Source organism: Amblyomma maculatum, chromosome 7 (genome assembly GCF_055883805.1).
Source record: "Amblyomma maculatum isolate TAMU_Amacu chromosome 7, ASM5588380v1, whole genome shotgun sequence".
In the NCBI taxonomy this organism is placed as follows: domain Eukaryota; kingdom Metazoa; phylum Arthropoda; class Arachnida; order Ixodida; family Ixodidae; genus Amblyomma; species Amblyomma maculatum.
The window spans coordinates 74592599-74727571 of record NC_139350.1 but is presented as its reverse complement, the minus strand read 5'-3'; the positions used below and the strand labels follow the sequence as shown (position 1 = coordinate 74727571).

The 134973-nt window shown below is 45.1% G+C and overlaps 1 protein-coding gene and 1 non-coding gene across 4 annotated transcripts; one reads left to right on the top strand and one right to left on the bottom strand.

Moving 5' to 3' along the window:
* Nucleotides 1–56845: 56845 nt before the first annotated feature.
* Nucleotides 56846–116842, top strand: LOC146183657 (uncharacterized). 3 transcript variants are annotated; one of them, XM_084609180.1, is made up of 4 exons: nucleotides 56846–57014; nucleotides 80467–80588; nucleotides 97362–97541; nucleotides 116458–116594. In XM_084609180.1, the coding sequence occupies exons 1-4, from the start codon at nucleotides 57008–57010 to the stop codon at nucleotides 116533–116535; spliced, it is 387 nt and encodes a 128-aa protein (XP_084465306.1). In that variant the 5' UTR covers nucleotides 56846–57007; the 3' UTR covers nucleotides 116536–116594. The 3 variants fall into 3 exon arrangements, with proteins under 3 accessions (XP_084465306.1, XP_084465305.1, XP_084465307.1); XM_084609179.1 differs by having other exon boundaries at nucleotides 56849–57014; nucleotides 116519–116842; XM_084609181.1 differs by lacking the exon at nucleotides 97362–97541 and having other exon boundaries at nucleotides 56849–57014; nucleotides 116519–116842.
* Nucleotides 116309–116381, bottom strand: TRNAS-UGA (transfer RNA serine (anticodon UGA)). The gene has a single exon. It is a non-coding gene; the product is annotated as a tRNA-Ser (tRNA).
* Nucleotides 116843–134973: the final 18131 nt, after the last annotated feature.

Below are 134973 nucleotides of genomic sequence, written 5' to 3'. Positions count from 1 at the left end.
TTTGTTGAGGCATCACCGCCACCGGCACTCTTTGTGTGTGGCATCATAAAATGACTTTTGTCATGCCAAAAATGTGTACTAAAGACTGAAATGCGCATTTTTTTTCCATGGATAACTATGGCTCTGTAGAGTTGAAAATGCAATCAATGTATTTACCAAATCTATTCCTTTTTCATTGGCAGTGCAAGCAATGTAAGAGCAGGTTGGACAAGTGCCACTTGTCACTGGCAATACTGGCACAATTGCCAATGACAAATGAAGCTCTGAGATAAAGGACTAAGCCAGCATATGGTTTTGTGGATGCGGAAAGTTATGTGTAGTTATTCAAGTTTGTACACAGTCGTCTGAAAGATTCTCAACATTTTTACAATGATTATTGCAGACCTGCAATGAGACACTAGAATATTCACTTTTACATAGAAAAGTGATGCTGCTTCAATAGAGGCAATATGCGAAAATGCCCGTATGATATGCAGCAGTATTAGTAGTGCACAATAAAGGTTCCTAAGAGGCTAAAATTGTGGCCCTCCTACAGCCTGGAAATAAAACCCCATATACTTTGCTGATATGCACAGAAATACTGCCTTTTGATAACTAGACATACTCTGCACCTACCTCCACCATCTGTGCTTGCCTTGGATTGCAATGCCTTATGTAACGTGCACAAAGGGATTGTACTTTATTTTGCAATTAATTTCGCATATATATTTTGGTGAACTGTCTGCAGCCACAGGGCCTGCTTTTGAGCTGCATAGATTTTCTCCTTATGGAAGTTTACAGTTGACAAGTGTTCTGTTCGGTTTACGGGGTTTAATGTCTATAGGCTATGAGGGATGCTGTAGTGGACAGCTCCAGAAAATTCTGACCACCTGGGTTTTTTATGTGCACTGACATCGCTAAGTACAAAGCTGCCTTGCATTTCGCCTCCATCAGCTGCCACCGCAGCTGAGAGTAAACCTGTATCCTTGGGATCGGCAATCAAGCTCTCTTATCACTGAGCCACCACAGCAGGGTACAAGTGAACATGGCTGAAAACAGATCTACGGCATGAAAAGTTTTCCCAGCCAGCTGGTGTACCTGTAGGCAGGCACAGAAACATTTTTCAGGTGCAGAAACATTTTCTACAAGATTTTGCCTAGCAAACAAGCGACATTTGTGCACAATCTGAGCTGTATGCAAGGAGGCTGCAGTGACAAAGCCGGCACCTGTTTCCAAAGCTAAGGTAAAGCTTGGCCACAAAGCTGCACATGCAAAAAATGAAATGATGCATTTTGAAAAGCCCAATGCTCAGCTTCATTCAAAGATGTGTACAAAGCCAAAATTCCTTTCGCCAAACATGAAATCCATGTTTCCTGCACAGCTGTTGTGCATAAGATGCCCATCTGAAAACCGATAATCAAAAGTTTCGCACCTTGCTTAACTGTGAGGAATCCATTTTTATTGCATGCTTCAAGCTTACTCAAGCTGTTGGGCTGTTCCTAATTCGTTAGCATTGTGCAAATTATTGCAGTGCAAGCTTGCCAGCTGGCTAATGTGCATCATTTAAAATGATGCACTCTACCCCGCAACCAAGCTTGAACAAAATTAGCTAGGGTTCTTCAATAAATTTGCATTTCGGAAACACCCTGGAGCCTGAAAGTTGCAAGGAATGGCGATTGCTAAATGGCTTTTTTCAGCTGCACAGTGCCTTCAATAAGCTCAAGCTTATGACACTATTTGGCAGTAAAGTCTTCTACTGGCCTGATTGGTGCACTACCCACAAAAAAGCATTGGCACTCGTGCTGAGCAGGTCTAGAACAGCAGATGTTAAATGGTTCACAGGGCAGAGCACAAGCTGCTTTATTCTAGGTGTAGGAAATTACCAACATTACAAAATAGAGAGAGGGTACGTACACAGGACAGGAAAGGAAATGGCTGACTAAATATTCTCAGCCTGTGGAGTCATCTGTCTGTTGGGTCAAACGCTATGCAACCACTAGATAATTCCATTCATAAAAGCTTGGGCTCGCCTCATGACAATGGCATTAATATTTTTCTATTTTGCTGCATTAAATAGCCGTACTGCTGACACAAGCTGCAAGTCTGCGAAGTGTTCACTAGACAAACTGCTTTCAAGCAATGTAAACCGTGAACGCCACCACTTCTACCGTTCCACTAGCACAAGCAGCAAGCATCGGTGCCGGAGAGCTTCTAGCAAAGAACACTCAGAAGCATAAAAGTCGCACAGAAAGTTGCCTCGGTAGTAGTTAAACCGCTTGCGTTTTTCATTCCATAAGGTAAATGAAAATGCGGTGCCGTTTCGAATGTCATCAACAGAGCGAGGGGTGCAGACAAGAGTAGTAGCCAAAGGAGAAATCTTCCCTACCGTGGTGGCATTCTATGCCATCAAGAGCAGTTCCCTCGAATACCGCGCGATGGGCCCTACGTAGCCACAGTGCTCATCAATGTGCTGGGCGAGGAAAAAAGGTTAATAAATTATATTAAAAGCGATGGAATTCGGGCAAAAACAGCGGTAAGCAGATCCGAATAGAGTTTGGACAGCCAGATTCAACCTCCTTAGTCCCGGCGTCACCCATTCCTTGGCACTTAGGTGCACACTTCTGAACCTAAGCACAAAGATGTAACTTTCATAAAGCACAAAACAACCGGCGCAACAAAACGCAACATCTCGTATAGCGGGAACAATCGCGCCGTCGCGAGGACGTGCGGCGGCCCTTTGACGTCTTATGTCCTTACCTGCAAGAAAAAGCAGCATCTTGGATGCGGGACGTGTTATTTATTAGCGAGGACCGTGAAACTTTGTTATGGGTAAACAAACATTCAGGACGAGAAATCTTCAAAAAAAGACGGTCACTTATGCATCTCAGCGCAAAACATGAAGGCAGCCATCTTGAATGTTTTATTTTTTTTTCTCTTTTTGGTGTACATACACAACAGATGGCGCGAGACGGTACAAAAACGATAATGATGATAATGGCCGCGAATTTTGAAAATTTAATTTGAGCAGGAGGGTGGCGTTTTTCGCTTAAATCAGGCGCAAAGTCGACGAGTTTATAGGCAGACGCCAGGCATGAAAGGGAGATTCAGTTTGGCTACGAAAAAAAAAATTTACGCCATACATATCATAAAAACAAATCCCACTAATAGTCAATTTCGACTTCAATTACACTCGGAGACAACTTATGGCAGTGTGGCCAAGGCTAGGCAGAAAAGGTAAGATAGGCCACTGTTCCCTAGCCTTGGAAAATGAGCCAACTCACCCCTAGTGACCTGACACTTTCTCTTAAATTTATCCCTCAGTGGCCTGTCCTCTTTCCTTTCCTGTCTGGCCTTAGCCACAGTGAGAAAAAAAAAAGGGGGGGGGGGGGTATCCCTCAGTATATACATAAAATATGCTGACAATGAAACATGAACTGATCGGGCAGCGCCTAGCTTGTCCGTGCGACCCTCCATAGCAGTTGCAGATCCTGTATGGCCCGAGAACTTGTATTCCGTCCAAAAAGCAAGGAAAGGCACAAGCTTTCTAAACTGGTTTATTTTATTTAATACATACTGCTAGCCTCCTTTTGGAGGCTGTTGCAGGTTTGGGGCATAATATAGAAACAGCAAATGACAGGAATACTGGCAATCCACACTTGTCTAATTTATATATAATTCTATATGGCAGTGTGGAACAAGAAATGGAAAAGAAGGATATGATACAATACAATCACGCTGAAGACACATGTTTCACTATATTTGTACAGAGGTCAGGCTACTATATATAGGGTACTCAAGGAACAATTGCCAGCCGTGAACTGAACCCATCTAGTGATGAGCAATTAACCACTTCATCGGCTAAACCATTCCATTCGCGGACCGCCAGGGGAAAGAAGGAGAACATGAACGTATCACCAGTGTGCTCGATACTCGACTAAATGCTTGAAATGACGCATTCTTTCGTTTCTATGTGCTGACAGTTTAATAAATTTGGGAGCTGTATGTAATCAAGAACATCCACACTGTGCGTGCTGCATAGCAAACAGCCTTCGGATACTTGCCGTTGAATCAAACTATAATTGGAGTCTCTATAAAAGTCTTGAACATGAACTGCAGTACTTTATGTTGCTTTTCACCTCATCCTGGTTTGCAACTTCAGGTTTAGGTTCATTGCACAGGCAAGTTCTGAGTGTAACTATAGGCAGGGGTGTTGGAAGAGGAGGAAAGGCAGGGAGGTTAACCGAAGAAGAAACCGGTTTGCTACTCTGCACTGGGGGAAGGGGGTAAGTGGATATAAAAGTGATGTGTAAAAGAAAGTTACAGAAATATGAAGTCAGCACTGTCACATCACAGCCATATCACGTAGCATCACAGCAAAATCACAGTCTACCGATCAGGCCCGTGGTTTTCATGAAGCAGAGCAGTGCCTGGGAGGTCTTCACCGCAGACGATCGCCGTAGCCAATGGCATATATTCTTGATTTCTGTCAGCGGGCGTCCATATAGACACTCTTTTGCAGGGCAGAGAAACTGTCTTTCCGCATTGTATGTGGTCCACTCGCAAAGAATGTGGCCTATAGTCTCGTCAGACCCACAGGTTGCACATGCAGGGCTATTAGCCATACCTATCACAAACGAATGAGAATTTGTGAATGCTACACAAACCCACAGGCAGCACAGCAAAGTTGCTTCACGTCGGAGTAGGCCGTGTAGAATCCGGAGCTTCAGGTCAGGAGCAGGGGTGCCGAGAGGCCTGTTCTGCTTATGATATAATGACAGCACCACATTTAAGCTGCAGTGAATATGGTTTGTTAAGAATGTTGCAATAAGCGGGTACCGCACGGTTGCTGATTTATCTATACATGGGAGAGCGTCCCCCTTATATGATACAGGGAAAGAAATAACCACATAGCGATCAAAAGGATGGAGGAAGGAAAGACTGATGACAGCATGCTTTCTTGCCACTGAAAAACTGTGGAATAAAAGAAATCAGGCTAGTGCCAAGAGACGGTTGGTTGGTAACTGGTTTATGGGGTTTAATGCCCCAAGCATCTCGAGTCGTATGACATCAAGAGAAGTGGTTATGGAAAAACCAAGCACATATAACAGTAGGACAAAAAAAGACATAACAGAACTTGCCCAGACATAACAGATAAACAAATAAACAGACAAGTGTAGCATTATAACACCAAAGCATTGTGCCTTACAACATATTTACAAATTTGCTTCCATGTGCATGCAGGAACTTGTTATAGCCTTTTCAAGATCATGGAATCAAGCATGTTGCATGCAAGGGCAAAAGTGGCTGTAAGCGTGGGAAGAAGGTGACAGAAGCCGCTGACAAGGAGAAAGCTTTGAAACAGTTCACAGGAATAGGGAACGTAAGGCACAATGAGCAGGTACAGGTCTGGACAGTATCAAGGAAGTGACAGTGGCTGCGCACGATTGCGTCGCATGAATGTGAAATGTGTAGCCTCTCAAATGACGTCAATGTATCCATATGCATTTGCATTTTAGCGTGCAGTTGCTGTTTGTTTGCTTTTCTTTTTTTAGCGAAGTGGGGGCTTGACTATGGCAGGCCTGAACTGTTTGAGATCAAGTTAAATATTTATTTAAAGCTTTCCTGAGGCCTAAAACTCCATTTGTGTTGTATCTGTGGAAATACGATTTCCCATCATCATTCTGTTGTTCTGTATACTGATGTCCATTTAAAGCAAGAATAACATCAGGAGAATGTGGCTGCTAATATTTAATTTCGCAACAGATGCTTAAGCTAGGGCAGCGCAAAATGCTGAAGCCAGTCTAGTGCTCAATAATACTGGGTGAGGTTAGAGCATTGAAGGATACTGGTTTATATGTACGGCACTCACACGCCATGCACGACTATCCTACGAGGGTGGAAGGAGCAAGCAGTCGGAGGTTGCAAGCCCAAGCCATGGATGACAACAAGGACAAGTGAGCAGATGTCTATACCATGAGGTAATGCTAATTTAAGCATTTAGATCATCATCATCATCCTCAGCCTGACTATATCCACTGCAGGGCGAAGGCCTCTCCCATATTCCTCCAATTAACCCGGTCCTGTGCGAGCTGCATCCACTTGACCCCTGCAAACTTCTTAATCTCATCCACCCACCTAATTTTCTGCCGCCCCCTGCTACGCTTTCCTCCCCTTGGAATCCAGTTTGTTGCCCTAAGCGACCATCACTTATCCTTTCCTCGCGCTACATGTCCTGCCCATGCCCATTTCTTCTTCTTGATTTCCATTAGAATGTCAGTGACTTGAGTTACTTCTCTGACCCACTCTGCACGCTTCCTATCTCTTAACGTTATCTCTACTATTTTTCTTTCCATAGCCCTCTGCGTTGTCCTCAACTTTAGTAGAACCCTCTTTGTTAGCTTCCACGTTTCAGTCCCATAGGTAAGTACAGGTAAGATGCAACTGTTGTATGCTTTCCTCTTGAGCGATACCGATTAACTGCTAGTGATAATCTGGGAGTACTTGCCAAATGTGCTCCATCCCAGTCTTATTCTCCTTGTTATTTCCCTTTCATGGTCCGGATCTGCTGTTACTACCTGTCCTAAATAGATATGTATTCGCCTACTACTTCCAGTGCTTCGCTACCTAACGTAAACTGTTTTTCCTTCCCTAGGCTATTAAACATTACCTTAGTCTTCTGCATATTGATTTTCAAGCCTACTTTTTTACTTTTCCTGTCTAGGTCATCATTATTTGCAATTCATCCCCTGAGTTACTTAGCAAGGCAATGTCATCAGCAAATCGCAGATTACTGAGGTATTCTCCATCTACTCTTATACCTAACTGCTCCCATTCTAGATGTCTTCTTTCTTAGATTCTAGCATCTAGATGTCACTACATAAATTGTTCATGGTTTTTTGTGCACCTATTTCTGCTTACAGCTTTTTCTTTGCTTGTAATGTAAATTATTTGTGTTTATTTGATGAATCCCCCCCCCCCTATGTAATGCCCGCAAAGGCCCTTAGGGTATTTGAAATAAATAAATAAATAAATAAAATATATGGGTGTGTAGTGCTAACAGTAAGTGCTGGAGTAGCTCGGTGCAGTAAGCAGCCAACAAGTGTGGCAGTTACGAGACGAGACGTAGTGTTGGGTTGAGCGCTGGGGTATTATAGTGTATAAGTGTGTATTGCAACCCAGATTCAATTTCAGTTTGGTGGAATGACTATACAGGTAATTCATTGGGTATAGGGTGTGGCATGTCCAGACAATACCAACGACAATGGCAACAATGTGGCCTCACAGATTGACACACGTATGTTTTAATTGTAGCTATAAATGTTTTTCAGTCACTAAACAAATTGCTATCCATAGCAGAAACAATACTCATGCACTGAAAAATAAAATGAAAATACTGAATATAATGCACATATATATACCTTGGTACATGTACTGTACATGTAGGAAGCCAAGGATGCGAAAGTTGTCCAGAATAAACGAGCGGCTGCGTCTCCAAGACTGCTGACAGTAAAAACAAAAAATGGCATAGAAACATGTAAATATTGAAATGAAGTGAGTGCTCTACCAAGCAGCATTGCATATGAGATATCAGCCAAAGTTTATAGTCTACTAACACGTATACAGTAACAAGGCAGCTGCAAGTGACCTGAAGGAAGTTAAGCAAGCTACCTTCCTGGCCGCATTTTGGCAGCTCGCTGCATTCGTTACTCTGGGCCTCAAGCGAACTACTGTATATTGTGTCATAGTGTATATATATATTTTTTTTTTATTTTACCTACCCTGTCCTTTCTCCTTCTCGTTCACCTCTTTGATTTCCTCTACCCCTTCCTCGCTATCCCTTCAATTCCACCGCCCCTGTTCAGGTGCTTCAGATATCAGATACCGGGGCTGGCAAACATCTTTTCTTTCCTTTTGTATATGTATTAAAATAACCACTAAAACAACAAATGCTCGTAATGCTAATCATTTTAAATTAGAATCAGATAAGCAGATAAGCAGCAAGCTGACACAGTATAGTGCCTACGTTGTCGTGTTGCGCTGTCGCAAGCTCCTGATAGAAAAAAAAATGTATTTGCGCAAAGCTTTGTTGGAAACAATTTAATTCCTTCCAAAGTCATTTTTGCTATACTGTTTATATATCCATACATGTTCTGATAAAACACACGAGTTTTGCACCGTCTTCAGATTGCTTTCCAAAGCTAGAAGGTGGCATCCATGCCACAGAGATATAAGTAATTGACAAATTACACGCTAATTTCGATCTGTCATATCTGCAAGCTCAAAAACAATTAAGTACCAGGTTGCTGTTTAGCTTAATTCACTGCTAAATGACACCTCTCGCATTGATTTCGCGGACAAAAATGGACACGACACCCACCTACCGCTGCACTCAGCGCACTATGTCAAAAAACAACAGCAATGAAAATGGCTTACGTGAGAAGCGACGGCCGATGTGAGATCGTTGACGCAGACATCGCAAATTTGCTCGGTACCCATGAATCGAACGTCCGACTTTTGCAGTTGAATGGTTTAATGTTAAGGGTGCGTTGCACTACCTCCGCTGCAGCAAAACCACGCCAATAAACTGAGATACTTTACAAACACTGCCCGAATGCGCCGACGACGGCGTCGTCCAGAGCTCGTCAATCCAAAAGCTCTGGACGCCGTCGGCGACAACGAGGAAAGAGCCGAAAAGCCCGCCAGCCCGCCACGAATCTGGGGACAAATTCAGACTCAACTAGGCACATAATAGTCAGCATTTAGGTACTTTGTAAAAACATGGCGTTCAATGCGCTTGGGGAAATCTAGGGACAAAATGTTTGCTGAAAAAAAACCTATTCATTGCGGGTTTTAGCACGTTTTAGTCTCGTCCCAGCTGGCATCGTTCCAAGGCACGGAGGTATAGTGCTCTAGAATATTGGGCAGTGTGACGACCGGCGCCGGAGAGCGGGCCGCTTTTGCAATGACAAGAACCGACTCCCGCGAGAGGGCGCGACGTGCAACAGGGGTGCCACGTTCGCCGCTCGGCGCGTAGCGGCCGCGGGATAGCGGGGGTGCAGAGGAGGGGTGCGGTTCTCTTTGAAGCGATTTTCAGAGGCTACGCAATTAGTGTGATAATTAATAAAGAGGCGACTTATTCCAAGTGCTTAAACTGATCCCTGCCGTTCTTTTACGTCTATCTGGAGACATTGTGCACGCTTGGGTAGTCCTTCGGAGCAGCGCGCTATGTTTGAATCGCTATCTGAAACTCTCAACATTTCTTCCTACGGACAGTTACAAATCGCCCAGATGAGCAATTTGTACTTAATGTTTCCAACGAAGCGTAGTGTTTTGCATTCGTTTTTCCCGTAAGGGAATAAAGGCTACTACCCAGGAGCGCTAATATTAACACGCGGAGAAAAACAGTGTACATGCGAATCAAAGCTTGTGCTTCGTAAGGCCTCCTTAGGAACACTTATTTTTTACAAACCTTATTTACGAACACCTGCTTACATTTTGCAGCTTGCGCTTATTAATACATAACAACGTTTATCTTAAATCGTCAGAATCTGTAATATACATCTTTTATCAGTGTTCTTTACGTGCCCTAATCACCGCTTATATAAATTAAAAACACAGTGTTCGAGCAAAACACATTTATTCCCTACCTTACTAATTTAAAGCACTGTGGTATTTACCGCCAAAAAAATATAAACAAGGTATACGCGACTCAAGCATTTATTCTTTGTTCGTGATTAACATATACGTATATCACGGACATTTGTTTGCGTGCCACTAACCAAAGGGTGAACCAGCTGTTTAGATGAAAAAAAAAAAGTCAAGTACAGCTACGGCATTACTTCAAATAAAATGTCAAAAATCCTGTCACATACGTAATACGTTCATAGTGGGCACTTGAGTGCGGACGCTTTACTGGCATCAAATGGTACAGAGCAAACAAACAAAAATAAAAGCACTGATAATACGCGTCGAATTGGCAGGTATGATGCAGTTCTTGGTGCGCACCGAGAGAAAGCGGAAAAATGCGAAAAAGATGACGAACACCTAATACGCAAGCAATTAAAATAATGCCGAAATCAAATGCGGACATAATACGTGTTTATTCTTTGAGTGTGTGGTATGAAATATGAGTAATCGACTGGATATACTTGCAACTACTGCTTACCGGACTATATATAATCGGGCTACTTACCGCGGGTGCTCTTTGCAATACTAACCAGACTATAATTGTTAACAAGGTTGATATTTCACGTGAAATACTTCCAAGGGAATTTAATTATTTTTCCTTTGGGAACTCTTGTCGTGATTTGCTTACTTCGCAAAGAGCGAAGCCGCAAAAACACTATAAATTTCATTGCTTCAAGTGGGAGCTTTTCTGGTGCTCCAAGTAGGTAAACTTTTTGAACTTTCACATTTTACAGGAAGTTTGCAAAATCTGAAGTGCGAAGCAGTCGAAAAGGACCGTGCATCGAGCCAAATTTTTGAGTAAATTGCGACCTAGCTTCGAACCTATAGCGCTATTTTTGTTCGTGGTGAGAAACCGTGCCGGCCTCACAACCTCTCTTTCGCAGAAGGATGATCTAGCGGAAGCGAATAAGCGTATACCCTATAGCCTCTGCGTCCTCTATTTTCCGTCGTTATTTCTTTTTCAAAGCTATTCATTTTTTTTTTGTATGTACATAAAACAGGACTAGAGCGATCTTCTGGAGGCAATGACTTGCATATTACCGGTGGCTTGCGTACCCTAGAATGTAAACATTTTCTTGAACAATTAGGTCATCTCTACCTCCATGCGGTGTAGTCCACATTTATATAATTCCAACTGAATGCCGACTTCTCTTGTGGCTTCAGTGACGTACTGTAGTCGGCATAGTTGGCGTGGGAAACAACGGAATATACCATTTTGGCTGTTTTGATAATGGGGTTACTGTGACCAGTTTTAGTCAGCGCTCGAACGCACGTGTTGTATGTTTCACTTCTTCATACATCCTGCTTCCAAACTGCCCTCTTTTCAAAACGACTACATTTCTGGACGTGAATTAGGTGCTTTAGGAATGCTAAAGCAAGCTGTACGGCGAGTGAAGCGTGCTGTGCGAGTCGTACGCCGGCCCTCTCCAAGCTGTTTTCTTCGGAGCCAACTCCTCTCATGTTACTTCCCCGAGGTGTTGTCGACGGCCAAAATGGAAAATAACTTAGGTGATTGCTAACAGTACTGAGCACCGTTAACTGACATATTTGTAAAATCTTGTCGCGAACAGCTCGAGACGACGCACAAGCAAACAAGAACGTACAGTCCGCGCGGAAACCGCCCCGCCGCACAGCGCGCATACGCGGGCGCTCGGACGGCTGACACACCAGTTGCTGGTGGCGCCCTCTGCGCTGCGGCGTCTCCGTCATCGCAAAAGCGGCCCCTCGCTCCCATGCATTTCGCGGCGCGGTCGACACACTGCCCAATCTTCTAGAGCACTATAACGGAGGGACGGCCGCCGCGAGTATGGAAACGCTGATTGGTGGACACGCCGCGGCCTGGCGTGACGTTTTTTGCGTCGGGCTTGACCGGACGTGACGTAGTCAAAAACTGGGTTTGCTTGTTTTTTTTTCGTCCCTAGACGCTCTAGGGAATCGCTAGGTGCCCCCCGCTCTGGCAACGCGCGTTATTCCGGCATTCGGTTCGTGGATCTCGCTGCTACATGGCACCGGCGCGTTCGGTCACCGAGGTGCTTGACGATGGCGGGCCTGCGCGTTTACGTGAATGCGCTTTCGGCACGCCGATCCGTGCTTTACGTTGGGCGGAATGACGTTGATAATGGCGACGACCTGCGGGAGATCGCAAGCACCGTCAAGGTAAGTATAAATTGCGCAAAATTGTGTCGCATTTTGCTTATTTATAAGTGCTGTGTCGCTTGTCTCTCCCCACGTGCTTCCAGGACCTCGTGCAGCAGCAGCTCGTGGCATGGACGCTCCTAGTGTTCAAAAAAAAAAAAAGAATCGGGCACGGCTATGGAGACCTCCACGAAAACATCCGCCGTCGGCAACTAACCGCTGCCTGGCTGCTATGCTGAGGCGCACGTCTGCCGTGCGCATTCTCAACCCTGATTGAGGTACAAGAACGCAGATTTCTTTCTCGAAGGTTTTGTAATATGTTGCGCATTCATCAAATCGCTATGTTCATAATGCAACTTTTTTCTACTCCTTTACAGCACCGTTTCCTGTATGCTGCGAAGAGGCCGAGGATTTTCTTTGTACGCAGCAGCCCATATGTCAGGGATCGCGGCATCGATCAGCTCTCCAAGATCATCGCCGCAACCCTCGTAAATGTCTACAGTAGAAGCATCGCTACAGCATCCAGGGCAGCATATAGGCACCGTGCAGGAGTAACTCGCGGTGCGACGCTCGCGCCCCTCGCGGCGGGAAGAACAGTTTGGTAGGGAGACGTGCGCCCGGCCGTGCAGCGGAGACGCGGCGGATCTGCTGAGCGTGGGGCACATTTCCCGTTCGTTCTTTCGATTCGCGGCATTATACGGTTACAAATGAATTTCTAAGTTGCAGTCCTTCCATTGCTGCTGTTGCCCACATTTTCACTGGCCTGATAACATATTTTTCGCGTCACCGAATAAGCTTTACGACGCGATGAGACGCTAAGTGCGAATCGCTGCCTTCCAACGAGCAGTGAGCTGGCAATCATGCCCGGGTATTGCCGCGTCCAGATTTACCGCGAAGCATTTTTTTTTCGAAAGAGGACACACTATACCTTCACCTGCATTAGCATCCTTTCTCAACCTGCAAAAAAAAATAATAATATTTAAAGAAGTTGGGCAACTCGCATCAGTGCTACTGGGACCTACGTGCGCGCCCAGTGGGCCGCGCTCGTGAACGCAGTTGTTCATTGCATAATATTTATGTATGCTGTCCTGTGGTCTATATTTCCCTGTCTACGATAGCTTGCATAAGCACCAGTACAATGCAGAGAGTAATCAGCAGGAATGGAGCGTTTTAATGGCGCATTTACTATGTCTTGCGCATTAGTTTCGCGAATGCACCTTGTCAACTTTTTTTTTTTTTTGCTTGCTTGCTTGCTTTCATTATTTTTTTCCTCCCTCTCAGCTCGCTCCTTTTTTTCTTTTCCTTCGCTCTCCGCTTCGTCCTCCTCTGTAGAAGTGATTCAGGAGATGTCTTTTTTTTTATTACGTCTTTATTTCTGCTTACGGTAGGCGTTTACCTTGCGGCAGAACTAAGTTGCTTCATGGATGTAGGGGGGGGGGGGGAGCGGTCATTCCATACGCTTTAATCATTTAGTTGTGTTAATGACATTTCGATGTCTACTGAGCTGTTGAACCTTGAATGATAAGCTGTTTCTCATGCGATACTGCTCAATCGAGACTGTAGTAGTAAATAAGTAAAAAAAAAATGAATGTATTTTTTTTTACGTATTTGTGGAGACTGAACAGATCTGGCATTCATTACATGCCATCCTACTCCAAACAAGTTGTCGAGCGGCTGACTGCCACCTGTTACCTTCCCCTGTCAAAACTTAATTTTGTGGCAGAGGACTTGAAAGTACCGTTAAAGAGGCATTAAGGATCGTTAAAAAAACAAATGAAAGAAACCTAGCATTCAAGTCGGGATGAGGCAGGACGTTCGTTCGACGAAAAAGAAAATTATGCATGCTACAATTCTGACATGTGGCAGAGAGGAAGACATGCATGTGTATTGGAAACTGTAGAGCGTTTGTGCAGTGCTGTAAGGGAGTTTTCATTCTCATAGCTGTGTCGCTGTATCAGCGACCGCGTGCTATCTGCCATCCTTTCCTTTATCGTCGAGAAAAGTGGCAACCGCCTCACCAGAAAACAGCTAAAGCTCTTCAAAATCCGTCTGCGTAATATAAGTGCCCGCGGCATTTTCAGGCCCCCGTAATCGCGTTCTAGAGTTTTCAGGCTTGTCGCTTTTTATTTTTTAGGTTTTTTCTCTTCTCCGACTACAGCTTCATTCATTCCTATCCTTCTCCCATACTCGTTCCGTCCTTCTCGGCCGCTCGATTCCCCGCAGCTTTTTTTTTTTTTTTTTTTTTTTTTCTCACCCACCCCCACTTGGGGCATTCGAGCTAGCCTTTGTGAAGCTGTACCACACTTGGGAGGAGGGGCGTTCGCCACAAATGTTTTTTTTTGTATTTTTATACATTTTTACCGTGTTTTTTACGCCCCCCACCCTCCTACCCCCTTCGTTGTTTGCTCGGCCTTTTCCAACTGCGCGCGCTTCTGCTGTCGTCTTCCGTTTCGCGTGTTTCTAGCCTAGAAATAAACGCCCAACAGGTGCCTAGGGCTCGTCCCTGTCTCTGCGTCTTGTGTCGTGTGGCTCTCGCATTGTTTGTGCTTCGCTACGTCGCTCGAGCTGGCTAAAACTGCTACCATTTCGTTGTGCAGGCCGCCTTTTCAAGCGCGCGCCCTGCCTAGGCGGCCGCGCGTCTCCCTATCAAACTGTTCCGGCGCTCACTCGTGGCGCTGCCTGTTCGCCGCGAGTGCTGCCCCCTGGGTTTCTGCACGGTGCCTATAACCAGGCACTGTGTACGACGTAGTGCACCACTGTTGACGGTGCACGGCAAAGGGCCACGGACGAGTGCAGGGCGTTGTGTTCGCCACGCCGTCACGTCGCTGCGCATCCAAACGGCCCTTTTCAGGGCCGCCCCAATGTTTCCTGGCAGACCGCAGACCTGCACATCCCGTACTCCTCTTCCCTCTCTACGTTGCACGTGGCTTCGTATCAATCGCCGCGGCCACCAAAATAACTTGCGCGCTAGGCCTCTTTACCAGGCTATAGACAAGCGTCATGTTTGTAAACAAAGGTGGCGCTGCGATCGGCAGCGACATTGGGTATAGGCAAAAGCGCAGCGTGCCTACACTGCGCAAAGCGACGCTGCCTTCGAAACCAGTTCGCGCGTGCGAATATAATGAAACGTAAGCTTCGCTTATGCGTAGAAATAGCTTGGTTTATGCCTAGAGAGTATTTCCGCACATTATCAGCCGATTACAGCTAGAATTACTTGGCGAAGAGCGCTGCATTGGCTTCCTTCTCCGTGGCCTCAACAGCGCGCGGCTGCGGTACGTAGGCGACGGCCGTGAGTGATTAAGTTAAATAAAAACGAGAAAGCGCAATGTATAAGAAAGACTAATAGTCAACCCTGTTCAACTCCCAGGCCTATTCCTAGCGCATGCAAGGAGGACGACAATATGAATGACTGGAAGTGTGTTTTTCATATGACGAATCTATTGACTGCCTTTCTGTTGCTTCAAGCACTCTATTATCGGCAATCACATTTCTAGCTCACTTTGCCGGCAACTTAAGTCATAGAATTTCGTATCTAATAAGAAGAATTGAATCTTTTAGATCTTTTTAACATCTTGGCAAAGTGCACTGCCAACTTGTTTTCGCCTGCATGCCCGATAAAAAAGATGTTGACGTCTATCTCATCTAACAGGTGTAGCAAGGTCATTCACAGGTTAATATGTACATGAAGGCCAGTACGAAAGCTCTCATTTTGTTCTCGAGACGCATGAGTGCAGATGAAACGTTCTCCACGATCGCTTGCAGCGAAATTTGCGTGATCTGCTGAGCGTTTTTTAATATACTTGGAAATTTTTTATTCAAATGGGCATCATGCGTCTTATTCTGCTTATTTTGCACCCCTGGTAGTCGATTCTTCTTTGGGACATTGAACTCCATGTACCATATATACTTAAATATCCTGCTCGATCAGAGCTAGATTGTACGTGGATATTTAATTCGTTCGTCAGGATCTTATAATGACCTCCAAAAATAAAATTTTAAATGAGAAATAATGCTGCGGGACTGCCCGGATCATAACAATGTTTACTATAGAACCGGTGATGAAGAGACTCGTTGAAACTCGTGAAAGTACAAACAGAGAAAAGCTATACTTTACAGGTCCGGGCCTGTTATAGCCAGCAATATCGCACTGGAGTGACCGCGCTCAAAGTAATTGCAATTACCTTCACAGCAGCGTTTGTGTCCTTTCTGTGTGAACATATGCACGGGCAGCACTGCAAGTGAATAGAACTCACAGTGCAGCTTCCCTGAGGGATCATACGCACACGGAATATATCGCGTCTGAACTTCTTACAACTGGGCACGAGCTGCAGGCGTTTGTTCTTGAGCTATTCGTCGTACCGCCGAAAAGCAATCATGATAATTAAGGGTTGCAAACGAACTGATCTAGTTTCGGCGAAGAACTGCAACGCATGTTAGTCGCGAAGGCAATCCGTCACCGAAGAGTCTACTTGTCGCGCTCAATGCCGCTGCCCTTCGCTCTCATCTTTATTCTACCACGAGAAACGTGTTAAAACAAGTGCCATTTTGCTTTTTGTGCCTCGTGGCGCAACCAGCCGCACCACAGCTCGTAGAAATAATGGGAATTATGCCCGAAAACACAGCAATCGCCGCGCATCCAATGCAGACGGCCCGCGCTTTTGCCTACACCACGAAAGTCACTGCTGTCGCCAGCGCCACCGCATCTCCGCTGACGTCACGGGCTGACGCTTGTCAATAGGGAACCCAAGCTCAAGTTTCGCAGCGCGATGGCAGCGCCGCATTCCTGGCATGGTGGCGAAATGTGAAACGATGGGACGTCGCCGGAGCAGACGCTCCGCTAGCTTCCTGTGCACGTGCGGCGATCTAGTTGCGCCTGGCAGTTATTTGGCGATACAAAAACGCTTCCGCTGATGCGAAACGGAGGTACAAAGTAGCATTGTGTCATGGGTAGCCACAATAGTAAGCGAAGCGCCAAAAGACGAGACTCACGTGTGGAACTTTGCAGATTTCATTGGAAGTGTTTCCACAAGACCTGTTTTCCAACCGCATGACAGCATTCCGAGAAGTCTCGCGTTCTTTGTGGAAACGAAAAGGGCCAATTTTCCCCTTCTCCATAAACTCAGAAATGTTCGACAGTTGACTAAGACGTCTTAAAGGGGCATCAAACAAGTACAATGGTTTAACACCATCTATACGAAGTGAAGGGGGTAGAGGATTATCCTGCTCTTCGCTCCGCGCGTGTCTTGCTTTGCCGATTTTCTGTGCTCTCTCCCTGCTTTGCGAGTGCTCTGAAAGCAACCAAATCAACAGATGTCCAGCGTGCGACGTCCGCGATCGATAATGATGTGTGAATGTGCCCTACGACCAAGAAAATATCTAGGAACGAGGCCTTTTTTTTCTTTGGGGGGGGGGTGGAAAACATGCTTGGATGAGCCGCTTTTACAGATTTCCGCAAATTGGCCAATAAATGAACCAACATTATTATTATTCATACCCCAAATATGTTGGAAGTGCAATACAAAAGCGATCCTAGTTATGGCTCGATTGACACTACTCGCACGGAGCACCCTATTCGCGTCACAGGTTTCGTAAATGCAAACCAAATATAAATGAAGCACAACCATTTAGTAAGAACCGAAATAAAGCACGATTGTAGTACAAGCTTGGATTTCACCGTCCTTCCGAGCCAGCGAGCCGGTTATGTCGCGTGCAGCGCGCGGAGCACGCATGTGCTTTTGAGACTGCTAGCATTCGTACCTTTGAAGAAACATCTCCTTCGGACTATAGCTTATTCTTCTACTGTAAGATTTGCTTTAGTAACATCGTAATAATAAAAACAAAACCGTATATAGATCTCATGCTACAGGCCAAAACAATAATCAACAAGCGAGCAACTTTATCTCAGAGTACTGATAATACTTCCGCAGTTTTTAAACATATTGTATACAACAATATAGTTGCATAGCTGACTTACCTCGAGATAAACTTCCTACGTTTTCGCTAACGTGGGAAACGCATTCACAATCAATATTTACTCATCGCCGTCTGTCGTCTGCTCGACAGTGCTGACCTGAATAAAAATTTTCTCCCCTATAATTACGTTTCCTCCATGGAAATACGCGGCAGGTTGTCCAATAATCAAAACGGAATGTAGGCGGCATGTTGCGATGCGCCTGCGGGGTCGCGTCAGGGCGCGTGCTCGTTCGAGAGAAAGTGCGCGGCGCACGTCGCGAAGGCAGCGAGCCGAGCCGGCGGCGTCCCAGTGTGTGTTTTTCTGCCACAGATGGCGTTGCCCATCAGGAGCCGCAGCGCCGCCCAACGATGCTTTGGGAGCCTATACGTAAATACACGCATGCATAATCGTGTCAAATTTGATTTAATAAAGTGCTTCAGTGCTTATTACCTGCTTCCCTCACGCATTCTTCCGAGTCTTCGTGCAGCAGCTGCAGAACACGTGGCAAGCGTCACTCTGCTGCCGCGACGAACGCTAACTAAGCCCATACAACAGGGTTAACAGCTAGAGTATTCTCAGTGTGGTGCGGCTTTGTTCAGCGATGTTAATGGAAGTATCGACATTTTATATAACAAGTGCATAATCGTCTTGAATATTGCTTCATAAAGTACTGTACTGCTTAATTCTCACTTACCTCGTGCATTCCACAGCTGCTGCAGCTAGCACGTGGCCAGCGTCGTTCTCTTCAGTGCTGCAGTGACGACAAACTATAGGCCTCGCGATAGGCTACAATATACACCGCGGCTTTGTGCCGCTGTGTATTTTTTTTTTATAAATGCATCACATTTCGAAAGTTATAGTTGCCATCCAAGGATCACTTAACTCGAGAGCACGGGAAAAGGCAGAAGTGTACGCACCTGGATTCGATGCTGTGTACAACGCCGTGTTATTTTTTTTTTTTTTTTTTTTACGAAAGCATCCTACGCGCTAGGCGTCCTAGACAAGGTTCAAGTGCAGTGTGCCTTTGTATAGTAACCATGTATGGGGTGAGCGGTTGCCATGTTTTCAGTTCACTTTTATTGGCTGTTTCTTAAATAAAAATTGTCATTGGTCTCTGTGTCTGTCACTGTGTCTAAAAGCTGCTCTAGCCGAACCACGTACGTAGCGATGGATTGCACCGCGGCAGTATGGCTTTGTTCCAAGTTTAACAAAACAGTTGAGGCCAAATCAAAATCGGAAATGACCATTTCCAACTTGGATATCGGCCCCCAGTCAACAATTTGGAGTCCAATTCAATGGCAACACTTCAGCTCTGTGCCAACATTTCGTACAATTAAGGGAGTCGAAATTATGGAAATGGCATGCATTTGTGAACATCAAACATGCTTCACATCCAATTAACATGTCATGCAATATAAAAGCTCAATATTCTATTGGGGAACTCAATGAAATCTGCTAGAGCATGGAGCACACGTTCGTAGAGATATTTTTTTTTAATTACCAGCACTCGCAAAAACTCGAAAATAAGAAAAAACGCGCATTTCGTACAGCGAAGCGACAAGGAAGCCCAAATGCGTGGGTAAAATACCAAGAAGTTGAACACTTGTTCTTGGCCGCGATTGTTAAAGCTAAGCGCTCCTTCTACGAAGTCGACCTACCAAAAATGATAGTCGATAACCCCAAAAAATTCTGGAAAGTGATAAACCCAAAAGAAACGCGCGCTATCACCCTCACTAACAATGCCGGTGTTACAATGACTGATACCGAATGTGCAAACGCATTTAACACTGCTTTTTCGTCCGTATTTACTGACGAATCCGAATTGCCCTGTTCTACATTACCACTTGTTATCACCACAGCCATGGAACCCATTACTTTCAACAGTAGCGGAATTTCATGCATAATTGATAAAATAAAGAACTCATCCGCTACCGGCATAGATGATATAAACTCAAAAATGTTAAAGAACGCTAAACTAGCTTGCTCCAGTATCCTTTGTGCACTGTTTACGCAATCATTGTCCGAAGGAACCATACCTGACGACTGGAAAGTGGGGAAAGTGTTGTTCCCATCCACAAAACAGGTACTACTGATTCACCTTTTAATTATCGCCCTATTTCATTAACAAGTGTACCCTGCAAATTAATGGAACATGTCATTTACAGCCAAATCATACAATTCCTAGATTTCAATCACTTCTTCCATCCGTCCCAGCATGGATTTCGGAAAGGATTTTCCTGCGAAACTCAGCTAACCATTTTTCTTCATGACATTCACGCCAACCTTGACACTAACCTACAAACTGATGCCATATTCCTAGACTTTGCTAAGGCTTTCGACAAAGTATCTCATCAACGCTTGCTTCTCAAACTCTCTCAGCTGAACCTAGATCCAAACATCATCGCATGGATTAAAGAATTCCTCACGCATCGTTCTCAGTCTGTCTTCATTAATAATCAGCCCTCCCACCCGCTTCCAGTAACCTCCGGCGTCCCGCAGGGTTCCGTTCTCGGTCCTTTGTTATTCCTTATTTACATTAACGACCTACCCCAGCATGTATCTTGTCATATCCGTCTGTTTGCTGATGACTGCGTTATTTATCGTTCAGTCACTAACCCTTCTGACCAAGAATCCCTACAGGCTGACCGAAACCATGTGCAAAACTGGTGTTTGCAGCGGCTGATGACACTCAACCCTAACAAATGTAAGTATATGTCTTTTCACCACCGCCGAAATCCTTTTGTTTTCCAGTACACAATTTCTAACTCCTCTGTCGACCTCGTCCAGTCGTACAAATACTTAGGTATCACCATTTCTAATGATTTATCCTGGCGTCTGCATGTGACTAACCTGATATCATCAGCTAATAAAACACTTGGCTTCTTGAAACGTCACCTGCGGGATGCCACTCAACATGTAAGACTACAAGCATACATTTCACTCATCAGAACTAAACTGGAATTCGTATCGGCCATCTGGAACCCTCACCAAGCATATCTAACAAACGCCCTCGAAGCTGTGCAGAACAGGGCCACCAGATTCATTCATTCCTCGTATTCATACGACGTTAGCATATCATCTCTAAAATTGCAATCAGGTCTATCTAATCTTTCTGCTCGCCGTCGCACTGCCAGTCTCGTCTTATTTCACAAGTTTTTTTATTCGCCACTCAGACAAGAACCCTACATCTGCGCACCCCCGCCGCGCAGATCCCATCGCATCAGTCACCCTCTTCAAGTTTTGATCCCACGTGCCCGCACCACTCTTTTCTCTAATTCATTTTTTTTTTGCCGAGTAGCAGCTGACTGGAACGGCCTTCCCCACGATATCGCTGCCATCACCTGCCCTGGATTTTTCATGACTGCATTGAACACCTGTACTTCATAAAAACCCACCCCTTATGTAACACCCCGCAAGGGGTCTTTAAGGAAAATAAAGTGATGTGATGTGATGTGATATTGGAAATAATTCAATCAAGTCCCATTCAAGGAATCAGATGAACAGTAAGAAAAACAAATCATCCTTTATATATTTGGTTTAGTACCTTAATGAAGAGTATTAGGCACACTTTTGCTGAATTTGTACATAAATGACATAATTCATACTGACAACAGTGTTCAGCTCATCATGTATGCTGATAATAGTGTGTTTATTACTGGCTTTGATCTCAATGAGACTGTTTTACATTGAAATTATTTACTTGAAAAATCGTTTGCCTGGTCCAATTTCATGAAGAAATAAACACAGAAAAACTATTTTGTTTTGAGTCTGAAATAAGAAAATGATGTAAGAGATGGCTACCGATCTATAACAAAAATATTGACCTTGTAGAAACTCGCATAAGTCTTAGTGTGATTTTTTTTCATTTGAGATAGGAAATTTGTATAAACAACACTGCAAATAAAAAAAAAAAAAAGATTTCTTCAATGAGTGAGCTTTACCTTGATGTGGTACTGTCCTTGCCTTTAATTATGCAAGACCCCACAGATAAGGTATTGCAGTTTTATGTGGGCAAGCACCACAAGAGCAAATATCAATAAAATGATAATTCTCAGTAAATTAAATGTGTGTTTCTTACATAACCGATATTGACTGCCGGTTTACGACATGACACCTCCGGACAGAATACAGTATAATTATCTTTACCTATGAATGCCACTTGTTGAATGTTTCCTATTTTTCTTGGCAGGACAGTAAAAGCTTTCTTTACTCGATGGCACTGCTGCAATTTAGAGCCACTCCGTTTTTAACCCAAAACTCCAACCTCTGGTTTCTCCTGCACTTTCACACTTGGTGCAACCTGCAATCAATAAAACACAATCTAATGGTCTCACTGAATGAACTTAAACAGGTATTCCTGAAATTGTGAAAACAGCTATGAATACACTTTTTAGGGTTGTAAAATCAGAAATGTTGCAAAGTTAAAGAGCACATCAGAATCTGCATTGGAGCAATGCAAAAGAACGGATGGTGCTGCAACATTACATCACCCTCCATCGATTGACACCACTCATTAACCTCCACCACTTCTCAATTACTCACAACTGCTGCGGACATGATTTTGCAGACATGTTCTACGGATGCGGTGTGCGGACGTGGTCTGCGGACAGAAATCTGTGAAATCTGTGCGTTTTCCAGCGCTGTGTTAATGTATTTTATGTTATCACTTATACTACTTGAGAATTCATTTAGTGTTCTATCAGTGTGTTGTGTTACCCTGCTAACAAGTTTCCTTATATCTTCTTTGCATGTGTTATTGTATGTAGTTGTATCCCCCCTACAATAATGCCTCATGGGCGCTGTAGGTACTTACAATAAATAAAAAAATAAACATAGCGAAGTAATACTTTCGCATTAATAGATCTTCTAGACATAGGGTCTCTAATTCTTGCACTTTTTTAAATAATGTGTAATTTTTTTTATCCTACTGTGCAGCTAACGTCTGCTGCTCCTTTGTAAATGGGTCCAGGACCTAAGTGCATGAGTTACTCTCTGAAACATTTAATTTAGCTCTCGAGACTATCTAATATGCTTGAATTGAAATCATTGACTCCAGATTGGACTTTGAAATTAGTTTCAAAATTTTTAACGGCAAAGCCTATTGAAATCTAATATGTTTGGGTGTATTTTTACTAGGGAGCGAAATGCACCAGCTTCCTTTAACATCTTAGCCAGCACACACACAATGCATAATTGAAATGTAGTTTGAATTCCAGCTTCACCATGCATAACAATTGTCCATTCAGTTTGGATGTTCATTAGGAATATCAATTCTAACCCGTAAGATGACCATAACTTAGCAGCCCATAATAAAAATAAATTGCTTCTTTACAGAGAGTTAAAACTATGCAATTGGGACTAAGTACTTATTCCAGCTGGGAGGTCATCTGGAAACTGGAAGACATTTGATTATGGAAATTCAATTAGAACTGAAAATTCTAATTGGAAAGAATGAAAAGATGCCTAAATGGAATGAGGGCTTCTAGAGAAAGTGTAAATTCTGGAAACTCAATTGTATAATACAAGACTCTTTAGCAGGATCTGACACTGACATTTCTACATTACTTTGAAACAACCCAGGCAAAAATCCTAACTGATGTAAATGGTTTAAGGAACAAACTTCCAGTTCATACCAGTTGGATAACAATGGATCCCCAACTGGAATTCAACTGGGATCAACATTCATGCCTACAAGCTACCCGTTGCATGCGAGCCTTGCTACCTGTTGATGGTTTACAACTCAGAAAGAACACAAAAACGAGGGCACAAGTGCAGATAAGGCGCATGTTTGCAGTCTCCATGACCGGTTGTATTCGTTCCTCTGTATCCCATGAAAGCACTCCATTTCTAACCCCCAATGGCGTAGGTCTGCGACATCCGGTGCAATAACGTGGGGCAACCCCCCCCCCCCCCCCCCGCCCTTTTTCATGAACACACCTGAGCGCAATACCATCAACTACTTTGTCGTCAAGGCTTTCTTCGATTGGGGAAGTTCGTTTTTCGTATCGCACAACATGGTGCAAGCCGAGGCATATTTTTTTCATTCATTTCTTAACGTAACAAGCATACCCCACAACTGATAATAAGCTATATTACGAGCGGCATATGTCATATTTTTCTTTTCTTAAGAAAGGTGCATTTGTGAAGAACTAAGTAGAGGTTTTTGACAGATGAATTTCTAGATTGGGACCACTCAAATAAAAGGTCATATAAAAACCACAAGAATTGCAAACTTTGAGCATGTAGAAATACTTGGTAACACGCACAGTAACTAAAAAGTGGCAAACTGGCAGATGCGACCAGGATTATAACACGGTGCCATTGTGAACAATTTCGTTTACATCAGGCATAGCGCAGTGCCAGCAAAAGCCTTGAGAACTGGCCAATGTGCTGTATTGCAGTTCATATTTTTTATGCTTCCACAAACTCTTCATAAGGACTGTTGAAAGCTTTGAACATGCACAAGACAACTGCAATTACATCGGCCACAGTGACAAAGAATAAAGTAAATACGAACCAGCTAGAATGTTAGACTGGGCGTTCACATGCAAATATGGGCGTAGAAATGCCATTTGAGAAGTAAGCATGCTAATAGTGAAAGGACAGCTCGAACACACAGAAGAGAACTGAAGTTACAAAAACAAACAAGCAGTCATAATTGAGGCCTTCAACAACTACGCTGTAAAATCACATTTTGCAGAGGGACAAGTGCATAATTAATCCTGCCGCACAAATGAAATAAGCATACCCCTCGATCAATTATAGAAATCGCTTGTGTACAAAAAGTGGGAAACACTGAAGTCATCTTGCTTTGAGCAACTAATTTCAGATATTATAAATCTTGTTTTGAAAGCTGGTATTGATCTAAAGAGCATAAAGCAAAAAAAAAAATCCGACATGCCAACATTTTCATTTTCCGGTCTTTAAGGCTTCAAAGCTGCTACTCGGTTTGTCAAAATCAATGTTTTTTGCCAGCTCACCTACGAGAGATGATAATGCAAGATCTGAAAGCGTGCACTGACCCATCATAGGTCCTCTTCCTCACAGGACACAACCTCCTCCTCTCACAGGATACAACAGACACTCATATATTAGGAATAGTTGCAGGCTGGGGAGAGGCTCTAGAAAATCTCAATCTGGGGAACTCCAATGCTGTCCAACTGTTGGCCTCTTCGAGTCCAATGCTTGCCACTTTAATTAGAGGTGTCTCCTCAGCCAAGGCATTTCGATGAAATGTGTTCTATCAGACACCTTGTCGCACAAGGATGTAAGCTTCGGAATACATACTTTAAGGCTTGAGAGGTCCCTCAGTAGAATAAAGAAATCTCTTCCCTTCAAGAGGACCAGATATGTTCTGCGGCTTCTAAAATCGCTTTTGATTTAATGCAGAGCTCGGCATAAAATCTACGAGTGCAGTCAAGCATCACCCCTTTTATTTTCTTCCTGCAATGAAAACCTTGAACCTCAGACACATTCCCCTACCATACTCTTTTTGAACTTCTGGGGTCTGTCTACTGATATTCTGAGCTCATTTGATTTTATGAATTTCTGCTCAATAGCCTTGCACACTGTGGCCATACATCATCTTTGAGAAAGAGCTTTAAATCATCCATCTTTGCCACCACTTTGTAAAGGTATAGGTGCTTTGTCTGCAAATGAAATTGTGCAGCATTTACTACTTCAGGTACTGCATGCTATAAGTGCAAGCAACATAAAAAAGCAATGGCACAGACTACTGTAGCCTCCATGCAAATAAAAAAGGTACCAATGAGCAGTGATGCCTTGCTAACAGAATACATTTAGTCTCAAAGTGGTCTTCAGCAGCGGAGTGATAGTGGGGGTCGTCAGGTTTGATTTCATGATGGACTGACTTGTATCTCTCATTTTAACAATAACCTTCTCTTACAGCAACAAAATAGAGAAAGCATTCTCTTGAGGAAAAGAACTTAAGGCCCACAGTATTGCAGCATGTGAATTGCCTTGCATATATTTCTCTAACTGCACTCTTTGCATTACCACCCTCTCCCCCCCCCCATTTCCAGCCACACTTTCCTGAGCACTGAACCCAGTGCAGTCCTCACACCCCTATAGGGACAGAAAGGTTTCTAACCCCTCCTTTATGCTAAAAAAATGCCTTTTTATATCCTGAAAAGCAATCCCACAATGTCTGGACAGCCTGCAATTCAGCAAATACTCGTTTTACTCATCTTTGCACCTTAGTAATGTATAAGAATTTATTTTTTTTTTTGGCTGTTGACATATTAGTTGCATAAAAGGTGGCATATGCCCAGAAAATTTTGTTAAAAATTGGCTATAGTGCATGCTACCTTTCTCTTTCATAAGTCTTTTGCAAACTGAAGTGGTGGACCACATTAACTTATTCTTCATTGCATTATGCCATCATTGTGCAATTAAAAAAGTGTCCACTTAGATATATTCACAAGTGCTGTTTGATAAATAATTGTTTTTAAACTCTGAGGTTGTGTGAAAGAGATACTAAATGGAAGGAAAATAGTGTAGCACATATATAACTTTATATGTGTTTGTAAGTGTAAGGTATAGCTAAATAAGAATGTAAAGAATTTCTGGACTGCAAGCAATCAATGTAACAAATGACAAACATTTACTCAAGGCAATGAAAGTTATTAAAGCATTTCAATGTTTTTATGAACGAAAATAAATGCAGTGTTTGAATGTATAACAAACAAATTTGTGATGGCAGTCAGCAGTCTGTTTCAGGCTTCAGGTCCAGTTAAAAATTACAATTGACACATATGACGGATGCAAAACTTGCTGCCGTGAAAGAAATGCAGAAGACGTAAGACGCTGTTTATTACATATTAGACATGCGAAGCCATGACAAGCTGAAATGGTCCATGCGTTGCATTAGAACAAGCACTAAGTCATTAAAAGATGCATGCATCACATGGATCTCAATTTGACAGCAAACATATGCTGACACTTACAAAACATACAATGCCATTACTCTTCATGTGATATACGCTGCCATATTTTCATTGTTTTCTAAAGGCTACACACAGTTCTGTACTACTTAAAAAGTACACATCTTATAATGCTCCTATAGTTACCCATATATAACATGACCGCCTTAGTAACAATGTACAACATTTCTTCTTGTTAGCCTGAAATCCTGAGGCTGAATGTTCTGAAATCCGGTTGTATTAATTGCGACTTTATGATATGCTCCATCAACGTTATTTAAGGTATGAAGGCATTATGCTCCAAGTGCAAGATGGCGATTTGCTTTATTAAACTTAATCTAAAACAAGCCCTGATCAATGTGAAATGACTTACATAGTTTTATAATAATCATAGCCCAAATGAGAATAGGATATTCATTAGGCACCTAATTGTTTTAACAACAGGGTAACCAAAACAGTGAGAGGTCATCCTTTAATACTACAGCTTATTTAGTTTTTTTTTTTTTTCCTAATCGACATATCACTCCCAGCAACACAATTCTGACCTAAAAAAATTGTAGAGTCGAATGACCTACGTATCTCTATTCCCTTTGTCCTCAAAGCTTTTTTTTTTTTTGCCCCCTGCAGTCATGGACTAGCTAGCTATTGCAGCTAGGATGTGCTTATAATAGCGCCGGCGCCGCGGTGTTGCCGGCCGGCATTATATGCATTCGCCGGCGCATTAGTTTGGAGTGAGAAAATTAGGCCCTTTTTAGCCAATAAGAGCGGTCACTGAGCACATTTCTGGTTAAAACAATTCATAATGTACTATTTCGCTTAGAAAAAGTGCGAATTATATCGGGACGCGTGGCAACGGGACGGACGACCGTTGCCGACAGCCTGCGCACGTTTTGCAAATATATACGAAATGTGCAGAAGAGCGGAATCACCGCAAGCATGGTGTACAGTTGTCACTGGAAAATTCGCCCGGCCGGCCTACGAACAGGTCACACTGCGTTGGCGAACCTCGATTGTTTTTGTCGCCGAAAGGTCTCACACAGATCTAGGTAAAGGAAAAGCAATTGAACTGTAATTTCCCCGGCAATTCGTGTGGTGTGACAAGCTGGTTCGGAAACCTCTTCACGGCTCGAAGCGTGCATATGTTATTTGACATCGCTGCCGTTTCCACGGTGTCCGCACTGCCTGCAAGCTAGGCCTCGTGCCTCTCCGCCGACGGCCATCGGCTGGGCAGCTTCCGTTTGCTTGCGACGCGCCGCCAACACCGCCGGCCATGCCGCCGGGTCGCGCCCGGGCGCTCTGAAAAGCATGGGGAATCCAGGGACAGTCTAGGGAAAACACGTGCGCCCTACATCCGGACATGACATCATAAAATATCACGTGACCCATGACGTTGTTTGTGACGTCATATATGACGTCACAAATTTTGGGCCAATCAGCGTTTCCAGTCGAGCTACCCCTAAACGCTTGTCATTAAGGTGGCGGTTCTACGGTCGCCATCTTGGAAGTAGTTCAGATTCTGCCACCAGGCTACGCCACTAATCCATGACTGAGCATGGATTAGGAAAGCATGAGCAATCACTTAAGGCCAAAGGGAAAAGGGATGCCGGGATAATGAAGCATAAGGCATTTTGGCATAAGGGATTTTGTCCCCGTACTGCGCAGCATGGGCTGCCCCATTGAACTCCCCTCTTCACCCCACCGCACCACTACTTCGAACAATACGCGCCCCGACAATTAAACAAGAGCCTTCCCTCTCTTGCCTATAATTCGTCTCACACAAGATGTTCGCAGCACAGCGAAAGGCAGAGGCACCCCAGCCGGTCCAACCAGGATCACGGGTACAATAGGCAATTGTGCTTCTAAGCGCCTCTCGCCCCCCCCCCCCCCCCCCCCCCCAAATTGGCGGGAGTGACAGTAGGAGCACAATTCTCTATTATAGTGCGCACAGGCGAAAGGCACTTAGGAGCACAATTGAAAGGGCTCCTCTGCCTTTCGCAGTGCTGCAGATATCTTGTGAGACGAAGTATAGTTTCCGCTGGAGAGCCACGAACCCGACTGCTCCTACCCGCCGAGCGTGAGGGGGTTGGACTGGACTGCAGTAGGCTAGCTTGACTGAACACAAATAAAACAGGGTGTCAACATGATTGCACAGTGCAATCTTAGTACGAGTTAAAAGGAAAAGCGAATGGCATTATTTCTGCACACTTCGTCAATGAACCTTAGTTGCGATACACAGTAATAAAAATGCTTAACTTTGTTTATTAACATCTAATCTCAAAACATCTCGAACGGTTTTTTTCTAGGTGCAAAAGATTTTGCACAATTTTGCTTTTCCCGAGACAAGTAGAGCTGAAAAGCCGTTTCTTACCTTTGTGTTTTCCTTTACAGCTTAAACATCGTTGCAGCTATTTATAAACCAAATGCACCATTAGAAAGGAGAGGAAATAAACTTTACAAATATATTAAAGTCACATTTATAAACAAAACTAGTGAGGCGCAGTAGGCGTATGAATATCGCCAAAAATGTCGTCTCTTCACCGCTGGAGTGGGACCGCCACCTTAAAGGCTTTCGCCTTGAAAACAGAGGCCGACGAAATTAAGCCCCAGTTGAAAGCGACCGAATTAGCTAAGCCGTGCGAACTAGCCCAGCAGCCGGCAGCTCGCCTGAGCCCGCGCTCACCCGCGCGCGCACTCGCCGGCGACCGCATCCCGACCATAGAGTAAGATATATGTCCCGACTACGTACAGCACCACCGCTGCATGCATTACAGAGGCGGCCCATCCGCAGGCGCGAGACGCAAGACTAGCAAGTTTTTCCAAGGACCGTAATATTGCAGCGCTCCCAACAAGATTTGGAACGAACGAAACGTGCGCGGTCACCGTGCTCAAGTGAGCGGCCGCCACTCATTTTAATGGCTGCATCACGACACACACACAAACACACACAAAAAAAAAACGACCCTGCGTTGAATTAGGCGACTTGAGCGCTTTTTCTTAATTTTTTGTTCCGTCAGTGTGACAGCTCGATATAATCTTCATACGAGATTGCGGTCGCTGGCCTGCCCATCGCTGATCGTGGTTCGGGCTTTCTGTGTTCCAGCAAAATGCGCGGACGCAGTTTTGAGACTACGCTGATAGTAGCGTTCGTCGAACGCTTATTTCGAGATGGGGAGTGTGCACACCTCGTTAATTCAAAACGCGCTTGAACGCAGGGCAATACAGTAGCGCAAGGCCGCAGTCATGTTATTTTATTTTTCATATTTCGCGGGCTGAAATGTTTTTAAATGCTGCTAAACGATCACGTAGGAAGTAAGGTAATAGAAAACTCGGGATCGGTTGTATCTTGACCTACAACTTAGTGAAGTGTACTTGGCCCTAAAGTGAATGATAGTTTTTACTTGATCCATCTAAGTTAATTCGGTAATTGAGCTGAATGTAAAAATACTCTGAGGAGCACTACATGACGAAAAACAATATGTCCTTGATCTCAGCTAGCCAGAAGTTTCGCGTTTTTTTTTTAAATCTTTGGTTCAAGTTCTGTGAAACACCTATATATCAAATGTAACCAAGGTTTCAAAAATATACTGTGAGCCCTAGCCCTAGTAAACCAATTTGCTCGTGTGACAAGGGTATAAGAGTTGTTCACAGTCCTCTATACTAATCTACTGTATTTTTTTTCGTTCATCAAAGTTAATTAATTACTAAAGACATTAGCTACCTTTACTTATTGGATTAAAAACAAAGTGTGAATCGAGAAGTTTTTTTTTTTCGAAAAGTTTGCCACGAGGCATAAGTTGAGAAAGGGGGATTGGGATGCAGAAGATAGAAAAGTTAAAAGAAGGAGGGAAGTCCAGTTGCGCTTTTGTATTCGCAGAGGTTGGCAGTGTAGCGATTGTCCACTTCTCGTAATCACAATCGCGATTCCACCGCAGGCCCACCTTCATGAGTATCCGTTGTCTAATGTGCGTCGTTGATGGACACGTCCACAACAAGTGACGCACATCGCAGACGTCAGGGGCAGTGTCACAGTAGGGCTCCTGTCACTCACTGGTAGATCTTTATCCCGCCATCGATGTCGTACAGATGGGGTCAGAGCCGCTGTCACCCGTTAATAATTAGGGGGGATTATTAACGATGCGCCCTTAACGGTGCGCACACTCCCAGACACGCTTAGAGTGAGTGGGGGTAGCTGTTCCGGTCGCAAAGGAGATGCCCTCGACCTGCGTGGCAAGCTCAGCCGGAATTCAACTACCTTGTAGGGACAGAAGGGGGTGGCCGTTTGGTGCCCAGCTGTCGCCGGTTCGAACCAGAGTAAGGATCGGAGTCAGAAGTAATAAACAAAACAAACTTTATGCACAGCAAAAGACGATACAGAGGAATACACAAACAGTAAAATTGCACAGACCAGAGGTTCACAGAAAAACAAACGCTAAACGTGCAACTACAGAGGTATTCAATAACATAGAGGCTTTACAACACAGATGAAACACGAGAGAGTTACATAAACAAACACCAAATTGTTCACCGGGCACTGTTGCAGTCTGACGCCTCAAGAGTCACGATGTGGCCGCCATACAAGACGAGCGCCGCTCCCTTGCAGGTCCGTGGGCTTGCCAGCAGCGGGTGATCCCCGGGAGTCCAGTCGAAGCACTGGCGAACACGCCGCAACCACTGACTGACTGACTGACTGACTGACTGACTGACTGACTGACTGACTGACTACACAAGCGGCGCGGTCTCTCTAAGCCGCGCGTCATCATTGGCCACCAACCGTAGCAAATTCTGGAGGTATCTGGCATATTCCTGTCTGATGAGTCACCGTCATCCCCGGGCAATGGGAAAGAGGGTGACGGCGACGCGTACAAAGCTACGCGCTCCCTCGTGCGGAGAAGGAGGCTTTTTGTCGAACTTGTGGAACCGTCCATGCGGCGCCGCGGGGGCCTCGCGCCGCGCCGGCTTGATAAAAATGTGCGCCGATTTCGTGACACTGCCGCTCCCTTAAAGAATATTGTCCTACAATATTCACAACAACCACGAACATCGCGCGCACATGCATGCGCTCACAAATATATATGGGGCAAATGTCCACTTCACGCACATACATTGCACTAATTTCACAAATTGCAACCACAAATTGCAAAGCACACATCAGAAGTCTCACAAGTTTCTCAGACTCTGATGACAATTTTTTTCACACATCACTACATGACCCCGCAGGGGGCATCTGTTAAAGCAGATGCTTGCGTGTACTGTGCGACACCACGGACCCCGAGCACCCACGCTTAGCCGTGCGTGGCATCGCCGTGTCTGGGGAAAAGGGGATTCTGGTGGTTGAGCCGATGCCGAGTGTTTGGACCTTTAAGGCCCCTCGACGGAGGCAACACACCACTTTGGCCCACGCTTCCCACAGACGGCACCTCCGGGCTGACCCACCCGGGGGAAATCGGCAGTTGCCTTTTCCTGTCCTCCCCTCCGTCTTTCACTTTCCTATCCCCTCTCTTACAACTGTCCTGTCTTCTCTTACCTTCTTCGTTTCTTCCTACTTCCAGGCGGCGAGGGTTAACCTTGTGTGGCTAACCACCCTGAGTTACGCCATATTGGGTTATAGTTACGGTGTACAGCTGGCGTGGGCAGGACTTGATTGCCAATTCCTGTCCCGTCCCCTCGTTGGGCTCCGTGGTGGGTAGCTGGCACCGCAGCCGAACAATATACATTTTCTATGGCTTCCTCTTCTTCTTTAACTGATAGCCCTCCTTCGAAACGAGGGCGCACCGACCAAACTGCCCAGTTCTTTTTGAAAACAAAGAGCACCTTCCCACACTTTCATGTAGTTCATAGTGAGCACTCAGAAAAGACAGCAAGACAAGCCTCACCGTTCATTGTTGCAAAGACACTGACTGAAGCTATAGGCAAGGGTTACAAGATCAAGAAGCTTGCAAATGGAGACCTGCTGTTGGAACTTTTATATCATCATCAGTATGAGAAACTCTCAGGAGTCAGCACTTTTGGTGACATTCCTGTTGTGATTAGCCCACATCGTTCTTTGAATACTGTTCGTGGTGTTCTTTCTGACCAAGATCTAAAGTACATGACAGAGGAGGAACTGCTGGAAGGGCTGAAAGAGCAACACGTGACAAATGTATACCGAATAAAAATAAGACGTGACAACAAAGAAATCGAGACTAAACACTTTGTCCTTACCTTTGCACTGAGCGTACTCCCCGAGTCTGTGGAGGTGGGGTACACAAAAGTCAACCTGGGACCATACATTCCGAACCCACGACGTTGCTTTAACTGCCAGAAGTACGGTCACGGTGCTCAGAGCTGCCGAGGCCGACTCACTTGTGCAAAGTGTGCTGCACATGAGCACCAAACCGATGACTGCCAAACTCAACCCCATTTCTGTGCAAACTGTCAGGGCAACCATCCTGCTTATTCGCGTAGCTGTCCGGTGTGGAAGACTGAAAAGGACATAATCACTATAAAGGTAAAAGAAAACATCACGTTCACCGAAGCACGCAAACGATATTCAATCCAACACCCTTCCTATTCCTCTGTGGCGCAGCAGGGCGCGGCACCACAGGAGTCTTCAGCACCTACCCAGGCCACGAAAAATGAGTCTGGGGTGGTGCCATCCGCGTCCCTGGTGGAAGTAGCTGGTGCTGCTCCACTACCCCCAAAACAGGCTGCGCTGACCCCCAGGTCAGCGGGCCCGAAGGCCTTGTCCCAAGGGGCAAGGTCAAAAACAAGTGTATCCGTGCCTTCTGCACGAAGGTCCAGCACATCTGAAGATGTGATGGACACATCGCCCCCCTCGCCTCCGCAGCAGCGGCGGCAAAGCTCTCTCGAGCGTAAAAGAAGGGACAAAGTCCCAATAACGGGTCCAAAAGACCCAACAACATAGATTTTCAACCCTATCCCCAACTAATCCGCCACCATGGCATTTCTAGTTCACTGGAACTGTCGCGGGCTTTTACACAACTACACTGATATAACTGACATTTTAAATTCATTTTCTCCAGTTGCGTTGTGTCTCCAGGAGACCAATCTCGGACCACAGAACAAAAACTTTCTTAAAAAATATCAAGTCTTCCGTTGTGACCGACAGAATTCAAGCAGGCTCTCCGGAGGCACTGCTATTTTGGTCCAAGGTGGCGTTGCGACACGAGGAATCAACCTTAAAACCTCAATTGAAGCTGTTGCAGTCACCGTGGTGCATTTTAAAACAATAACAATATGTTCTTTATACATCGAACCTCATTTCACTATCACACTTAATGATTTACAAGCAATTTTAATGCAACTACCGGAGCCATATATCTTAGTAGGGGATTTTAATGCTCATTCATCCTTTTGGGGAAGCGAAAAAACGGACGCCAGAGGTCGGATTTTAGAAGATTTTATTCTCAACAACAATGTTTGCCTCCTGAACACTGGCAAACACACTTACTGTTCTTCAAGAACTGGAAAAATGAGTTGCATTGATTTGTCTTTTTGTTCACCAAGTCTTTTCACTGATTTTAGATGGAATGTTATTGACAACCCTTATGGAAGCGATCATCTTCCCATCATTATCAGTCTAACATCGTCACCATTAATCACCTTTACTAAACCACGGCGTTGGAAACTGTACCTAGCCGACTGGGCGCTCTTCCAAAAACATGCCGCTTTAGAAAAACTCTTTTCGGACAGCCTCGATGTCAACGAGCAAAATAAAAAGTTCACAGAATGTATCATTGCCACTGCTCATTTAGCCATCCCCCAGACTTCGGGAATTGTACGAAGGAATGGAAAGATATGGTATACAAAGGAATGTAGAGAGGCCAAAAAGAAGCAGAACAAAGCCTGGGGAATTTTTCGTCGATACCCTACACAGGAAAATCTAATTAAATATAAAAAGGCAAGGGCTAAGGCTCGAAATATTCGACGTGATCCTGAAAAAAGATCTTGGCAAGGTTATGTGTCTTCAATAAACAGCTCCGTCACAGCAAAGAAAATGTGGGAGCAAGTACGCAAACTCGATGGCAAATTCTCTCCTTTTGCAGTTCCTTTCCTTACACCCCCTGATGCACAAACAAGTATACTCGAGCAGGCTGACCTATTGGGAGAACACTTCTCTCATGTTTCTAGTTCCCTACATTACACAGACTCCTTCTTAAAGTATAAAAACACAGCAGAAAAACAGAGACTTCCTACGAATGGTTATACCAACGAGCCCTACAATAACTTAATTACAGTTCAGGAACTCCATAGAGTATTAACTAATGGCAAGAAAACTGCACCAGGCCCCGATGAAATACACTATGAAATGCTAGCCCATCTGTCCGAACCTGCAGTAGAAGCACTCCTGAAATTTTTTAACAATATCTGGGTGTCAGGCAAAATGCCTGATGCTTGGAAGAAGGCTGTCATTGTACCATTCCTGAAGCCTGGAAAACTGCCAAACTCTCCTACTAGTTACAGGCCAATAGCCCTAACTAGCTGCCTTGCCAAATCATTCGAAAGCATAGTCAATACCAGGTTAATGTTCATTCTTGAAGCTCGTGAACTCCTTGATACCCACCAGTGCGGCTTCAGAAGAGCTTGTTCAACACTGGATCATCTAGTTCGGCTTGAAAACACAGTCCGAGAAGCCTTCATACATAAACAGCACTGTCTCGCAGTTTTCTTTGATATGGAAAAAGCGTACGACACCACCTGGCGATTTGGGATACTTCGCGATCTGGCAGATCTTGGAATCCGCGGCAGAATGTTGAACTGCTTAAAAGATTTTTTGTCCGACCGCTCGTTCCAAGTACGCCTCGGTATACACTCTCGAGGAACTTTACACAAGAGAACGGGGTACCGCAAGGATGCATATTAAGTACTACACTTTTCATTGTAAAAACGAATTCCATAGCCAAAGGAATCCCACAGTCTGTTATGTACTCACTTTATGTTGATGACCTCCAAATCGCATGCACATCATTCAGCCTATCGACGTGTGAACGACAGATGCAACTAGCATTAAAGAAACTGAGTAATTGGGCAGATAAAAATGGATTTAGGTTCTCGCCTCAGAAAACAGTTGCAGTTCTTTTCTCTCTGAGGAGAGGCTGTCGTGACGCTGGGGCTACGTCGACCCGGCCTTCACTTGGTAGCGTGCAGAGACTCGGGGTTGAAGTAGGATTGAATCTTCGAAGTTGGTGAAATATGTACAAGCAGGTTTAATGGCACTTTGAGAAACTTATTTACAAGATTATTTACACGAAAGAGAAGGGTACATCAGCAAAATGGCAAGCGTTAAGAGTTCATAGCGAGAAGCGACTGGATGAGCCGTTTACCCAGGGCCCAGAGCGACATTTCGTGCTCTGCAGCATCCTTAAAACCCCCTATGTCCAGCCCCTCTCTGAAGATGCTGACCAACCAAATCCAGGGCACGCCCCTCAGATATCGGCATCCAATCAAACACATCACTGCACTGATGGTCTGAAGCACTGACTGGCCCGGCATTGTTTCGTTGAGCCTGGTCACTTGTGGGCGGGAAAAGCTTGGGAACGGCGAGGAGGTACATTTCTATTCTTCAGCCAAGAATCGATAGGCAGCTGGTTCCGGCAAGTGGATTTACTTCTCAGAAACCCAAGTGCACGTGGGCGCCGCATACGCTCCCAGCATTGTCCGTTTTCGACAATTGCAAATCTTTCCTGCATTCCCGGGAAATCATTTAATGGCCGTATGCGTCATGCTCCTTTTCTTGTCCTGCACGTCAGCGGACATGTCACTCTGTCGTCTCCTTTGGATAGGAGGCATTCATCACTGGAGGATAGCACTTCTCGACTGGAAGGGTGAACAAAAGAAAGAAAGCACTTCCTGCTATTTCCCGCAGGGGGACGTTTCTTTGTGTTTTTCCAGACGTTCTCTTGACAGGGTCAATTTGGCATTTGCAGGGTGTCCACAAAGCAAAACAGGCTTACAAAAAGGATTTATGGAAACAGGCTCACTTAGAGCCATTGGACCATCACCACATATCCACAGCACTTATCCATGCCCACAGGCGAACAATAGAGCGCGCAAATGCGGATGCATGGTCGTAACAGCCTCCTCCCCCGCCAGAAGAGTCTCGGAGGGCAGCAGTCGCAGCTGCTGCATGAAGAGACGACTTAATGGCCTGCACGTGAACGCTTGAAGCTCGCTGTTGCTTGTCGCGTTGTCTTGATTGTCGTAGGCCAAATTGCTCGAGCTGTCTGAAACTCAACCACATGTCGAAGCAAGCACTCGGCTCCCGTCTGAAGAGACCAGGTCAAAAGAAAACTGCCATTGTTGTTCGAGAAAAGCCCACTCTCAAGACGTTCAGGACCCACGTATTCCTAGAAAACCAAACGCGCTGCTTTACATAGTCACACATATACAAGCGCACGAGAGAGAAAAAAAAACAACCTGATTATCAATTTGTATACATGGTGAGGAACACCTCGGACTGCTTAGAAACAGCGGCTAAGCGCGTCCGCATTCCCATTTAACTTCCCCTTTTTGTATCTTATTTCAAAATTGTACTGCTGTAAAATCAAGCTCCACCTAAGAAGGCGACTGTTCTTCGATGTCGCAGTTTGCAGCCAAGCCAGGGGACAATGGTCCGTCTCTACGGTGAATTTGGCCCCTCCAAGATAGCACTTCAATTTTTGAATGGCCCATACTATGCAAGCGCACTCTTTCTCTGACGCGCAATAAGCCCTCTCTCTAGAACTCAGTTTTCTGCTCAAGTAGAGCACGGGGTGCTCATTACCGTCGTCATCTCTCTGGCAGAGAACAGCACCTAGCCCTCGATCACTGGCATCACACTGGACCGTGAATTCTCGGTCATAGTCTGGAGCTCGCAATACCGGACGGCTAATCAGCACAGCCTTCAGGTTTACGAAGGAGGCTTCCTTTTGTTCGTCCCAGACTACATTTGTCGGTTCTGTCTTGCGGAGAGCGTCGGTCAGAGGGCTAGCCAAAGCTGAATAGTTAGGGATGTAGTGATTGTAGTACCCAGTCAGACCCAGGAATGCTCGAATTTCCGTCTTCGTGCTCGGCCGCGGATAGTCTGCTACCGCAGAAATCTTAATCTCGCTGGGTTTCCTGAAACCTTGACCTACATTGTGACCAAAGTAGTCCACGGTCGCCCTTGCCAGGCAACATTTCTCGGCCTTTACGGTTAGTCCAGCTTGACGCAAAAGGCTCAGTACAGCTCTTAGATGTACCATATGGTTCGCCCATGAGTCGGAAAAAACCGCAATGTCGTCTAAATAAGGCACCGCGAATGTTTCACACCCCTTTAAAACCCTATCCATGAGTCGGGAAAAACAAAATGGAGCATTTTTGAGCCCGAAACTCATCATTGTTGGCTGGTAGCTGCCCGTCGGAGTGACGAAAGCCGCGTATCTGCTGGCGCGTTCAGTGAGCGGTACTTGCCAGTATCCTCGAGTAAGGTCCAGCGTAGTCACATATGCCGCTCTACTGACCTGCTCTACTCTCTCCTCAATATTCGGAATAGGATACACTTGATCCCTGGTGAGAGAATTTAGCTTTCGGTAGTCTACCACAGGCCTAGGGTCTTTACCTGGAGCTTCTACTAAGATCATAGGCGAAGCATAATCGCTTTCCGGGGGTTTTATTACTCCCAATTCCAGCATGCGAGTTACTTCCCTATCCAGAATTTCTCTTTGCCTTGGAGAAAATCGGTAGCACCTTGATCGCACTGGCACGTCTGAAGTCAGCTCAATATCGTGCTCAGTCAAATCAGTCCTGCCTGGCCTGTCCACGAAGCAGGCCTCAAACTCTGTTATTATCTCGCCCAGATCGGACAGCTGAGATTTCTTTAGTTCTCCTATCTGCTCTGTCTTTTTGAGAAACTCATGTATCTTGGGATCATTGGCTTGCTCCATAGCTAAGTCCTCTCGGGTTCCACTTAGAAGTCTCGTGAGATTACTAGACACTGGCGGCAAGAGGTTACTCTCAAGAACGTCCTCATTCCGCGTCTCATCAAGCTCACTTTCAAGTTGACTTATCTGGGATGCCTCGCTCTCAAAGTTTTCTGACCTGCTATCTTCCGCATCTACCACTGTTTTAACTGCCGTTTCCTCCGCTGTGGATTTTTCTGGAATGAGCAGTGTAACTAGTTCTCGCGCCTTTGAACGTGTTAAGGCTTGCACAACTCTGTCTCCGAAAAGGATGCCTCTCTTTCGCAGTAGCATGTCCGATTTGTTGGAAAACAAATACGGATAGCACTTAGGAAGCTTTCCTGAAACGGCAGCCTCGGTTGTTAACTTGCCGAAAGGGCCCTCGATGACCACGTTCGCGATTGGCAAGCACACACTCTGTTCCTCCACTACTTGGCGGATCCACGCACACTGTCCTGTATAGTCGGAAGGCGACACATACACCGGATGGACAACATCCATCGTTGCGGCCGAATCGCGCAGTACCTTGCAAGGCTTCCCGTTGACTACTAGGTCATGCAGGTAGGGTTCCAAAAGCTGCATATTTTCATCGCAGTCACTGACATACGAGAAAGCAAACTTTTCTTTCCGGCAGTTGACGGCAATGTGACCCTGCTCATTACAACTAAAGCATGTGAGCGGCTTCCTAGCCCCAAGCTTGTTCTTTGTGTTCTGTGCTTGGGTCACTTCCCCACTTCTCTCACTGCCGTCCTTTCTAGGGCGTTTGCCTGAAGAACCTTCCTTTCTTCGTTTGCAAATCTAGCAAAGTGCCTTTTCTGACGGTTAATCACACTCAACTTGGGATTGCGGGGCCTATCCACTGCTGGGTTGCTGAATTGTCGACGCGAAGCATACTCCTCAATGAGTTCGGCAGCTTCAGTTGCCGACTTAATGTCGCCTCGGTCCTGTAACCAATTTCTTTCTTTTTCTGGGAGGCAGTTATAAAACTGCTCCAAAAGAATTCGCTCGACTACAGCGTCCCTATCACTGTAGGAATCAGTGCTCTTTAGCCACTCGCCCAAATTGACTCTTAAATTGTACAGGAATTCAGGGTAACTCTCGTCCCTGGACTTAGTAGCGTTCCGAAAACGTTGTCTGAACGCCTCGGCGCTAAGCCTATACTTTCTCAGAAGGCAAGCTTTGACCTTCTCGTAGTTGTCCGCGTCCTCCTTGCTTAGCCGCGCGACAACCTCCGCTGCCTCGCAGGGCAGAACCGTCAATAATCTCTGAGACCAAGTGTCTCGCTGGAAGGACAGTTTTTCGCAGGTTCGCTCAAAGTTAGCCAGATACAGACCGATATCCCCTGATATCACATATGGCTGCATGTACTTTGACATCTTGAAATCTGTCTCCTTGTTGAGAAGAGGTACCGCTAGCTGGGGACAATCGCCCGACCTCTTGCTCAACTCTAGTTCTAATTTCCGTAGCTCAATTTCTAGCTTCTTTTCCTCTTTTTCCCGCTCTTTCTGCTGTCTGAGCTGTTCCTTTTTTTGACCGATGAGGTTCCATGCTTCACTGAGCTCCTCATCATCGGTTCCCAGATCAGTGATTGCCTTTATAATCAAGGGTTTTCGTGCCAAACCACTTGTATCAATTCCCAATTCCTCACACAATAGCAACAGGTCCGGTTTCTGCAGCTTTTGTAGGTCCATGATCGCTCCGAGTGTCGGCTACTTCCAAAACAACTGTGCAAACTACCAAACCTAAAGGCGTTTCCACACTCTCTTTACCAGTTCTAAAATCTAACCCTGTTATAGAACCTGGTCCACATCAGAAGAAAAGCCAAGCACTCACCCACACATGCGATCGATGTTCCGAGCTGCTCTCTTGTTGGCCGATTGTTGCGCCTGCTTGTTGCTTGAGATGCCACCTCCGATCACAAGATGTGGCTTGTAGATTCTGATCCACCTCGAATCACCAGATGTTGTAGCTTGTAGATCCAGATCCCACCTCCAGTCATCAGATGTTGTGGCTTGTAGATTCAGATCCCAACGCTGGTCACCAGTTGTTGTGACGCTGGGGCTACGTCGACCCGGCCTTCACTTGGTAGCGTGCAGAGACTCGGGGTTGAAGTAGGATTGAATCTTCGAAGTTGGTGAAATATGTACAAGCAGGTTTAATGGCACTTTGAGAAACTTATTTACAAGATTATTTACACGAAAAAGAAGGGTACATCAGCAAAATGGCAAGCGTTAAGAGTTCATAGCGAGAAGCGACTGGATGAGCCGTTTACCCAGGGCCCAGAGCGACATTTCGTGCTCTGCAGCGTCCTTAAAACCCCCTATGTCCAGCCCCTCTCTGAAGATGCTGACCAACCAAATCCAGGGCACGCCCCTCAGATATCGGCATCCAATCAAACACATCACTGCACTGATGGTCTGAAGCACTGACTGGCCCGGCATTGTTTCGTTGAGCCTGGTCACTTGTGGGCGGGAAAAGCTTGGGAACGGCGAGGAGGTACATTTCTATTCTTCAGCCAAGAATCGATAGGCAGCTGGTTCCGGCAAGTGGATTTACTTCTCAGAAACCCAAGTGCACGTGGGCGCCGCATACGCTCCCAGCATTGTCCGTTTTCGACAATTGCAAATCTTTCCTGCATTCCCGGGAAATCATTTAATGGCCGTATGCGTCATGCTCCTTTTCTTGTCCTGCACGTCAGCGGACATGTCACTCTGTCGTCTCCTTTGGATAGGAGGCATTCATCACTGGAGGATAGCACTTCTCGACTGGAAGGGTGAACAAAAGAAAGAAAGCACTTCCTGCTATTTCCCGCAGGGGGACGTTTCTTTGTGTTTTTCCAGACGTTCTCTTGACAGGGTCAATTTGGCATTTGCAGGGTGTCCACAAAGCAAAACAGGCTTACAAAAAGGATTTATGGAAACAGGCTCACTTAGAGCCATTGGACCATCACCACATATCCACAGCACTTATCCATGCCCACAGGCGAACAATATAGCGCGCAAATGCGGATGCATGGTCGTAACAAGGCCTACAGCTCAATCCCACCCTGCACCTAAATGAAACCATACTCCCGATAAAGCAAGAACACAAATTTTTAGGACTAACGTTTGACAAGAAGCTCACATTCCTCCCACACATAAACAGCCTGAAAGTCAAAGCCTCTCGAGCTCTCAACATCCTTAAAGTACTCTCAAGGAGACACTGGGGCTCTGATAGGACATGTCTTCTCCATATCTATCGCTCAGTGGTACGCTCCTGTTTAGATTACGGGTGCGTGGTCTATGGGTCAGCAAGACCGTCATACCTTAAACGGCTGGACCCCGTACATAACCTGGGTCTGCGTCTTTCAACTAGTGCATACAGGACATCGCCGGTGGCAAGTCTGTATGTAGAAGCAAACGAACCGCCACTAAAATACAGGAGGACCATGCTTACACTTTCATACGTCCTGAAAATTCGCTCGTTACCAAAACATATTTGTTACTCCATACTTACAAACTGCCCCTCAAGAACACTGTACATCAATAAACCTCGATCCATCAGACCTCTCATACTCCGTTTTGAAGAGCAGTGCCGGGAACTCAACTTGCTGGATGCACTTCCTGATATTGCACGGAGATCTGACCCACTGCCACCTTGGTACAACTTCACTGCTGTGGTGTGACTTCACATTAACTCAATTTCGCAAATCACAAACACCGCATGAACACAATATACAGGAGTTCTTGGCATTAAATGAGAAATACAGTGATCACAAGGCATTTTATACAGATGGTTCAAAGACAATATTTCATGTAGGCAGTGCAGTAATAGAAGATAAACAGGAAAAAACAGTAAGGTTGCCACAGTGTGCCTCAATATTTACTGCCGAATGCTACGCCTTATCCCTAGCAATAGATAAAACAGTCAACAAAAACATCAAAAACAGTATCATCTATACAGACTCTCTGAGCGTGCTCGCATCACTACATCAAAAAAATGCTACAGAACCTTTAATAGGGGACATAGTCCATTATGTAGTGATAGCAAAAACACAAGGACTTAATATCAAATTTTGCTGGGTGCCAAGCCATGTAGGAATCGGCGGTAATGAGAGGGCCGATGCATGTGCCGCGGCCGCCTCCATTGCTCAAGTACAGAAGGTGAAAATTCCACATAATGATGCCATAAAATTCATACAAAGAACACTGAGACAAAAGTGGCAGGCTGCATGGGATAACGAAGTTAATAACAAGCTACACCTAGTAAAACCAGTTATAAAAGAATGGAAATCATGCAGCCATCAAGAACGTTTTATTGAAGTAATCTTATGCCGTCTTCGTATCGGACACACTCACTTGACTCATAACTTCATCCTAGCAAAGAAAGACAAACCCATTTGCGAACACTGCGGAGAGGTGGTCACCATAAACTACATCCTAATATCCTGTATAAAACTCGATCAACTTAGAAAAAAGCATTTCCCACAGTTCTATGACAACTACATTCCCCTACATCCTAGCTTACTCTTAGGAGAAAATTCACTGGTTAAAACGTCTTCTCTCATTGATTTCTTAAAAGATGCCAACATCCTAAACCTACTCTAGTATATTAAAATAATCGCTCGCTTCCTTTCAACAAACAGATACGCAAACCCCGAGTTTGGCGCATGATGGCCTTAGCTGCCTATGTGCCACAAAACACAACACAACACACATCACTACATGATGTTCACAAGCACAGCAACACACTGTTGTCGGATACACATAGGAATCAACAACACAGCTTTTCAAATGCGAAGCGCACAAACCTAAATTTCCGAGCGTAATTCCAACCTGCGATCAGTGCGTGACACGCTTCTGTCCGCCAGGGATTCTGCCTTCGCTCTAGGCTATCGCATTTGAGATGCTTCCATGTTCCCAGATCGGGCTACTGCAAAGGCATGACTGATAGTCACCTTGCACATCACACAACCAATGTGTGCCGATAAATGCCCCTACAACCAGTAGCCCCGACGGACACACGGGAGCATGTGCCAACGCACACAGACCAACAAAAACAATCACTGTAATAGTGTTCTTTCCGCACCGGTATTCCTTCCGCTGAAGGTGAAATATTCCAAGTAATGCCCCCATAAGTAGGAAAAACACTTGGGCTACCTGCATCAACGAAGGCCTAGGCCTTCCTGGCTTAATTTCCTGAGTCGTCTCTTTTTTTTTTTTTTTTTTCGGTTTCCACCTGAGGTGTTTCCTTTTGTTTATTCTTTTCTCGGGGCTTTTCTTCCGGCTTCACATGGCCTTGCTTGCCTCGCCTTCTCTTTTTCTTTTTAGATTCACTGCAGCGCACAGGCGCGGAACATCGATCAGGATCATCGGGAAATGTTGGGCCCTTGATATTGCCCAACACCAAATCGTAGAAAGGGCGTTCCATGCACAGGGCTGTCAGTTTTCCAGAATAATATGGCGTTTGCACTTCAAATTTGGCCTCAGGTAGCAACTGAATTGAGCCGTCAATCAGCCTCACAGGGAATTTCTCACCAGTCAGATCATTCTTATGAATCAAACTGCGTTTAACGATTACGGCACTGCTACCTGTATCTCGTAGCACAGAAACTGATTTTCTTTTTATCTTTCCCCTCGAAACCGGCAGCCGATTCACCGCAGATCCAGGTTGCGCATGTACTATGGCGTTCACCATCCGGATTTTCTTGTCTTTATTCCGATTAACAACCTTCTCTGGTTCCTCCTCCTCTAGGCTATGCACCACGCGGACCTTCTTGCCGTTCTTCAGCTCAACAAAGCCATAGGCATCTTCTTCCTCCAGGCGACATTCCGACTCTGACAGAGTCCTCGCGCACGCCGCCTGCGGAGCTGCCTTGTCAGCGTCGGAACGCGACATTGCTTTGTGGCTCTTCTGTCCGCATTTCCAACACGAGGATGGATTGTTGGTTGCGAGTTTGCGGCAGTTAGGTGCGATGTGGCCTAGTTTTCCGCAGAGATAGCACCTCGGGGGTGACTTTCCGCTAGGTTGTGTCTGCCGGAATTCGGGCTTTTTAGGGGTTTCAGAATTTGCATTCTTGCTCAAATTTTCGCCTCCCTGGAATATTGGTCTGCGAGATCCATCATTTCGTCCAATGTATGCGCTTTTCTTTCTTTTAAATAAAGCGACAGACCAGGGTGACAGCTGCCCAGAAATTGTTCCTTAATTAGGAGTTCGCGAAGTGCGCCACTAAATTTTTGAGAGTTCAGTCCAGCGGTCAAAATAATAACTCAATCGCGCAACATACTGTGTTGCCGTTTCACCGTCCATAGGTTTTCCATTACTGAACTTCTCACGAAACCCATCCGTCGTAAATCTAAACCTTTTAAGTAATGCATCCTTCACCTTGTATAGCTGCCTGCATCCTCAGGAGGAAGTCTTCCAAATACACTTAAGGCTTAGCCGCTAAGGCAAGTGCTCAAAATGGTAGCACATTCACTGTCTGTCCAATTTGCATTTATGGTGATCCTTTCGAAGCGCAAGAGGAACGCGTCGAGATCGTCTCTTCTCTCGTCGTACTTCGGAATCAATTTACTTGCGTCTATCCGCAAGCTGCTATGTCTTTCACTGGAGCTATGCATTTCAACCAAACCATTGTTGTTCCCTGAACTTTGGAGCTGAAGTTTCATAGTAAGTAATTCCTTTTCCCGCTGAAATTCCTCTTCCCACTCATTCGAGCCCTCTCTCGTTCTCCCTCGGCTTCTTTTCGAGCCCTCTCTCGTTCTTTCTCGGCTTCCTTTCGAGCCCTCTCTCGTTTTTCCTCGTTTTCATTTCGAGCCCTCTCTCGTTCCTTCTCGGCTTCCTTTCGAGCCCTCTCTCGTTCTTCGTTTTCCCTCTCTCTTTCCTCTTTTTCTCTCTGGCTAACCCATTTGCGCAGTTCGGCACCGGACAACCCCAGCTGGGTGCCAGCCTCAATTAGCTCTTTCAAATTCATATCTGAAGCGCGAACCGTTTGGGTGTAGCCCAGTCTGCTTAGCGAACCTCGCCTAAACGCTTCCGCGCGGCACTACCTCTCGCTACCGCTCTGCTGCTACACAGTTTACGACCTCTTCGTAAACTCTTCCAACTCTTTCTCCGTCCACAGAGATTGAGTGCACCAAACGTCCTGTCGCGGACGCCGGAATAATTGTCACCCATTAATTTATTAGGGGGATTATTAACGATGCGCCCTTAACGGTGCGCACAGTCCCAGACACGCTTAGAGTGAGTGGGGGTAGCTGTTCCGGTCGCAAAGGAGATTCCCTCGACCTGCATGGCAAGCTCAGCCGGAATTCAACTACCTTGTAGTGACAGAAGGGGGTGGCCGTTTGGTGCCCAGCTGTCGCCGGTTCAAGCCAGAGAAGGGGTTGGAGTCAGAAGTAGCAAACAAAACAAACTTTATACACAGCAAGAGACGATACAGAGGAATACACAAAAAGTAAAATTGCACAGACGAGAGGTTCACAGAAAAACAAACGCTAAGCATGCAACTACAGAGGTATTCAATAACATAGAGGCTTTACAACACAGGTGAAACACGAGAGAGTTACATAAACAAACACCAAATTGTTCACCGGGCACTGTTGCAGTCCGACGCCTCAAGAGTCACGATGTGGCCGCCATACAAGACGAGCGCCGCTCCCTCGCAGGTCCGTGAGCTTGCCAGCAGCGGGTGATCCCCGGGAGTCCAGTCGAAGCACTGGCGAACACGCCGCAACCACTGACTGACTGACTGACTGCACAAGCGGCGCGGTCTCTTTAAATAGGGCGAGCCGCGTCTGTCTGTTAACACGCGCCAAAGCTAGCGCGCACACAGAACTAGCTTCGCTGGTTAGAGCGCTCCCTTTTCCTCCCATCGAGCCGCGCGTCATCATTGGCCACGACCCGTAGAAAATTCTGGAGATCTCTGTCATATTCCTGTCTAATGAGTCACCGTCATCCCCGGGCAATAGGAAAGATGGTGACGGCGACGCTTAGAAAGCTACGCGCTCCCTCGCGCGGGAAGGAGGCTTTTTGTCGAACTTTGTGGAACCGTCCATGCGGCGCCGCGGGGGCCTCGCGCCGCGCCGGCTTGATAAAAATGTGCGCCGATTTCGTGACAGCCGCCTCTGACCGAATCCGGCGCACTGTTACCTCCTGCCGAGTAAGACCAGTAAGACTACGGGGGAGAGGGTGCGAACACGGAGGAATGAGAGCGCGTGTTCGCTGGCGCAGAACTTGAGAATCGGAAACGTGGGACAGGAACGGATCTGGGGGAAGAGGGGAAGGTGGTGGTTGGTGGCTAGTGGTGGATCGCCTGATGTATTTATGTGCGTCATAGAATCCGCTTGAATATTATGTGGATCGCGAGCATGGCCGCGAATCTAGTGTATGCGCACAAGACATGGGTACTTTGAACAGAACAAATTAATGGACTGTGTTATTTGGAATGTGCGTCGAACGGCCTTAAGCTGTTTAAGGGCAGTGAGAGAGTCTATGTAAAGATGAACTGCATTGAATGTAGGAACTGGCGGAAGGGAATATATGACATTCTAAATGGCTTGAAGTTCCAGTATCAGAGAGGTGCACGTATCCGCGGTATATGTCACGTAAGTGTTGAGATGTGGATGAGAGGGACTATACCCATAAGTAACTCCTCGCTCTGCAGTATGTGATGTATCGGTATATAATATGCACCCTTCAGGCAGATGTGCGGATGATACCGACGGGGAAGCAGTGGGGTGATTGTCCGTGAGCTGGCAGTACGACCATGGAGGTAGTGTCTTTAAACGATGGAGTTGTAAAGACTGTTTGCGAGCTCTGTTTGCCATCCGCTGATCAATGAGTTCAGTGAGCGTATTTAGCTGGGCGTACTCCCGAAGTACTGGTATGGGTGTTAGGCGGGGAAGACATGTTATTGCACGCATAGCCTCACGATTGATGGCCTCGAGGGAGTTCCACTGTCTGCGGGTGAGACGTTGAAACTGTGCCTGGTAGATTACATGCGGCTGGAGGACAGAGCGAACAAGCTGGCGGGCCGTGCGAGCACGCGCGCCGCCAGAGCGCATAGCTATGCGATGAATCAGACCTAGAGTAGCGTGAGCGGCATTACGGATGGCTGTCAGCCACGGGGTGCCAGTCCCAGAGGAATGAAGAAGAAGACCAAGAATGCGAACGGTTTGTGCCTGAGGAATCGGGGTATTACCTCTCATAAAATTTATAGGGGGAGCTTTCCGTAAGCCAGCTTTATTTCCAATGCGAATGAAACAGGATTTTGTATGCGAAAGAGTTAGACCCAAAGGAGGGAGGCGAAATGTCAATACATCCAGCGCATGCTGGAGGGCCGCCTGATGGGCAGACGTATCTGGGTGACAGCACCACAAGGTTATAATCGGCATACGCAAGCACGCGTATAGAAGGGATGGCCTCTAGGGCTCGAACAAGCGGAATGAAGGCCACATAAATAATGTAGGGGCGAGAACAGAGCCCTGGGGCACTCCTCTGTTTGAGGGGAAGTGACCAAAGGGCTTTCCATGGACCCGCACATTGAACGTTCTATTTGTTAAAAGGCGTGAATGGAGAGGAGAAACCTTTGAGGGAGACCAAGAGTTTGTAGGGAGGCAAGAATGGCTGAGTGAAGGATGTTATCATATGCCTTTGTTATATCTGTAGCGATAACGGTTCTAACAAGATGACTGTGCGGAGAGTGGTGAAGCACGTCAGCAGCCAAAGTAGCAAGACCGTCCTCCGTTCCTATTTGTGGGCGAAAGCCAATTTGGGATTCTGTATAACAATCATGGGATTACAACCACCACGATAAGCGAGTGGCGAGAATATTTTTGTAAAGCTTGCAGATTGTTGGCGTCAGGGAAATTGGACGAAGGGCCGAGAGAGATACTGGAGGATGACCTGACTTCGGTATTGGAACAACAATAGAATGCTTCCACTCGTCCGGCATGACACCAGCATGCCACACGTCATTGGATGCATCAAGCAGGGCCTGCAAAGCAGTCCCTTCCAAGTTGCGGAATAAAGAGTTAGGTATGCTGCCGTGCCCGGGAGCAGAGTTAGATTTCAGGCGTTCAATGGAGGCCAGCAGCTCTTCCATGGTTAGGTCAGAAGTAATCTCATCGGGGGGTTCGGTAACCGGTAAGCAAGGTGGAGAAGTCGAGGTGGAATCTTAGTGGGGAAAAAACTGTCTGGCCGCCTGTTTTGCAAATGTGTCCTCATCCACATTCATTGCAAGGCGAATGCTCTCTGTGTAATCAGAAACTTGAGAAGAGCGCTCCATGGCGTGAAACACTCGCCAAAGTTGTCGATTACCCTGCTTGGAGGACAGGCGCTCTCACCATGAAGCCCAACGTTGCCTTCCTAGACGCTTTTCATACCGCCTCGCACGTGCGGTAGCCCGGTGAAGAGCGGGGATAGCCGATGGGTCATCGGGGTTACGAGCAGCCTAATGATCCGCCTGGCGACGCAGAGCCCAAAGATTCAGGAGATGGATGTCCGGGTTTGGCTCGTCTTCATTTACAGTGGTGGTCATCGTGTGGGACGCAAGAACAGCAGAGCGAGTAGACAATGCTGATGATGGGGTGAAATCAGATAAGCGATTGTCTGCGCGTGCAGAGTCCCATGATGTTATTCGTACGCTACGGCGTATTTTACGTATGCGCGAAGGAGTGAGAGAGATAAAGATAGGACTGTGATCACTACCTCAGGTATCTGGTTCAACAGCCCAATGAGGGCTACCAGGGCCTAACCACCAAGTCAAATCAGATGAATAAGGCCCACCTCGTGGACGGGTAGATGTATGCGGGTGGTTTAAAAGATGAAAAGAATTATCTGAAAAGCTGCCCTGGATGTGTGCACCCCTGGGAGAATCCGATGGGTAACCCCCACAAGGTGTGTGCGCCGTTGAAGTCTCCACCGTCTAGAATAGGGATACCCGAGTAGGTAGAACGCAGAAAACGAAACCATCCAAGATTAGGAGATGCGGAACCAGGACGGCCATAAAAGGAAACTAGAATAAGTGGCGTGCGTACAGGCTTAACTAGGAGTGCTACCACCTCTTGGCGTGTGTTAGACCACCGTGAAAGGTCGATCGGTGTGTGGAGAACTGAAGTGTGAATATAAATTACAGATTTACCTGGGCTGAGGGAAGAGGTGATACAACGGCGATCAGGAATGGAAGGTGAATGGTAAGCGCAGAATCCTGAAAGGCGAGGAAGTGAGTTATGCTTTTGAAGTAGGAAGGCCCACGCCTTTAGATTTTTGTCGCGAAGACGGATGTTCACTTCAGAGGCTTTATTCGCAAAGCCTCGACAATTCCACTGCACCACCAGAGACAGTGCATTATCCATTGCGAGGCCGACGAGCTTCTACGATGAGTGAGGTCACCTGCTCCATAAGGAGGGTAATATTTTATCCACTGTCGGGGTAGTCGGGGTTAACGGGTTGTCTGCACGTGATTGGGGTTTGATGCTTGTTGGAGGTGATTCATCTCAAAATCTTATCACGAGGTATTAGACTTCTTCGAGGGGGGTGAGAGCGAAGCTGTTCTCGGAGCTGGGTGAGTTCGTCTAGACGTTGGCGAGCCTCTGCAATGGCATTGTCTAAAACAGCGTCTTCATTTGCGGCATCCACATGTGACTGGTGCACTGGACGTTTTGGTGTACCATTTGATCCACGAGGGTGAGTCGCTTGTGCGTATGAACGATGCTGAGAAGACGTACGATGAGCAGGTGGGTCAAGTAAAGGAAGTGCAGGGAAGTCGGTTTCATCACATGTAAGAGCAGCGAAGCGATTACTTGTAGGAATATCTGTTTTTCCAGGCGGCTTGCGCGACGGCCTCGTTCGCTTCTTCTTTGGACAAACGGGGGAGCGCATGTCATGGTCCGCCGATTTGCATAGGGCACAAAGCGCTATTGGTTCATTCATGTCGGCCACAGCTGCCGGATTAGGGCAGGTATTTTGCATGTGCCCTTCTTTATGGCAGTGATAACAAAATATACGACGAGGTCGGAAGGGCTGTGGTTTGATAATCGCACCATAATACGTTAGGTACTCAGGCAGAGTCAACGGGTCTTGTAGGGTGAGTAGGTATGAACCCCGGCGCACTAGAGGCCGTGCTTGCAACACTGCGTGAGTTGAACAGCGAATGTTTGCTCGCACCTCCTCGGACTTCTGCTGTCGACATGGTAAACGACGCAGCGGAGGATGTCAGGGCCAGAGGCAAAATATATTTTCACTGGGACATGCTCATTCGCATCCAGGGGAATTTGAGTAACTGCACACATTTTCTGGGCGTCCACCAAGGATGGAAAGTTCACCGTAATGGTGTTCGATAGGCGATGGACGACAAATCCACAGTAGTTAGTAGAACCTAGAACTTGGTCAATTGTGGCTTGGACACACCGGGGAGGTATAGTCGTTATATCAAAGCGCAATGTAGGCTTGATGGTAACGCGGAACGAGTTAGCAGCAAGTGGAAGCGAGGCTCGACTCACTGGCGGCATCTGTGGTAGTGTCAGGGGCTGACACGCTGTAGTTGGCCTTGAAAGGGAAGACTGAACCGGTGCGACGGGCACAGTTCCTTGAGGGAGGGTTACAGGCACAAAGGCGGCGGAGCTATCCATGGGACAAGCCGAAGTCGTTCCATCCGAAGACGAAGCAGACTGGGGGCATATAGGCGTTGATGATTGCGTGGACGTGGATGCTGCGTCAGGTTGTAACACAGCGGAAATCCGCACAGAAGTTGTATATCGACAAGTTGTATATCTACTTGAAAAAGCGCTAGCTTATGTTGTTTTCATCAAGCTATCATTTACGCAAAGCAATTTTTTTTTTGCTAACCAGAAACGATACCTGGAGCTATTCGCGGCGAGATCGACCTAGAGGTGCCGTCATTCCGGTAGTGTGGATCGGCAGCCGGCGGCGCTCGCAGAAACGCACGCTGCGTAGGTCTGCTTCCGAGTTTACGGCGGGTTTGTTGGCGATGAAAACGTGTTTTCTACAGTATTTCTGCGATACTGCAGAAAAAAATCCAAGGATTTTGCCAATGCAGCAGAAGAAGCGCTGATTTTAGGAAAACAAAGCACGCAACCACCAGTCTTCTAGATTTACTTTGCACGTTTCTTGCGCTGTACCGCGCTCACGCGCCTAATACTTGGGCCTGCCTAATGACAGCTTTGTTTTTCTTATCGACTTTTAAACAGTTTGCGCGTATCTCATGCAAGTGAGACCGGCGAATTTAGTGTCAAGCCCACGCAGATACAAGGTTCGTGCTCTGGCCTGCAGTACTTTAGATTGAATTGAGAAAGCCTGGTTCATTATATCGTACTTGACTGGAGGATTAAGCAGGTTAAATGTAGCACTGGCAGCATACTGCATTATGGCGAGTTGCTTTAGATTGAGTGCACATCAACTCTGGCCCAGGCAACCACGCACAAGTATTCCCCCAAAATGAGATCACGCCGACACTATAATGGGAAACCTCGCCGCACAGGAAAGCTGATTGTTCACGTGTACAGCGCTGAATGGATTGAATTTGCTGAGATGCTTTTTGCGGCCATTGTCATAGAATGTGATAGTGTATTACTGCATGCGCCACTAACTGTAGATGATTTCCTGAAACCAAGAAAAGTATAAGAGATTTCCGACTGTGATGTTAATATATAATGATAAATTAGTAGTGTAATTATTTTGTTTTGCAGTGCCAATAAATTTCACTGTGTGAGAGAACTTTTACACACTTCACAGAATTTCCAATAATCAGCGATTAATTTTCATAACGTTAAAGTGCAAGCTGCAAATTACTCGCTGCGAAGACATCGTTATAAACTGTGCATGAGCACTGTAATGTTCTGGGAAGCAATTTTAAATGCTGAAAATTTCTTATCACTAATTATTTAGCAGTGACTAAATCTTATGCGAAGTAAATTATTAGGCTTGCTTCCAAAACAGGTGCCGGATATAAAACTATTTCGAAAGAAATGGAGGTCATCTTATCATGCGACTATAAAAATGTATTTATTCCCGAACTAAACACTGATATTTAAGCCCGCATGAAGCTGTTTTACTCCCCTTGTCTGAAACGACGAGTTTGCTCGGAAGACAGCACTTGGACGAAAAGGGATTATAATGATTATAATAGGCTACCAGTGAAGTACATCATTCTAGGTGTATTATGTAATATTTAGTGTAACAATTAGGTGCAAGGAAGATGTTTCCCAAACATTGCAGCATTTCTCTAAATCAAAATGTGCTCACTACTACTTTTACGGATGCACAGAAGCCCTAAACAGCAAAAAATAAAAAAAAGAAAAGAAAAGGAATGCATATTGGCCCGGGTTTAACGCATAAAAGCGGCATCGGCTATGACGGGTGATTGCAGAGGCTGGTTTTGATGTCTTTTTTTTTCATTATTAACACCACACTTATCACGTGGGATTGTTTATTGTGCAGTCAAATCCCACAGCAGAGGAGCACCTTTCGAAACGGTCGTGACTGAATTCCCCGTTCTCGAAATCAGCAGTCGAGCGCCCTTACCATTGAGACACCGCGACAGATGTTTAAAAGCAAAAAAAAAAAAAAAAAAAAAGTCTATCGTGCATACAGAAGGCATAGCAGGCATAGAATTGTTTGCTCAAACCACCGGTCGTGGTTCAAACTACATTCTGCTATATGAAGCAGTCTGCGGTGGCATATGTTTTGGTAGCTGCGGTATTCCAAACAGAAACGGGAATATGCGATTTCTGAGCGTTTGCATTAACTTTTATTGGCAGCAGCGACCTGTTTTGCTTTGACACGGCGCTAACGACAGTACCACTTCGTTTGAGATATTGCGCGTGCCAAAGGATCTCAAGCGCCGAAGACCGCAATGGATGATGTCCTTATCCAAGCATGACATGCTCGATACAGACAACTATTTTTTTTTTTTAATGAAGCGTGGGGTTATAGACTGTTCATATTTATTTTGCAAGATGCATATAGGTAAGCAAAAGCTCACAGGAACTGCGAAACAAACAAAACCACTCCTGTACACGCCGCACGCGCGCGTAAATCACTGCGGGCTGGCACGCGACGCGAAAACGCATCCACACTGAGTAGGTTTCACCGCTGAGCCGCAAGGTGGAGACTCTGCTCCATTTCGAGGCCAAAAAAAAAAAAAAAAAAAAAAAAAAAGAAAACTTCCTCGTGACGTCAGCGCCACTTTAAAGCACCGAGACGCGTCCTGTATAAAATCTGCTTTTCTCTTTGTCGCTCTCTTCGATGAAGCTAGGAGAGAGAGAGAGAAAGAGAAAGAAAAGACTTTATTTACATGGAGCTCGGGGCAGGATCTCAGCCAGGGGGAGGGTCTCGATCCTTGCCGGCTCTCCTGCGCAGTGGCCGCAGAAAAGGTCTTGAAGTAAGCCTCCTCCGCCTGGCGTAGGACATTCTTTTGTTCATCCGCATTTTCGCTGCGGATGTAGGACTCCCAGGTAATTTCATCAAGGGGATCAGTTTCTTTAGCTCCCGGAGAATCGGGGCGTTGCCAGATTAGATGATTTGGACTCAGAGGTACGTTGCAGAGATTGCAAGGATATCACCTGTCAACGTATGCAGAGTAACATGAGGAAAGAAACGATTGGCCTGAATTTTTCGCCAGGCCCTGCATTCATGACAAGGAACGAAGACAGCATAGAGCAAAATTTATTCAAAGCAAACTAATAAACGCCCTCCTGAGTAATCAGCCTATTGCGATACTGCATGCGGACTAGAAGGCGCCGCGGTCATAGCAGTGGTAGATGAGAACCACTCCCAGAAAGTAATTTGATCCATTAATATGCGTAACGCTTTATTAGCTGAAGAGGCCGCGATAGCGCTAGCATGTACAGGCACTAAAGCAAAAACGATCGTCTCAGATAATAAGGTGGCTGTTAGGAACTTCGGCAAAGGCCTAATTTCCAAGCAGGCGGCCAGTCTACTGAGAAAGCACCCGCTAAACCGGGAGGTTTTAGTCATCTGGATTCCAGGGGGTCTACCGGGCAATGAGGCTGCACATCACCTCGCTCGAGATGTATGCACCAGAGCGGCCATAGAGACCCCGCTACCCGGAGACAAAGAGCCCCTCATCACCTACAAGGAGCTCTCTGAGGTGAAATATTTAAATTACTGCTGATCACGTGACGGCTTCTTTTTATTTTTTTGGAGAGCCTAAGAACTGCAGATGAAGTTATGTGATGTAAGTGAGAGACCAGAAAGCATGGCGTGATATGGTTCATAGGGTCACGAAGAGTCGGACACGACTGAACGACTGAGCTGAACTGAAGATTACAGCTCCGTAAATCGCAGTATGATGAAAACTAAGTGGAAAACTCAAGCGCTACAACTTTGGAGTTGACCATTTTTTCTTCGAGCCAGTAATTAAAAAAAAATATCCGATTAGTCTAATTACTTAACCATGATGAGCGAAAAAAAAAAACACTACATTAGGATCGGATATTCACGGTAACCTATCCTATAGGTTCATTTCACATGACGTCATCGTACCACATGACGTCATGGCACGAGCGCCGTCCTCCATTTCTTTTGGTCACGTGCGCAACGCTGCCCGGTCGTCGCACACCAAAGTTGGCGTATGGTGGAGTCACATGACGGACAAAATCGTGAAGCACTATCGCGATCTGGCATTGCGTGACTATAGTGAGCTAGAATATTCTAGCATACTGTAGACGTGGCCCTTAAGTCAGCGATTTCCACCGCTTTGTTTCCGTCCGCGAGCAGCGTTTTCGCAGTTCGGATTCATGCACGAAAAACACTTTCCCTTTGCTTTTATTTCATTTTCTTTTTGTAGCGGAAAGCATTCCAGCCAAATTTTGAAACCCAAGCATGCACAGCGTAACATGTACAGTGTCTGCTCGTGGAAGACAGCTGGTGTTAGCAGCGGCGATGACGGTGCGCAGCGATTTCAGTGACCTGGCGTAACTGAATGAGGCTCAAGCGCTCAAGGATATAAAAAGGAAAACAGCATGAGTAAGGAAATATCCATTGTCATGATTCTATCTGCTCGTTCAATTTACACATTCGACAGCCGCTGGCGCGCATACCTCGATCGTCACCACCGCAAAACGCCAAGCCCCGTTCGGGGCAACGTTGCAGGGAAAAGACGAGTTCGTTACATGCCTGGTCGTCTGGGAGAGCTGAAATTGCTACCCTATCTCGTAGGCGCTTTTATATTTCACGAGAGCTTTTCGAAGACCAATAAATAAATTAAGCTACGTAAATCGTATACCTAGTTTGACGGACGTAAAACGTATAGCTAGCCGTTTTTCGGGGCCATTTACAACTTTTGCCCTGACACCATCTTTCTCAAGGCAAAAAATAAAAAATATATATATATATAGATGATTTTTCTTTTTAATACTAGTCAACATGAGCGAACGAAAAAAAAATAAAAAAGACTGTAGACTGGGATAGCCGACCCTCAACAGCTCTGAGTAGATTTCACGGGGCTAGTGTGCACGGATGCCGACTGCTCCCGGGCTCGAGCCTCCCAGAGCCACTTTGGCCTCACCCTCCCCTTCGCCCGCACACACGTGTTAATGTGATCTAACGAACTGGGCGCGCGCGTTTGTGAAATCATTGAATCAATTCATCGCAGTTATTTAGCATAAAATATAAGAATGCTTAAATACGAAATGAGTGTCTCTTTTGCTGACTGAAGATGGTCCCATGTGCTCTTGAGGATAAAAACAGTTAATATTTTTTAAAATTTCGCTGCCAACAAAATTCACTCCGTCTCGGAAGCTGTTTGCAGCACTGCGAAAGCAGGAGAGACACCGCCCGACCAGGATTATGCACGCCATAATAGATATTTGTACTCCTACGCACCTCTCGCCCCTGAAATTGCGGAGGTGACAGTGGGAGTACATCGATTATAATGCCTATTGTGCAGATAAGAACAGGGATGAGGAGGAGGAGGAGGTAAACTTTATTAAAGAAGAGGTCGTAGGCGCGGGGTGGGTTGGCGTTCCCGTCCAAGAACAGGGATGGGGATAGGCTACCGGCGGATTTCAAGTTACCCGCCACTAGCAATATTGTGACGCGACCAAAGCGACATCTTTTGAACGCCAGCTGCGCAGAGATTGATTGGACAAAAAAAAGTGTTGCACTCTATAAAAATGAAAAAAAAAATATTGTGGTAATGTTTTTTATAACGAAATTGTTTTTTCCAACTTGTGCAAAGCTTTTGGTACTTTTGTGTTTTACGGGAAGTGATCGCCACAAGCCACACAGGCCAGACCGAGCCGCAACTAGTTCGTATTTATTCTTAAGTCTCAGTCGACGAATTGACCACCAGTTTTACACTACAGTTATAATTACAATCAGCGAGCATATTTACTAACTGGCGGCCTACGTACTTCGGCCAAGCGACCATGAACAGTAAGTAATGTTTTAAGTGTGCTTATTTTTCAGCTTGCATCGCGGTTCAACCATTCAACCAGAACTTCAGGAGCCCGACGCGCATTTTTCGATTCTCCGTCTGTCCGTGCCACCGTGGTCCGTGCACATGTCCGTGCGGCTCGTTTATTTCTCAGCTGTCCGCATTTTAGCATTATAATTTAAGGAGCTCGATGCGCATTTCTCGGTTCTCCGTCTGTCCGCGCACATGACCGTGCGGTTGGCTTATTTCTCAGCTGTACGTATTTTAGCATTATAATTTAAGTGATAGCACTGTAACGCCTAAAATATACTACAGGGTCTTGAATATTAGGGGGCTGGGATTTAAAAAATTCCTACGCAAAATCTACTACCCCATTCGAGCTGAAATAACGTTCACAAAGTAGCAAAATATAGTCTACGTTATCTGATAAGTGATTCAACATCTATATTTGCCTAGATTTTCCGAAATCGAGAAAAAACTGCTCTCGGTGGCGTGCACAATTTTCGCAGAAGAATCGAAAAGCTATTTTGACATGGTGCGTCATCTGTTGGGCAGCGAGGCAAGCGCGTCAACGATGGAGCTTGCCTCACTGCTCGACAGATGACGTATCATTTCAAAGCAGCGTTTCGACTCTCTTCTGCGAAAATTGTGCACGCCGCCGAGAGCGGTTTTTCCTCGATTTCGGAAAATGTAGGCAACTACCGATGTTGAATAACTTATCAGATAACATAGACGATATTTTGCTACTTTGTGAACGTTATTTCAGCTCAAATGGGGTAGTAGATATTGCATAGGAATTTTTTTAATCTCAGCCCCGAAATATTCAAGACCCTGTAGAGCACGTCAAACTTTGCCTGTTATGTTTGTGTGGTCGACAATGCATGCGCATTTGTTTCACTGTGCCTTACATGGTTTCAAAATGCAAGGCTTGTTCGTACTGACAACGTACTGGGCTTGCGTACAGGTGAGCCATTTCTTCGGCCCCGGTAATGATGCATATTTTAATGTTTTTTGAGAGCTATAGTCTCTAGTGTTGTCGCAAATTCGAAGTTGTTGTTGACGTTGCTTTGTTGTGTGGCTAGTGTTTTTATTACTGTGCATGCTCGTGTTCGTGTATCTCTTTCACATGTTACTGAATGTTCCCGTCTGGCCTTAGCGGTTTTCACCTTGGAAGCTTAAGGTTATTGCCAGCCCAAAAGGAAGGTTGGTACTGGTGTTGGTGGCGTCGACAGCCGTGTAATGTTTGGTTTTCCCTTTCGTTTGCGTTTTTCACTGTAGTATGTACTGGTGAACGCGGACACTCCTATGGATGGCTAGCTAAACCAGGCTTGTCTTTACGCCTGGAGAGTGGCGAAAGGCTCAAAACAATTTCAGTTTTCTTGCCGGTAGTAATGTCGGCACCCGATGGCTTCATTGAGAGAACCAGGATTGTTTTCCCAGAGTTCATTTCTCTGCATGCTGCCACTTCTGTTCCGAAGTGGCAGTATTCAGAACTGCCGCTTTTTTTTTTCGTAGATTAAAAAAAAAGAAAAAAAAAGATTGATTGTTAAACTCTTCTTTCAAAGACAGCCTCTGTAAAATATGTTTCTAATGTGAAACTGTGGTGTAAAAATTTCTAGATGAAGTCAGTCCCGCACTACTTGGAGCTTAGACATGGACAAATGCATTTCACCTTGCACCTGTGCATACGTGCTTGCCTACAATCATTTTACTGTTCACTGAGATTGTTTACATTGCTATCAAAGGCTTGCATGTCGTCATGCAGTCATGGGCTTTTACTATTTTTTTATGTAATCGTATATGGGAGACGCCTTCACCCTGCAGTGGGTATAGTCAGGCTGATGAAAAAAAAATCGTACTAGAGAAGGGTCTTGAATGGGGTAGGCAGCCACTGACACCAAGCAGATGGTTGAAATTTTCCATTTATTTTTGTGTTGATCAATGTAAATTAATGTACTTGTGGATAAAATAGATTAGAAAGTAGAGTGAACCAACCGCATGCTGCTGGAGAGATCCAAACTACTACCTTAGAATTTTGTATCCGGTGCTTTGCTGACTAAGCTACAGAGGCATCTGTTTAACCTTCTACTTTCTTTCTTATTTATAGACAAGTGTCAGCCCGTGACGACAGTGGAGATACGGCGGTGCTAGTTACAGCGGGGACTTTCAGGGTATAGGCAAAAGCCCTGGCCGTCTGCATTGGATGTGCGGCACTTGCTTTGTTTTTGAGCATAATTCACGATATTTTGGCAAGCTGTGGTGCGGTTAGTCGGGGCATTAGACACAAGAGAGAAAAAAGATTGGCTGTGGTTAAACCTAGGGTTACTCGAGAGCAATCTGCATGGCTATGATTAGGTCCGGCTTGAAAGTAAAGACATGGCTTTTGCACATAGCAGTTTGCTCTCTTTATTTATTTCATAGGGTAATCACTTCACGTATGAGCACCCCTTGCCTCTCGTAGTTGACCATTCTCATCATCATCATCATCATCATCAGCCTGACTATACCCACTGCAGGGCGAAGGCCTCTCCCATATTTCTCCACTTAACCCGGTTCTGTGCTAGCGGCATCCACTTGACCCCTGCGAACTTCTTAACCTCATCCGCCCACCTAACTTTCTGCCGCCCCCTGCTACGCTTTCCTTCCCTTGGAATCCAGTTTGTTACCCTAAGTGACCATCGGTTATCCTCTCTTCACCCTACATGTCCTGCCCATGCCCATTTCTTCTTAATTTCCACTAGAATGTCGGTAACTTGAGTTATTTCTCTGACCCACTCTGCACGCTTCCTATCTCTTAATGTTACCCCTACCATTTTTCGTTCCATAGCCCTCTGGGTTGTCCTCAACTTAAGTAGAACTCTCTTGGTTAGCCTCCATGTTTCAGCCCCATAGGTGAGTACAGGTAAGATGCAACTGTTGTATACTTTCCTCTTGAGCGATAATGGTAAGCTGCTAGTCATAATCTGGGAGTGCTTGCCAAATGCGCTCCATCCCAATCTTATTCTTCTTATTATTTCCTTTTCATGGTCCGGATCTGTGGTTACTACCTGTCCTAAGTAGACATATTCACCTACTACTTCCAGTACTTCGCTACCTAATGTAAACTGCTGTTCCTTCCCAAGACTGTTGAACATTACCTTAGTCTTCTGCATATTGATTTTCAAGCTTACCTTTCTACTTTTCCTGTCTAGGTCATCAATCATTATTTGCAGTTCATCCCCCGAGTTGCTTAACAAGGCAATGTCATCAGCAAATCGTAGATTCTCAATCGGGTGTAAAAGACATCTAGTGGTATGACATTATCTCTACGTCGAACTCCAGAGCACACCGTGGTCACAACATTCAAATGAACCTTCTATCCTAGCAACTTGCTGCTGTTGTTTGCCTGTATTAACTCCCGAGTTATCTATCTTCTTCTTTCTCTTCTTTTTCTTGTTCTCACGGACAGGCAAGGCAAAATGACGAGACTGTGGCCAGTGTAGCTCTCGCTACAAAATGGCGGATAGAGATCAAATTGAAGGGCAGCGGTGGGGAGTGCGGCAAGTAGACTCATTGGTGACGGATCACCTTTGGGGCTAATGTGCGTTGCACGTCTGTATTGACACTTGATCGGTTCATCTGTGGCTATTCCTCATGGTTGCTCTTCGGTCGTGCGATGTATGGGGCAATAACAAGCGCCTGCAGCTCATGCATGTTTTTTTGCACTCTCAATATAAGAACTTTAGTTGCGATAATTCTTGTGTTTGTGATCTTAAGTCAAATGCACGAAGCCCCATTGAAATTCTGTTCACTTGTGCTACTGCCTGAGCATCTTTTCGTTCAGAAAAGGACACAGAAACTCCTGCCAATCACCTTGAGTGGCCACACCGTGAGCCGGTCACATCGAACTTCTAAGCACTATGTTGCCAAATGAGCACCAGGCTTATGAAGTAGCACACATTTCTCTCTGTTCACTTTAGCGAGCTTTGAGTGACTCTTTCATCTTCACTCCTAGAAATTGAGTAAACGTCACTAAGATCTCGACAAAGCCATGCAGTGTTATGTCCCAAATTACCTGAATTTTCTTATAGAAGGTCAATCAGAACCTGGCAAACACACAAAACATCCATGTATGTATACTCAGATCAAGTGGAATAGGGGTATATAAGTACCGAAGGGATATCGGCTATGCGGCATTTGAAATATGCAGAGTAAAATGATGCATTTGAATAGGCAAGCCAAAGTATTATCGTGATTCACGGGTAGCGTGGTGTTGGGTTGGGACCAGCAATCAAGTGGGCGATAGGAGGCAGAATTAGGAGAAACAAAGGAAAAGAGCTTTATACAGCTATATACAGTATGAACAAAGAACTCGGAGAGCAGGACGGCAGCCTGCCTCCATTGAGAGCTTCTCGAGCAATCTCTCAGTCGCCTCGCAACACGCTCGTCCGAAAACACTCTCGCATCTTCCTCTCGTCCGGCCCTGCCCACACAGTCACATATCACTGTCAGGCAGCAGGCGGTCCAGATGCAGCTGCAGGTCCCAAGGTCGCAGGAATGGGGCACAGGTCCTGGGACCCATTTCGAAGCCAATGGTAACAAGTGTCCGATAGGCGGCCGCGCATCCAGGCCTGCGCACACTGGAGCAGCCACGCTGGTTTCTTCTCTCCCGCTTGCCGAGGTCGCGTTCCTCTCGTAACCGCAAATGCAAGGGGAGAAGAACAAAGTCCATCCCGCGACACGGCGGCGCCACACAGCCCGGTGACGCGGTGAAGCTTGGCTGGCCCAAATGCCTGAGGGCTTCAGCCGGCCTGGCACAACAGCACCCCCGCTGCCAGACAATGGGCCGAAAGATGACCTGCTCACACGCAGCTGAGCTGGTTAGGCACGCCAAGAAAATCCTCACCCTTGCAGTGTTCCGCTCCCGTAACATGAAGCGCAGCATGCAGCTGAGCTGGTTAGGCGCGCCAAGAAAATCCTCACCCTTGCAGTGTTCCGCTCCCGTAACATGAAGCGCAGCCACTGGTCACCAACGGGAGATGTTCGTTCGGCCTCCAATTTTTCTTTGATGCTAGCTTGACGGGACAAAAGGCCTCAAGCCATACTCGCCAAGAACAAGTGCCATTCGAAAGCCACTCATTCCGCCAGACCAAGATATTCAAAACTGCGAGTGTATACAAAAATCCGCGTGTATCTGATATCAAAATAAAATTTTCCAAACAAACACAAGTAAGAAGTTCTGGTCAAGATCCTTCTAGGGCGTTTGACCGCGCTCGTAATTCACTAAGAGCTAAGAATGCACTGTTCTGTGCATCTCGGAAGGTATCGGGTAAGGGAGGGACGACTGATCTTGCCGAAGCAGGCTTTGAATTTGGCCCCAATAATAATCCGAAGGAACCAAAATACCGTCAAGACGTGCCATTCTGTCTCCTTGGCCAAAATAATATACACTTGGGTTACATGGCTCGCACACAAAAGTCCCTCACAAGAATAAAAGATCACCTCTACTTGAGGAAAGAACTAACGTTCACGTTCTAAAGCAATGCTAAAGAAAATAAAGAAGCCTTTTGATGAAGCGCTTTTTACAAAACAAACTTTCAACTCGTTGCCATTCATCTGATTGCTTAAAAAGTGCTAAGGCAATGTCAACAAAATACAAGCCCTTTTTTTTTTTCCTTTTGTAAGCTGCAAATACAATTGCAATGTATTTACAACTAATTTTACACTGACTCTCGCAGAGAAAATCTTGCAACTTTTATGGACTTGGCATTGCGCTTCGCTTAGCTTTCCTTCAGTCGCGCCCGTCTGGGTCGCGTTACGAGTGCTTCTGCTAGATTCCCGAGGAGACAACGAACAGTGGAGGTAGTCCTGCTTTCTCTTTTCAGAGATTCTCGGCTCCTCGCTGAAGCGTCGCGACAGCCTAGACTGGACAGGTGCCGACAGCATCCGCCCCATGAAAAAGAGCCTTGAATTAAGCGACAAGTTGTTCTTTGCTCTTGTCGCAATTCTATTGCTTTTACCGCCCTCTGAAACGTACGTGTCCCGAAAGTAACCCCTTTAGTCCAGGGCGTACCCTTCTCTTCCACAGTAGGAGAGCAATTTGCCTAGATGACCTGCCCTTACTAACTGATCCCTGCGCACTCATACGCAAAACGTGGCATGGTCTTGCGCTTCCTGATCTCTGAGGTAGCCCTGTCAATTTTCTTTTGAACATTGTGCCCAGACGGCGCCCTCTGGTTTTTGTCGCAAGAGGATCCTTGTTCAAGAATTTCCCATTGCGGCCAATAGCCGATGCATCTGTGTAGGTCATCTGAGCGGAAACAGCGTTCATTTGTTTTCTAAGCTCTCCGCGGTAAGGCTTTTCCTTTGGCGCGCAATTCACCACTTTGTTATCTCCGAAAAACAACAGTTCTTGATCATCGATCTTAGTCGATTCCATTACCGTAACAGTTAAGCACCTGCCCTCAAGCGTCCCCATTTGGTCGTCTTCTTCCTCAATGCTTCGTTCTAGCCTTTTCGGGCCAAATATCTTTGGCTTCACGCCCTTCGCATCTGCGCGGCTCAGCAGCGACTTGCTGTTACTCTCTACATATCCAGCAGTATCAGATTGACGATGTTCAACGTCTGCAAATTCATTGCCTTGTATGCCATTTGCATTGTCATCGAAGCAGAGCGTCAACTTTACCGAATCCAGCAAGGCAACTTCTGATGACTCAGTTTGCACAATAAGCTGCCGCTTATTCTCGTCAGTTTGCGTTCGGTCTCCTACTTCCCCAACAAAGTGCTCTAGCACTGGAAGTCGCTCGTGTGAGCGTCCCTTTGCATCACAGGGTTTCAAGCAAGATGAAAAAGGAGTTAGCGCTGAGCTGTCCGCATTAATCTGCTGCTCTCCCTTCTCCGCGTTAATGGATGCTGGTTAGATTTCAGGAGTCACAGTTGGTTCCCTGTTTTCGTGGTTCGACGGTTCGGGTCTGTAAGATGCCCTTGATTGATCGAGTGAACGGCTCGATGTCTGCTGATTTCTTTGAGCACACTCAAGTTTTTGTGACAGCTCTCGTGCTCTAGAGTTCGTAAGTGCCGCACCAGCCGAACCTGTAGTGAAAGAGAGACCCTTTTCACTCAACAGCTGTTCAGATTTGTTCGAGAAAAGGTATGGCAAGTTAGCGCTGACAGCTGCTTCTGTGCGTAGTTGGCCAAATGGTCCTTCTACAGTTACCTTCGCGATAGGTAAGCACACGCTTTTGTCCCCTGCAACTTGCCTGATCCAGGCGCATTCGCCTGTGTAGTGAGTAAGGGAAACACAGGAAGGGTGCGCAATATCCATGGTTGCAGCGGTATCGCGCAGAGCTTTATATTTCTTCCCGTTTAACAATACTTTCTGCATGTACGGCTCTAGGAGTTTCATGTTTCCATCTGACTCTCGTATGCTAGCATACACAACCTTTCGCTGCTTACAGTTGGAAGAGATGTGACCCTCTCTGTTGCAATGCACAGCTTCTGTCCCACATCCTCTTTCCGGTGATTTCTGCATGGTAGCGGCAATCTTTGCTTGGGAACATTCTTTGAAAGGAAATCTTTTCCTGACAGCTCACCACAAGCTACCTTGCTGTGCAAATTTCTACGCACGTAGTACTCCTCAGCGAGCTGCGCTGCTTTGTCCAGGCTGGTTTCCGTGAGCCTGTCCAGCAACCATAACCTCAAATCTTGTGGGATCACGCTGTAATATTGCTCCAAAGCAATACACTCTACAACCTTGTCATGATTGTTGTACACCTCAGCACTCTTGAGCCACTCCGTTAAGTTGGCTTTTAGCCTGTACGTGAAGTCCGTGTGGGACTCTTCACTTTTCTTACCCTGGCGGAACCACTGTCGAAATGCTTCAGCAGAGAGCCGGTATTTTTGAAGCAGCACACTCTTTACTTTGTCATAGTCGTCGCAATCACTGTCTGAGAGACGCGCTACGACTTCAGCTGCCTCGCCGGGAAGGAAAGGAAGCAACCTCTCTGCCCAAGCACACTTATCGATATGCGACTTTCGACATGCACGCTCGAAATTTACAAGGAAAAGTGCAATATCATCTTCTATTCTGTACATTGGGACAGAATCCTTCAGTGTGTGTCTCACCTGTTCTCCAGCCAAGGATACAGGGCTGGAACGCGCCGTGTCCGTACGGCTTGAAGCGTTTTCTAGCTCCTTCATTTTTAGAGCATGCTCACGGGCCTCCCGTTTTTCCTGTGCCTCGCGCTGCTCTGGTCTTTTCTGCTCCTCACGGAGCTCTTGCTTTTCCTGTTCCTTTTTCTCTCTTCGTTCTACAATTGTTCACCAAGCCTCTCCGGCCTCCTCAATCGTCACTGTGTCCCGACTCATAACCTCCAAAATGTCTTTCTTTCGTTTTGCAGAACACAGCGAAATTCCCAACTCTTCGCAAATATCGAGCAACTCCTGCACCTTGAACTTCTCCATCCTGGTTTTACACCCTGTGTTGTCAAACCGCCTATGCACTTTGGCGAAAACACAACAAACTCCAAAATCCCCTGATACTCATTTCCCGAAAATCACAATCCCTCCTAACGATTTAATTTGCTAGCGAGGTCTGGCGAAATGGGAAGTGACTCTCAGGCACTCACCCTGTCGAAGTAGCTAGTAGCAGTCAGTCCCGTTGCTGCTGAAGTCCTTTGGAGCCGGTGACTGACTTGTCCATCCCATAGCTGCCATCCAGTTATCGTGGTTCACGGGTAGCGTGGTGTCGGGTTGAGACTAGCAATCAAGTGGGCGATAGGAGACGGAATTAGGAGAAACAAAGGAAAAGAGCTTTATACAGCTATATACAGTATGAACAAAGAACTCGGAGAGCAGGACGGCAGCCTGCCTCCGTTGAGAGCTTCTCGAGCAATCTCTCAGTCGCCTCGCAACACGCTCGTCCGAAAACACTCTCATCTTCCTCTTGTCCGGCCCTGCCCACAACACAGTCACATATCACTGTCAGGCAGCAGGCGGTCCAGATGCAGCTGCAGGTCCCAAGGTCGCAGGAATGGGGCACAGGCCCTGGGACCCATTTCGAAGCCGATGGTAACAAGCGTCCAATAGTTGGCCGTGCATCCAGGCCTGCGCACACTGGAGCAGCCACGCTGGTTTCTTCTCTCCTGCTTGCCGAGGTCGCGTTCCTCCCGAAACCGCAAACGTAAGGGGAGAACAAAGTCCATCCCGCGTCACCGGGCTGTGTGGCGCCGCCGTGTCGCGGTGAAGCTTGGCCGGCCCAAATGCCCGAGGGCTTCAGCCGGCCTGGCACAACAGTATATAGAAAAGGCTAAGTAGAGTGAGCGTATTTTTCGCTGCAGGTTACTGGAAAATGTTTGCGTTTGCGCCCATGCATCTCTCCTATAAAGTCAAGTGAGGAACAAAATAAGAGCATTCTTTTAGACCTTCATGTGCGCATTAACCTAGCTGGGAACAGTTGCATCTTGCCTGTACTTACCTATGGGGCTGAAACGTGGAAGCTAACAAAGAGTGTTCTACTTAAGTTGAGGACAACGCAGAGGGCTATGGAAAGAAAAATGGTAGGGATAACTTTAAGAGATAGGAAACATGCAGAGTGGGTCAGAGAAATAACTCAAGTCACGGACACTCTAGTGGAAATCGGGAAGAAGAAATGGGCGTGGGCAACCCCGCCGCGGTGGCGCAATGGTTACGGCACTCGACTACTTTTCCCAAGGACGCAGGATCGAATCCCGGCCTCGGCAGCAGCTTTTCAGTGGAGGCGAAAAGCAAGGCGCCCGTGTGCTGTGCGATGTCAGTGCACGTTAAAGAACCCCAGGTGGTCCAAATTTCCGGAGTCCTCCACTACGGCGTCTCACATAGCCTGAGTTGCTTTGGGACGTTAAACCCCAAAAACCAACCAAATGGGCATGGGCAGGACATGTAGCGTGAAGAAGGGATAACTGATGGTCGCTTAGGTTAACAAACTGGATTCCAAGGGAAGAAAAGCGTCGCAGGAGGTGGCAGAAAATTAGGTGGGTGAGCGAGGTTAAGAAAATTGCAGGGGTAAAGTGGATGCAGCTCGCACAGGACCGTGTTAATTGGAGGAATATGAGAGAGGCCTTCGCCCTGCAGTGGTTATAGTCAGGCTGAGGATGATGATGATGATGAATTACTTTGACTAGTACCTCAAACATTTATTTCATTGAGCAGAATAAAACAAGTAATTGGCTTTGAACTAGGCAAAGTTACAAAGAACAAAACAGCAGCTTTATGACGCTGCTGATAATTTTCTACCTTCGCTAGAGTGAAGGTGCTTGGAGAAGCAAAAAAAAACCCATCAAAAGGTTTGTCATATGAAGAAGATGCTTCCAGTTGTTCATGGTGTCGTCCTCTTTCTTGAATGCGCTAGTAATAGGCCTGGAAGTTGATGAGTGTAAACTGTTAATCCTTGCCTTTTCTCATTTTCATGTTATTGAATCAGTTACTGTACAGTTGCCTACTGTAGCTGCAATTTCAGTGAGAAATAGCTCCTATCCTGTGGAACAAAGGGCCTTGTTTTAAATGTATTATATCCAAACTGTGCATCTGAAGACTATTTTGTTAAAATATGTGATATATAATTCAGCACAACTGTTGCTGACTTGAAAACCTTGCTGATTGGCGGCAAGGATCTATGAGTAATGACTGCAAATATTTTGCATAACGTCTTTATTGATGAAGTTGGAGTGACGTACAGCATCCCCAGGCAGCGGGAGAAAAGTCTAAGGAATCTACTGCTCTCAAGTGTTATTGAACGCAGGTTTTTTATTTGTTTTTACTAATGCTTTAGTCATTCCCAGATTTTCCACTGTGTCTGTAAAATTAGCACACCCTCCTGGTACTTATGAAATATGTCGACAAATTTGAAGTGAGTCATGAAGAAAAAAAATGCAAGTAATACTGTATATCCATGAGGCTAAGCTCTTGCTGCAGCCAGCATAATCCACATCACACTGTTCTCCAAGTGACTTGCATTTCCTAGTATGATAACTGATGAGTCAACAGATGATGTAAGTCTTTACATAAATATTTTTGAGTGCCCTTTAAGTGTGTCAGGTTCTAGGGGTTAAAACTAGGTTTATTTCTTCAAACGAAAAACACGTCCGTGCCGCAAAACGTCAGTCCCATACTCATTAGTCTACTCCGCTGACCAACGGCCCAGTTAAAACACCGCACCGCACCACAGATCACACACGCTTCTTCCGTTGTCCCGACACCATCTTCCTTCCTTCCCGCGCACTCCTAGCCTCGATCCCAAACCACCGCTTCGCTACCCTAGTAACTGCTGGGCACCTCACATCCTCCCTCCCTTATCATGTGTACATTATCAATCTGAATAATATGGTATGAGTTGATCCACATTATCTTTCTCGCACTGCCGGCTCGTCTGGGGATCTCTAAGCTTGTAAATCCTTAGTGTTCAACGGATGGGGAAAACTCTGCACTGCCTGCACTTTTTCTGGGTCGGGGCAGCAGTTGGCAGGGGAGATAATATGTCCAAGAAATTTCAGGGTGCATTTGCAGAGCTGAACCTTAGCTGGGTTTTTATGAGGCCAGCCGCTTGTATCCGCTTTAGCACCTCTTGCAGATGTTCAATGTGCGCCTCGAAGGACTCCGAGTAGAGGAGCATGTCATCAAGGAAGGCCATACAGTACTTGGGCTTGATGCCTTGCAGGATCTTGTCCATTAGAATTTGGAAGGTGGCTGGGGCCCCGGCCAAAGCAAATGGCATCCGTTTAAACTGGAATGAGCCTTGAGGGCATAAGAAGGTGGTCTTGGAGATGTCCTCCAGGGCAACCTGAATCTGGAAGAAGCCCTGCGACAAATCGAGGCTGGTAAACCACTGCACTTTTCTTAGTTGGGCGAGCACCCAGTCCGTTCTTGGCATAGGGTACACTGGTACCCTTGGCTTGGCATTCAGACTTCCGTAATCGATCGCAAGGCAGTATCCACCAGACTTTTTGGGGACCAAGGCAGGTACACTTCCCCAAGGGCTTGTACTGAGTTCTATAAGTCCCGCATTGAGCAGCTCTTGAAGGCACTGCTCCATGGCCTCTCTTTTCTTGGCATTCACTGGGCAGAGCTTGCAACGTGGTGGTACATTGTCTTCCGTGACAATCTTATACTCCACGAGGGTGGCGAGTCCCGGCTTTGCACTAAAGGCGGCCTTAAAGTCATCGAACACTGTTAACACACGCCTGTCCAAGCCCTCAGGCTGGCTGCTCACTCTGCTTTCAGTGTGCTGTGGCACTGGCTCTTGAAGGAGAGTGTCCAGGGCATACACATCATAGGTCTGTACAGACTGTGTAGGCCTAGTCACTTCGGACGCACAAACTTGATGAGTGAATACAGGTCTGTGCCAACTCTCCACCCACCACGGCCCATATGAATACACATGTCTTATGCCACGAGGAAGTCTCTTCCTAGAACCACATCCCTACACAGTCCCGGCATGTGCAAGAAGCGCTGCTTGCAACTGGCCCCTGCCCAGCAAAACCAACCGAGTAGTGCCAGTCCACCCTGTCGCTAGACGGAGAGAATGAGATTCTTCTCTAGGAATGGCACCTGCCAACTCTGCTGCTGCCATAGCAGAGTCACCAAAAAGGCTTACACTTTATCTGGCATTCAGGAGTGCGAAGACTATCGCCAACTGCTATTCCAAGCAAAGGCTCTTTGCTTCCAGCCGCAGCTGCCACTTGCAGCGTTGCTACGTAGGAGCCGGCTGGAGCAGCACCTATACCCGAGCGTTTCTTGGGCAGTTGGCTCTAGTATGCTCAGCCCTGTTGCATTGAAAGGAATGGGGGCTGTCTTGACTACCTCATAGCAGAATGCCTAGCAAAGTGGCCTGCACCTCCACAACAATGGCAGAGTTGTTGCTGCGAGTGCTGTCAAGGTGCCTCGGGGGCGCTACTTGGTGAATACCGCCACATACTGTTGGGAGGCAATGGCAATGTGGCCGAATTTGTAACATCGCCTGTGCCACTTGCGTTACCCACTGTTCCCGGCCAGCAGTCACTTGATGCAAGCATGCTTGCGAAATGGGTAGTTTGCAAAGCTGATGGGAGAAAAGGCCTCTTATACGCAGGGAAATTTAAAGAGCTCTGGTTGCTTTGTCTGCCTCCTTGAGCTGCTGCAACGTAGTTGACAATGGCTAGATCTTGGGCAACTTCGTTACTTTGAGGAGGGGGTAGCACATAGTTGAGGCGGCTTCACTCCTTCTTCATCAACGTTACCGCCGCCTTCGCCATATTGCGCAGGTTCTTAACTGCATGTTTTCCACTAGATCTTAGAACTGAGGGTGCATGAGTTTCGTGGCTGTATGAACCTTTTCCTCTGCAGGTATAGGCTCACCAATTCTCTCATAATATTCCGCTATCACATAAATGAAGTGGCGGAGATTCTTCTGCGGGTGCTGTGTGCAGCTCCGCTTTCAAGCGCTCATTATAGTCGATGGACGCAAACTCGGCCTGAAACTGCTGGACGAACGCTGCCCAGGTATCAAAATTGCCTGTGAAGCGCAGCCACAGTTTTGCGCTGCCTTCCAAGACCGCCGGAACTACTTGACGCAGGCGCTGTTCTTCTGTGATACCCGAGATGTCGCAAAACTCCTCTAACCGCTGCAAGAATTTATCCGGCGTTTGGTGGTCTTCGAAGCCTGAAAACTTCGGCATTTCCAAGGCGCGGACGGCACAACCGCTTTATCAGTTGGATGTAGGCCTAGCTGTGCCACCTGGCCTACTAGGCTGGAGTCCACCGGTGTCTGGAGGGACAAAGTGTGAACCTCCCCTGCGATTTGCTCCCATGCCAGAGTTGAACCGTCGGTGTGTGACAGCAGGGCCTGGATTACACTGTGAGCCACGACTGGGTGCGGCGCCTGCGGCTCGTCGCCTTGTTCCACACCTGTGTCCATGGTGATGCTTAGGATGAGCCCCCAATTTTTTCGGTTCTAGGGGTTAAAAATGGGGTTATTGCTTCAAATGAAAAACACATTCATGAAGCAAAACGTCAATCCCACACATAAGTCCGCTCCGCTGACCAATGGCTCAGTTCAAACACTGCACCACAGACAACACACGCTTCTTCCGTTGTCTCGATACCATCTTCCTTCCTCCCCGTGCACACCTAGCCTCGACCCCAAACCATCGTCTTGCTACCCTCATGACCGCTGGGCACCTCACAAGTGTCTCGCCCCGCAGGGGCACCTGTTAAAGCAGGTGTTTGCGTGTACTGTGCAACACCACGGACCCCAGCACCCACGCTTAGCCGTGCGTGGCATCGCCGTGTCTGGGGAAAAGGGGATCCTGGTGGTTGAGCCGATGCCGAGTGCTTGGACCTTTAAGGCCCCTCGGCGGAGGCAACACGAGGCCCACGAGGCCCACGCTTCCCATAGACGGCACCTCCGGGCTGACCCACCCGTGGGAAATCGGCAGTCGCCTTTTCCTATCCTCCCCTCCATCTTTTGCTTTCCTATCTTCTTTCTTATAACTGTCCTGTCTTCTCCTATCTTCAATTCTTCCTGCTTCCGGGCGGCAAGGGTTAACCTTGTGTGGCTAACCACCCTGCGTTACGCCATATTTGGTTATAGTCAGGGTGTACAACTGGCGTGGGCAGGACTATCTTCCAAGTTCCTGTCCAGTCCCCTTGTTGGACTCCGTGGTGGGTGGTTGCCACCCTGGCCGAAAAACATACTATTTTATGGCTTCTTCTAAACTTTCAACCGATTGCCTCCCTGCGAAGCGGGGGCGCACCGAGTTCACTGCTCAGTTTTTTGTGAAGACTGCAAACAGCTTTCCCCGATACCATGTAATTCATAGTGAGCACACTGAAAAAACTGCAAGACACATCTCCCATTCATTGTGTCAAAGACTCTAACCGATGCCATAGGGCAAGGATACAAAATAAAGAAACTAGGAAACGGAGACCTTCTTTTGGAAGTGCTGTACCACCACCAGTTCGAGAAACTCTCAGCAGTCACTGCATTTGGACACACACATTGTTATAAGCCTGCACCGTTCGTGGTGTCCTCTCAGACAATGACCTCAAATACATGACCGAAGAAGAGCTTCTGGAGGGACTGAAAGATCAAAACGTCACAAACGTCCACATGATAAGAATCAGACGAGACAACAAGGAAATCGACACCAAACACTTTGTCCTCACCTTCGCTTTGAGCACACTTCCAGACTCGGTGCAGGTGGGGTACACAAAAATCAGCATTAGACCCTACATCCCTAATCCGCGACGTTGCTTCAAGTGCCAAAAGTATGGTCACGGTGCACAGAGCTGCCGAGGCCGACCCACCTGTGCTAAATGTGCCGCTCATGAGCATGAAATTGAAGATTGCAATGTTCAACCACACCTTTGTGCAAACTGTGAGGGCGCCCATCCTGCCTACTCATGAAGCTGTCCAGTATTGAAAAGAGAAAAAGATATACTAACCCTCAAGGTCAAAGAAAACCTAACATTCAAAGAAGCGCGGACAAAGCTTGAGAATCAAAACCCAACATACTCCGTTGTGACGCAGAAGGGCGTAGCATCATAGCGGATTTCGGCGCCTGCCCAGGCCACGCACAGTGAGCCAGGAGCAGCGCCATCTGCGCCCTTGGCGGAAGCAGCTGCCGCTGCTCTGCCGCGCGAACCTCTCGGTCAGCCGGCCCCAAGGCACCGTCACACATGGGGAAGTCTAAAACAGACCTATCCATCCCCTGTACACAATCTTCCAGCACATCTGACGATGTGATGGATACAACCCCGCCTCCGCTGCAGCGGTGGCAGAGCTCTCTGGAGCATAAAAGAAGGGACAAAATCCCTATTACAGGTCCAAAGGACCAACCAACATAAGTTTTTTTTTAACTTTTTCACCGTTTTCTAAACATGTTATTCCTAATCCACTGGAATTGTCGTGGCCTTTTAAAAAACTACAATGACGTAACAGACCTTTTAAATTCACTGTCCCCTGTGGTGCTATGCCTACAAGAGACCAATCTGGGACCTCAACAAAAAAAAATCTTAAAAAAGCGCAAAGTGTTTCGATGTGACAGAGAGCAAGCAGGTCGCCTCTCCGGAGGCGTTGCTATTGTTGTGCAGAGCAGTATTGCAACGCGAGAAGTCCATCTCAAAACTAATTTCGAAGCTGTTGCAGTTACTGTTGTTCATTATAAAATAATCACAATATGTTCTGTCTACCTTCAACCTCATGTCATTGTTACCCTTCACGATTTAGAGGAACTTTTACAACAGTTACCTGAACCATATATTTTAGTTGGAGATTTTAATGCACACTCCTCCTTTTGAGGGAGTGAGCAAACAGACAGTAGAGGACGTATTTTAGAAGCTTTTTGCTGTGCAACAACATCTGCCTCCTGAATACAGGTAAACAAACATATTGCTCCCCAAGCTCAGGAAAAATGAGCTGCTTAGATCTATCATTTTGTTCACCATCAATTTTCACCGATCTTAAATGGGACATTCTCGACGACCCATATGGAAGTGATCATTTACCTGTCATAATAAGTCTAACATCCTCACCATCCATCACTCTAACCAAACCACGGCGATGGAAACTTCACTTGGCAGATTGGACACTTTTCCTGTCCAAAGCTGACCTCATAAAAGTATTTTCAGAAAATCTCAGCATAGATGAGCTGAATGAAGAGATTACAGCTTGTATTATTGCTGCAGCACACCTAGCTATTCCACAGTCCTCGGGAACTGTATAGCAAAACCATAAAGTGTGGTATACACAAGAGTGCAAAGAGGCAAAAAGAAAACAAAATAAAGCTTGGGGAATATTCCGGAGATATCCCACACATGAGCACCTTATAACTTTTAAAAAGGCCAGGGCTAAAGCACGGTGCATTCGCCACAAAGCTGAAAAAGCCTCATGGCAAAATTATGTGTCATCAATAAATAGCTCAACCACATCTAAAAAAATGTGGGAGCAGGTTAATAAACTAGACGGCAAATACTATATCCTTTCACGATTCCACTTTTAACAACTCCTGGTACACAAATGAGTGTAGAAGAACAAGCAAACATATTGGGGGAACATTTCGCTACAATCTCTAGTTCGGCACACTATACACATTCCTTTATAAAGTATAAAAAAGCAGCTGAAAAACAGACTCCCAATAGCTGGAGGCACAAATTAACCTTTTAACTGTTTAATTACACTTGAAGAAATAACTAGAGTATTAAATGCCGGCAAACAAACTGCACCAGGTCCAGATGAAATACATTATGAAATGCTTGCTCATTTGACTCCATTGTCAGTAGATGCATTATTGAAATTTTTTAATAAAATATGGATATCTGGAACAATACCAGAAGCCTGGAAGACAGCCGTTATAGTACCACTCTTAAAGCCTGGGAAGCCCCCGGACTCCCCAGGCAGTTATAGGCCAATAGCCCTGACGAGCTACCTTGCAAAAGCTTTTGAAAGCATTGTAAATACAAGGCTCATGTTTGTTCTTGAATCCCGGAAACTTCTTGATACCCATCAGTGCGGCTACAAAAAAACATGTTCAACTATTGATCACCTTGCCCGACTGGAAAATACTATCCGAGAAGCCTTTATCCATAAACAGCATTGCCTTGCCGTATTTTTTGACCTCGAAAAAGCCTATGACACCACGTGGAGGTTTGGGATCCTGCGTGATTTGGGAGAGCTTGGCATTCGCAGCAGGATGCTAAAATGTATAAGCGACTTTCTCTCTCAACGCTCATTTAAAGTACGTCTCGGTTCTGCCCTTTCTAAAACCTTCATACAAGAAAATGGTGTGCCTCAAGGATGTATTTTAAGTACTACTCTGTTTATAGTAAAAATTAACAGTATAGCAAAAATAATCCCAAAATCCGTTATGTACTCTGTCTACGTAGACGACCTTCAGATTGCATGTACATCCTCCAATGTGTCAACATGTGAGAGGCAAATACAGCTCACAGTAAATAGACTGGCAACGTGGGCAGATAGGAATGGCTTCAGGTTTTCTACTCAAAAGTCGGTAGTCGTTTTGTTCTCTCTCAGAAGAGGACTGCACATTGATCCCACCATCCACCTTAATGATGTTAAGCTACCTGTAAAGCACGAACATAAATTTCTAGGGCTAACTTTTGACAGAAAGCTTTCATTCCTTCCCCACATAAACAACCTAAAAAAGAAAGCTTCAAAATCTCTCAATATATTGAAAGTCCTTTCACATAAACACTGGGGATCTGACAGAACATGTCTTTTAAAAATTTACCGCTCTGTGGTTCGCTCATGTTTAGATTATGGCTGCATAATATATGGATCTGCAAGGCCGTCATATTTAAAACGACTGGACTCCGTACACAATTCAGGCTTGCGTATTTCAACTGGTGCATATAGGACATCCCCCATAAACAGCTTATATGTAGAAACCAATGAACCATCACTTACAAGCTGAGGAAACATGCTCACATGCTCATACATTCTAAAGATCCGTTCACTGCCAAACCATATCTGTTACCCAATAGTTACAAAGTGCCAGTCTCGAACACTGTTCATAAACAAACCTCAAAAAATAAAACCACTTCTGCTCCGCTTTGAAGAGAAATGTCAAGTTTTAGACTTAATAGACTCATTACCTAATATTACCCGAAAACCTGATCCACTTCCACCATGGTACTGCCTGCCATCTGTATGTGACTTCACATTAAACCAATTCCAGAAAAAACAAACACCACATGAACACATATTGCAGGAATTTTTAGCCCTAAGTGAAAAATACAGAGAATATGTGGCATTCTATACAGATGGTTCAAAATCTGCACAATACGTCGGAAGCGCAGTGGTCCAAAACAATTGGAATAGAACAGTACGGCTACCACAATGTGCATCCATTTTCACTGCCGAGTGTTATGCAGTCCTCATGGCCCTAGAAAAAATTAAAATTGAAAACATAGAGAATAGTGTCATTTACACTGATTCTTTGAGCATACTAACAGCATATAATCATAAAAATGCAGGCAAATCGCTTATTGGTGACATCATACACAGCATAAAAACAGCCACAACCCAGGGACATACCGTAAAGCTTTGCTGGGTTCCGAGTCACATAGGAATTGATGGAAATGAAATCACTGATATATGCGTTGCACAAGCTCGACATATAGAAATGAAGAAAGTGCACGTTCCCTACAAAGAAGCAGTCAAATTAATGCAGTCTAAGCTAAGAGATAGATGGCAGTCTAAATGGAATAATGAAGAAAATAATAAGCTACACCTAGTAAAACCTGTCATATCTGCATGGAAGTCATGCACACACCAAGAACGATTCACTGAAGGGGGGATGTGGGTCTTAAAATTTTTTTTTTTATTCTTGGTCCAATCTGAATAAAACTTCACAGCCTTGTTCAGTTTTTCACACTGATTTCAAATCTGTAATTAGATTTGTGATAGCTGCACTGGTTCATGAAATTCTGAGGTTTAAAAGGAAACAATAGTGGTAATTTCTTACGGGACTTTTTGACAATTTTGCCTTTTAAAATGCAAAAAGCAAGTATGTGGCTGCAATGCCAAAGACATGCTCTAGGGGGTGATGCTATTTTTGTTCATTTTAATGCAATTTATAGGCAGAAAACTGGACCAACATTTACAGTGAATAATTTCGCTCAAATTTCCTCTCATTACTATCCTAATTTGTAATTAGCAGAGTAATGCTACAATGATATAAATAGCATCACCCCCTAGCATTTTTCCTCATGATTACAGTGATACCATATTTATTATTGTCACTCAATGACAACATAGAAAAAAGGCCCGTAAGATTGAGTGCGGTGTCCAAAAACATCGAACTGAGAAAAACGCATTTGAAGTTTTAGACAACTGTAACTTTTGCTAGAATGCAGGTACAACAATTTAAATAGCATCATTGTGTAGCCCTGCTTTTCAGAAAGAAGGCCATACTAAATATGTAACTGTAGCTTCTCATAAAATTGGCAAATCCCAGCCATAAAGCCATGTATGTACCCCTAGACCAGCATGAGAAACTGAATTTAGCATTTGAGGTGCCCGTTTCAGTGCCCTCCAAGATAAATAAATGCTCAAATTGTGTAAGAAAACAGCCCTGCCATAGACAGACAAACTTACACGAAGTTTAGGTTGAAACATGGTGGCATGTTTATTCAAACGGCTGGTCACTGTCCCAGAATAACTGTTCTATAGCAGACCAGGGCTATATGCAGGATCCCTTGCTGGCTTGTGTCGCTTAGCAAACCTTGCCTTGGCAGCACTGTTCTCCTGGTGTTCTTTCCGAGACTTCTGTAGCCTGTTTCTATCCTTCTCAAGGCTGCGGCGCACCAAGCAATTTCCAGCACTGTAACCGAGCTTCTGGGCAATTTGTGTGCTGCTTTTGACGGCTCCCTGGTTGAAGCGGCTGATAGCCTCAGCCACTGCTCTTTCAGTGCTGCGCAGTGAGGCATGCTGACTTTTTGGGACCTGATCCCAGATCATGGCATGGAGACTTTCATTTGAGTTCTGTGTGATCCCATCACTGCACCGCTTCAAGAGGGCATCGTCACTCAGCCTCCTAAACACAGGCTCCAATGCCTCGCAAACGAAGCCAGGCAGGCTGTTTTTGTGTGGTGGCGGCTCCTCATTCATAGCCACGGCCCTGTTATATCTGCACCAAGACTCCGGGCCTTCAGGGCAGAATTCGTGTCTTGGTGCCTCATCCGTTGACGACATGTGGTGCAATGTAGCCTGGACTGCTTTCTGCATGCCCGGCACATCGTTTCTGTGGCTCCGTAAGGCATAGCCATAATAACTCGTGATTTTTTTAATCTTTTCTTGAGTGAGCCTTCCTTTCCCACCAAGTGGCTGACCTTGGGCTTTTTTTTTGTCGACAAGGGTGCGCAGGGCAGCTCCCATGCGTTTGTGAACGTGGTTTATACAGTCCTTTTTATCCACTTTTATGTACCCATATACTTCATCTTCAGTCAGGGCATGGTGCGTCCGGCTATCCCCATCAGACAGCATTGTTGTGTATCGCAGCTTGTGTTTTACAAGCGACCGCCGAAACAAGCACAGGGCTGCTTCAACTTCCATCTGGCCAGCCTTGCAGTCAACGTTTTTTTGGCAAAGTGGGGCATGCTGGACCAGCCAGGCTGCATGTCCTTCTTCATTTTCTTTAGGGCCTTTTGTGCAGCCGAGGCAAAAGTTTGATAAAACAACATGGTCTATTACAAGACCAGTATACATCTCAACGATGCACCCCACACAGATGTGGGAACTGTGTCCACGAGTCAGCCAGGTGCCGTCATACACTACGTCGATGTTTCCTGGCGCGTTGCCGAACTCCGTATATAATTCCTTGATGCGAGCAACGCTAGCGGCCTCGCACTCGGTAGCGGTCGCAGTGCAGGCTTCTTGCATCATCTTCATGTGGCCCTGATAAGTTTTGTGATGCAAGCCGCGGTGTGATATATTCATCACGGCGAAAAAGTCGGACAGGGCTGTCGCTCCCTTGCCGATGCTGTGAATAGCTTTCATAGCGCGCACATTCACCTCAAAAGCAGTTATCTTGGCATCAGTCGCACCGGCCACCCTCGGAGATGAGAAACGCTCCTCGCGCAAGTCGCAGGTGCTACAGGACAGCACGAGCTTTGCACACAGCCCATACTCTGGGCCCGACTTCGATAAAGTCACGCTTTGCGTGCCACACTCAGGGCAAAGCACAAGCCCAAGGAACGTGTTCACCGCGGCTAAGTCCACGATGACGAATTCCGTACAGTTTTCCTTGTCGCTGTCGCTCGCCTGCAGATCGATGTCTAGAAGCTTGAACTTGCGTTCTGTTGCGCTCTGCGACGCCAGATGCTCTTTCACGTCCGCAGCATTTCTCGCGCACTCGGCAGACTCACCAGCAGAATAAAATACTGTGTCGATGCGGTCTTTGATGCCTCCAGAAGCATCCGTTGACGGTTCAGTAACTCCAAATGTACTGCAGCTGGGCTGGCTAAGCAGAGAACAGGCCGGTTCAGATGCAACAGGCGATCGTGGTAGCGCGCCGTCGTCCGGGGCAGCTGGCGTCAAGGCAACGCCGTCGTCCTTCGGCCGCGCGTTCCATGGACGCTTTCGTTTCTTCCCGTACGCTTGACGCGTCTTCTTCTTTAGACGAGCGTCTCCAGCCATTCCGGCACAAAACAGAAATGTACTGTGTCGAGAAACACGATCGGAAACCAAGACGCGCAAAGCGGCAGTCACGGCGGCGAACGTAGAAAAAAAGAAGAAAAAGGCGTGACGTGCCGGTCGCGCCAGCCAATGGGAGGCGCGGAACGGGACGCTTGAAACGCGCGCGCCCCACGAGCCAATCAGCGGCCCGGAAGTTTCCCTCAGAAAACCGGCTAGGGCGGCCGTTCTGTTTGAGCGACGCCATTTTGAAAGGCCGCAAAATGCGCACAAAGAAACCAGCTTCGAAACAAGCCCAAAATGGCGCCGATCGGCCGGCTGCTTTGCTCGTGGCGCGCGCGGGAAGTTCGAACAAATTTTGTCCTTTCTCGGTCATTTTGGGGCTCCCTTGGTGTTTTGAAAACAGATTTTAGCGCATTTCCCGATCAAATTCAGCGTTAATAATTTAATGGCAGGTGCTTGAAGGTACAAACAATCCGAAAATGAGTTTTTCTCAAAATCGATTTTTTGGCTATTTTTGACCGTTCTAAGACCCGCGTCCCCCCTGAAGTCATTTTATGTCGCCTCCGTATTGGACATACACACCTTACACATGGTTATATTCTTAGAAAAGAGGAAATACCAACATGCAACCTTTGCGGAGAAACAATCACAATTAATCACATTTTATATTCCTGTACAAAGCTCGAAGAACTAAGAAAGAAGCATTTTCCAATATTTTATTCAGAATATATTCCTATTCACCCTAGCTTACTCATAGGAGAAAATGCTCTTGTTAATATATCATGCGTTTTTATGTTCTTAAAAGATGCCAACCTTCTTAACAAATTATGAGTTTTTTTTTTTAACCATATTCAATACATCTGCTGCATGGACAGCAGATCTCATCATGTGTTTGGCGCATGATAGCCTTAGATGCTTATGCGCCATAAAACACAACACACAACACAACAACAAGTGTCTCGTTAGCTGTTGCTTCTTTTCAGAAGCTATCCTGGTGGACAGACATCACGCCAGCACAGGCTTGTATGCGGTACAGCAGGCCACTGCAAAATTGCGGAAAAACTGCCCCTTATGTCACTGCTGCAAGCGGGTTTGAAGAATTTGATCTGCTGTGGTCAGAACCTGTCCTCATTTTTTTCTTTCAAAGCCAGCATGCACACTTGACAAGATATCGGGAAATGTGTTTTTCTTTGCTAGGACCAACTAGAACGTAAATAATTGCATAGTTGCAGTGTCAGGTGACACCAGGGCATGCTAAAGCACTGAAATGCAGCATGTGCTATTGTCTTCATTGTGACTTGCAGTGCCCAGAAGCATGGCCACAGCGTTTCCCGGAAGCACGTTGGAGTCGACAAGTGGAGCCAGTGAACACGGAGGGGAAGGATTTTGTTCTTCCAACTGTCGGCGTTCTTCTCTGCATACTCGGGTCTGTTCTTGGCAGTATCAAAGTGTTCTGTCTAGTTGGAGCACTGTCACATCACTGGAGCCTGCGTCATCATGTCTGCATGACAACAGTGCAAGGCGCGCGGTGCAGTTGAGCCTGTTTACTGTCATGAGCGTTTATCATGCCTGAATTTTGCACTCAGGATGTAGCAAGTCTGGGAATAGAGCAGCTTGCGTTTCACTCACAGCGTGATTGCGGCATGCAGTAAACGCTGTGTGTGGTCAAGGCTTTATGATTTCCGATTGCATTGAGCAGACGATGCGGGGGTTCCAGCTGACTGCTAGGGCAGAGGAATCTTTTCCACTTTTTCAAATTCATTGCTTGCGATACAACTGTGCACCTGGAAAGCACTGACCACATGCTCGCTGGCTGCAAGTCATATTAAACGCAATGTACAAACAGGACCAGGAACGGGCATGGGTCATATCGTCCTTGTCGGGTTTTAATGTGCTATTTGTCATCTTGTTTTGGAAGAATGCAGGCAGCGGCATCAGCTGTAGTGGAGTGCCTCCTAGAGGGCCCTGCTAGGCAGTGAGAGGAAAATTGCTAGTAAAACCTCTTTACAAGAGACACTCAAGGGACCCGAATACGGTGTCTCTTTTAACCAAGGTCTCTCGTAACCAAAAGTTCGTACCAACTAGTATGTGCAGCACTTTAGATTTCCATAGCAAAATTCTGTTCCTCATTAGCGTCCTTTTACGTTGCAATATGTCACCAACTGAGGAGTGCCACCTCTTGACTGGAAAGTCAAAATGTCCCCGTTATATCAGCCACACAGGAATGTGATGTGAGTGGTTGAAACTGCGGGGACATTTTGATTTTTCAGTCAAGAGAAGTCACTCCTTTGTTCCTGACATGTTGCAACATAAAAGGACACTAATGAGGAACAGAATTTTGCTATGGAAATCTAAATTGCCACAGATACGAATTGATGAGTCAGCTGCGTTACATGAGCGTACCTGGGTTAATTGTAATTCTTCTAAATAGTGATGAAGTTACTTAGGACCCGGAAATGTTGCCCTAGTAACAAAGTGTAACCAACCAGTGTAACTTAGTAACCAACCAACCATTTTCAAGTGCCTTTTATAACCGAGTGTCTCTTGTAATGCGATTTTACTGTAATTGAGTGGTGAAAAATTGTTTGCTTATGTCATAATTAGCACAGTTTTCTGCTGTAGTTGCATGAAGTAAGAGCTTGCGTTGACCATATTTGCGGCTTTGCGATAGAATGCCTGCCTGCTGATCATAAGGTCCAGCACAGTGAGTCTATCTTTGCCATATGCTACTTCCTGTTCCCGTGAAATTTGACTTGAGCTAAGTTTAGGCAAGTGGCATAGAAAGGACAAGTCTGGGCTTAATTTGAGGCCTTAAAATGTTGTATTAGCTCTGGTATATTCTGCTTGTGTGCTTTGAACGCTTTTTGTATGGTGGTACGTTTTCTTATTTCTAAGCGTAGGGAACTGTTTAGCACACTCTTTATCACTATAGAAGTTTGTTCAGGGGACTGTTGATTAGCTCCCATTGTTTACACTCATGCTTTGCCATTAAAGCATCCAGTGCAGGGAATAAAAGGACCGTTATGTATACATAATTGCAAAACAGAACAGGTTTATTTTGTTAGAAGCCCCTTGTTTATTAACCCAGAACAACAGAGATGCCTTTTTAATTATGAAATGGGCCCTTTCATTGAGATAATAAATAATGCACTACAAAAATGTATGGCTGTTTGCAGTTGTTGCAGTTTGATCCAATTCATTTAAGACAAGTCCTCAATGCTGGTGGCACAAAAAGAGGTTGTTTATATGATTTTGTGCATTGGCATGCATAAGTTAGCAGCTGTTTTTCATCTTCTGGTTGTGGACAAAAAATGTAGGTTAGTTTGCATAAATACAGAACTTTGCACCGCAGCATGTAGTAAATACTACAGAAAATAGTCATTTTTGATTTTTGTGCCTTGATGCAGATTGCAGCAGAAGACAAATAACGAAGGCTTGCAGCAGAGCTTCATGAGATGAGCAATTAGGTGAATACTTCCTGTTTTCTGTTATGAGAGCCGCAACTTTCGCAGTTCAGCTGTGCCTATAAATTTGGTTATAGGCAAAAGAAAAAACCACAGTGGCAAGTGGTGCATTTTGTGATAACTGTCTTCACACCCCTGTATTCATCTTTATCATGCACTGAATACAGTGCCATGTGCCACAGGTGACAGTTATAAAACTGCCATCGTTGAAGCCAGTCTTATTTCGTTTGAGCAGGGTTCTCAAGTTCTTTTGCTCAACAGCCTTCGGTATTTACCACGGAACCACTCACACTGTCACAAAAAGGCAATGTTGCTTGCATATGAACTCCTGGTTTTCTTTTTCCTATTTATTTTGTAAGCATTTTTTTAATGTTGCTTGCATATTAACTCCTGGGTTACTTTTTTTTTTCTGTTTATTTTGTAAGCATTTTTTTAATGTTACTGGCATAATAACTCCTGGTTTTCATTTTTTCTATTTATTTTGTAAGCATTTTTTGTTTTCTTGAGTTTGGCTACATGCTTTGACGTGCATCATGGCACGATGCCAAGATCTGGGCTGCGGATGATGCCTACGCTGATGGTGCGAAACTGAGAAACAAGCTAGGATAAGGAAATCTAATGCTCTGAAATAGGCTTAAAAGACCCGTGCATTGTGCCTGACTCACTAGCATAGCAAGGAGTGGGACAGGAGCATTGGGGGAAAAGGTGTGGGGAAGACAGGGAAAAAGCTGTCTTTCCTCCTGCGGTATGACGCAGGTATAAAAAATACGGTTCGCTGAAGGCAATACTAGTGCCAGTAAGGCTTCAGTATTGCCAATGGAGGTGGCACTGCCCACCAAGTGCTGTTTTGGCTGCAGATGGTTCATTGAAAAGCCATGAACTGCTACGTGGCTGGCTGCATAACTTAATTTCCCGTGGCACTGTATGTTAAAGTTCATGTTTCTTTGTTGCTATGAGAGCTTTGACACACCTTTTAGCCGTACATGCTTATTAGAGCTGATCCTTGTACAGTCATGAACAAAGTTTGCAAGGTGCAGATTTGCAAAAAATATATGCCTCAAGAATCCGCGTATAATACAAGCTCGTTATAATACAAGGTGCAATTTTGGGATAGTAAAAACGGAAAAAAAATTTTCAACCACGTCTGATACAAGCGAGGAAAAATCAGTGAAGCATTGATTGCACTATATTTCGCAGTTGGCTCATCGTTTTTGCGTCCAACACCACCCCACAACAGACATTCAATAATGCTGTGAACCTTCATGTGCCGATGCTGGTTCACTTCTCTACTTGTGCTGACACTCTTGGTCAGAGAATTTTATGCGTCATGAGACGAGCAGCTCATATTTGCCCCAGTAATCGCAGAAGCCACAAGGTCCTACGGTTGTTCTAATATCTAAAACTAGTAGGCCGCTCCTGGCTCGGACGTAGAATGGCAGCGCACGAGCTACCGACCATCATGCACCGTGCTCGCGCCTGTTCACGTCAACATCTCATGCAGATGCGTGGTGTGTGCACCCAGGAAGTGTTCTCAGGTCCAGGGTTTTTATTTTTTTTTTATTTATTTATTTACATTACCCCTCAGGGCCAGAGGCATTACAGAGGGGGAGTGGTAAATACACAAAAAATGAAGAGAGTACAGTATGTAAGTACATGAATGTCAAATAGCACCTGAGTATACAATGTTAGCTAGAGCTATGCGGAACTGCTCATAGTTAGTAATGCCAACAATTTTTGCGGGAAGGTGGTTCCAGTCTCGTGAGGTTCGCGGCAGGAAAGATGGTGAGAAGCATTTCGTGTTACATGATAAAATTCCAACTTTGTGTTGATGGTCAATGCGATGGGATACATAAATTGGACGGGGAATGAGGCGATCACGAAGAGCGGGATGATGGTACAACTTCTGGTACGTGTATTGTCTGCCGAGAGTCCTTTGCTGGAGCTGTCTATCAGTTAAGGTCTTTGTCGGTACTTCTAAATGCGTTCAGTATCCCGCATTTCTTGAAAGCACGACCAATGTGCTCCTTGGGAATACTGTTGAAACGTCTGTGGCTCAGCTGTAGGGCGTGGCAAGCACGACTGGAGAGGCCCGTGAGAGACCTGTGCAATGTGCCGGGTGATCCTTTCTCTATCCGCATAATTCATATCCTGAGTCTCTTTGAGAAGCTAAACCCTCAAAACCAAACCAAACCTTTCTTTATTCTTCATCCCTACATCGTGCGAGGTCTGGCCGACCTTCCGGCCGTGTGTGCGTCGCGGGCACCATAGTCGCAAGAATCGTGATAAAACCGAAGCCACCAAAACAGTCAGCCTATACCACCTCTAGATAGTGCCTCGTCTCGCTGAAAGCCTGATGCTGATGGCATTGATTGATAATGAGACCAGAACTGTGAATTTAGGGTGAAGTTTGTTTGGATCTGCATATAATGGAAGGCAGAAATCTGACATGATAAGATTGGGGGAAATAACCTCATATTATACGAGGCTTTTACAATATTTTATTTCAGTATTGTCTCACTAGCCAGTCAGATGGCATTTGTTCCAGCAGATATAGCACTCAGTTCTCCTCATGCTTGTACACTTTTTTTTCTTTCTTTTCCCGCCGGGGTGGCACAGTGGTTACGGCGCTCGACTACTGTTCCCAAGGACGCGGGATCGAATCCCGGCCTTGGCGGCCGCTTTTCGGTGGAGGCGAAAAGCAAGGCGCCCATGTGCTGTGCGATGTCAGTGCACGTTAAAGAACCCCAGGTGGTCGAAATTTACGGAGTCCTCCACTACGGCATCTCTCATAGCCCGAGTCGCTTTGGGACGTTAAACCCCACAAAAGCAAACAAAACCAAACTTTTTTTCGAGCCTGCAACATTTGTGCGGAGATATGTAAATACAAGTTTACATTTCACTTTATCCGAGAGGGATAATTAGTGTTTTTCAACATTGACACATTGTCACCACATAAACATTCTTTTTCTTGGACTATCACAGGCTCCTCACTAATCTTCTTATGTCGCAGAACACTTTGATGGTGCACATTACATGTGTAGGGTCTAAATATTGTCCAAAGTAAAGCCTGTATGCTATTTGTTATTAGTGTTAATACAATTCAGACTGGTCCAGGACAATTTATTTATATACTTACATCTCAGTTTTTATTGTGTTATGCTTAAATTCAGTAAAATAGCTATTGGTTTTAATCTTGGTTTCTGCCCTGAAAACCTTACCTGCAGAAGCTGCCTGAAGCTTGCCAGTGCTATTTTGGAGAGGTGTGTGCTTTGCAACTAGTTCAGTCTCCCTTAGCACTATATACTGATAAAAGAATGCAGATTTGCTTAGTCCTTCCAGGGGTAACCAGCAGCCCTTTTGCCTTTTTGTGAGGCCATAAAGGTCATAGTCATCGCATACTATTTTAGTTGATATCATGCTATAGCATTGTTGCTCGTGCTATCATCTTACATACTTTAATTGCATCCATTTGGGCTGATACATGTATGCTGGAAAGTGTGCATCAAATTAAGGGTCAAATATACATTACTGGCTATAGGCAACATACCGTTATTGCATTACTGCAGTTTACCTTTGGTTGTGAGCACCAGCTAATTCCAACTTAAATCGTAGGGCAAATGCATATTTAACATATGCGATAAAGGACTGTGATGTGGACTGAAAGCTGCAGGTCTTGACCATTGGTTTCAACCTCCATGGGCTGCTAGAGTGCTGCCTGAAACCGCTTGCGCAGCCTGAGAAATTCCAGCCCCAGTAGCAGATAACTTGCCACCTGCATTAATGAGCCAATTTTATGTAACAGTTGCATAATAAGGCAGTGCAAGCAGAAGCCTACAGTGCCTAAGGAACATCTTAGCCAAAGCTACAGTGTCCTAGAAGGGGGCAGTGGGCTTACTCAGCTGCTTCTCTGATGCAGTCCGCGTTACATCTAAGAGGTGGCACCACAAGCAACTTCAGTGTAAGCTTCTTGCAGCTTTCGTTTTCCTGACGTGTCTCTTGATTTCAGATTAAGTTGTTAAGTCCTTTTTTTTGCTTTTAGTTTTGAAACACTTGAGGTTCTTCTTTAGCAAGCAGCACAGTTGTTTAGGCCACATGATATTTCGCTTCATAGTACCTTGTGTAAAAGGACGACAGCAACTCCGGTGATTTGCCTATCCTAACCGTGAGAGATTTTATTGAAATAAGTCGTAGCCGACGAATTTTGTTCATGCGGAATTAGTAGGTGGTTATTTTATTATATATCCAAACGAAAGGAAAAGATGTTTGCCAGCCCCGGTATCTGCTATCTGGTATCAAGCACCGTAACTGAGGCGGTGGAAATAAAGCGATAGTGAGGAAGTGATGGAGGAAATTAGACAGGTGAGTGACAGGGAGAAAGGACAGGCTTTTAAGTTTTCTGAATTATCAGGCAACAATAAAAAAATTATGTAACAAATCTTGCATTAGAGGATCGGTGGGCAAATATACTGTTTCGTTGCGTGTCGACTAAATTAATTTTGTATCAAGGTTATGTCTGGTAGTCCACCAGTGAATTAAAAAAAAAAGCGCGTATACTTCCTAGCCGAGCTATAAAAGCAGACATGCTAGTGAAGTTTGTGAATTTGCTAAGCCAGAATGAAATATTGGGTGTATGGCTTAAATATTTCTTGCATTTGTTACCCACCATACAGTTACAATATTGTGTCATGGGTTACGTACGTACAGTAATATAAGTGAAACCTAAATGAATATAACAGGGCTGTTACTGACTTGCAGCTTTTATTTCCGAGAACTGAAGTGCAACATCCAGCCATTGATTCATGCATATGTGCAACGGCTCAACTTGAGCTGCTTAGCCCTCTAGCTATCGCTCACTGTAAGTCAGCAATTGTAAGTTCCTTCACGTTGAAATGATGTATGATGCCATAAAAACTAATTATTTCAGCTGTGAGGGTAGGAGCGTGTGCATCACAAACTAGTTCGACGGAAAGTCTGCTCTGAACAGCTGCCAGCTAGTATTTCCATTATGCTAGCTCGCCCTGATCAGAAGCATATTGGTCCGTGATGAGACCCTCGCTTTTTCATGAAGCTCTACAGCTGAATGAATGTATAAAGGAGGCTTCTTCGGTCACAGTAGTTCGTTAGCCTCTTCTGTTTGCTGTTCTCACCTCTCTTTTTTGGAGGATGTGCACCTAAACACTGAGCAGATATCACGTGGCTCGAAATGGAGCTCGCATACTGCGCTCGTGTTGTCCAGGCACTCGTCAGCGCTGTGGTCTGCGGTCTGTTGAGGTTTGCCTACTCTTACCGCCTATTTCCATCTTGGAAACGCCAAATAAAGACAACTTCTGTCCACCCTTCACGTAAGCGTAGCCCCCCCCCCCCCCCCCCCCCTTCCGCCCGCCACACGTATCAGTTTTTTTATATCGCCATTGCTCGTGGCTCAGTCACCCCAAAGCACACTTATCTCTTGCATGCCGTGTGCGACAAAAACATTGAAGAAAAAAAAAAAAAGAAACCTTGCGACGACGTTCACAGCAAACTAATGCAAATCAGCAACCTGGGCTATACACGCGGGCTGCTGCACTACAGTAGCTGGGCTGTGCCACTGCTTCCATGTTCCATTGAAGCTGACAACAGTGGTGCCACACGGCCTCATATTGTCGACGTCACGGAGCTGGCACTCCGCATAGCATCAGCCGGCGAGTAAGCTTATCATGGTGTTTCCGAGACCAGATTGTAGGGGAGCGTTAACTTAGCATTATCTGAGCTTGAGTACTTCTAATAATGTCTGACAGCTTAGTCAAGCTGGTTTGTAGATGGCTTGTTTGGCTGGACTAGCTGAAAACACAAATGTCTTGAAAATGGCAGTGAGACTTGCAGCCATAATTCGCATGCATGTGCCATTTTGATTGTTGAAGGGCTCTGTTTTGAAAGATACATTGATTGAAGTGAGGTCTTATAGAAGATCTACTACTGCCTCGTTGTATGTTGCATATCCTGCCTATATGTTTTCTTGCTTCTTTAAATGCAACAAATATTTCCTGAGGGCTACCTCTTTAGATGCCATTGGCAGGACGCTTGCATGGCGAAACGCAATGCAATGCTGTAGTCACTGTGGCCGTACTGCCACCCGCAAATTTCGCGCAAGTGCAGTGGGCAGCAGACAACGCACCGAGCCTCGCCTCCATAGCTGCAACAAAGCTGCGCATCAAAGCTCGGGGGAAGTGTGCTCAGAAAGAAGAAACTTAAAAAACTTGCGTCATGCTTGTTCGCTGCGGCTGTGGCGCACTTTTTTTATTTATTTATTTTTTGGTGCGCTACAGGAAAATAGGCAGACACTGCTTGGACCCATAGCCAGCGGCTAGTAAAGGGTCCAATGGAAAAAGTTCATAGGTTGCAGGCACCCAATCGTCAAAGTTAGAGACATCAGAAGCAGTTAACGTTACAATAAACATAAGAAAGTTAGTTATCGCTTATACATTTGTAAAATTACCAATGAAGAGAAGAAAACATAAACTAAAACCTCACAAATCAAACAAAAGCGCGTAGAACTTATACAAGAATTAAAGCAAAGAAAGATGAATGCATAATGTCACCACACTATAACAATACATAATGTCACATGTCGCGGAGAAATAACGCATCAGATAAAATACAGGTATATGTAGGGGTTACATGGGTAATACCAGGCGAACAATGTAAAGTTAAGTAGGCAAATGCGAGTTTAGACTCAAAGTGTTTCATTCATTTTAAGGCAGTATTCTTTTATTGCAATGGAAAAGTTCTTGGCAAGCTTTACGTCACAGGGTAGAGAATTCCAGATTTTGACGCCCGTAAACTGCAGCATACGCTCACCATAAACGTTTCTTTTTATGGGTAAATTAAAATTTCCGTAAGTGTGGCTTCGGGTTGCACGTGACGGGATGTTAAATATAGATATATCGAAGGGGAGGTTGTTACTTACCATTTTGTGAATACATTCAGCAGTGTTTTTCTGACGAAGCAGGTCAAAAGGCAGCACGCGTAGTTTAATAAATAGTGGTTTGCTGGGTCTAGAGTAGTCTGAAAACGAGATTATTCTGAGTGCTCGCTTTTGTGAACGTCTAATGGGTTCTAGGTAAGTATTGTACGTCCAACCCCACGACTCAATGCAGTATGACAGGTGAGTATGTACTAATGTGAAGTAAAGGATTCTCAGAATATTGACATCAAAATATTGACGAAATTGATGCAGAGCATAGCAACCCGATGCAATCTTCGTGCAAATGGAGTCAATCTGATGTTGCCAATGTAAATGGTTATCTAGGGTCACTCCAAGGTACGTAAAGACAGTGGTTGGTTCAAGCTGGGTCTGACTGATAGTTAATCTAATATCACTCGAGTCCAGTGATTTTTTTCCGTGAATGGAACAGTATGTATTTAGTTTTCTTAGTGTTCAATGTTAATTTGTTCGCAAGATACCAGTCTGCAATTTTTTTCAATTCTGTGTTTGCGATGCTTTCTAGTTCGGCAGTATGACAAGCAGTAACGATAATGGCAGTGTCATCGGCATACATGAGAGCTCTGGCTGAGGATAATATCTGAGGAAAATCGTTGACGTAAAGTGAGAACAGTAACCGACCGAGTGTTGACCCTTGCGGTACTCCTGTGTATAAGCACCGCACATTTGATGTTAGGTTATTCATTGAGGCAACTTGTTTGCGATCAGTAAGGTAACTAGAAAAAAAGTCGAGCACCCTATCACGAAATCCATATATTCTTAATTTATTAAGCATGATGCCGTGGTTCACTGTGTCAAAGGCTTTTCTTATGTCCAGAAATATAACAGCGGCCAGCTCATTGTTATCTAATGCACTGTTAATTGCCTGGGTGAGTGTAATGACTGCTGAGCTAGTAGAGTGCTTTGGGCGAAATCCATGTTGCTGGGGGCAGATAATATTATATTTCTCAAGAAAAAGGAGAATACGTTTGGACAGAATTTTTTCAAATATGTTATTAATAACGCTAAGTACGGAAATAGGCCTGTAACTAGAGGGGTCAGAAGGGTCACCATCTTTAAATACGGGGGTAACTCGGGCTACCTTTAAGGGTGATGGGTATGTGTAATTCAGCAGGGAATGATTGAACAGCCGGCATAGTATGGGCCCTAAGATATCAATATTTTCCTTAATAAGCTTTGCAGGAATACCGTCCAAGCCTGCTGCCTTGTTTGTTTTCAACTCCATGACAACCGACAACACCTCATTGATTTCAACTTCGTGCAGAGTGAAAGAATTAACAACTGACGCTGGAAGATTATTGTCTGCACTGGCATCAGGAAGCTTTGCAGCTAGATCTGGACCGACACTTGTGAAAAATGTATTGAGTTCATCAACAGCTTTTTCAGTGATATTAGAGGGAAGTGTGGGACATCTTTTCAAGTTTTGTGTTACCTCATTCATAACTTCCCACATTTTTTTTGGATTTTCAGCAGAACCTTGAATTCGGCTAGTAAAATATTCTTTTTTTCGGGCTCTCATTAAGGACACTGATTTATTACGCACGCATTTGTACTGATACAGATAATATTCGTTGCCTTTATGATGTAGCCATTTATGACACCAATAGTCCTTTCTTCTTAATATGTTCAATATTTCTTCGGTCATCCAGGGACAAATTGGTTTGTGACGCTGGGAAGACTCTACACTTTGGCTGCTGCGATTTATAAGGTCAACCAGAGCGCTAATCAAGTTAGAGAACTCTATATTGACATCTTCATGATATATTAAGTCAGTATTGAGTAATAACAATTTGTTACGGAATAATTCATAATTTAACTTGGTTGTATTTCTTGGTTTCATACCTTTTACTTTTGTAGGTGTGTCTACGTTAACAAAAATTGACAAGTGATCCGAAATTGGTGTTTGGTAGACGCCAGCATGTACACCGGTGTCAATATTTGTCGGTGCATGATCGATAGATGTTGCCGAAAGGGTGGTTATGCGTGTTGGAGAAGCAATCAAGTTGCGGAAGTTGTATGATTGAAGAAGGTATGTGTAATCTGGGGCACTCGTGGAACTAGTATCAATATTCATGTCACCAACGATAATAACTCGGTTTTTGTAGCTTTTAGTTAAAGAGGACAAGATTGATTCCAGTTTATCAAAAAAATCAGCAAGATTTGAATTCGGAGGTCGGTAGACTACGCCCACTATAAGCCCGCATTCAAGTTTCACAAATAATGCTTCAAGTTCGGGTGAACAACAAGAGACTGATGATAAGATAGTGTAGTGAAGGCTTTCTGTCACGAATAATGCCACACCGCGAAACTGCGTGTCCCATGGGCGTGATATTGTTGCATAGCCGGGAATTGATATATGTTCATGTTTCCTGAGCCACGTTTCAGTGGTCGCTATGATTTCAAAAAACTCTCCATTGCTGACGATAAAAGAATTTAAAGAGTTCAAGTTTCTGTTTATGCTGCGAACGTTACTGTGAAGTACAGATATGCCTTTTCTGGGAGCCATCATGAGCTAGAGTCGGTGTAGCTAGCATCGTTTAGTAGCTGTTCGCCAGAAACATTGGCTATTCTTTCCAGATCTGCTTCACAGGTAACGTGGACTACTTTCGATTTTTCGGCTTTCCTCATTAATATTTTTCCGTCGGAGACCCAAGCGAACTTCCAGCCTTTAGCGCGTTTAGTTTGAATTGCTTTTCCCAAGAGTATCTTATTTTCTGGGCATAGGTGTTCGTTGACGAATATAGGATCCGTTCCTTCAAATCCAAGCATCGATGTGTTCAGTCGCGTTTTTTTTGCCGCCAGCAAAAATCTATCTCGGTTAGCCCATAAGGCAAACCGTACAACAACATTTGGTGGCCCTTTAGCCTTTGTAGGCACACGATGTGCGATTTCAATGTCATGGCTGGATAGTTCTGTGCACAAACATGAAGCGACTGCCTCAACAACCTTATTAAGGTCCTCATTTTCAGCGACAGGTATGCCCTTCAGTTCGAGATTGCTCTTTCTACTGTACTGCTTCAGTTCGATCAATTGTTTTTTGGTGTCGCTGAGTTCGTTACTTATTTTTCGGTTTTCTTTCTGGCACTCAAGGCTCAGTTGTTTTGCATCTTCAAGTTCTTTACGGAGTGTCTTTACTTCGGCCCTGAATTCTTCAAAGTTCTCGTTGATGTAGTTCATTCCTGTTTTGACCGATGTGAGTTCTTCCTGTATAGCTGTGTTTGATGACTGCAGCTTCTTTACCTCATTCTTTAGTTCTGTCATAACTTCCACGAATCTGGAAGTCATATCAGTCAAAACTCTGACTATTTCTTTTATACTACTTGGTGTTTTTTCGGCAAGTGTCTGTGCAAATTCGGTTAAAACATCCCTGGTTTTGCTTCCCATCGTGGCAGGGTGTACCGCTTACAGCCTGTGCGAGAGTACAACACTGGCAAATTCAGAGCAGCCCAGCAGCCATAAACTACAAAAACAGAACAGATAATAACTTTGTTTTGCCACCTGCTACAAGCGAGGGCAGCGATTTAGCAGAAGTGGTAGCCACGGCTGCCGGTACCGTTCTGAATGTGCCTTGGTCGATGATCCATGGCTTTATATAGGTGAAGGTGACGCCTCCAGACGTTGGGCCGCCGCAGTAGAAAGGCACGTGTCTTGATGATGACGTCCGTTGCGCATGCGCGTAGCTCCTGATGTCCTTGCTGTTGACGACCTTTTCTTATCGGATGCCTGCAACAAGCGAGGGCAGTGATTTAGCAGAAGTGGTAGCCACGGCTGCCGGTACCGCCCTGAATGTGCCTTGGTCGATGATCCATGGCTTTATATAGGTGAAGGTGACGCCTCCAGACGTTGGGCCGCCGCAGTAGAAAGGCACGTGTCTTGATGATGACGTCCGTTGCGCATGCGCGTAGCTCCTGATGACCTTGCTGTTGACGACCTTTTCTTATCGGATGCCTGCAACAAGCGAGGGCAGCAATTTAGCAGAAGTGGTAGCCACGGCTGCCGGTACCGCTCTGAATGTCTTCGATTGTGAACCAGGGTACAGTGTGGTATGTTGTGTGTGCATATAATTGCAGAGATTTGTAAGCTCACATTCTGTTGACATGCCAGATTTGTCACAAATGGCCATTTCCTGTCTAGGGAACATGTCTGTGTGTGGCTTCCTTGCGATAAACTTTGGCAGAAGGGGCAGTGGGCTGCATCTTGTTTGGAAGGTTTGAGATAAACCTGGGCGGTCTTATTCTGCATGACTGCATGGCAGAGATGGTAGGTTACGCAGCATTATCTGTGGTGAACTAGGACTTTATCAGTGCAGTGTCTGTGCTACGAAGGCGGGTTGCATTCTGTACGTCTGCACATTTATCTGTAAATATAAATAGTATTCGGAATGGATACTAGTTGCATGAAGCATGTTTTGCAAGAATGTTGACCTGTCATGTTGCGATATTTCTCTTCAGTGACCTGAAAATGTCCAAGGTGCTTCTTTTGGGTTGAACTCACTCATTAACATACCCATTAGCATGTTTACAGCTACCTTGTTTACCTTATTTCTTGCATGTATGAGTGGTTCATTGTTGGGCCCTGTTTGTAGGTTTCTTAAGTTCTGTGACCAGTAGTAATAATTTTGGCAGATTGTTATCAGCAGGTGATGTGTCTACCTTGAAAAAGAAGTTGACAGCACGGACTTCATGGTTGTCATATGGAATCGGGAGGTGTGCCCTTAGTTATTGCAGGGCTGCTTTGTTCTTGGTGTTCCCCTGAAACCTTGCAGCTCAGTCTGCTTTTTTTCATCTACTGTTTGGAGCAGTGGGAATAACCTTTGCCTATGTGCAGTACCTACTCTTGTTGGTCATCGGAATGCGTCTGTTGCTAGCCTATTGGAATTTTGTCAAATATTGCCGCGCTTGGAAACAATGCATTCTATGAAAATTATCCCGAATGTTTGTAAGGCTTTGGTTGCATTATGTGGTGATGTTTCAAGGAAAAACATGGAACCTATGGTTCATGCATGCTACCTTGTGTCCTTAAATGATGTAAAGCTAGGATCCAATCCCTCTCGTGCAGCTCACAGATGTAAAAATGAATATATGAGTGGTTTGACTGGTTTTGACGCTGTTTCTGTTTTCATTGAGCAAGAGAATCCTCTGCTGTCTCTTGAATATGTGTCATGTTACAGCAAAGTATAGTGGCTGTCTGTGTACAGTCAAATCTCGATATAATGAATCATGCTGGACCGCAAAAAAATTATTCGTTATTTTGAAACATTGTTGGGTTGAAAAACTGGCGGGTATAGTCAGTGGACCGGAAAGCGTGGCGTGACATGGTCCATAGGGTCACGAAGAGTCGGACACGACTGAACGCCTGAACTGAACTGATAGTCAGTGGTAAAACCTAGGTGCAAAAATGATGTACCTTGGCAGTAGGCATGCATGCAGACAGGCAAAAGCTCAAATGAAAATGTTAAACTTGAAAGCTGATTTATTTGAAGAAATCAGTTATTTTCTTCTGCTGCATGCAGCACACACGACAGCTCACTGCACCCTCCACTTTGCACAACAGCTCATATGGTATGCGATGCACCGAGTGATGAAAGTTTGGACTTTGCCCATGCGCAATAAAACAGTTAAATTTGACCTTCAGTGCTCAGTGTAGTCTTCTTTGTCTTCAGAATGATCGCGACGGTCGATAGGGCAATGCTCAGCTGTTCGCAGAGGCCGATTTGCCTTTTCCTTGCATCAGTTTCTTCCAGCGAAAACTGCTTTCGTATCTTTTTGGTGCCGTCATTGGCTGCAATCATCGTTGAATCGCGCGCACAACTTCGAAATAAGATAATTCACGCCCCAACAATACTTTCCTGCACGCACGTATGGCACAACTGACTGGGAAACAACAAACAACACTGAGAGGGAAAAAAAGGCAAGCGGCTAGGCCTGCTGGCTACTGCATATTACTGTGCAGCTTTGTGGTGGCACTAGTAGCTGGCGCTAGAGGCTGAGTACAGTCTGAGAAGTGATCATGAACATATTAACCTGCAGTTGGAGGTCCTCTTCAAAAGGAAAGTGTGGGAGGGACAAAAAGGAAATGCACAGTTAAACGAGGAATAAATAAAGCTAATAGCACCAGGTATAGAGCAAGCAATAGAGAAATGTCCCATGGCAAAGTGGGATTATAAGCAGGTAGAGGCAGTCATAAGTATGAAAACTAAAGTGGGCTGTGCTGATTCCACAGGTAGTCTAGCTGGCTGATTCATCGCACGGGACATCATGGGAGGTGGAGCGTCCATTTTGTTCACCGGCAACAGCTGTGACAACCTCCAGACTGTACAAAAGGGACAGTCAACCACGCAGCAACTTCAGTGGTTTCAATGGCACCTTCCGAAACGCAATGCGCAGCCCTATGCTTGTCTTCATGCAGGTTGATGGCAGAGGTTTTTTTTTTTTCTAAATGCCTGAGAACCAGTTGTGTTGGATTAGTGGTGTTGCCGAGCCCCTATTTTTTACTGTTGCTGCTGGGAATCATTTTATGCTATGTGTTTGCTACTACAACTGAGCAGTGGCGATATGGACGGAAATTCTTGGCCTAAGATTGACGATGCTCTCAGGGTGGTTACTGAAATTCAGGTCTCTCAGACTTCTTCAAAATGAATTACAGGATGAGCAAGTGAGGCTGACAGTTATGGAAGGAGGGCTCACATCACTTCGTTTACTAAGGAAGGTGGAAAAGTGCGAGGTAACAAGTGCTGCTGTACAGAAACTCCACATATAGCCAGAAAAGTACATTACCTAAAAATAGGAGCCGCCACAATAAGCTCGTTATCTTTACCTTAAAGGAAGACTGAGAAGATACTACATCCTTCGAAAAACATTTCACAGAGAGCATGTTTAAGGATGCATCATGATCGCTACAGATACCTGGTTGCAACTCTTGGTAGCCATGACTCCTAAGTAGTTTGTGTAGTTTGTGTCTTATAGCATACTTATTGTGATGGTCGCAGTGTGGGCGTAGCTCTAGTAATCAAAAACAGTATTTCATTTCAAAAACGTAATGGCATAGCTGGACACGAAAGTGTATGGTGCACCCTTAACTCGTACAGCACGTCAGTTCTGATATGTCGTGAGTACAGGCGTCCTAACACTGCTGTCGAATACATGATGCAATTGCATGATTTCCTTCTCACCACGCTGAATGACAGAACCAAACTGATACCGTATTTTCTTGCATAATGCTCGCACCCCCCACATTGGGCGTCAAAAATCTGAATTTGTTTTTTCCTCGTATAATCATCGCACCACCAATATTACCACCGCGAGAGTCGTCTGTTAGTAGTAGCAAGTGCCATCTTTGTAGCGGTATTGAGCCTAGCTGGCCTCGTGTGCGGCATTCAGGCCAACACCGTGCCCATGGTTCTTTGAAAAACCTCGGTAAAGACAGCCTGCCAGGTTGGCTCTCTGTTTAAAAAAAAAAATAAAAAGTCGTAGGCATCTAAAGCGGTTTTTTATTTATGTCAGGCTAAACAGCCAGTGAGTGACTGTACAAGGGGCAGTTCATGAATTACATATTTACGAGACACACTTGTTGGGGCAAAATTTGGATTAGCGTTTGTGCACGCTGATGTCGGCCGATCAGCTGCACTGCGTCACAGTGTATAATTTATAGAACACGTATAGTTCGTAGAACAAATATATAGAACGCATGGGCAATGTTACACAGGTGCCTGGCCACCAAATAATGTCCTGGCTTGGTAATGTCATGATCGCAGAAGGGAAGACACGGGGTGCCTTGCCGGCTTGCAGAGGCTACAGGTGCCGTAAGCAGCCTTCTCTTTCCGGTGCCAAACCAGTTGTGGTGCATTGGAGAATGGGCAGTATTGCTAACACCTAGCCAATCAAGGGCATTCCAGCCTGCATCTGCGCCGTCGTACGCTTGGAGGTCCCCGCAGGTAGGTGACCATGTCATGTCAGGTTAATTGAGGGCACTGGCTCACTCTTCAGGTGGCTCTAAAGGGAAGCCGTACACCTTCACTTTTCGATTTTGTGAAAAAGTAAAAAATTACCTGTCAAAAAGTTATTTAAAAAAGAAAGCATCTGTTTGCCGTTGTCTAACACATCGCGCAAAATGATGGTTGTGAGCCATCCCTCATAGCCTAAGGCAAGTTGGGAAATTATGCCTAAAGAACCGAAATGCTATCTAGAGAGCGTTTTTGTGCGATCTGTATTCTTCTGTGAGATATATTGAACAACTGCTCCTAGGTGCTGGTGCTCGAAAGCTGCATTTCCATTTAGAGCAGTGAAGCAATGCATTAGTCATTCACCTTTGTGTGTTGTTATATTTCAGAATTTTCGAAAAGTAATGAAGGAACGAAATCTTTTTTGCAGCTGCAGCTGAAATTTTGTTGCAGCTGCAGCAGTATCGAAAGTACAGAATTTGGTTTTTCTTGCACAGTTAAAGCCACAAAGTTGGGCGCCTTTACCGATTTTGACACTGTTCTCTCCTTTGCGTTTTGAAGAGAAGGGCTTTTCTGAAGCTGGCGTCCTTTTCACACCTAGAACAGTCAAGTCACAGCACCAGCAAGGAATCCCGACACCTTTTTATCGAAGCATATAAGGCACTATTGCACCAGAAAGGTGCTTAAGTTTTTTCTACTGAGGTAGGGCTCTGCTCCACCAAAAGACATTTAAATGATGTGGCATTGGCCCGAGAAAATTGTCAGTGATATAAATACCAATACCAAAATAGCCCCTGCAGACAATGTATGCTTCGTTTAGATAAAGCTAAGCATATATTTGCCTAATTTAATGCGCTGTTTAGATAAACACACAGCGCTTGTATATTGAAACTATAACGAGATAACAGGTGAAGATATTTATTTGTTAGGTATGGGGATGGCTAACACATATGTATACTTTGCAACATGTGTAGTAAGACTTCCAGTTATAAGCTTTATGGAATCAGCGATGCTTCCTCTGCAACCGCAGCTCAGTACGTCAGAAGGGCTCGGTGCTTACCGCCATTGTTAACTGAACACACTGTCAGCATCTCTAGAAAGGTGCACGTGAAACTGCTTCTTCCAAACAGCATCCGTGCTTAGCTTTCTTCTCATCTCGGGACATCCACTGCGGAACTGTGTTCCAAGTTTCAGCCTAGAACACAACCGTAGGCACTTGCTCACGGAGGGTACACTATCAGGCATGGCTTCTCATGCCATGGCATGGCATGATTACATGGCATGCCATGGCATGGTGTGGAACTGTATGGTATGATATAGAATGATACAGTGTTGTATGTTATGGTATGTAGGGCTTACCCTCTGGAAGCGACGCTTGAACTACAAGACAACCTGATGTCCTCTTAAGCGCACAGACATCGCAAAGCAAATGAGCATGTTTACATTTTAACCCCATTGAAATGTGGCTGCCACAGCTTGCATCCCGGGGTCAGCACACGGTTAAAGAAGCCGCAGAAGCGCTGTCCGTTCTGGAAGAATTCTGCGAGCAAATTACCGATGGTGTGCATGCCACGGAGCATCTGGCAGCGATTAGCGCTATTGTCGCCGGTCAAATTCTCCCGAAAAAACAGATGGTGATAACTAACTTCTTTACCAAATAAAGGTAACTCATCCAGGGGCTCATTTCGTTTTTTTTTTGTTTTGTTTTGTTTTGTTTTCATTCAATAATTCGATCTACAATTTTTCACAATCCCGTTGATGTCGAATTAACGAGCTTTTATTGTATTGATTTTTTCAATTTATTTCACAAATCTGCAGGCCCAACTGGCCCAGACACGGGGGAGGGCGGGATGAAATGGAAATGTAACGTATGAAAATAACGATAATCACACATTATCTAATCGACTTCCATGCACCTCCCCTTTGTTCTTTTCCTCTACAGCTTGCAATTAAAAAATTATAGAGACTTCAGTGGAACCTGCCCCACATGTTTGGGACGTAAAAAATTTCAACTGGTTTATAAGAAAGTTGGGCAGTACCTGTCGCATTTCTCTGTCGACTCCTAAGCCGCACCATAAAGCTAGGGAGGAAGGTGGGATTCAGAGAAGAGAAAAAAAGGAGTGCCGCGTTGGAGGGCTGTGGAATAGTTTCGACTGTGCGTTGCCGTCACCCAACATAATGGCGCATTTCCGTTTCATCTCCATCGAAACACGGCCGCCCACGGTCAGGTTCGAACCTTGGTCGTTTCAGTGGCCTAGCGTCGTCACCACTGAGCCACCACGGGTGTGTTTGGCTCGTCACTGTGATCTCTTTTGGTTGTATAGGGTATTTATGTTAAAGCGGGTAATATGGAAAACAGTCCGTGCAGACTGGGGCTTAGTGCTCAGTGGTGACACGAATGTATGGTGTTTTGAGTCCTGGTGTAGACATGATATTAATGAGTGGCACTGCAGCTAGCAATTCGCAACTAAGCTATGTGTCTGGTAACATTACAAGATTTAAAGGTATAACGAGAAGAAGATGGCTTACACGGTATGAAAGAGCACTGAACAAGGGTAGAGGTAGGGCAGCCTCAGTTCGCAGGTCGAGCCAACGTTTTGACAAGCGGACTTGTCTCGTCTGGGCCCAGCGATCATCACTGGCAGGGGTTTAAATACGCTTTTGCTTCCGAAGAAGAAAAGCTAAGGAGGAGGAGAATGGGGGAGAAGAATGTAGGTCAAGGAGTGTGGAGGGGGATGGTGGGTAAGAAAATAGGTCAAGGAAAAAAAAAGATAAAGAAATATAAAAAAGTGTTTTTTCAGTATGTATTTCTCAGCCTGGAACCATTGATCTTGTGGCCTGAAAAACAAATAAAAGCAGCAGTACCAGGAAAAACTACAATGCTGGGTGGATGATTAGTCACCACTTAAGCAGGTTCCCTGCAGACACACCTTTCTTAAAAAGGGACAGGCTTTGCAGAGGGTCCTGATAAGGAATTATCTGCAGGGAAACAATTCTTAAAACTTTCTGCAAAGGAAGGGGGGGGGGGACAAAGAAACAATAATAACAGCACTTTGAACCACAGCTGGCACACCCAAGAAAAGAAAAAGATTAAAGGGCCAGCTCAAGTAGGAAAGTAGGCAGTGATAATAAGGAAATGTGTTTGGAGAAACAGGTGCAGTTTATGCTATTGCGGAGGGGGAATAGAGTGCACATACTGTGAATAAACTGTACAGTTAACGCTATATGGGATTGTTTCTCCGAATAGTTATGGTACAGAGGGAATATATTTAAGGGATTCTAACGGTCATTGAGAGGTATTTATTTCTGCTGGTTTCTGTTTTTTTAATTATGGATTAGATAGGCCTCTCAATATTTTCTGTCCCTTGTAGAGAGAGAGGCATATTAATATTATTAATATAGAGATGCATATATAGAGGCACCCGTTTTAGTAGAAACATGACTTCATGAGGTGAAACGTGGTGGCTTCTTTTGCTGTGCCTTAGGGACATAGGGATGAACTTTTTGATAACTACAACTATAGTGAAAGCTGGTTAATTTGAAATGGCGCCATGACTGATGCGGCGGCTAGCTGCGCCAGAGGGTAGAGTTGGCGGCCACAGCGACCTGCCCTTCCGTAAAACCTCCAAAGAGTACAACTAAATACTCGTTAATTCAACCTCCGTTAATTTGGTAATACCGATAAGTATTTATGTTGGCGTGGTCCCAGCTAATGCCCATGAAAGGCTATGATGTCGGTTGGGCGCTACAGGGTTCCAAATATAAAAAACCAAATCTTTACGCGGGAAAAACGCTTTTCTTTTTTTTCTACTGTCATCCATTGTTCCACCCATAAGTCATCAACGAAAGCATGTGGTCAGTCGCGATCGTGATGCCGGCTTTAAGCATTGTTTGCTTCAAAAGACACTTGCACTATTGTGCGTTTCAGTGATTGTGCGGCAGTGGACGACACCTGCCCCAAACGCGATGCGAAGTGAAAAAAAGGCCTGCGCAACAGGACGAGCGCTGGCACGCTGCCAAGCTGCCAAGTTGCCCTCCCTTCCCCCCTCGGCTCCACTTTCTTTTTCCCGATAGAGCTTGAAAAGGTTTAAACACCGTGATATTATCACGGCGCAGTGTCTTGGTGCACTGCCAAAAAATGTGCGGTGGAACTGAGTGACGGCGTGAAATGGAGGAATGCGCTAATGAACACATTCTCTTTTTTTCTTTTTCTTTTTTTTTTTTCAAATTCTCAGTGGCAAAAGTGGAGGGTGGGTTCATTATTTGAAGCGGTTGTTATGTGAGTAAATACAGTAACTTTACTATAATGCAAATCGCTCTTGTCAGTTTTTTCGAGGCCATTCAGTAATTCAAACTTTTTTTCTGGTCCCATGAAGCTCAAAATAACAAACTTTCACTCTATTCGCTTGCTTAAGAGCTGGCCGGGTCTGGGAAAGCAACATGATCAAAAGCACGGTGACTGTAAGCCATCGCGATGGCTTCTCCACGTCACTGGTGTTAGGGGGCAAAGTAGCAAAGTATCCTGAAACAATTAAGCAAGTGATCCTGGCTCGTCATTCCTTCTGTGAACCCTTAGGATAACTCAAATACGAACTGAATTCAGCTATAGATAAAAAAAAGAAATGCTCATCTACACTTTATGCAGTGAAAGTCTCAATTTTAAATGTCTTTTGTGTCTCACTCAGCAGTTAATTTTTTAAATATTAGGCAATAGAGTCATACGTTTTTCCGGATACGTTTTTTGCCAGCATTTTTATAAAAAAGGTGGCAACGAAGTTTTACTGTATTCAGGAATTTCCTTCGTGGAGGCTTGTTGCATCCAGGTTTAACAGTACATCCAGAAGTCCCTTTTAGTTAATGTCAAACTCTGCTGAAGGAGCCTAAGTGTCTGGAGAGGTCATTGTTGGTTCCATCTTCACACTACATCAATATGATGTGTTTACAGCATTGTGCCTGGTATGAGGCGATGGGAGATGCCTTTCAATTAAAGGTCATGCTACCAATGATACCAAGCAACTAAAACCTAAAGTTTCAGCTCAATTGAAGCTGCAGATATTTTTAAATGTATTTTTTTTTTCATCCATTTACGACAGCTTGCTGATGTGGCAACCGGCGCAGCTGGTGACGACATAGGCCGACACTGCATTCTCTGCTGCATGTTCTGTCCACGAGTAGCGTCAACCGCGGCACATTTGTCACGCGAAGGTACGGTAAACCGATGTGGCGGACTAAACAGCAGTCATTCAGCTAACCGCGTTTAACCTAAACTGAGCTTTTCAATCCCTCTATGAAATAGCGGCATCTGTGAGCAGGACTCAAATGTACGTGTTGGCACTTGAGTACGAAGGGCGCACGAGCTGGCCCGCTAACATGCATAATATACACTGAAACATGTCTCGAATGCAGTGGAAAGCAACACTTAAAAATGCAGTTCATTGAGTGCCTACCGACGGCGCTTTTTTGCAAACTGCAAGTACCACCCGATGACGCAGCAGTGTAGTGCGCCGCACTACATCGAGGCACCCAATACCTGCCCCATCTCAGCAGCATAGTTCGCACTGCTCAGTCGTTGTCAGGCCTGAGTCTGGTTCCCAGCTGCATAATGAAAGCATAATGACGGACGGTCGCACTCTTGATGCCTGGTTTTCCCTAATTGTCGCTAGGCCTATAGATTGCTTTGCATGGAAGCCACAGCGGATGGCACTTTGTAATTGATCAGCAACACATTATAGTGACGGCTACTCGATCATGAAACTTCCTTACTCTCAACCGCACTGTTTCTTAGTAAAAGAAATTATTTTCGGCGATGCCTTAGCACCGGAGCAAGCGTATTCAAGAACACGGGCGCGGCGCCAGCAGAAGGTGCGGCTGTGAGCAGAAACTCCCACCGTATGGGTCAACATTGCATTCATTTTTAAAATTAATTTCCCAGGACCTACTATTATTGTAATAAAAACAAATTTAGCATGCCTTTCTGACACCGGCGCAAGGATTTGCTGTATCACAATTAAGGCACGGCCGGTGCAGCCATCGCAGCGGTGTTAACGGCACGGCAGTGCTCCCATCGGACATTAGGCGGCGGTCGCACCGGATGTGGATCTCTCAGCAGGACTAAATGCACTTCACTACAGTCTGTGTTTTGTTACCAGATACATGCTCACTAGGGTCTTTTAAAGCAAGCGCGAACACAGTACAGCTCGTCGGCGGCTTCTCAGAGCCAGCAAAGCAGCGGATGACGTGGGGGCCAGTGTCAACCTGTGACGTCACTAAGCATTTCAAAATGGTGATCGCTCTCGGTAAGAGAAGCTTCGCGGCAAGCTCAAATTTCGGAAATAAAGTAAGTTCTAGTATTATCCACCAGACTACAAAACTGCAATATAATGGACGACCGTGGCATGACCCCTTTAACCATTTCGCTGTCATAAACAAACCGGTACATTCTCTATCGTGCATTCAAAACTTCGCGCCTGAGCGCGAAGCTGCGCGCGTGGACAGGCTGCGCCATCTGTTAAATCTTTCAGCAAGCTCGTAGTTTTGCCCCGCGTTGTGTTGGTACATATATACTGAATGTTATGGAGTAACCGCACCCACCCCCGCCACCTTTTTTGCGGGTAGACGTGGTCACTCCGCGCACGCTACTCTATCGCCCTAAGCGCGTTTCGCGGCGCGTGCATGCGGTCACGGGTTCAAGGGTTGTTCTGTCTTCTGCCGAAGGTTTGCAGGTTTTTATTTTGTTCTGTTGGCGTGTCTGCTGCTACGCATCACGTTCAGGGGCTCCTGCCGTTGCCTCTCCAATACGTCGACACATGACTCGATCGCTGCTTTCGCTCTCTCTTGACGCGCGCTTGCTTGCGGCTAGCAGCAGCAAAGGAGGCTGTTTTAGCCTCTTTCTATCTCCCTTTGTCATCTCGATTTCACAACATGCCATTTATCTCCGTTGTGTGGGTCACTGAAAGTGCGCCTTCCGTGCGCAAAATTACTTTCGGATGGCTGACCGCGCGGAACCTTTGACTGAATACTGGCGCAATGGCTCTTTTGATTATTAATAAGAGTCGAGCTCGGATTCGGTCTCTCAAGAAGTATTGAGCAGTTTTTCTTATATTATTCTCATTTAATTTATAATCAGGCTGATAATGATATTAATACCCAACACCTGCAGAACACTGAAATGCACCTTAAAAGCTTTAATTGTTGGGCTAGTTGGTGATCAGTCCTAAACTTCAGCTTGTTTAGTGCAAAAGGACAGGGCACACAGTAAGAAGACACGTACACCACAAACACTACTCACAACTGATTTATTGAAGCCTAAAATACGCATACATGTACTCACAGGCCTGCTTGCGCGCAGCCTAGCAAGTGAGGCATGTTAGTGACACCTCAGTTGCTCTGTACAATGCAAAGATGGAATTTCTTTCGTGCCATGTGGGACGACTGTCTGCGTGCTGTACTCAGATTACTTGCTAGGCTGTGTGTGCGCAGGCCTGTGAGTATATATATGCACATCTTAGGCTTCAATAAATCGGTTGTGAGTAGCGCTTGTGGTGTACGTGTCTTCTTACTGTGTGTCCTGTGCTTTTGCACTAAAGAAGATCAATTTTAACACTGAAATGTGCATATTTCAGTGACTATGTTATTTGCATAGCAGTCATAATCAAAAATAAATCTCTATGCTCTTTCCCTGAAACCAAGCCAACACTGGGGGTGCGTCACGGCCAGAAACGCCCGACAGCGAAAGAGTTAATGAGCAAGGCTGCATTTTTCATACTGCTACTCTTCTGTTGCAGAGGTGTCAAACTAAAACTCGGGCTTGATAAGCATTCTATAGTAGCTGCTGGAAGACCAGATGTAAATTAAGCAAAAGTTGAGATCGGTTGAGGAATACCAGGCTCAAAACAAGACTGCTGTGAGGGCACTTCGAATGTGGGTGGAAAATCTGGAAGTATCTGGAAATCTGGAATGGGGTGGAACCGTGATTGTGATTAGGAGAAGTGGAAAATGGACAATCACTACACCGCCAACCTCTGCGACTACCTTAGTGAAACTGGACTTCACTCTTTCTTTTAAATCTCCTGCATTCCATTCCCCCTTTCTCAACTTATGCCTTATGGCAAATTTCTTGATTAAAAAAAAAATCTGGAAGAGCAGATTGGCCTTGTTGATGAGCTGATGATTGGATTGGAAAAACTTCATTGACGTTTAGTTAATGGGGACCTTGTAGACCTTGCTATATGGCCATCAGTCGATGTTGATGGCTGCACATTCGGCTCTGGCCTTGGCCTCGAGGCGAGTTTCCAGGTTGCAGCTGGGCAGCAAGGTTTCTCTACAGGCCCAGTTGCGCGAGCTGAGGAGCACTGTTGACGAATATCATGAAACTAATCGGTTGCAACAAACCAAGTTGCGGAGCCTGCAGGTAAACATTGGTGACCTTTAGAATAGGGGTTGGCATTTAAATTTTTTTTTCTGTGAGTTCCATATCGCGGTCTTCACTATTTCGTTACCCATGAAAGCAATGTTATTGCATCGCGTGACACGTCTATTTGTTCATGGCATGAGCATGACCTACGGTTGTGTCGCAGTACATCGTAAAGTGGCACGGACATGAAAGCATGACTGCCTGATATAGTCCGACTGGAGAGTTATTTAGTTATAGCTTAGCATGATTCGCCTCATGCTAATCTATAATCAGCTTCTAAGTGGAAGACTGCTTCAGAAGAAAATATTTTTATACTCGATGAATATGCATACCGTATTTTCCAGTTTATAAGACGCACCCCTCAGATTTAGAGGCTTTGAATAAAAATATTGGTATACAAGGTGCACCCTTGCCTAAGACGCACCCAAATTTATTCAGGTTAGGACAATACCGACTCGAGAGTATAGGCTTGCTCGACCATTGTGTTCGACGTTCCTGAATAAAATTTTTTACATGTGCTTGCGAATGATAGACGAAAATTGAGGCAACACTTATGCATGAAAATCTCTCCCTCAGTGAGAGCAGAAACATTTTATTACCATAAAAACCCGAATATAATACGGACCCACGTTTAATATGAGGCGCAATTTGGGGGTAGCAAAACGGGGGAAAAAAGGTTTCACCCACGTATAATGCGAGCGAAGAAAATTTTTTGAAAGCCTTTATTTTCAGAGCCTTTCACTCTCTTCATTTCATTGTCAGCCGTCGTCTGTCGAACTTTCTTCGGAAAGTCCTTTGTCAGACATATCCTCTCTTAAGAGGTTGTCTTCTGTCCCGTCGAGTGCATTGGGAATGCTGCATTTCTTAAAAGAGCGGCATACAAGCTCCTCAGAAATGCTGGCCCAAGCATCCACGATCCAGCCACAAATGATCGCTGGGTAGGCCCGCTTGAGCCGCCTGGAAGCGGTTACTTCGGGGTCTCCTGACCTCATCCACTCCTGGTAACACCGCTTGTCAGCATTCCTAAATGGCTTGTTAATACAAACATCTAGCGGCTGTAACTACGACTTCATCCCTCCCGAAATGATGAGTTTGCTGCACTATTCATGCAGTAGCCTCTTTACTGAGTCGGCCAGGTGGCAGCAGAACGCATCCAACACGAGCAATGATCTGAACCCCCCCAGTGCTTCGAGCCGCCGGCACCACACAGACTTGACCCAGTCAAGAACTAAAGTCTCGTCCATCCACCCCTTGTTCTAACACTGGACGACAACATTTTTTGGGAGTTTCACACCTTCAGGCAGCGTTTTTCGTTTAAATACAACATAAGGTGGAAGCTTGTGGGTCCATCTGCAGTGCAGGCCAGCATTACTGTAAGCCGCGTCTTCTCATTTCCTGTCGATCAGACACAAACCTGCTTGCCGCCTCTTTTGTGCACTGTGAGCGCCGACGGCATGTTAAGATACTCGGGAGTTTGGTCAGCATTCCTGATTTTGCCCACCTGGAAATCATGACTCTTCTGCAGTGATATTACATGTCGCTGGAAGGCCACAAGCTATTCCTCGTAACTTGCGAGCAGTTTCTGAAGGATGGACATTTGCCAACACAACGAAAACCCTGCTCAGCGGATAAAACGACACACCCAATTTTTGCTCGCTTTAAGTCGCTCCGCGGAATGCCTTTATTCTTGGCAATCTCCCTCACTTTAACTTGGAGCAGCTCGATACTTGCTGCTAGGTATGCTGCACGCTGTTCTTGGACGAAGGCTGCGAGATCTTGCTCATCTTTGGGGAACAGTCCACTCTTTCATCCCCGAAAACTCTTCCTCTTGCCGCTGCATGCAAATAGGACTTCCTTCTGTTTTCTCCAGCCCCGCACGCTGCCGTCAGTGATTCCAAATTGCCGCTCAGCTACACAATTCCCGATGGTCGCGGCAGCGAGCATAACCTTCCTTTTAAGGGGGGATGCGACCTTTGAAAACCGAAAAATTGCGAAGCAGTCGATATTTGGAAGATTATATATTCCAGTAGGACGTCTTATAAACTACCCTTTCCGTAATTATTAATGCCCAACTCGTTGTAGAAATCATCATCATCAGCCTGACTGCAGGGCGAAGGCCTCTCTCATATTTCTCCACTTAACCCGGCTCTGTGCTAGCTGCATCCACTTGACCCCTGCAAACTTCTTAACCTCATCCGCCCACCTAACTTTCTGCCGCCCCCTGCTATGCTTTCCTTCCTTTGGAATCCAGTTTGTTACCCTAAGCGACCATCGGTTATCCTCACTTCGCACTACATGTCCTGCCCATGCCCATTTCTTCTTCTTATTATTTAAAACTTTATTGCCACCGATACAGGATGTTTCCCTACTCCCCCACCCAGGTACGCAGACCTGAATAGGGGGCTGGGACTCCGCGACTAGAAGCGCGCAAGGATACATTGATTCTTGGCGGCGGCCTCAGCCGCCAGGCGGAAGACTTCTTATTGGGTCTCAAGGGTTTCTCGCTTTGGAGAAGGGATTCCCAAGCTTCCGTGTCATGAATGTTGGCCACTGCCTGAGGCGAAAAGGGGCATTGCCAAATTATGTGATCTAGTGTACCTCTCTGTCCGCAGTGTTTACAGTTTTCGTGTTGTCTGTCATCTACTTTTAAATGGTGCAGCCATACCGGGTTGGGGTAATTTCCGGCCTGTAGTCTGCGCAAACTTTTGGCCTCTTCGTTTGGGGTTGGCCAGGTTGGGGGAAGCCTGTACCCATTTTTTACCAGTTTGGTGGCTGGCAGTGTGGATCGAACCTCGAACCTCGCACCTCCCGCAGCCGAGACGGGCGACCAAACCACTAGACCACGGCTGCAGTGCAAGTGGCATCTCAAGCCGATTTGTGTATATCGAATTATCGATATATTGAACTATTTTGTGATCCCTTTTCGAGTTCGATATATCTGGGTTCAACTGTATACGAAAACTCCTGATTTGAGTTAAACCTCTATGTAAAAAACCTCCATGTAGTGAATACTTTTATATTACAAAGCTATTCAATTCCTCTATGCCACCCCATTGAAGTGCACATATTTGAAAACTCCATGTAATGAACATGTCATGGCAGTTGACATTAATACAGTCAAACCCGGATAGATCAAATTCGAAGGGGATCGCAAAATAGTTGGATATGTAGATAATTTTATATACAGAAATCGGCTTGAGACGCTACCTGTGATCATGAAAAATGCTGTATTTGCCGCGTAATCAACATACTCGCATAATGAACTCACTCCCCACTTTTGCCGCCGAGAATTTGAAAAAAAAAAAAAGCGTTCTATGGCACGTCCCTCCGTTCCGACCATCACATCCACAGTTCACTTACTGGCAGCGCGCCAAGATGCTACTCGGGGATAGCGTCTCGGCGTGTTTATCTTTTGACTATATAGATCATGCGGTGGCAGGGAGCGAACTTGGCAAAGTGCCCGTGATGGCTTGATTGCACTAGCCTGGTTCGATTTATCACGCTACGCTTAAGGCCGGCGGAGTCCACTGCCGCAAAATCATTGAAAAGCGTGATATCTCCAAATGCCGTTTGAAGCAAACAGTGCCAAAAGACAGTGTCATGATCATAGCCGACTGCATTTTTTCGTTGATTTATAGAAGAATGGACAACTCTCGCAAAAGAAACGAAAACCACTACCTCCCATTAACGTCCGCAGCACGCTGTGCCTCACGTTCAGCGCAAGGACAGCTCTCCCAACAGAAAAAAAAAGAACTGCAGCTTCCTAACGTCTGCAGCTGCCATAACATCGGCTATGCCGCACGTTCAGCACGATGGCAAGAATGAACGACTCCTGAAAAAAAAAAAAAACCTCACTGCTTAGTGTTCGCAGCCGCAGCACGACGACATGAGACGCGCATCGCACTTCAGTCAGCCACCGCGCGCAGAAAGTTCGCAACACACACTTGAGAAAGCATCTACCACGGGCTGAGCTGGCTTGTCCGCACTTGTGTAGTGCGTGCTGCTGCGAACGAAGACCTGGAAAAAGAGAGGAAGGGGAGAGATAAAGCTCTGCAGGAGAGTGGGCACACCCTTGCACTTCGCTCAATCGCCTTTTTCCCCTGTCCTGAACACCACGGCTGCATTGATTCCCTCTCGTTCCTTCACGCACATGGCTTCAAAACGTCACGTGCTAGCGCGCCTTTGGGGAAAGAGCGCGGCACTGCCCTGGAAAAATTTATCGAGGGGCTTTACCCGAGACCAGCCATCGCTGAACTGTGCCCTCTCTTTCCTTCTGCGCATGGCTTGAAAATGTCACGTGGCAAAAGGCCGAGGGTGATGCGATCATCTTTGGGGAAGGCGCACCGTCCAATGCGTGGTGCGGAGTTCAATATATCGAACGACCGGTGAAATTGTGTTTGATATGCGACGCAGCTTTCCTATATTTTTACATGTGATTTTCAAGGGGATATTCTGTCAGTTCGATATAACCAAAATTGAATTATTTGGGTTACATATATCCAAGTTCGACTGTATAGGCTCATTCCATGTGAAATGCCCCAGGCCCCAAAAGCGGCCACCACCAATTCTGTGGAAAAATATTGGGGTAATTGTTGATCATGTGAATACTGTTTTGGTAAACTAATTTCATGAAAAGTTTTTATTCACGTAAGCGGTTGTCAAAGTTTTTGCAAACGCACAAAAGCTGCTTGCAGTTCAATATATTTAAATCAGCTGCACAAACAGATAGTACTAGAGCAGATTCTGTTCTATATTATCACATATAAGTTGATCTTCGCTATAACTTCATAATTGACCCTGTATAAGGCTTTTCTGCGTTTCCTTGGTTCAGTAAAGAAAAAAAAAAATGTGCATTTTGGTACTTTTTTATTGTAAAATTCTTTTATGTTTGAGTCATAAATAATTTTTATTTCATTTCTCGGTTGTTAGAGTTGTTGCCAAAAATGATCTAAACTTTCTCCCAAAGTTGGCAAAAAAACATTTTTGTTCAATTGTGAGTTAAATTAAGCATAAAGGCCCTCGAGGTAAAAGTATGTGACATAGCTCATCAAACACACAAGTTTCTGAGCTTACAGTCCAGAACTTTTTTCTTAGGTAAATTTTGCCCGAAGCGAGAAAAACTTTTTGACATTCACAATCAGTGGCATGGCTCGGCACTGCTAAACTGTGCTTTCACTGCATAAGACCTGCGCCTCACTGCGAATTTCGGAATTCCCATAAACTCCGGTTCAATATATGTGGGTGCATGATATTTTCTGAGTAAGAAATGGCAGTAAAATCACAATCTAGGCCATTGCAGTGCTTTTTTATACTCTACTAATAGCATTTTAATAGTACACATTTGTGTGAAAAAACAAACTAAATATTTCATGTCTTCGTCTAGACTGAAGAATTATCAGACATGAGATACATTCTGGATGGCCCTGATTCATTGTTTCATATATAAAACAGCTTAGCTTGTTACGACTCATGCAAGAGCCTGATTCTTGCCCGTAAGCATAGGTCGGCACCATGAGGAGTGGCTCACACTCACGACCAATGACACTCGACCCCACTCACTTGCACTCACACTCATGCCCGCTGCCATTCACCGCCACTCACAGTGACACTCATGGCCACTCTCGCTCACGACCACTCACTCACACTCACGGTCACTCTGGTACATGCCCACTCATTCACACATGCCCGCTCCCATTCACAGCCACTCACACTCATGCCCGTCCACACTCGAATCCACTCACTCGCACTCACACTCATGGTTGCTCCCATTTGCGGCCACTCACTCACACTTATGACTGCTCCCTTTCCAGGCCACTCACTCACGACCACTCTCATACGCATCCACTCTCAGGGGCGTGATATGAGTGCACTCATGAGTGAGTGCGCATGTTCCATCAATGCATGGTGTCAGCATTATTGTCTCACACATCCTCAGACTAACACTGCTTGCCAGTTTGAAGCAGTTTTTGCAAGTCATTGCAAAACGAAAAATTCAATGGTTGAACAGATGGGAGGATGAGGAAACAAAATGCAGAGCAGACGAATGGACGAGTGTAGACAAGTTTTCTATTTGCAGGCTTACCCTCCTTCTATATATGTCCATAGATCCGTTCAAGCTATCATTTTGCTCTTCTGTGAGTCAGGAGAAGTTATGAATGACGACGTGATTCTTCTGCCTCTGCAAAGTTGACTGTCGCACAATAGGGCTTTCTTTGCATTCCTGACCATGCCAAGGCCAAAAGTGTGTGTCAAACTCTGGAAAGTGCGTCGTTCAGGATCGACTTTTGTAGGCATCAACTGATTGAGAGAGTGTTGGCTTGGGAAAACATGCGTGTGGAGAAAAGGTTGGCACTGCACATGTGAAAGCGCAGATCGAAAGTGCGTTCCAGCTACACTGGTTGTGAAGTTTAAAAATATCTGACGCGTAAGGACTCAAGCAAATTGTGGATTGCAGGCTAAGATGTGGTTAATGAGCTATCTCACTTATTTTTATCTCCAGGGCCTTTATGTTTAATTTTGGTCTTAATCTAAGAAAAGCATCACTTTTTGCGAACTTTGGGACTTAATTTTCTAGGTCCTTTTTAAAGAAAGCTTAAATTATATTTGTAAAACTCTACCGACGGATGAACGGTGAAAATATTTCTTGTGATTAAACCATGAACGATGTTTGTGATAAAAAATACTGAAAACGCACAATTTTTTTTGCTTTACTGAGCCATGAAAATGCACAAAATGTTTATATGGAGGCACTAATTAAGGTTAAAGTCAATTCAGCTGTGGTACAGTTGAATCCCGCTATAACGAAATTCACGGTGCACGAAAAAAAATTCGTTCTCGCGGAACTTCGTTATCGCAAAAATTTGACGTGAAACGCAGAAAGAATTGCCCAAGCAGCAGCAAAGGCGTTTAATGCCAAAAATCTGTAAGCTTGGTTTGCTTACGCTTCACGGCGAGCAACGCCGTCACGCGATTTTCGCACTCGGTCAGCAAACCCATTGCAACATCGTCGTCTCGGACAGCAACGAAATTCCTGATGACATCAAAAGCGTCCATCACCTGTACGGCGGTTGCCGCAGCCGGCGCTTCCTGTACGTCGTCGTCTTCTTCATCGGAAGAGTCCTTATCATTCCGGGCAGCTTTTATGATCTGCTCATCACTCACATCTTCGTGAACAACAACACAAGCATCAGCGCCGATGTATTCGTCGAGCTCGAGACTAGGCGGCACGGTTCCTATTTCTCCCAGCGTTTTCCAGGCGGCCGCGATCCCCGGAGCCGGTGACGCCTCTTCGTCGTCGTCTGTAACGCCTGGTGTTAGGCCAGCAGAGTGTACGGGTCGACCTTCGGCAAATCCGGCGTGCCTGAAACAGTTCACAATTACTGAGCACCCCAGTGTGCTCCAGGCAGCAGACATAATCTGCAGTGCCACGTACAAGTCCACCTTCGTGTCTCGGCCGGTTTCAGTGTTAAAAAGCAGCCGCTGAATTAACCTCCCGCGGTAAGCGCGCTTCAGGCTAAGAATCACGCACTGATCGAGAGGCTGTAAGACAGACGTGCAATTGGGAGGGAAAAACCTCAGCTCCGTGTTAGTGAGCTTGACTTCGTCGGAGTGATGCGCTGAACAATTGTCCAAAAGCAAGCAAACTTTACGGCCCTGCCGCTTCATGTCGCGGTCGAATGCCATCATCCACTCGGTGAAAATAGCGCGGGTCATCCATGACTTGTTGTTCGCCTTGTACTGCACAGGTAGGCTACGAGTTCCCTTAAAACAGCGCGGCTTGGCACTTTTGCCTATGACTAACGGCGGACGCTTGTCCGAGCCATCCATGTTTGTGCAAAGCAGCACTGTGATGCGTTTTTTGCTGTGTTTGCCGCCGTGACAGCGCTGCCCCTTGAAGTCGAGCGTCCTAGCCGGCAACATCTCGTAGAATAGCCCGGTCTCGTCGGCGTTGTAAATGTCTGCAGGCGCGAAGTTGCTTAAAATTCCGGCCATGTTACTCGCCTTCCAAGCAGCTGCTCCGTCCACGTCTGCTGACATTGACTCGCCGCACAACACTTTTCCAACGATGTTATGGCGGGCCTTGAAACGGTTTAGCCAGCCAATGCTGGCTTTAAAATCATCAATGCCAAGTAGGCATGCATAGTTCAAGGCTTTCTGCTGGACGATGCTTCCGGACAGGGGGACGTTGCTGGCTCGTGCTTCCACAAACCACGCATGCACTGCTTTGTCCAACTCTTCATGGAGGGGCCGCGTCACCTTTTTGTGCTTCGAGGATGTGCCTGAAGCAAGTGCCATTCTCACGCTGTCCTTATTGCCTAGAATCGTTGACAGCGAACTTGCAGGAATTCCGAAGTCTTCAGCAATTGCCGCTTTCTTCCTTCCGCTTTCTGCTTGGGCGATTATTTGAGCTTTTTGCTCAAGGGAAAGAGTTTTGCGTTTTTTCACTTGCGTTGCCATCGTGTCCTGCGGATGAAAACTCGTCGTTGTCGAAGAGAAAGGCAGCGAGTGAACAACGCGACCACGACACAAAGCCAAAATGGCGGAACTGCAATCACGTGATTTCATGCTTAATGTGGCTTTGGATTTGACTTGGACTTCTCGCCAATAAAACTAGTTTCGGTTTCGATTTTGAACGCGAAAATTTCGTTGAAGCGGAAACGCTCTGCAAAAATGGTTCGTTGTGCAGAGAAATTTAGGCCATTAATTCTTATAGGATACTCGCGGGGAATAAAAAATTATTCGTTGTCGCGGAAATTTCGTTGTGGCGGTATTCGTTGTGACGGGATTCAACTTATGAAATAGAGTCTGGTATTTTATCTACTTTCACACTTCATTGAAAAATATTGAATGCAAGCATCTTTTGAGTCAGCGAAAACATCGAAAGACGCTTATGTCGGCACAGTTTTTTGTGAAAAAATAATTTGGTAAAGCAGTATTCACACAATCGACAATTACCCCAATTTCTTCTGAGAGAATTAGTGATAGCCTTTTTTTAGGGTCTGGGACGTTTCAACTGGAATACTGTATAGCAAACTCGTTGCACCGAGTATCTGTTAGCTGGTGCTGAATTACTGGGAATTTGGCGGCACCCCGAAAGTTTCAAGATGATAAAACATAAACTTATGTACATGAGAAGAATGCCTACAATAGCAGCAAGTGCTGTAGTTGATACAACATTCCATGTTTCAGCGCCTATGTCACATCTACGTTGCAAATCCAGCAGTTTGCTGTATTCACTTTTGGAATGTGGCACAGAATAATTCATGCTTAAAAGCAACGAAAAGTAGCAGAAAAAAGACGTGGGGCGAGTTGTGTGCATTCATCACTGCCACATGGTTGCTGGCAAGCTCCCGCGCATTGGAAGCGGTAACAGTGGAGCCTGGCAGCGATGCGATGCAGTCGGTTTCCTGGGGCAATGATAGTGGGCGAGCAGGAACATGCTTGAAGACACTGGCATCTCCTCCTCCTTGCTTGGCGGCTGCGCAAACGTACACGCTGTCCCCCAGTCTGATTCCTCTTTCACCCTCTTCTGCACTCTCTTGTAGACAGTTTGCACAAGCTGCGGCAGAGGCTGCTGCAGTCGTGCTGCATCCTTGGCACGATCACGAAATATTTCGCCACTTCTATAACCTCTAATAATTATAAGCAGATAAATGAAGGGAAAATAAGGGTGCTCGTTATAATACATGAAGGAAAGAAGCCAACAGTCGGCGAGGCCAAGGAAAGCATTGGGGATTATGTTTTATGTCTTTTTTTTTTTCAATTTTTACTTGAATAATCACAGAAATGAGTAATGTAATCTGCTTAGGGGAAAGATAATTAAACGCAAAGTAGAAGAAAAAACAACGTGCCGATGGTGGGGACTGAACCCATGACATCTGAATATCGCGCCCGGTGCTCCTCCAACTGAGCTACATCGGCCGCTGTCCCCCCTGCTACTTTCTCGGGTATTAATGTTGCCTGTATACGAACCTTGAGAGTGTTCATCAGCGCTACCCTCAACCATAGCGGCGGACGTGGAACGTCCTGTGTTACCGCCAGCGTCACGTAGAACGTGATCAAGAGCGAGGGCGAAAGCTGTGCTAGAACCCTCTTACGCTACCTATGGCTTCAAGACTGCCAGAACCGAGACCCCCGTAAGCTACAAGCAGATAAATGAAGGGAAAATGAGGGTGCTCGTTATAATGCATGAAGGAAAGAAGCCAACAGTCGGCGAGGCCAAGGAAAGCGTTGGGGATTATGTTTTATGTCTTTTTTTTGTAATGTTTACTTGAATAATCACAGAAATGAGTAATGTAATCTGCTTAGGGGAAAGATAATTAAACACAAAGTAGAAGAAAAAACAATGTGCCGATGGTGGGGACCGAACCCACGACCTCCGAATATCACGTCCGGTGCTCTTCTAACTGAGCTACATCGGCCGCTGTCCCCCCTGCTACTTTCTTCGGTATTAATGTTGTCTGTATACGAACCTTGAGGTTACATTACTCATTACAGATACATTACGCCACTAGCAGCGGGCTGAATCTGAGGCCAGCCCTCAACCTACCTTCTGCAGGGCAAGAGAAGCTGTGATGAGCTGGTTCCTGGCAGCTTGTGGCCAAGCACACGCAGGGGCACGCTCCACTGCATTGGCCTACAGCCCCCTGGCCCATTCCCACAACAGCACCCTGCCACAGCAGCAAGGCCCAACCAGGAAGAGGCGCACGACTGTCATTTTCTATGCTGTGCCTGAGCATTTTGTCAGCCGTATTGAGATGACTAAGGTTAGCAGGCAGTAGCTGTCTGTTGAACAAAAATGGTTGCTGAAGAAGGGAGAACTATAGCACTTCAGCAAGTGGCTGCAGCACAGTGTGTCTCGTATTTTCCAAGCTGACTAATCTTGGGAATTTTTATTTTTTATTGTATAAATTTTCATTCATTCGTTCCTTCCTTCTTAATATGTGTATGGTTTAATTATCTTGCTTAATTTATGCATATGTTCAACAAGCATGCACTGAGATGTGTTTCATTTAATGTATATTGATTCCGATCACTTGTTTATGTGCGTAGTAATAAAAAAATCTCGTGGTGAGAAAATGACCAGTGCATAGCTGTTGCAAATTTCTCTATCACACACCATCCGTCCACAGTTTTTGCATAGTGTCTCTGTCATTTACTATGAAGAGGAAAGAATACATGTATTTTTCAAGAGAACACTGAAAGGCTATATGATTTATGCACCAGTATTCCTTGCTTATGCCGTAATGACAGGCAGTTAAGATTTTGCAATACCGAAAGGGTGCTGTTAAGCCTGTTAAAGCTCAAGGTTTGATATGCGCTGATATGTACAGTCAAACCCAAATATATCGAACCCAGATATATCCAATTTTGGTTATATCGAACTCACGGAATACCCCCTTGAAAATCCCATGTAAATGTATAGGAAAGCCACGTCATATATTGATCTCAATTTCACCGGTCGTTCGATATATCGAACTCCACACCACACACTGGAAAGTGCGCTTTCCTCAAAGACGATCGCATCTCCCTCGGCTGTTTGCCACGTGATGTTTTCAAGCCACGCACGGAAGGAATGAGAGGGGACAGTTCGGCGACGGCTGGTCTAGGGCAGCGCTGCGCCCATTCCTCAAAGGCACGCGCATCTGCAGTTATCGTTTCCTGTGCGCCAGCACGTGACGTTTGCAAGCCATGTGCATGGATGAACCAGAGTGAACCGGTGGGACCGAGAGGGGAAAACCGCAATAGAGTGAAGCGCAAGGGTGTGCCCATTCTTTTGCCTAGCTATCTCTCTCGCTCTCTCCCTGCCTTCGTTCACAGTAGCACGCGCCAAGCAAGCTCAGCTCGTTTTCAGACAGAAGGTCGGACGCTTTCTCCAGCGTGTGTTGCGAACCCTCTGCTGAAGTGGCTACGGCACCAGCCAACTTAAAGAAGCAGCAGATCTCTCTCTTTTTTTTTGAGAGCCGTTTATTATCCTTGTGCTGTACGCGCGGCGTAGCATAGATATGGTGGCTGCGGGCAGACGTTAAGAAGCGGCAGGGTTTCTTTTTTTGCGGGAGTTGTTCATCCTTGCATGTATGAATCAATGAAAGCACGCGGTCAGCTGCGATCATGACACTGGCTTTTCGCATTTTTCGCTTCAAACAGCTTGCGCAATCAAGCCATCCCGGGCACTCTGCCAAGTTCGCTCCCCACCACTGCAGGAGCTATCAAAAGATAGACACGCCGTGACATTATCGCTGCGCAGCATCTTTGCACGCTACCAAGAAATGAACTGTGAATGAGACAACCGAAACGGAGTGGCCCGCACCATCCACATGCAAGCGAAAACGCTTGCAATTTCTGCGGCGACACAGAAACCTTATTTTGAGCTGCCGCGGTGCTAGAGCAGCGAGAGGGACGCAGTTCCAACCAATTGGAAATTTTTCGCTCTGTCACTGCCGCTCGTCACTGAGATCGCTCAATCGCTTGCATGTGAGCGAGCCGGCCTTAACGGTTTTTTTTTTCCAAATTCTTGGGTGCAAAAGTGGACAGTGGGTTCATTATGCTAGTAGGTTGATTATGCGACAAATACGGTATTGTTTTTTCGCATTGTAAGTGCTGTCACAAGCCGATTTCTGTATATCGAACTATTTCGCGATCCCCTCAGAGTTCGATATATCCGGGTTCGACTATCTGAATAGCTTCACTTCAGAATGCACCTTCTGTTAGTGACTCTAAACTACATAAAGCTGGGGAGTTTTCAAAACCTGCAGCAGAGTTGTGTGAATAGAAATGTTGGCTACAACCATTAAGATTGGCTTAGACAATATTTAATGAGAATTAGTTTGCTGTGTCTTAATTAGAGCACTTGTGCACTAGCAATGCATTCTTCACTGCACATCATTTACAATATACATAGCGTTCTGCAACTTCATTGGATGCATTTTGAAAAATTCTTCCTCAACAATCGAAGGCTCATTTGCATTCAAACAGCTCAGAAAGCTTGCGCGCTGTTGTTTCTTTTGTTGTGTAATAAGTCTTACAGCAGTTCTTACCTTGTTTAGTACCACATGATAGGAAACCAGGACCATCTGTGACGAGACTGAAGGAGCGAAAGACTCACGCCAATTTTCCACCGAAGGTCAGCAGTGCCGCTATCTAGCACCATTACAGGAACGTGCAATGTTTGCCTGGGTGTTTTTGAACTGCAGCGCTTTCCTCCAGCGACTCCAGATGACGCCACAGCTGCCTTTTGCTGGAAACTGCATTGGCTTCTTTTTCTCAGTCTCGTTGCAGACGGTTCTGGTTTCGTATAAAGCACGGCCAAACCAAGTAAGCACCATGGTCATACCTCGTAAAAAAGGGGACAACAATGTGCAAGCTTTGTGCATGGTTTCAGTGCAAATAGCCTCTGGCTGAGGCAGGAGAATTTCTCAAAACGCATACGATAAAGTTGCAAAACACTGTATAATGCCCTCACTGAAGTGTGCTAGAAGGGGGCGGTAGGCTTACTCCCCAGCTGAGCTCACGCTAGCGGTGGCGCCGCAAATGTCAACGAATTTTGTTTCTCCAAGTGGTCACGTCGCGGCACTGATGTCAAGATCACTAGCGCTTGGCCATGCCGACCACATTAAAACCTGTGCGCATGTGCTGTCATCGCGTTTTCCTAAACGTCCTGCTCCTCGCATTTTGTCTATGAAATTTTGCTTTTCATTAAAATGAAGGAAAGGCGCTTGCAGCGAATGTGACGAAGATTTCGCGCAAATTTGTTTAGCATGACTCAGTGTCGAAAAAACTTGTTACGTGTCAAGGAAGAGGACAGGTTATGTTTGCATCAAGGGTGCCCCAAATATATTTTTTGAAGTCCCGAGAAACAGAGTTGCGGGAAGAATGGGAGAAGAACATGCACTGCAGTCCTAGTTGTTAGAAATCTGCTCAGATAATAATATACAAGTTGACCTTACCCTGACCCTCCCAGCCTTCATGCAACCAGCTCGGCAGTAAAGACATCTTTGCCTGCACAAGCATTTCTGTCTGACCGTAGCATGTCGCTAGCAGTTAATACTAGGTAATAGTTCATATTTCAGGTTTTGTTGGGTGTCGATACGTGATGAAAAGAGGAAGCAAAGTTTGTAGGCACTCCTCACAATGGCATCACCAGAGGATATGACTTCCAGTTCGCTTGGTTAACACATTTTCTTTAAAAAGGAAGGGGGAGAATGCTATACCCGTCGAGTCTGCTGTCGGCTTCGCCACCAGTCTAAAATATGCTCACTAAATGCTTGAGTTGCCATTAACTGCTGACTGCAACGTCCACTATGTGCCGACAGTTGTGAAAGCAAGATTGGGGCAAGAGGTTGGCTGCTTAGCTCACTTTTGCACGCGTACCTATTTTTGTGCCATGATCCTCAACTTTTATATAATCACTCAGCTGCACTTTTTTGTGAAAGCAATAAATTCTAAGAAGATGGGTAAGGGAGTTAAGCAAATCATCTTAAGCTGACTCGTTCCTCATGACGTGAATGAATAAGTGCTTTAAGTTCATATAGCTTGAAATAATTTTTGAGCTCTGGCAATGAATTACTTTTGCTAGGCCCCTCTTTTCACAGTGCACATATTTATTAGCTAAACCAATGCTAGGAGGGCATGAAAGAAGGTAAAATAGAAACATGCATAAGGTTCACTGCACACTCGATTAGTTGACGCCCATTTAAATTTTGTTATCCAAGAGAACATTCAACAAATGCTGCATCTGCTAAAAATTTTCGTTGACAACAAGGACCAGCATAGATTTCATCATACAGTTTAGAGCTAAAACTTGTAATGAAAGTGTCGTAAATGGTTCAAAGTACCATCACACTCGCGCGTTGTATTTCTAACTGACGTGCAAGAAGTTAAAAATAAAAGGCTGGATGAGCTCTGGCTATGTGATCGGTATCATCCCACTTAAAACCATGAAGTTAGCAGCAAGCAAAATTCGACGCAAAAACGGGAAAACAAAATTACATTTTGACACTAGGTTCTACCATCAAGCCGTACATATTGCTGATTGCATGTCGCGCCACATCTCGCCCTGCCTGCGACATCAAGTAACGCTAAACAAAGAATGTCATTATAGATCGATCATGTACCGACAGTCCGTCAGCCGTTCGCTCCATCAAAGTAGGTACAAGAATTAAAGCAACGCGTACCTAACTGCGTGCCACTGCACAGCGCCGTAGGCTGGACCAGCAAGCTTATTACCATTTCCTGAAAACTGCAGCAATGCAGCCAGGATGTGACTGTATGACAACGGTTACACTGTACAATTACCTTCATCGTAATCAATTCCTGTCTTCAGTGAGTGTATATTACCTTTAGGTTGCGTTTAGAGACAGCTCTTAGCAACAATCGCCTTTTAACATGCTTTAAACTCTTTTCTATGGATTTACGCCGTTGCGATTTTTCAAGTTAACTTATTGAACATCGCAAATATGGCGCGACGGACGCCACCGATGTGTTATGCTGTTTACAGTACGTTATTTTAGTCCATAAGAGTATTTTATTAATATTACTCTTCAGTTTCCGTACTGCACTTCATGCTCGAAAAAAACGTAAGGTTGTGTTTTATTTTTAGTGACACACCCGGCACTTCTGTTGCTGCAGTTTTTGGGGAACGGCAATACGCAAGTTCTCAATTTTGTAGTACTGTTATATGGTTTTGTTTAGTCTTTTTAAGGAAAAAGCCTCACTTGACTATGTGAAAACGTGTCAGCAAGACGCGGAAGCAAAACATGGAAGCAAAATGTAACGTGTGATATGACATCACATTAAGACAGCACTGGTAGTATGAATGTGTACGTAATGACAAGTGGTATATAAATGCCACATCATGCCTAGCATGTCATGAGTCATTATAGTTGTCGGCTCAGACCAAAGATCTAATGTGCATGACTATGGAGTCCGTGACTTGTGAAAGTCAGTCATGAGCATGACTAGTGTCTAGGTATAGCACTCAAAAATGTTGAGTCCCGACACTCAAATGTGCTGAATCACAACACACGAAGGTGCCAAGTCCCGGCACATAAAAGTGCTAAGTCATGCCACTCTAGGAGCTATTAAAAGTCAGCCCACACGCTTTTGCATTTCTTTGATGCAGACCTTTTCAGTACTGTTTTTTGGGTTTATAGTCCCAAAGTTACTCAGCCTTGAGATGCCATAGCAGAGGGCTCCAGAAATTTCGACCGCCTTGCAGACATTACACAGCATATGAGCACCATGCTTTTTGCCTCCATAAAAAAGCAGCCACTGCGACCAGGATTCGATCCCACATCTGGGCACAGCAGTCGAGCACCCTAATCACTATGCCATCAAGGTAGGGGTAAAGTGTACTAGAAGAGGGCAGTGGGCTCACTGGCGCCCATTCCTTAACGCCGTTCATATCTAGTATGAGAGGTGGCGCCACAAGTGACTTCACTGTAGCTTCTTGCAATGTACACCCAAAAAAACATAAAACTTTATTGACTTCCTTTTCTTTGTTTTAATTTTTAGTGACGCCACCTGGCACTTCCGTTGCTGCAGTTTTCAGGGAATGGTAATACGCGAAATATAGAAATTACGAGAACAAGAGAGTATAATGTGGCATCATTCCACGAAAAAATTTTCCAAATCACTGCTTCATATAGTTCAAAAAAGGAAAATTTTTGTCACATAATGAAAGTGAGAATACTGAAATTTCCACATCCCCTGCAATGTGCAGCGTGTGTGCACTTTTGTCCAGGACTTGACGAATTTAAAACATTGCGAGTTTGCAGCCTGGATTTAGCCTATCGAAAGTAACGCGACATGCTGCGTTCCATGCAGAAAGCAGCTCTCGCTCGGCAACATAAGAGGAAGAGCAGTGACAAGTCACGCCATAACGAGAGCTGGTACGCCCTCTGTAGCTTCATTTTTTACACCGCCAGCCACCGTTGTGAGCGATGTCGGGTCAGTGCCATCAGTTTCTACTCAGCCTTCAAGTGCTTCAAATATGGCGATGGAAAGAAAGTGCAGCTTGGCAAACACAAGGTAGAATATACTATTGTCTAGCCTTACACCTTTTTTCAATGAAAACTTTGTCGGAAGTTTGCTGTCGGAAGCAGCATTTGGCCAATCGGTAAAGAAAGTTGCACAAAAAGAGCAAATGGATGTGTTTGCGTTTGGTCGGATGCAGAGCAGAGCGTGACAATGCGCTGTCTTCATGGTTCTGGAGCACATACAAGCTGAAGAATTAGTGTCTGCTTTTAAAAGTGCCACAGATGAACTCCCACGATAAAGAAATCTTCAGATATGTGTGGGCCAAACATCAACATAAAATTTCTCCCTGAGGTCAAGCAAAAAATGAATCCAGTGATGGCCGTCGTATGCTCAAAGTTGGAAGCTGGGACCTTCATGTTGTGAACGGTTCTTTCAAAACGCCATGGCAACAGGGTGGCAACTCGTGGAATTTCTTCGTGCTTTATACACTTGTTCAAATGCTTACCTGCCCGATGCACTGAATATGCACGCATAACCGGGAGGTTTTGCTTTGTGCAGTGGCTTGAGAATGTTCCTTTAAAGCTATTGAGATTCTACCGTACCTAAAAGTGTGTGTCAAATCGTGTCAAAATGAGGACAACCAACTGACCAGCACTAGTACTGCTAGGTTTATTAGCCATTTGTGATTCTCTGCTGTCTGCAAAGCTAACCTTCATGCTTGGCATTGCGGAGGAACTTCAGTCATTCTTGACTCAGTTCCGGACCGATTTGCCTATGCTTCCATTTCTTGGCACAGAAATGGCAAACCTTTTCTGATCAGTAATGAGCATAATATTAAAGAAAGAAGTTATAATGGCAGCAGACAGTCCTTTGAAGTTTATGAAAATGGACATGGACCTGACTGCGAATGTGGTTGTGATACCAAAGGCTGACCTTGGCTGTGCAAAGAATGTGCTTTGAAAGGTCTCGAAAGTTTCAGATTTGGACATCCTTGGGTTCAGAAAATACAGCACCACTTTCGCGAAGAATTGTGCCAAAATGGTCATGGAGAGGTCGCTTTTGAAGTTCAAGCTAGCGAGGGGATCGTCACCTCTGGACCTTGTGTGCCTGCTGATTCTTGACCTTTGGGGAAAGGCATCTAACTGATGCACTCCAAGTTCTAATGGAATACCAATGAACGACCGGAACAGAAGCTGATCTGGCTGTGCATTCCTACAAGCATGTATGCTCCTTAGCCTCAACGCAAGCGGTACAGTAAAACCTCATTACAAGAGACACTCAAGGGACCCGAAAAAGTTGTTTCTTGTAAGCAAGGTCTCTTGTAACCGAAAATTCTAAAAACACTGTGTTGATCAGTTGACTGCACATCAGCATATAAATGCATTGACACACATTAACAGGAAATTGTTCAGGAAGGTTTAAAAAAATTAATCATACTAGTATGTATTTTTTTAGTGCAGAGTGTATTCCTTCCCAAATTCTGGAGGTAAAGCACTTCACTTAGCAAGCCTTCCTGTTGGTCTAATACCTTTGCTCTTACATGCTTGTCACTCTCACATGGTGACACTTTTCCTCTGAAATGGCCTCATATTCATCCTCTATGGCACATGTGTAATTTACTTGTGCGAGAATTGCACAGTCTGTAAGCTCTTCAGGAGCACACAAGATCCACATCTGCCGATACGAATTTTTCAAAAGTTTTTGGTAACTCACCAGTCTCATGGATGCTCGCCCAAGCTTCATGTTCAAGAAATCTTTCCACAGTATCTTTATATAGGCCCTCCTACATCATATCGCAACATTTAAAGCCTACTTGTCTGTAACGGTTTTTCACAGCTTCACTTCTCAGGCCATTCCAGACACCTGAACTCACCTGAAAACAAACTTTGCATCAATTACTATTGTACAGCCATGTTGCCTGTCGAGCAACAGGTGTTCTACCAACTTTGCTTTGTACTGCAACTTGACAGAGTGCATAATGCCTTTGTCTATTGGTTGAAGGTAGGGTGCGGAATTAGAGGGAAAAATTAACTTTGGCAGCTTTGAGCACGAGAACTTTGTTGCTGCAAGAAGCATTGTCCACAAAGAGAAACGCATCAGGCTTCTGAGCTTTCATCTTGCAATCAAATTTTACCAGCGCGAGTTAAAAATGCTGGATGCCATTCATGCATTCTGATTTGCTTCGTAGGTGGCAGTAATGTGATGCCAGTGGCTGAAATAACGGGGTCGTTTTCACTTTTCAATCATGGGGAAGCACTCCTTCTCAGTTCCTGACATATACAATAAAAAGGATGCTGATATGAAACAGAATTTAGCTAAGGGAATTTGAAGTACATCATGTACGAGTTGTTACACTTCAGCTGCGTTGCACGAGCCCACCTGGGTTGTGTCTCTTCTAAATAGTGAATTTACTCCAGGGACTTGAAAAAGTTGCCCTTAGTAATCAAGTGTCTCTTGTAACCATGCATGTCTCTTGTATACAATGTTGTTAACATGGCAGACATAGGAAAACCAACGAAGCCGTTTTCAAATGTCTCTTATAACTGATTTTCTCTTGTAACTGTGTCTCTTGTAACGAGATTTAACTGTATTAATGTTTTTATTTTTTAACATGCTTACTGGAGTTATATCATCAGGCAGCTTTGTGTCGGCCTGTTTTAGCATAAAAGTAATACTATGTCGTTTGGAGGATATTACAAATGCAATTAGGGAAAACCTGGAAAACTTAGCTTGGTAGACACCCTGCTTTTTGATTTCACACAGTGCAAAAGAATGATGGTTTGGTTAGATAGTTTTAGACAAACAAGGTCTGGATTAGTGACTGGAAAAGGGAAAAATCACTTTTGCCTGATGAGGCCCTATAAAAAATTATTCAGCACATTATCTAAAGGTGCACTTTAACAGCAAATAATGCTGCATGACAACATAATACATGATTTACATGTAAGGAAGTGTTGATTTCCACTGATCAGTATACAGAATGATATGAAAGGATGATGGCACGCAATTTTTAACATCAGTACAAGTGCATCAGGTTGGTGTTAAATTTTCATACTTGGACGTTCAGGAAGTAGCAGACGAGAAGTTTCAAATGTATACAGTTGCTCTAGTTTTGAAAACTATGTGCCACTCAGGTATTGCACTGCACATTACTAAATTATATATTTGATGAAGTATAATTTAATTAAAAATACGAATTGCTTATTTCTGTGATTATTTATTCAGCTAGCAGCGTATAAAAATGGATAGGCATGGCTCATTTGTTCACAGCCTCTTTACTTCTGCAATACTGCAAGCCTTTAATCGTGTCCCTGTTGTAGATCCTCATATTGAAAGAGTAATAGAAATCAGAATTAACAAATGCAAATTATGTTAACCATCTGGAAGACAAATGGCTATAAGGACACTGCGCAAGTCTTGCCATAGCAAGATGGGTTTTCTAAATCATCTGTACTTAGCTTTAGAGACTGGGGAAAAGTTCGAATTATCGGATGTTTGAATTGGAGGTCATGCAGCACGATAGCAGGTGCCACCATAGCCAATAACCCCTACCCTTCAGCACCACCGGCCATTGCACCGGTCATTGCACCAGTTAGGCATTACTCACTCGTGGTTTTAGCTGGTTTTATCCTGTCCCTGCTTTGAATGCTTCAGCCTCGTAACTATGCTGCAATATTGCAGGGGCATTGCTTTGACCATGTGCTGGGCACCATGCCGGCCAGACACTGTGGTGCCTGTTTGAATTATCCCTAATAGAACTGGCTCATGTTCATATTGATACACAGACCTCTATGAGGTTGGCTAGACCAATTACCATAGTTTGAATTATCCAAGAATTCAAATTAGCTTACTCAAATTACTTATTTCTGGTTTATAAGACGCACTCATCATATTTAGAGGCTTTCAACAAAAAATTGCTTTGTAACATGCTCCTCAATACGTACAGGTTAGGGCAATAGGACCTGACTATATGTGTTTGAACAACCATCGCGTGCTATGTGCCTGAAAAAAAATTTGTTACGTGCACATGCGAATGATAGAAAAAAAGAGCTGACAGTTATGTGCGAGAAAAACTCTTGCTCAGTAAGAGCAGGAATACTTTGTTATTACTCGAATACTTTATTATTGCTGATTTCTCGCGATTGCACTCAGGCATCCTCTTTGCACTCAAATCATGGTGCTGACTGTTGCTGTGTGCGAGTGCTCTGACTCGCGTGCAAAGCACATGCAGGAAACACACATGCAATAGCCACCAAACAATGTTGTAAATCGTAACTGCAAAAGAGAGTCGGCTTGATCGGGCTTGTCTTGGCAGTGTGGAAAGGGCGAGGAGCATGAACGTCGTGACCCAAGGAAGCAGGATTGAATTCCGGCCTTGGCGGCCGCTTTTCGGTGGAGGCGAAAAGCTAGGCGCCCGTGTGCTGTGCGATGTCAGTGCACGTTAAAGAACCCCAGGTGGTCGAAATTTCCGGAGCCCTCCCACTACAGCGTCTCTCATAGCCTGAGCCACTTTGGGGCGTTAAACCCCAAAACCAAACCAAACCTCTTGGTACTCTGCCAGTGAAACGGCTGTACAATTCTAAAACACTATAACAACTGTAAATATTGTAATCACTGGCGTCGCTACTGATACCGTTTCACGATAAAGTTCGCCTATGAACATTGTGAAAAAAAAAAAAGCACATAAGATGCATCGTTGTATAGGACACACTATCAAAAGTTTTATAAAATAACCACGTCTTATACACCGGAAAATATGTTATATTGAGATGCATTCATACACAAAGTACTGCAATTCGTCGTGGATGCTAAGTTAAGGATGTCTGTGTCTGCCTTAACTTCTAGAATATTGCCAATGAATCGTGGTGATTGTGCTCGAAGTGGGTGTCACATTGCACAAACAAGTATTTGATTTCAAATTTGTTGTGGCAATTTCAAGTGCTCTGTAATTATAATTGCCCTATTTTGATATCCTGCCTTTGCACGTTAGAATCATGCAGTACCTTTTGTTTAGTTTGGTTGATGGGGTTCATAACGTCCTAAAGCTGCTCAGGCTATGTGAGACATAGTGGAGGGCTCCAGAAATTTTAACCACCTGGGTTTCATTAACATATGCACTGACATCGCAGAGTACATAGGCACCTTTCCGCCTCCATTGCAGAGCGGCCACCGTGACTAGGATCAGTGCCTTTAAATATGTTTGCATTTCATGAAAGCAGGTGGGAAGACGTACGATGAAAGGCTCTAAGCGACACCTTCACGCTAAGTTGCTGCTGCCGGAAAACACCTGCCTCTATAGTGGTTGACAGGCTAAGTTGGTGACACGACGTCATCGGGGATTTTCAGATAGCCGCACCTCCTTGCTGTATTGAGCTGCACAATGCTAGCATGATATACACTGCATGGCCAGTTTTATAGTCAATTAAGAGTAGCCGCTGGAACTGCCTTCCACAGGTTGAAGCTTCCCTTTATAACAACCTGCTACAGGGTACATATGTGCATGGCTGCATGGCACAACCCAAGGCTCCAAGGTCAAGGTCATGGACTGGTGGTACAAGGGTAGCAATCACTGCAGCTGTGGCTATGAAGTGTTGCCCCTGCACAAATTTACGTAATTCATATGGCAGTACTTTGTCAAGGGTGTTGCTAGCGCATGTGCGTGCAGCACTCAAATGCTGTAGAAATCAGTGCTTTTCTTGTTCATTTATGTTAATGCTGTAGTATACACTTGACCGCACGGTTTATTTGTGTCAAACCACGTATACACAGGTGTAGTGTAGTAAAAATGAAGATAGCATGTTTCAAGCCAGCGCGTCATATGTCCTCAGACTGCTGTAATTATATTATTTGCGAAATAAACACATTCATTTTCCGAACATGTTCCATGTGCAAGAAATGTAATTTACAGCATAGTACAGTGAAATCGAGCCCATGCACATGGGTACCACTGCCGTAATATGAAATGCATGGTGCTGTCGGGCTGCAACTATTTTGAACTTGGAACACATACACACTTGTTTCAGTTTCAACTTGCACCAGCTGGCAAACCAGCGCTATTGCATCTGGGTCATTCCGTTTCAAATGTTCTGTGTAGCACTTGACCAGCTTTGATTTCTTTTTAAAAATGCACGGTTGAGGTGTGTCTTGAAAAATAAGGCTTGGTGAAAATATGGAAATCCGAAAAATATTTTTAAATCTGCATTTTTAAAATGCACATCACTGAACAGTTTTTTCTCCATTGTCAAATGTTCTTTCATACTTCAGTTTAATCTAGTGACGAATTTTTAAGAGAAAGGTGAATAGCACCAACCAAGTTCTTTTACAGAAAAAAAAAATGTTTCAGAACTGGCTCAGTTCCTTCTGTAACTATGGGCAAGGCACAACTTGGCTTGTTAGCAACCCGTATGTATGACCTTCAGGTCAATGCACGCAAACCATGGATGCAAGAACGGGAAGCCCCCCCCCCCCCCCCTTATTGATAAGGGTGAAGGGCAAGCTTGGCTTTTTAAGCCCCTCTGTGGATGATCTTTGGGCCAGTCCACACACCATGGATGTAAAAAGGGCGAAAGGGGTCTCCCTGGGGAACCCTTCCCCCTACATCCATGGCTTGCATGCATTGGCCTCGCTCATAGTCGCACGATGAAGGAACTGAGCTGGCTTTGAAACATTTTTATTTTTGTAAAAGAACTAATTGTTTGGCGTTATTCACCTTTCTCTTAAATTTCCTAGCCAGACAGACTTCTGTCAAATGTTTCCGAGCATTAGTCATTTTGTTCCTTGAGTCCTAGCAATTCTTCTATTGTTAAATAAAGAAGGTTGTTATCAGAGATTACACCTTGTGTAGGTAGTATATAGTGATCAATGCAGTTTTAAGAAAAGGGCAAAAAGATTCATCTTAAATATTGGAAAACAGCTGATCTTGCTGCCACCGGGTTCAGAACCTGGGCTGGGTGCAGTTTGGCCATGTTTATTTTTTATATGGATTTAGCTTCATACACAACAGGTTAATTTGACAGAATGGAAGCTTGGGCGAGTTAGTGATGGTTCACTTGTCACATAGCACTAAACAGACACGGACACAGTACATCTCGCTCTGTCCATGTCTGTTTAGCTCTATGTGGCAAGTGAAACAGCTTAATGTCAGATTGAGAGCTCATGTTAAATGATCGCAGGATTAAGGCAGTTGTAGCATGCACAAAATTGAGATAACTGGAAAAACGTAAGAAGGCCATTTGCTCTGTGGTTGGCATTGTCAAATAGATAATGATAATTAGTAGAAAGCAGAGAAGTTTATTTAACCTTAGATAGATGGGACCTTGCGCTACTAATAAAGCTGAGCATATCTGCATGATTCTCTAAACAGCTGAATGGTCATAATCCTGAAAGTATATCTGACTACAGAAGCTAACTGGAAACCAGCACCCTTGCTCAAATTCATGGCTTATCTATCAGGCAGCTTGCAGTATGTATTTCTCAAACAACACCTACAGGAGTATGATCCACAAAAGTTCTCTCTACTCAGTATGTCACTTATTAACTTATGCTAGCATTTAACAGCATAAAAATTGCTGCATTGCAACGAGTCTTTAATGACTTACTAGCCCTGATGTGACTTTACATGGACAGAGTGGCCAATCTTAGTTTTTGTTGCCACTCGAACACAGGTCTCCTGCTATACACACAGGTTGAAAAATAAGTTAACATGTATTGTCTTATGAGCTGCATAGATAAAACTAAGATTGTAAATAAGTTCTGCATGCAGAAATCAGTTTCTTTGTACACCTCTTGCAGGTGCAATTACTGTGCATGATGTGCATTGATGCAAGTGGTAATGACTGGATAATTTTAGATTTATGCAGCCTTGAGCTGCTAATACAACTGGGCATCTTGTCTCATTTTTTTTAAATTCTTGGCAGAGTCCATAGTCAGTTGAAGTATATCTGACCACTCAAACTGATGTTAGACTAATACCCTAGGCTCCAAGTTACTTTGTCTCTCAGGTAGACTGCAGTACATGTTTCCTAAGCCATCTTTGCATGAGTATGTCCCATCGAAGTGCTTGATACTTAGTATGCAGGTTGGCTTAAAAATTTATGCTGACATTTAGCAGCATGTAAAATATGCAGTCACATAGTTATAAAATGTTTAAGCTTAGCCTTCATGTGATTTCATAATTTCTTATCTTCCTGGCACCTTGGTGAATGGCAAACCGTTTTCATTGGCTGAGTGTTATGAATTAGGAAGACACTGTTACAAGTCTTAGTTTTACTGGCTGCTCATGAGCACAGGTTTGATTGCTCAACGTACAAGTAAAAATAGTTTTTGGCATGTGCTGTCTAAACTGCACGAACAAAGATAGTGATAAGCTTTGCACATTAATTTATTGACATGAAACATGAGGTTTTGGTATCAGTTCATCTAGCGGGGCAACCCCATTTCTTCTTTAACTTTCTCGATGTCTGCTGCTGTAACACCATAATCTTCATACAATATTTTCATGACCTCTTCTTCAAATGCCTTTGCAATTTCATTTGCACAAATGAAAGCCAACCTGTGTGCTGTCTCCAACTGAAAAAAAGATGTTCTTTTTAAGTTTTGACACAACAATGATGAGCACAATGATAATGCATCTGCTTAAATCTCCAGTCACAACAATTCTTCAGAATGAAAGGTAGTGTTAAGAATGTGTCCTGTCATTGGTGTGCACTCAGTGGCACTTAACATTCCAAAGCATGCACGTGTTCCAAAGCAAGACAAGGGCAGCAAGAGACACTATATTGAATGACTTCAGGTTAATTTAGACCATCTGGGGCTCTTTATATGTGAGATGGTACAGTGCATGCATGTTTTTGCATTTCAACTCCATCGAAATGCAGGAGCCACAGCCTGAACTGGATCCTGCATCAAAATCAGAGCCAAAAGCTGAAGCTGTAAAGCCAACATGGGGATTGTGTCTTGTAAATAATGTAAATTTATGATTATCAATGGTCTGTATACTGATGAGAGCAGCAGCAAAGGAATATGCATATACTGCCAGCATTCCACAGCAATCAATTATCAGACTGTATACATGTACTTTTGAACAGAAGAAATACATGGCTAACAGTTTAAACTGGTAAAAATACACAGAAAAACCAACAAAAACTCAGAAGACTTTTATATCTATATCTTCGAGTAAGCAAGTCTATTGATTGCAAGGTTAGCAAAACATACAACACTGGTTTTTTCTGGGCTAATCACTCAAAGTGTTGAATATTTGTTGCATAAGAACTACATCTAGTCAGTGACTGAACAGTATAATTTCCTGTACATTATGAGAGCTCTGATAGAAGCAAGCTCGAACAAAAATTATGAGTAAAATTACTTCATACGTACTTGCCAAAAAAAGCTTGTACTAATCAATACATTACTACTTTCATGTCTATTATGTTGAGATCATGTATCATCTGCAGCAAAGGTTTCTGTACACGAGTATATGAACATCATTTTATTTTGTCGTGGTCATATAACTCACTTGTCTGAAATGTTGCGAGGTTTGGGAGGGGCTGTATATATATTATCTCTACGAGTAGCTGGTGTGTTAGGCAGAGCTGCATTTGAATGTAAACTTTGCTGCTTACTGCATCTATTTAAGACACACAAAATTACTGTCTTTCAGTCATTTTTTTATTTTATTTTTGCTGATTAGAACTGCCTGTGTTCACAAGCTGTTGCCATACCTCTTAATGACAATTTTTTTTACCTGCATTGTCTGTATATGTTACAATTTTATGAATGTCTACATACAATATATTCCCTTCATCAGTTCAGTTCAGGCGTTCAGTCGTGTCCGACTCTTCGTGACCCTATGGACCATGTCACGCCACGCTTTCCGGTCTCTCACTATCTTCCTAACATCACATAACTTCATCTGCAGTGCCTCGAGGATGCCATCTAACCATCGCGTTCGCTGCCTACCCCTTCTCCGGCGACCCTCAACCTTTCCCAACATCAAATCTTTCTCCAGCGACTCCTCTCTTCTCATCAGATGACCAAAGTAGCTGAGCTTTAACTTTAGAATTTGACCCTCCAATGAGCAGTCAGGGTTTATGGTCGACAATATCGACTGATTTGATCTTCTGGCAGTCCAAGGAACTCTCAAGAGTCTTCGCCAGCACCACAATTCAAACGCGTCAATTCTTCGGCGGTCAGCCTTTTTCACAGTCCAACTCTCGCATCCATACATGACAACTGGAAAGACCATAGCACGAGTTATACGGATCTTGGTTGGTAGACTAATGTCTCTGCTCTTTACTAGGCGGTCAAGGCTAACCATTGCTCTCTTTCCCAGAAGCAGGCGTCTCCTAATGTCATGGCTGCAGTCTCCTTCCGAGGTAATCTTCGAGCCCAAAAAGAGAAAATTTGTCACAGCTTCCACTTCTTGTCCCTTGATGCTCCAGGACTTAATAGGGCAAGACGCCATGATCTTTGTCTTTTTAATGTTCAGTTTAAGCCCAAACTTGTCACTCTCTTCTTGTACGCGCATCACAAGTCTCTTGAGTTCCACTTCACTTTCTGCCATTAAAGTGGTATCATCCGCATATCTAAGGTTGTTGATACGTTTTCCAGCAATCTTCACTCCAGCTGAAGACTCGTCCAGACCGGCCTTCCTCATGATGCACTCTGCATATAGGTTAAATAGACAGGGCGACAGTATGCAGCCTTGCTTCACTCCTTTCTCAATCAGAAACCAATCAGTAAGACAATGCCCAGTTCTGACTGTGGCCTCTTGCCCTTCATACAGGTTCCTGAGGAGACAGACGAGGTGAATTGGAACTCCCATCTCTTGGAGAGCTTGCCACAATCTGCTATGATCTACGCAGTCAAACGCTTTTGCATAATCAATAAAGCAGAGGTAGATGGGTTTCTGGAACTGTCTTGCTTTTTCCATGATCCAGCGAAGGTTGGCAATTTGGTCTCTAGTTCCTCTGCCCTTGCGAAACCCAGCTTGCACGTCCGGAAGCTCCCGATCCACATACTGCTGCAGCCTACCTTGGAGGATTTTCAACATTACCTTGCTAGCATGTGAAATAAGCCCGATCGTGCGGTAGTTGGAACAATCTTTGGCACTGCCTTTCTTTGGAATGGGGATGTAAACTGACCTCCTCCAATCCTGTGGCCACTGCAGGGTTGTCCAAATCTTCTGACATAATGTATGCAGAATGTTAACAGCGTCATGGTTGAGGTTTTGAAGCAACTCAGCTGGAATGCCATCAATTCCGCTAGCTTTGTTCTTAGCAAGGCTGGCTAAGGCCCATTCAACTTCATTCTTCAGGATTTCCGGCTCGAGATCAGTGATCACAACCGTCTTATGTTGGGTTTGCACATTCGGGTCCTTCTTGTACAGTTCTGTGTATTCCTGCCACCTCTTCTTTATCTCTGAGGCTTCAGTGAGGTCCTTGCCTCGTTGCTCCTTTATCATGCCTAGCTTAGCACAGAAGCTTCCTTTGATATCTTTGATTGTCTTATGCAGAGCTCTTGTGTTCCTTAATTGGCTGTTGTCCTCAACTGCTTGGCACTGTATGTTCAGGAAGGCATTCTTATCTCTCCTTGCTAGTTTCTGAAAATCCTCATTGAGAACCTTGTATCTTTCTCTTTCCCCCATAACTTTTGCCATCCTTCTTTCCTCAGCTATTTGCAAAGCCTCTTCAGATAACCAGTTTGCTTTCTTGCATTTCTTTTGCTTTCGAACTACCTTAGTAGCAACTTCTTGTATTATATCACGAACATCAGTCCACATCTCTTCGGGCTCTTTGTCTTCTAGATCTGATTCTTGAAATCGATTCCTCACTTCCACAGCATATTCTAATGGAATTTGATCCAGATCATACCTGAAAGGCCTTCTAGTTTTCTGCGTTTTCCTCAATCGAAGCTTAATTTTGGCAACAAGAAGCTGATGATCGGTGCCACAATCGGCCCCAGGCCTTGTTTTTACTGCTTGTATAGCGCTTCTCCATCTCTGCCGGCAAATAATATAATCGATCTGATTCCTGTACA

Coding starts and splice junctions, on each gene's coding strand:
- LOC146183657 (XM_084609179.1), top strand. Junction 80,589..97,361: donor GTTCTTCTCTGCATACTCGG/GTCTGTTCTTGG, acceptor TCATGATCGCAG/AAGGGAAGACACGGGGTGCC. Junction 97,542..116,518: donor ACGCTTGGAGGTCCCCGCAG/GTAGGTGACCAT, acceptor TACCTTCTGCAG/GGCAAGAGAAGCTGTGATGA.